The sequence below is a fragment of the Strigops habroptila genome, chromosome Z (genome assembly GCF_004027225.2).
Source record: "Strigops habroptila isolate Jane chromosome Z, bStrHab1.2.pri, whole genome shotgun sequence".
NCBI lineage: Eukaryota > Metazoa > Chordata > Aves > Psittaciformes > Psittacidae > Strigops > Strigops habroptila.
Window position 1 is genome coordinate 87,972,182 of NC_044302.2, and position 144,179 is coordinate 88,116,360.

The 144,179-nt window shown below is 41.3% G+C and overlaps 1 protein-coding gene across 1 annotated transcript; it reads right to left on the reverse strand.

Annotated features, from left to right (window-relative positions):
* Positions 1–4,612: 4,612 nt before the first annotated feature.
* Positions 4,613–80,914, reverse strand: EGFLAM (EGF like, fibronectin type III and laminin G domains). The gene is made up of 24 exons (XM_030469871.1): positions 80,798–80,914; positions 62,440–62,549; positions 60,327–60,410; positions 58,597–58,623; positions 54,072–54,189; positions 53,660–53,792; positions 47,509–47,675; positions 38,752–38,867; positions 38,189–38,525; positions 35,633–35,733; positions 34,263–34,363; positions 33,073–33,217; positions 30,453–30,642; positions 27,217–27,342; positions 26,212–26,455; positions 20,323–20,434; positions 18,658–18,774; positions 15,228–15,408; positions 12,949–12,972; positions 10,709–10,787; positions 10,043–10,186; positions 7,334–7,417; positions 6,175–6,278; positions 4,613–5,701 (listed from the first exon to the last, which is right to left on the reverse strand). Exons 1-24 carry the CDS (start codon positions 80,910–80,912, stop codon positions 5,547–5,549), a joined length of 3,114 nt encoding a protein of 1,037 aa, XP_030325731.1. The 5' UTR covers positions 80,913–80,914; the 3' UTR covers positions 4,613–5,546.
* Between the last annotated feature and the right edge of the window lie 63,265 nt (positions 80,915–144,179).

Genomic DNA, 144,179 nt, shown 5'->3' on the forward strand with positions numbered 1-144,179 from the left:
AAAACTGACCACAAACACCACTGCTATTGCCACTACAAACTATTTAAAGGTCTGCAAAACAAAAAGGAAGATTGGAAAGATACTGGTTTGTGAGCCTGAACCATAGAATCATAGAACATAGAATCATAGAATCATAGAATAGTTAGGGTTGGAAAGGACCTTAAGATCGTCTAGTTCCAAACCCTTTGCCGTGGCAGGGACACCTCGCACTAAATCATGTCACCCAAGACTCCATCCAACCTGGCCTTGAACACCGCCAGGGATGGAGCATTCACAACTTCCTTGGGCAACCCATTGCAGTGCCTCACCACCCTCACTGTAAAGAACTTCTTCCTTATATCTAATCTGAACTTCCCTTGTTTAAGTTTGAACCTGTTATCCCTTGTCCTATCACTACATTGCCTGATGAAGAGTCCTTCCCCAGCATCCTTGTAGGCCCCTTTCACATACCAGAAGGCTGCTCTGAGGTCTCCACGCAGCCTTCTCTTCTCCAGGCTGAACAGCCCCAACTTTCTCAGCCTGTCTTCCTATGGGAAGTGCTCCAGCCCCCTTATTATCCCTATGGCCCTCCTCTGGACTTGCTCTAACAGCTCCATGTCCTTCTTATGTTGAGGACATCAGAACTGCACACAGTACTCCAAGTGAGGTCTCACGAGAGCAGAGTAGAAGGCCAGGACCACCTTCTTCAACCTGCTGGTCACGCTTCTTTTGATGCAGCCCAGGATATGGTTGGCTTTCTGGGCTGTGAGCGCACGCTGGAGCAGGCTCATGTTAAGTTTCTCCTCAACCAACACCCCCAAGTCCTTCTCTGCAGGGCTGCTCTGAATCTCTTCTCCGCCCAACCTGTAGCAGTGCCTGGGATTGCCCCGACCCAGGTGTAGGACCTTACACTTGGTTAAACTTCACGAGGTTGGTATCAGCCCACCTCTCAAGTGCGTCAAGGTCCCTCTGGATGCCATCCCTTTCCTCCTGCGTATCAACTGAACCACACAGCTTGGTGTCATCGGCAAACTTGCTGAGGGCACATCAATCCCACTGTGCCTGTTGCCGACAAAGATGTTGAACAAGACAGGTCCCAACACTGATCCCTGTGGGACACCACTAGTTACTGTTTTCCAACTGGACATTGAGCCATTGACCAGAACTCTTTGCGTGCAGCCATCCAGCCAATTCTTCATCCAGTGGGTGGTCCATCCAGCAAATTGATGTCCCTCCAATTTAGAGACAAGTGTTGGTGCTCAGCAGCCAACATGCTGTCCACATACGTAACAGCAAAGTAGGGTACTGGAAAACATGACATGTGGGGATGGGTGTTGAAAGAACTGGCACTGGTTTTTTCCTAGAAAGGAAGACTGAGGGAAGCTTAAAAAGAAATAGCAGGGGAAAAGGAACAATGTAGTCTTTGTTTATTGTGCACAATAAACGAACTAAAATGCTCTGACACTGAACGGATATTCGAGAGAAACAGGGACAGTCGGTCACGGCACTGCCAGGCCGTCTCTGTCTCAGGGGGTTAAGAAGAGGGCACTCATGGACCAGTCAGGTCCTGTCCATGGAGGGCAGAAAGCCAGGAGCTCGCAGAGCTGCCTGCACTGGGCTGTTACTCATCTATGAGACCCCCAAACACTGGAGTGGGGACACCTTGTTGCCTGACAAGGGGAACAGGGGTGCCCCTGATGACTCAAACCGATGGGAAAATGGAGCAGTACAGAGGGATGTGCTCGCTAGTGCAGGAGATGCCCTGACTCAGACATCAGAGTAAGTTACTGCTTTGGAGAAGGAAAAGCTCCACTGTGTGCACACACAGACCAAGAAATAAAATGCTGATAAAAAGACGCATCTGGCTGATGGGATGTGGCTGCTGCCCTCCATAAGTAAACCCCAGCTGTATTTTATCCAGTCTTCTAAAATGAGGAGATTTGCCCCTTGAGGGATGATGCTGCTGTGGAGGCAGCTGTACATGCAAAGTTCTAATGATTTCCCACCTGGCTTGTTTTATTTTATGAACAGAATGAAAAAGTTCAAAATCAAAGCCTGGCTGACAAAATAGCGCATTTTAACAGGCACCTGTGGCAGGCTAAGGCATCAGTGGGGAACAGGCAGCTTCACAACCCTGGCGGGTTTCTTTTTCCTTCCTTATTTTGCTCAAGGATGACCCGAGTAAACCCAGCTGCTGACTCCCAAGTGACTGGTCCCCAGGAGGATAGAGGAGTAGTGGGCAGCAGTGAGATGCACTGTGCAGGGCAGGGCAACAAATAGGAAGGAAGCAGCTCTGCCCAACAGCCAGTGCGCAGCACGAAGCCTGACTTAGCCCATCCAAGGCTGGCACCAAGGTGGGCATTTAGACCTAGAAAGTGGAGGGGGGAGGGATGTCTTTTGGGATTCATGTGAGAAAACAGAAAGCAAGGTAAAAGCTGCAATTTTGGGAAGGGGATTTAATTGCAAAGAGAGGCACAAGCACCTGGGACTGCTGGCTTCATTGCTGGTTTTGTTTTTGTGACAAAAAGGGCATGGCTCTGTCAGTGAGCAAGAGCTGCTCCTGCAGCAGCACCAGTCATGCTAAGCATCTAATATGGCCTGAATGATAAATAACATGATTAATAAAAAGCCTCGGAGACAATGAGCAGCACATCCAGGCCAGTTCCTGAGAAAATGACTAAGCATTCTGCCATGCGCTGTCTACCTTTGCCCTATGCTTCCCTGGCCCAGCATCAGGGAAACAGGGGTGGTCAAGCCTCCGCATCTGATCAGATGTTCCTGAGTTTCTGGCACCTATTTCCTGCTCAACCCTGTGGGAGTAAACCCCTGCCTCTCACCCAGCCCCAAGCTTCACCACGAAGACAGGAGATGTGGATGTGGGATGCTTCCCTCTTCAGAAGTTTCTCAGACTATAACAGGATGCAGAAAGGACTTTGTCTTTAACAGATTCAAGCCCCACAGCATCTTTGCTATTTCCCCGCCTGGCTGGCACCATGCAGCTCTGCCGCTCATGGTCCGTCTATGCCGCAGTGGGGTGATGCCGCCAGCTTCAAATTCCCTTGTGGTGATACACACAGTTGGAAACTAGCATTTGGGGAACTGCAGTTTGTTGCTCTTCTTTTTCCACAACAACAACAGAGGTATTTCCTACCCACTCCTCCCCTACCCTGCATTTCAAAGAGCAGCTTTTGTTCTGGAGAAGGATGGCCTTGAACTAAAGTGCCTGTTATTCTGCAGTAAATGATCTTAAAATAGAGACCTCTCCTGCCAGATGTTTATTTTGGAACCAGTCTCCAAACCCTGCAACAGAAATGAAAGGGTGGGAAAGGCAAGGCACATATGACAGTGGAGACTGATGCTGTTTCTAGACCAGTGTTGTCCCCTGTCACCGGCAGCACAGCAGGTCACAAGGACTAGGGGTAGAGTTGGCTGATCTCCCTTCCCTGCCCAGGTCAGGACAGGTCACTACCATCTGGGAAACTCTTTGAGTTGACAAAATGTGAGTCTTCCCTCTCCAGCAGCTGAGCTGAAGCCTGAGCACAGGCTGTGTCTGAACACTGCCGCAGGGCTCATGCAGTGGGCAGCCAGCAAGACCTTCAGCCTCCAGAGATTTTAGTTTTCACCCCTTTTCAAACCCTGCACGTTTCCCCTGTATATCCCATGGTATCAGATTCCATTTACTTTCATTTTAAAGTCACATCTTGATCATATATACTTTATCCTGCTTTTTCTTGACCATGCACAGGCTCCCTAAACCAAAGAAAACTTTGCTTCTCCTGGGAGGAGAGCCATGAGTGTCTCCAGCTTCTCTGCAAGCCACCCATGTCTGCTATGGACAGTTTTTCTGAAGTGTGATTTGAAGAGCGGGCAGCCACAGGTACACTTTACATGCTGGCACTACCATGCATTTTTTTTGCTTCTTTCTAGTTCTGACGAGTGCCTGTATTTGTTTTTGACCATGGCTGCCATGTCTACAAGGAGCACAAGATCTTTCACCTAAGCGATCAGGGCACCCTTTTCGGTCTGCAGGAGAGGACCTGAGGTCTCCTTGGTAGTTATTTGCATGTGCCATTATCTAGTACAAGGTATTACTTTTTCCACTCGAGCTGCTCACAGTCACCTGAAGGTGGGATAAGTCTCAGGAATGTGTTTTACTTTCCAGGAAGCCAGGAGCACCCTGGACATGGTAATAATGGGTCAGAAACCTCCTGATTGCCATTGTTTTTGCCGCATTAGGTCTTTTTAACTCGTCAGCATTCGGATGAGCCTGCACCACTGAGGAGGTTTGTGCTTCTCATGCTGCCAGCATGTGGTGAGCCATGGGGCACTCCACCACACAGTGGGTCTCTCTTCTCCCCCCCGATGGCTAACTGATCCTCTTTGAACAAAGAGTTAAGGAAGAAAAATCTCCAAACTAGGAAATTCTGGACCATTTCCTTAGTGTCTTGACAGTACTCTGTTCGCCTGCTTAAATTATAACTTGGTAATCAAGGTTTCATAAGTGTTGGTCCAGTGCCTAGAAAACATATTATTTTAAGAGGACTGTGACCCACCGAGGTCTCTTGTACATCCCTTTTCCCATTTTCAGGAAAAAAAACCCAAAAACTGATTTATAATACCACAGTAGCAAGCATTTGTTCTTTTTTTTTTTTTTCCTAATCTTTTAATCTGTTTAAGCCAGGAAAGCTTCATAATGTACAATCTTAAACTGTCAAAATTTACAAAACAAGAAGAGTAAGATTTAAAACTGGTCATAACGCACAAATATCCCCATCAGAACTGTATAATACAGACACTAAGCATCCTGTATAACAACTTTAAACCAGAAGTGACTTTGCTATTTTTAGGAAAGTGTGCAAAGAGCTAATAGTACACCTACGTGTTAAAAGTTATACCATGTAGGCAGGTCTGCTGCTGCTGCTATAAAAAATATACAAGTATAAAATTACTTCTACAAAATCGGTTCAGTGATTTTGTTGCTTGTATTAAAAAAAGTAGACTTGAAGAGCTTTCCTCCTGAACAAACAACAATATTTTGAAACCAGTCACTGTAGCTGTTATTTACACAGGACGAAACATAATTTAGCTAAATCAGAGAGTGGTCAGGAGGACTGCTGTTCTGCGACATACATCTGAATGCATAAACACACTGCCTGATGGTGTATTTGTTGAACAGCACATCATAGCATTGCAGGGTGGGATGAACGCAGGTGTTTCAAGACTGCTTTCTCAGGTATTACAAAAGATAACCTAAGGACCACAACAGTCATTGAGCTACTCATAACATCACACATTTCTTTGCTGTTTGCACCACTGCACAACCTAAACACTTAATGGGTAGAGGGCACGGTTCATACACAAAATACCCGGTTTGGTTTGGTCAGGAAAGGAGAGGAAAGAAGAGAGAAAAATGTTCTTTTTTTTGGGGAGAAGGGAGGTTCCCTTTGGCTCTGTCACCTTCCCAGATGGTGAACACGGGCTGGCTGCAGAGGGCTGTGGCAGCCAGCTCATGCTCAGCCACACACTCAAGCACATGACATGTCCTCAGCACCGGGATTCCTCTCTTGTCACTTGGTCCCACACGTGTTGATGTTCTTCCCATTGGCAGCATCCTCCACAAGCGAGATGTGATAGTCAGTTGAAAGAGTGAGGTGGGAGATGCAGCCCACCAGGCCTCGCAGGTACTGTCTGTTCGTGTGCAGAGCTATTTCCTTCATGCCACCTGGGGGAAAGGTAGCAATGAGAAACTCTTCACCAACAACGGTGTCTGTTCCTGCTTAGCAGCCTGCACAGCCAGCAACACCATTAGCGTTCCAAACGCACCTCAGAGGTGAATTTTAACTTACAGGCTGCTTCATGCTTTTCTTTAAAACAGCTCTTAAGCATTTGAAAGTACAGAAGAGATAAGTAGGAGATAATAAATTTTAAAACTTTAACTCAGTTAGAGCTGAATAAGCTTGTGCTCAGGTTCCCATTAAGGTGTAGGATTTGCATCTGCCACTTGCTGTTTGCCTATGTAGCTCCTGGAGGTATCACAGCACCCCATGATGCTGGTCCCTTCTTATTTCGATCCCCTCATCCCACCCAGGCTGTGGAGGACCAGAGGCTACCACATGAAGCCTTCACCCTGAAACGGACAGAGCTGGAATGCCCTGCCTTGCAGCTGAGTCCTGAATGTGAAGGGTGAGCACTCACCTACATAGAGATCTCCATTGATGTTTAACTGCCTCATCTTCCCAGGGGATTTACCAGTCCTGGCACCATAATCATCCACAGTTACTTTGCCAGATTGTCCATCCCTGAAACAAAAGCAAATCACTCTCACATATCCAGCCTATAACCAGGCAGGAGGAGCAGCAGTATCTGCTGCTGACTCAGTGCTTGCCAGGGTTCATGGCAAAGGCTTGGGACTGGTGCTGGGGAGACCCACAGGCAGCAGTGTGCTACAGCAACCCAGACCCTTCAGGGTGCTTTATTTTTTTTCCAGGGGCTGAGATGTCAGAGACTTCTAAAGGGTGTGGGACACATTTGAAGAGGAGAAAAAAACTGGGAAAGAAGTATATTACACCTCTGGGGAAGAGAGGAAAATGGACAGGTTCTGACATTAAAAATCAGATTTAATATAAAAAGCAATCAGCAGAAGCTTCAACAGAAGGGACGAAATAGACAAGCTAAGTCAAAACATAGTTATAAGCAGTTTTGTTTCATAGTAGAGCTTTTAGGCCACTTCTGTTTTATATATGGTCAATAACTGCATTGAAAGAAAAGTCAGTTGATAAGCTCCTATTCTCAGTGAATTTGGTAACAAGCTGTGCTAATGTCAGCCTGTGATTTCCAGGGACACAACATCTCATGAGGAGACGGATGCATGCTTTCCCTGCTGGGCATACTTGCCTCCCATGAGGTAATGAACTATGAATATGAGCTATATATACACTTCAAGATGTCTGCACCTCCTCTGAATAGAAAAAGTAGACATACACCGTCCATGTTTCAGTGCTTGTGCCAACCCACAAAATACTCACTGGGGAATTTAAAAATGCAGACATTAAAGAAAAATACTCTTAGCCCAAACGGTATGGGTTTAATATTATGTCTGTCACAGCCCCAGAGGAGCCCTGTGTGACTTTGGCAGCCTGCCTTGAGCTTTGCCGGGTTGGCACTGTCATCTCTAATACAATAATCTTTGTGTACATTGTCCTGCAACAGCCAAGTTGCTAACAGTTCAACTCCTAAGTGATGTGAGAGTGTGGTGCTGCAGTGATTCACACCCGACCAGCATCCAAACACACCAGCCAGCACCTTTAATGACAGGGCGGCTCCAAAACACCTCCCATGAAGCCTGGCCACTTACCGAACAGCCTTGACTCTGTGCCACCGGCCATCACTGAAAGAGCCATTCACCATGACGGAGGCAATGCCACTGCCCAAATTGTAGCTACAATTACAGAGAAAATGTAAATGTTACTGCCTCCCATGCGAGCAGCATCTGCCTGCCAGGTTGCTCGGATGTCCTTATTCTGTGCCCAACCTGCTCAGAGCTCTTCTCATGGCTCGGACCCTGGGGGAAACAGTGGAGTCCTTTGGAAGCCCAGTTGCAATACATTTATTTTGCAAAGCCAGTCATGGAGCAACAGACAAAACTTCCTCTTGCCCAGGTCAGAAGGGATACCACCATCCCATAGAAGCAAGAAGGGGGCTTCTGTCTGGTGGTTCCTCCCCAAAACAGGAGGTTATGAAAGTCAGTGACCTACAGACCTTTGGCCTAATTTGAGAAAGTAGTGGAAGGCTACAAACATAGTTAATAAATAAATTATTACAAGAGCAAATAAGCACACAACCTATAACAGATCTACAAATCATCTGATTTATAGGGAAGTTGAGATTTATGATGTTAAAAAAGATGAAGCTTAATAAGCAAACTCATGAGATAATCATGAAGTTGCAGCTCAGATTATTTCTTTGTGTTTGCTGCTACTAAAATTACTCAGCAGATGTAATGCCCCCATCATGCTTACTCTTCAGCCATTTTAATTTCTGGGTCCCAGAAATTTGGGCCAAACTTCACTAAGGGGAAGTAGATGCTCCAGCAAAGTGAGCTGTTGGGTGTTCAGCTGCCTAAATAAGCAGGGTGGATTAGCCAGAGCCAGCTACTGCTGGCCTTCAGCCAGTACCAAGCTGGAGAGATTAAAGCAAACATCATTGTCCCTTCGAAGAAGGCTGAGCCTTGAATTTAGTTCCTAGCCAGGGTTAGGTACTTGAGAACAGCATGTTAGATCATGAGCAAAATGGTTGTCCTAAACTTGACTCCTCGCCAGAGGGTTACATGAGTCTCAGACAAGCATCTCCTTTTACCCAGGATGCACATACCAGTGTAGATTGAGAGCTACAGAATGTTTGGGTGTTCAGGATGGTACCTAAGTGTTAGACCTTTGGTAACAAAAATTAGATTAATATCCCCAGTGAAAGGGGATCCCCTACAATAGTGATACAACCTTATACAGAAGCAGGGAGCAACAGAAAGGATTTACACCAGCAGTTACTCAACAGGGAACCTACTCTGCTAGGCCATAGAAAATGGAAAAGAAAAGGTGTGTTTTGAATTTCAAACTGTACCAGAACACGGATATCTAATTTTGGGCTACAGGAATATATGGTTGACCAGTTCAAACCCTTTATATTCTCCTGACCTCACCTCTCAAAAGGTGGAAAAGTAGCATGAAGATCGCTCTTTCTGAAATAAGAGAATACTTTTTTTTTCTGCATTTGTCCTTTCAGCATCTTCTTTGGTACTTCCTTTCAGTATGCAGTGGTAGTTCATGGGAGTTTTAATTTGGGATCTTAATTTTTCACCTTCCTAAATGTGTGTGGAAAGTACAGATATTTCAATAAAATTCAGCTGTTTCATCTAAAACCTTTGTGCGTCTTCATCTCTGGGGGATGTCAATAACCCTAATAAAAATGCACTGTGCCTAGAAAAAAGACAGAATGGAGTGGCCACTTACATATCTTGGACGCAGTCTCAAAGACATTTAAAAAATGCACCATTTCTTCAAAGTCAGTTCCTTGTTTATAAAACAATGAGGAAACTAGGAGTTTTTGTAAAGTTAACCACAGAAAACCTTTTAAAAATTAATTTAAACAGATATGTGTGACTTGTCTGCATGCCCATGGTACCAAAAAACAACCAGGTAAGTCAAGTAAAACACAGCTTCAAATTAGCTTAAATGCTTAACAAAATCTTTGTCATATAATCAACAACGTCTCACAACAATCCATAATAATGATGGCATTTTTAGTTTGCTATTTCAATATTTGTCTTACACAACCTAAAAGGGGATCATGAGGAAAGATAAGGCTTTCAAAAGGCAGGAGTCCCAAAAAAGCACCATGCAAAAAGTTACAGAGAGTTTGCCTAAGTTTCTGCAAGGAAGAAAGTGATTCTGGAGAGAGAACACAAGTTCAGCCCAACATTTCTCAACACTCCCCAATTTCATCTTTTGGACAGTAGTATTATTTGTTCCTTATTTAAGGAACAAATAATATAGAGGTTCTGTAGATGGTGGCAGTGACAAAGCCTGGTGACAGCTGGGTTTGTGTCACGGGTTTGGATATGTGGGGGTTTGAGAAGGTGGGAGCCCTGCTCCCACGTGCACTGTCTGGTGGGGGGTGAACCTCCAGTGATCATGGGCTTTAGCATTGACCCCTGCTCTCTCTTCAAACCCTATACCTGATCTGCTTAACCGAGATGGCAAGAGCTTCAAGAGGCATGGGAGGAGCTACTGACAATACTTTTACGCTCATAAGGAGACTTTTAGAAAATCACATTAAAAAATAGATGTCTCAAAAATTGGGAAGGAGGGATGGAGCAGGAATGATGCAAAGCTTGCAGCACAGTACCTCTTCAACTCACGTCCTTCCTCAGACAACAAGACACATCACTGAACAAAACCTTGAGGATATAATTGTCTCACACTATACCAAAGACAAGTGGATGTGTTGTGGCAATTCGTTCGAGCCCTTGGTGTATTGTGTGCAATGCGAATAAGGAGAGAAAGTTTACCTAAATATTAATGCTCCATCTTGAAGGCCTAGGGAAATGAAATCACTATTAGGTCTCATGGGACTGTCTCCCCTCCACATCAAAAGACCATCCTTCATTGTGGTTTTAAACCTCATGAACACATTCGTTCTTGATCCTGATACCCTGTTTAATGTAGAAGAAGGAAATAATAGTAAAATATTGAAATGGGATAGTCTTCTTTCAAAAAAACATAAAAGCTATATTTCTTCTTCAGTGGTCTTGAAGATTACTGTCTTGCAACTCGCTTACATGTTGATGTGTGAGGGACTCTGGTTCACAACCCCATTTCCAGCATTTCAGAGTGGGGGAGTTGAACTTGTCCCTCCAGAAGCCTGAACACAATAGATACTTGGTTATTGCACACAAACCCTGCGTGTTTGTTCTTTGCTCTCAGAAAGCTTACACCAATCCTTCTCCATGCCAGGCATACACTGTGCATGCCATTTCTCTACAGGTTGCAAGATACTCAGGTATTACAACAAACTGAGCCATAAACGTATGCACAGAAAATGCATATTTTTTGTGAAATTTAGAAATCTGTCAAATATAGCTTAAAACACAATTATACAACATCCTCTTACATAAGGCTCCTGGCATTATAATAGTTAACACACAGCGTACTTATGTTCACAGGATATACATTACCTTTTCAGGATATCTGGATTATCATATGTGAGATAACTGCGACCAATAAATTGCGGGACTTCAATTGCTTCTGTAATGGCTGAAAAGTAAATAAAAACCCAGAGATGAGTGTCAGTTATCTGACATGGAAATGGAAGTCAAAAAGCAGAGACAAGATTGTTTTATTGATATACTCCCATACTGGCAGATACCTGCTGATGGCACAGAATTGAGCTGAACTTACACTAGTTTGAAAAAAGGCACCACCAGTTTGTACCTAAATGTTGGGGCAGCAGTAGAGGTTGTTTAAACTGCTGACAGCCCCTCTACTTAGAGCCTTCATATCATGGGCCTAATGTATTGCTCCACCATAAATGTTAGCACAGGAAAATAAGAAGCATGGGGAAAACCGAGCATTTTCTGAGCATTTTATTTTACCCCTGTTCCCACATTCCTTGATTCAATATGTTGTTCAAGCCACCCTCCTGCCAAAGCTTATGCATGAACCACCCTTTGTTCTTAGTCTAAGAAACTCCTCCCTGGCTCCTAATGGAGCAGCATGTGCAGAGCGTGTGCTGGGACCTCTCACCCCTACAAAGCAGCTGTGAGCTACCCATTTTCTCCTTTTGTGTATGTGACTTTGCACAGAGTGGCTGCTGGCCACACTCTGGGGCACAGACTGGGAGGAGGCTATCTCCTGAGAAGACATACAAGGTGCCCCTAATCACTTTCAGTCTATTGAAAGCAACTGAGACTATGTTAAAGACTGTATGACAGAGGCTACAAGGCATTCGACACACTGCAGTGCTGCCTTGGAGGGGGATTTGCTCAGAGTTCACTGATGTCCACCACACAGCATCTCCCATTTCTCTAGGAACAGCCCCTGGTACAGCTAGGGTGTATCTACAGCTGCTGGCATGGCAGCATGCATTGCAACCAGACCTGGAGTTGGTGTACTGCTACTCATGGAGAAGACTTTGGCAAATAACTCGGATGTGTAATATAAATCACTGAACATCCCTGATACAGAGCCTTCAGTAGACTATGAGCACTGGCCTGAACAGATTTTCTTTCACATTAACATCCTACAATTTGCTGCTGATCCTTCGTGACTGACTGCTGCATTAATACAAGCAAGTTTTAGAAATTCCTTAAAATAGCTGTCTTCATCCTATTTTCTTCCTGAGAACTAATCCCTTCAATCCACAGCTAATCCCATCTATATAAATTTCAAGCTTTTCAGGGCATGGATGCTGGCTTTCTTTGTGCAATGCAGAGGCTGGCCAGGCTTTAAGAGCTCACTGTAACAAAGATATGCAACAATTGGTGTAGTCTGGCAGCCAAAAAACAGCAATATGCAATTTAGCGCTAAGTGCCAAGACTGGGAATTTTAGATAGTGACAAACGCCTGTTTTCATCCATAGTGAAATTAGGAAAGCTGCCTAATGTGTCTAAAGAAACGACCACAGGCGGCCCACAGCCTGCAGTTTGCCAGCATCATTGGAAGATTGCAAAAGACATGTTACACTTGGCCAGACATTCCTCGCCAGATCTGACGCTTTCTGCACTGGACAGTTTCTGACCACGGTGGATGGCAGCAGAGAGGGAAAGGAGCCCTTCTTCCCACATCACATCCTACCCTGGCACTAAAGCCCTGCTGCTCCTGTCCTCAGCAGGGAAAGGTGCCTGTGCCATGCAGCTGCCCTTGCCCTGGCTCTAGCACTCTGATTTCCTCTGTGGAGCTTGATGTGCATTTACCTCAGCTTGCTCTTCTGTATGCTCTTCACTTGCTGCACTGAATTTGACACTAGAAAACTCAAGTAAATTTTAGTAGTACCCTTGATGCATGCAGGATTTTTGCTGGAACAGGGCCAGTAAGGAGATCTAGGACTAAACACCTTCACTCTGCTCATCACAATTCAGCAGAGAGGCACCAAAGCTCTCATGACAAGCAGGGGTGAGCTCTGATCTTCAAGGCAGCCTGAAGTAGCACCTATATCTACAAAGCACTCAGCCAGCAGCCTGACTCTGCTGCTTTGCCAATACAGGCACCAGCCCTACAGCCTCCACTTGGCAGGGGCTCTGGATGCAGTTTAAAATTTCATCAGAATGAGATTTAAGGATATACTATATAACACCAGAATATATTTTATCTAATTGACAGAAACTTGCCAGGCTTAATAGAAATTCAGCTCCAGCTTGCTAGAGCAGACATAGACACACAATGACAGAGCAGTTTTCACATCATTAGCAGTACTTACAGTTTAGGCAGTAACTTCCACACTCTGCAGTGAGTCAGCACAAAACAAAACAAGAACATTCTCATTTTATTTTTCTATAGCATAAAAATCTCCCTTTGTCCAGTTTCATGCCCACCTTTCTGCAAATATATGATCCTCACTTCCCATTTGCATACACAATTATAACCACCTATGAAGGTAGCATGTTTTGCCTCAAGTATTTATATCTGCCTGCTCAAAATACACAAAGGTGCAGACAGGTAGGACCACCACCAAACCTCTCTGCTAGTCCTAGTTTTCGAATCCCAGTGACTCACCTTGTTTTACCCAGGGATCAGCTCTAACCAAAGGAAAACAGCAGTTCAGCAGTTTGCTGTGCTACTCCATCTTACAATTTAATATAAAAATACCTTGAACACTCCCCACATCTTGGATAAAAAATATAAACCCTAGTAATACAAGCAAATATTCCACTGAATCCTCAGCTAACAATCCATTACAATATGAATCAATATTTCATATACCTCATGCCGGCATCATTTAAATTGAGTTTTATATGTGGCATGTGTAATTTTGGAGAATTAAGTGCAATCCCTCACAAACACTGTTTTTTCAGGATGTGGGGTTATGGTAGCCCACCAGTCTCTCACACACCAGCCGAGTGCACTAACCAAAACCCTGTTCTGAAATAGAAGCGGACATACACGTGCATCTTGCCTTAGATGTGCCTAAACCCTACTGAAGAGATAGAGGTCAGGATCCTGAAAAATCTGCTCCAGATTCATCAAGGCTGCTGTGGTCTGAGGTTCAGGAGAGGCCTTCATGCTCTCTGCATATCCCTCAGCAAAAACCTGGATTTTCAGTGGTAGCTGAGGCTGCACAAGCCGGGGGGGTTCGAAAAGCACCTGAACAGCAAGCCACAGGCAGCAGGAATCTAAGACAGGTGACTTGTGCTTTTAGACACACTTAGAAGTCAATTAAAGGTGGATTCACATAGGAAGCAACACCCAGGATCCAAAGGCACAAAGCGCTTCAGACTGTCTCTGGAAGCCTGGACACCCATTCGGAGCACAACAGGAAGGAGAGTCTGAGTGGCAGCACCGGCAGCTCAACACACTGCTCTCAGTGTGTAGCACAGGTCAGAAGGAGAGGAGCGGTGAGAAGCAGTGCACAGGAGCTCATGAAACAGGCAGGCAGTCACATACCCAGGCTGCAAAGCATTCACTTGCCTTGGTTACCCCTGGAGACCCCATACTGCTGCAGATACCATCTTGAATGCAGGAGCTTAGCACCCTGCACATACCTGGAAAGCCAAAATCACAATCCTCCCTCCTTCCCACAGAGGAGCCAGGATAAATGACGTTGCTCCAGCTATTAGTCAGACCACAATAACGTAAGTGAAGGATTTTCTTGCATTGTATTTTAATAAAATGTTTTTCTTCTAAGACACATTTTTTTTTTTTTTTTTTTTAGGAAAAGGCCAATCTATTCATCATGATTTAACCAAAACTTTTAACTTTGAAGTTTGTGCCTATGAGAAATGAAGGAGTGGGTGAAGACAATAATGACAGTTAGCTCTTTTGAACTGAGTTCAAAAACCTTCCCTTAGGAATTTTTCAAGATCAAGCCTGACAGAAGGGAAACATCTCCATCTAGTGGAATAACCCAAAGCACATTTTTTTAAACACCTCATGGAGTCTGAACACTTTCCTGAATCTAAGGTTTGAACTACTACAGTGACTCTGAGGAAAGAAGAATAATGTGCATCTGAGCAGGTTTTATTCTTTGGTGGTTTCCATTGCCATACCAAGGTAGACTCTTGCAGAAGGTGAAATTACCATCAGAGCAGTCAGTGTCTAAAAAAGGACTAGACCTTTCAGTATTTGAGAACAGCATTTGTTGTGAGCCCTAGAGAGGATAAAATTACAAGGTTTATCAATGCTCATGCTTCAGGATGTAATACAATCACTGGCTAGAGAACATTGGTCAGAATTCCCCCTTTGTATAGGACTGAATTATTAGGGAGGTGTATAAAGTGTTCAGTATTGGCTACCATGAGCAACCAGATGCCAGGCTGCTATCTATGGCTCATAGCTCTGTGCTCGGATAACAGTTACCATGTTCCTAAATAAGAAAACGAATTCTTCCCTGGGTACATGGAATGTGCATGGATGTAAAGGGAGCTCTGGCCTTCAAGTTTTCTATTTCAAGGGATGTGTGCAACAGCAGTTGTAGGTGCTAAATCTTTCTTATTTTTGAGATCAGCTCCGATCTCTGGATTGAAACACAGCCTTTGTTACCTTTTTGGCAATGTTGCCCATCGAAGCCCAGGGGACAATCACATTCATAGCTGTCCTTCTTGGGGACGCAGGTGCCTCCATTCGCACATGGTGAACTCACGCAGGGGTGATCAGCATTTGCTAGATTGATTCCAAAAGTGAAATCCTGTTTCACATCAATTGCCCGGTCGTTCAAGATAATCTATTTGTTACAAAGAAAGATGAAGAAAATAGAAAAGGGAGGAAAACACACACTAAAAACTTCCAAATTCTCAGTATTGCACTGCTGGTCAGAAGACTTCTCCAAAACACTTCAGAGAAATGTAACCCTCGAAATTTGGTGAAAACCTTATTTCTGGTAATGCATGTTTTTCCAGCCACAGAAGTCCAACTCATTCTGTTGTTTACCCTCAGCCACTGCAGATTAGTATCTTTTGTGTTTTGTGACAACAAACACAAAAGGCAACCCCCATACGGAGTGAAACTGTGTGTGAGAGGACAGTAAAATTATATGAGCACGCTGAGGAAAAGCATTTCTGAGATCAGGAAACCCCCAGGAGACAAGTGTTGATGACAGAAATGCTAAGCAGAACAGCTTGTTTTTTCACATTTTCTATTGCTTTCTAGTATCATATCTTGCCTGAAAGATATGAAAGAAGCCAGAGTTAAGATGGATAAAAAACATAATTAATGATTTCACAGAACTATTTGTATATAAACTGAAGATAATTGTTAAGTGTTGGGATTTTTCTAATGTGCCAGCAACGTGTGTTCTGCAATATAAACTGACATTTGTATGATCTCAGCTGATATGTTGGCAGAGAGGTTACATGTGGGTATGCTTCTTATTTTCTCTACAACAAAAAAAGAAGTTCATTGTCACAAACAAATAGATTTTAAGGCTGGAAGTGAGAATAGCAATAGTTACTCCAGCTCCTGCACAACTCAGACAACGCATCTTAGAGGGTCCTCCTAGGAGAAGGGGTTGGATCAGGCATATATACTCTGTTTGAAAAAGCACTAAACAACTCCAACAGAAAAACATCCAGTCCTGTTGTAAAGATGGACCAGTGAAGACGTCACTACCTTTTCAGCTTCTTTGTAACTTCTGGCTATGTTGTTCTAAAGGTTAACAAGCCTCCATTCTTAAAAATATGTCTCATTTCTGGGCTTAAACTTATCTTCAGCTTCCAGCTATTGTCTCTCATTGTGCCTTTTTCTGCATCATTTCAGAGCCATGTACTCAAGGAAATCTCACTACAAACTACCAGACCACAGTAAAGTCACTTCTTAAACTTTGTGTTTTAGTAAAATAAGGAGATTGTTATCTTAGATCTTTCTATACACGGCATGTTTTCAAGTAGTTAGTGATATTTGTACCTTTATTTCTATAGAGTTCTTCAAAATCCTACCATGAATAAGCACAACAGTCAAATAAGAGTGTCCCACTGCCTAGAAGGCAGGCAATACGCTTCTCTGATATCCCATTCATTCAGACCTATGAGACGGCAAACCCACCTTCCTAAGTACATCATGGAACTAAGCGTTCACATTCAGAATTTCCCAATACTTAATAGTGCCTCTGTAGTCTAGGGTACAACCTCTCACCTTGTAAGTGTGACCTATGTTAATTGCTCCTACACTCCCTATCTTGCACTACAAAATGCACTGTATTTAGTCAAGTCCGCTTTTCCAATGATGGTTGTGTGACTGACCTGTTCCCATCACTATTACACAGTTCCCCAGTCTTCTTGAGCTTCATGTTTTCTGCTGGACAGCTGACAAAGATAGCGAAAAATGTTGGACCAAGTGATGAAACCATTTACACTGAACTGGAATTACCTTTCTGCCCTTGATCAGTTGTTATGAGATGCATTATTAGAGTTTTCTAATTGTTGAATAAATCTGATGCAATAGTTCACTCCTTTAAAACTCTGACGATTCAGTGCCAACAATTCAGCTTTATCTGAACTATTTTAAGTATGCCTAGAGAGAGGAAATGGTAGTTCAGTTTGAACTTTCTTCTGATTACTTATTAGGACTTATTACGATTTTACAGATTTATTCTCTGGACAAGAACTGCACCCAGGCACAGCTGACCGCACCAAATATCATCCCTAATGTCTGCCAACAATGAAAAAGTAAAATTGCAAGAGAGAAGGCAGTGAGGTGTGCAGCTGCTGTGGGGTATAAGAACAGGCTAGATGGATTGGGACCCACTTTAATTTGAAAACCTTATGAAGCTCAACAAGGCCGAGTACAAGGTCCTGCACCTGAGTCAGGGCAATCCCATGCACAAACACAGGCTGGGCAGAGAATGGCTTGAGAGCAGCCTTGAGGAGAAGGACTTGGGCATGCTGATTGATGAGAAGCTCAACATGAGCCAGCTTCAGTGTGTGCTCACGCCCCAGAAACCAACCATATCCTGGGCTGCATCAAAAGGAGCATGACTTTGGTCATGCATGCTCAAGGGAGGTGATTCTCTCCCTCTGCTCTGTTCATGTGAGATGCCACCTGCAGTACTGCATCCAGCTTTGGGGGCACCAACTTAAGAAGGACATGGACCAGCTCAAGCAAGTCCAAAGGAAGGCCACAAAGATGCCCAGAGGGCTGGATCACCTTTTCTGTGAACACAAGTTGAGAGAGTTGGAGTTGTTCAGCCTGGAGAAGAGAAGGCTCCAGGGAGAACTTATATTAGCTTCCAGTACCTAACGGGGCCTACAAGAAATCTGAAGAGGGGCTTTTGGCAAGGGCATGTAGGGATGGCACAAGGGGGAATGGCTTTAAACTGACAGAGGGGAGATTTAGATTAGATATAAGGCAGAAGTTCTTCCCTGAGATAGTGATGAGGCACTGGCACAGAATGCCCAGAGAAGCTGCGGCTGCCCCATCACTGGCAGTGTTCAAGGCCAGGCTGAATGGGACTTGGAACAACCTGGTCTACTGGAAGGAGTCCCTTCCCATGGCAGGGGGGTTGGAACTTGATGAGCTTTAAAGTCGCTTCCAACCCAAATCATTCTGTGATTCTTTTTTACTCATTACTGTATTGGTTACATCAGACATTAAGCTGCCTCAGTGTGAATATATTAAAGTATTTGAGCATTTCTTCTGTTCATTTATTTATACATGATGGTACAGGGCACTCTAAAGACTCTCATCTTGACATAGCTTTGTGCATCATTCTGAACTCAATGCCATATGACTTCTGCTCACTTACTAGTTCAGTATGGAAATTAACAGGGAGACTGACAGTGATTAGACTTACTGGCTATTAAAGTCAGAATGACTTTTCACCGTGAAATGTGTGTTTAATCACTTTGTGGTGAGCTCCTGAGGTGAAAACTTGAATTATTTTGAATATTGTCAGTGGTATAAGGACGAGTTTCCACCTAAAGTGTGCACTGGATGTGATGGAAATAAATGCCTCCAGTGTGTTTTCCTGGGCACATACCTTCTGTATGCTCCCACTGAAGGGTCTGAGGATCCCAGAGTTCTTCTTCACAGCATCATAACTAGGGACTCCACCAATATATATTTCAGAGCTACACTTTATCTGTGTGAAAGCCCCCTGCAAGAAACAAAAGAATAGCATTTTATCAGAGTAGCTGGAACCGTGCTTATATCTTCAGATTACTACATTAGATGTTATAGCTTATTTAACGTCTCTTTACTTCTGTTAATTGCATTCTTTGCACAATCCTCTCAGGAAAGCCTCTGTAGGACACTCTCTACTGATTGTGTTTTAATCTAATCAGAACTGAAAAAATCTCAAGTATTTCAAAATGGGAATAATGACAGAAGAAAGAAAGGAGACTTCTTCATGGTGACTTCTGACTGCACACCTAGCTCTCTTTGCAATGATTTGAGGTATGTTGACGTAAATCTAAATCTAGAATGAGGTTCATAAAGTTAAAATTAGAGCAAAGTCCAAGCAACAGAGACTCATTTAATGTTTCCAACATCTAAAAAGGCAATCCATAGCAAGTTCTGGGGCTAAACAAAAAGAAACACTGAGTTTGCATTAGTTACCAGAAGCTGTTGCTCAGGATACCCAGAGGGACTAGTCAGGGTCCTGGAGTGAACCCTGGAGTGAAGATATTTAACAGCTAAGGACAGGATAGCCATGTAATTCCAGCCTTGCTGAAGATCCTGTGGTTTCTTTGCTAGCAGCTCCCAGCCAACCTCCTTCTGCAGCTGCGCTGCAGCACTTTTAGAGAAAAAAAATAGGAGTCTTCCTCTTGACCCATCTATCTAAAGAAGTCTTGTCTGCTCTGCTTAAATGTTTTGAACTCAATCTGTTTCTTGACAGACAAGTGGAATTTCAATTTATTCACATTTTTTCAAGAAAAGTCTAATCTATAAATAGTTTTCTGATCTGCAGAAAAACCTTCAGATTCTTCTGCTAACAAGATGTGGAGTCCTGTTTTCTGGCCACACTTTCCAGTAGGAAAGAATAAAAGACATTTTCTAAGCAGTTCTAGCCTCAGGTTCTTGTGATAAAAAAGTTCCTCTGTGTATGCATTTGGGTGTCTAGAGTGAATACCCTGCTCAGTATAAGCAAAATTTCACCATATTACAAACTTGATTCATTATGACCTATCAGTGAGGGAAGAATAAAATGCAGCTCAACTGTCTGAATATTCCAGCCCTTACTCTATCTTGAAAATTACTTTAGCAAAAAGACAAAGAAACAGTTCTCTTTTGGCCTACCTTCACAGCACAATATGCAGAGAGAGGTAAAAAGAGGACTATGTGGACATAATTTTCAATATTATCCTTCTCCAGGTGATGCATTTTATGGTGCACACATTATCCAACAGACTTATGCACAACCAGTTAGTACCAAGAAAACAACCACAAGAGTGTGTATGAACCAAACACAAAAAATGTGAGTCCAGTTATACGGCAAGAGCAGGTAAGGTTGTCATTTCAGCTGCCTTTACAGGGATCCTTGTCCTCAGAGGGAAGACCTTGTGTGCAAATTGCCAATTTTGGGCTGAACAAAATGTTGCCCTAATGTGTATGATTTTGAGTTTATAACAGCTTCTGTAGATTACTATGCAATCGTTTTATAGTCTAACCACTATATTCCTGACAAGCCATGCCATATGCTCACCTCTGCCATCCCTTCCACAGGCTTTTGTTTGTCCACTTGCAGAATACCATTCTTTGCTGTGCGAAACACTCGCAACTCATGCCATTGACCCAGACTGACAGGTTCTTCGCTCCTGTTTTAAGCAGAACAAAACTTTTAAGTATTTTACACTTTTGCCTTTGTGATATTTTCAAACATTGTTGTAATGTTAAAAAGTCAAGTCTTTTGGGATGATTTTCTAAATAAAAAATAAAAATAAATCGCTGTTTCTTTCTTTATAAGGAAATAACATTATTTCTGAGCCCCATCAGCAAAGGAAAATAAGACCATGTTCCTACAGCAATAACAAGAGCTCCACTTTTATTTATAAATGAAACATTTCTATAATCAGCATGCATTTCGTCTATCTCTGAGCTAATTTTTCTGCTCAGTCATTTACAGAACATAACGACAAATTTTTGTCTCAGCTGTACATCCTCATTCCACAATGACATAAGCCTGGATCTAAAGCTTCCCGCTTAATGATCAGTCTAGTGCCACATTCTTCATCCTCTTTTAAAACAGAACTTTGTGTTGCCTTATTAGCTCTATTTATGCAGCCTGTTACAGTGACATCTATACACACACAGAGAGAGCCTGGCTGCTGTACATTAAGGGGAAGTAACTAAAATATGTTCCTAATGATGTGATGAGATCCTGGCTAGGAACAATAATCCCCAGTTGTGCAAAGTATTCACCAGTCTCAAAGAATGCATTTTAAAACTGTTCTCACAGTCTTCATTAGTTCAGCACTAACACGAATTGCAGCCTGTATAAAGGGCAAAACTACATTCCCCTTTACAAGTTCTACAGAACTGTCATATTACTACACCAGTTAAAGCCTTTTAAATCTAAGTTTTATCTTGCAGCCTTTCATCCAGGATCAATGAAAACTTGGTTTTGATTCACCGGTTAAGCTGGAAAATTTGGAAACGTATGATCTAGAGCACCTGAAGACTTCTTGGCTTTCAATGAAAAAAATACAAAATTGTTTGGGGTGAAATAATGATTTGTATTTTCAGGCTACTTAGATCCAGAAATTAAAAAAAGATACATTTCAAAATAAAAGAACTGAATTGTGATTTGAAATGGTGAGTCAATAGTGATTCAAATGTTGCTTAAAAAGATATGATTTTGAAAATGTGAAAATAACAATTTTTTTTCTGAACAATCAATATGACCTTTCAAATCTTTTTGTTGTATCAATTTTGCTCTTCCAAATGTTCTCAAGCCCATTTTCATGTATTAGAACAATACAGACAACATTACTTTGACACTTGGTGCAGAAAACCTCAATGAAAGTATATCATCAAGCAATGTCACTCACTTGTCCTTTATCTTATGTAGTAGCATTTATGGTTTAACTACCTTGGATAAATCAATAGGTAATAGAATTTAAACACCCTGAAGAACTCAATACGCACATACAAAGGAACCAGATAGGTTTGGCTACTAAGAAAGTGGCAATATGTACATTTTATCTTTTCTGCTGATTAGGTCATCATCATGCTAACTCTCCTGCTCTGCTAGGTTTAGTTACAATTTAGGGATGATTAAGCCTTGCAGTCATCACCTGAGAGCTGCAAGCTATTTCTTGGATTCACAGGCATTTCGAAATCAGCATGAGTTTGGTAACATTTTCTGCAGGCCTTTGAACACTTCTGGCTGTTGGGTTAAGGATTACTTTTCCTGATATAAACCAAACCTGAAAAAAATGACTACTGGAAAAAGGGTAATATAACCCCCATTTTCAAGAAGAGAAAAGGGATGACCCAGGGAACTACAGACCAGTCAGTCTCACCTCTGTGCCTGGCAAAATCTTGGAGCAGATTCTCCTGGAAAGCACGCTAAGGCACATGAAAAACAATGAGGTGGTTCGTGACAGCCAACATGGCTTCACTAAGGGGAAATTCTGTCTGACCAATTTAGTGGCCTTCTATGATAGGGCTACAGAACTGATGGACAGCGGCAGAGCAGCTGACATCATCTACCTGGACTTGTGCAAAGCGTTAGACACTGTCCAACACGAGATCCTTGTCTCTAAATTGGAGGGACATCAATTTGCTGGATGGACCACCCACTGGATGAAGAATTGGCTGGATGGCTGCACGCAAAGAGTTCTGGTCAATGGCTCAATGTCCAGTTGGAAAACAGTAACTAGTGGTGTCCCACAGGGATCAGTGTTGGGACCTGTCTTGTTCAACATCTTTGTCGGCAACAGGGACAGTGGGATTGATGTGCCCTCAGCAAGTTTGCCGATGACACCAAGCTGTGTGGTTCAGTTGATACGCAGGAGGAAAGGGGTGGCATCCAGAGGGACCTTGACGCACTTGTGTGGTGGGCTGATACCAACCTCGTGAAGTTTAACCAAGCCAAGTGCAAGGTCCTACACCTGGGTCGGGGCAATCCCAGACACAGCTACAGGTTGGGCGGAGAAGAGATTCAGAGCAGCCCTGCAGAGAAGGACTTGGGGGTGTTGGTTGAGGAGAAACTTAACATGAGCCTGCTCCAGCGTGCGCTCACAGCCCAGAAAGCCAACCATATCCTGGGCTACATCAAAAGAAGCGTGACCAGCAGGTTGAAGAAGGTGGTCCTGGCCTTCTACTCTGCTCTCGTGAGACCTCACTTGGAGTACTGTGTGCAGTTCTGATGTCCTCAACATAAGAAGGACATGGAGCTGTTAGAGCAAGTCCAGAGGAGGGCCATAGGGATAATAAGGGGGCTGGAGCACTTCCCATAGGAAGACAGGCTGAGAAAGTTGGGGCTGTTCAGCCTGGAGAAGAGAAGGCTGCGTGGAGACCTCAGAGCAGCCTTCTGGTATGTGAAAGGGGCCTACAAGGATGCTGGGGAAGGACTCTTCATCAGGCAATGTAGTGATAGGACAAGGGGTAACAGGTTCAAACTTAAACAAGGGAAGTTCAGGTTAGATATAAGGAAGAAGTTCTTTACAGTGAGGGTGGTGAGGCACTGCAACGGGTTGCCCAAGGAAGTTGTGAATGCTCCATCCCTGGCGGTGTTCAAGGCCAGGTTGGATGGAGTCTTGGGTGACATGATTTAGTGCGAGGTGTCACTGCCATGGCAAAGGGTTTGGAACTAGATGATCTTAAGGTCTTTTCCAACCCTAACTATTCTGTGATTCTATCATTCTATGAAAATACACCAAATGATGAAGACCTTGATCCTGTGAATGCCTGGCCAAGGAAAATACCAGGGGACAATAAATTCTCCTCTGAGACATCTTGGTAAATAGCTCAGGTTCTGCATCTGTCCATGTGCTTGACATCCTGGCTCCTTCCCGTGTCTGCTGCACACACCATGCTGCTTCCATCCCGCCGTGCTGCTTCCATTCCAGGACACTTCAGACAAGAACCAAGTTTCACCAGCATCAGCTTTCCTGCTGCTGCTGCTGACATACATAAATGAGCTTGCCTCATCCTCAATTATAAAGACATTATAAGTGTGTTCTGATTATATTACAATATTTAGCAGCCTGGTCCAATGGAAGAGGTAGTCAGGATGAGCAGTATTATATTCCCACTTAGGACAAAGGGTAGACATGAAGAGGTATGATGAAGTTCAAGTGGATATTGGCTAAGCAGGCACAAAAACCAGAGAATCTATTTATCTTATATAACCACTGACAGAGTTGATGACGGGGTGTGAGTTGCACATGTTATCTAGAAAAAGGAACTTAACAGGGCATCCTGACAACTTTTAATGCAGCCTGCTGGTCTCGTGTGTCGCTCCATTACCCAGCTATCTCACAACACTCTTTCACCCCAAAGCACTGACCCAGGTGCTAGCTGCCATCCTGCTTGCTCTTCTGATTTCCAGTGGAAAGGGGCAGTTCCTACTCCTAGCCATGTGCTTGTGGTTCTTGCCACATTTTACAAGCCTACATCTTGGTTAAACTTTAGTCCAAGGTGTTTTGAAGCACTACAATATTCTTGGGGAGGGAAAAATAATGTCTACTTTAATGTCTTATGGTTGCCAGTAATAGGAATTAGACAGCTGTAATCAGAAAAAGATTGAGGTCCGTTGTAAGAAAGGGCCATTTTGGATTGGGCCAAAGGTCTTCGACATTAGCTATTTCTGCCGCTTTCCAACAAGAGAAAACAACAGGGCAAGTACGGAGTGACTCTTCCCTTGATATATCCTCCCAGGTTCTGGCAACTTGTCATTTAGCAATTTCCTGAGTCAGAGGCTGCATCCGTACAATTGTGTTTGATCTCCCTCAATGGAGCTTTCTTCAGATTAGTCTTTTTTTTTTTTTTTCCAACCTATTTATAGTTCTGGCATCTGTATCATGCTGTGACAATTCCTTTCCACAACTTATTCATGTACTATATACAAAAAAAAAGGTCTTATTTTCTTTGTTTAATATTTTTTGGTTTGCAGTTGCACTGAGCTCCTTCTAATTCTTCCTTCTAATTCTTCATATTGAAAAAACATGGAATTCCTTATTTATCTTCATGTCATTCACAATTCAAAAATCTTTAGCATACTTCCACCAAACTCCTTCTTTTTCAGGTAGAAGGGTCCTGCTTTATTGTTGAAGATGTTTCTTTCCCTCCCCTGAATACCAAGACTGCTCTTCTCTTTTAAATTTGCTCGTTTCTTCTGAAATGAAGTGACCAGAATGGCAGCAAGTTTTCAGGACAGGCGATATTGTAGATTTTTGCAGTGACATTGTTCCTTACTTCATTCCTAATAATTCTCTGCATTGTACTTCAGATTTCTGTATTTGTCTCCATGCAGTTAGCTGTTGCTTTCACAAAACTGCCCATGATGACTCCAGGATCTTTCTCTGTCTGACAACACTAATTGTACTGTGACAGCTGTGCACCGATAGGGTTGTGAATCATTTTGCATTCGCTCCCTTGAAATTTCTTCTTTCACTCTGTCATCTGAAAGGGTTTGTTCACTTGAGTCCACGATCAGTGAAAAATCGGTACATTTCCCCTCATTGCGGTACAGCCAAAATCCCTGATGTTCATCCACAGGAAACATATGGTATGCAAGACTTGTAGGCATTGTACACATTTTGTGTAAGTTTCATATAGATTATTTCTAAATATTACGTCGGTCTGGTCAAACAGGCAGCCTCTTGGACCACATCCAAGGTACTAAGTGCCTCTATTTGGCCCACTGTCTTTTCAGAAAAGCCCAGGGAAATGCTGCCCAGAGACAGGGCACTCAGTTAAACAGAGGGAGAGCAGCCCTTTTTGAGGCATTTCATTACTCCTATCCTAGACATTAATTTTAGGGTGCAATGAATCATTCCCAGAAGGTCTATCTTTGTCTGGGAGCCTGAGTGACTTGTTTAAACCATATATTTATCTTTTAGACTGCTTAAGTTATGTAAATTGGATATTAGCTTCAGATTCCCCCCAAAACCAGCACTATGAGGAGAGGGGAGACCTGGACTTTTATCTGCTTGTGACACCTCCAGCCTGGTACTTACTGCCTGGAACTGGAGACCAGGGAGGAGGATGCTTACAAAAGTGCCAATATTGTGCAATTATGTGGCTAGAAAGTATAAAAGATATTTATAGACCCTCTAATTAGCTACTGTACGGTGTCATGGAGGCAAGAAGGGCATTTCTGTAATATTGTACAGAAAGAAAAGTAAAATCTGCAGTAAGATGGTGACATGACATGGTAACTCTGATAATAAAGCTTGGAAACATAGATTTATGCAGGAAGAAAATCCTGTCCCCTCGGACACAGTTCTAGTGCTTCTTTGCTTCCCTAGAAGTAGGCTCTAGGGCTCCCACACCTCAGAATAGGCTATTACTCTTTCCAGTCCACTCCTGCCCCGGATCAGCACTGTCACACTGTTGGAAAGGACACACAAGCAATGCTGTTTACCTGATAGTAGCTGTTCCTGAGCCACAGTCGAACCTGAACTCCACATAACCAGCCACCATGTTAATGGAGAGGAAGTCCTTGCTGTCTGTGTCGTAGCTGTACAAAAGGACACCAGTCTCTAAATCTGGACGAAAAGTCATCTCAAACTCCATGAAGGAAAGGTAATTCTGTGGTTCCAAGGGCCAGGGTGTGCTAGCAAAGGACCTTAAGGACTCGTTGAACTGAGGTATGGCCAAGGTGAGTGCTGGAAATCCAGAATACACAAGCAGGTCACTTGAGGCTCGAAGGTAAGGGATTGACTCCTGCCAACCAGTGTCAGTTCCCTTTATTAGGTAACTTACAGCTAACATCAAGAAAAACAACCTAAAAATTTCATCTTCCAAATTAAAAATACTTTTTTTTTTTGTTTTATCCTAGCCAACACTGCTTCTATTCTTAATCCCTTCCTTTTCCAGGAATGTCTCTGTATTACAAAGCTTTGTGTTCCTTTTCTTTAGTGATTCACCATAATGTTTTTCAAAACAGCAAACATACACGCAATGGGTGATGGTATAAAAAGTTCTGCAGCACGGAAAATAATGCTGTATGTATTTGACTATTTGTATCTCTGTGATTTCAATAGAAAATTGATATTGGGTCCTGCTCATTTCAGAATATAAAACTGACACTGGTTTTAGGAGAAAAGTGGGTATTTTTTTAGGATTAACATGCAGCTGTGGAATGGTACATTATTTTAACTCCTGAAAAGTAAGTTGAGGTGCTCTACCATAGTTAGTTTAAATAAGTAAAATTTTGAGAATCACTGATTACATAGAGGCTGGATGTAGCCCCAAAGTGAAAGGAGGGGGGGAGGTGTTCACTATGTGGTTTTGAAAAGATGAAGTAAAAAATACTCTTTTCTCTTAGTGTAATAGCTTAAGACTTCCTTGGATGTCACTATGTGGAAAACACATTGAACACTAAATAACATGTACAAAGAAATATAAGCAGCCCAACATTTCTCACCTTCTTCGCAATGATGACCTTTAAATCCAAGAGGACAAAGGCAAATGTATGAATCTGCTTTGCTAGCAGTACAGGTACCACTGTTGATGCAGGACGCCTCATCACAGATGCCACTGCTACACTCACCTGAACACAGAGCCAGAACATTGATTTATCAGAGAAGTTTGTCAAGGAAGATTTATTTGGCTGTTGATCATTGCTACTAACCAACACAATTTGCTTTCCTGCTTAAATTCTTTCCCAGTTTGTCAAACAGTGTGCAACTTAGACAAAGTTACTTGATTTTTACCACTTTTTTAGTACCAGACCATTATGAGACCTTAAAAACAGCAAAAAATTAGCCTACTAACGAACAATGACAGTTATAGCTTTCAATCATTCCCTCAATCTTTTTTCTGTTCTTGTTCCAATCTTTATTTTCTCATAAAATAGAAAACTGACTCAATTGTTTACAAGTATTGTTACTTGTTTAATTTCAGTTAACTTTTGAACACTCCTTTATTCACTGTAAATTCATGCCATGGAAATCTTGGAAGGTGTTAATCATCATCATCTAATCTTATTAACTAAAATAAGTCAACTGTCATGTCTGTACTAAAAGTGATCCATAACATCAACATATGAGGCTTTTAAGAAGCATTTCTACTATGCTGGCACATCAACTAAAACAATAAGGAGTTGATTTCTTCTTGCTGGAATTAAGCTGAAATTGTTGTAGAAAAAATAGTTTACTCATTTAGCTGGTCAGCTGGTACAGCTCCATGACAGCACTGGCTTGTCTTGTACTGCACATCTACAAATCTCCTGTCAGGCCCATTTTTCATTGTAGAGAGGGAAGGTCTGAGTACAGCAGCCATAACACAAGGCTCCAGGGTTAACCCAAGGAGCATAAGCAAAATATACAAGTTCTGAAGAAGGGAGTAAATTCTCCTGCTATGTGGAACAGGACAATTACCCCTTCAAGTGGCTGCCCCATGCACAGCCATGGGAGCAGGGGTGCTCACAGTGCTCCTTGAGCCATCTTTTCCCCTTCTGGGCCGCACTGTAACAGCCATGGTGGCTGGAGTAGGATGGGTATCTAGTCTCTGAGATCCTTCACACACTCACCAACTATCGTAACAGTGACAGAAATATATAGCACTAGCTCTATTTTATAGATGAGGAAACAAAGCCAAGACATGGGTAAATAAGGATCTAGATGTACTAGTTTCAGATACGAACAGAAAACCAAGACAACACTCATCTTTACCACATCTGCTGTACTGTTAGTCAGTGCTGGCAGTATGTTCAAACACATCAAAGTTAGACAGTCTTAGAGAAATAGAAAAGGACAAGGAAGATAATAATAACTGGACAAGTCACAGGCTCACTGGTTTGAGGGACCAAACTTAAACTGGAGCAGTCCTTGGTATTTAAGGACAGGCTGCTCTCACCATGTGTCAGTTCTCAGAGCCTTTGGGCCAGCACAGGTGACTGCGCTGAAAAGGCAAAACACAGGTCTGATGGCTGCATCTGCTTGGCTGCAGTGGCAGATAAGGACGGAAGGAAAGAACCTGCAGTGGGAGTCCAGAGTCCTGCTGTGCCTGCTCCAAACCATGAATGCTGCTTTCCCCATCAGCCCCTTAGCTTATGGTCTGACGGCACTTCTGCTGTCCCCAGCAGAGATGGCACAGGGGCAGGACGGACCGCTCTCCTCCCCATCCTCAGTTTTGTGGTCAATGTACCATAGCACCCCTCATTTATAACTGTGCCAATAGAAAGAAACAGAATACTGGCTGCAAAAAGAAGCAAAAGAAATCCCTAAACAGTAGTAGAGTTCACTTGTGATTTATTTATTTTAAGCTTAACTTATGCTGCACATTTTTTGGAAGTCTTCCCTGGTAGACTTTCATATAAACGTGTGCAGTAACGTGAGGATAGTAAGGCTCTATCACTCAGTTTCAAGTCACACATGACAGAATCTAGCATTTATTTTCATTGATGCTGATTGTTAATGCCATAGTATGTGGAGCATTCATGGATGAGAATGGAGCTAGCTGCAACGCAAAAGGCAGTAGAGATTAGGGCTCAGAGAACTTCAGCAGGGCTTTCACCTGTCTATCTAAATTCCATAGATTCTCACTCTATCATGAAATTACTCTCTGCTTCCAAAGTCTTATTCATTTCATCATCTGCTTCTTGGGCCACTCTGTTCTCTCCCTACATTGCACATAAGTTTGGTCATGGTATCTAGAGAATACAGAGCAATTGCTAGGAAGTTTCTCATTAATCACTTCCTTTTTGGAATGCCAAATGCACAGCTATAGAAGAGAAGAAAGCTGACTTTGTGGCTGCAGCATAGCATGGAAAGTTCAGTGATATGGGATTTATTTCCTGCCTTTCTGACTTGGGTTTACTCTTACTCTTAAACTGTTTACATTAGGAGGTCATTAAAACAGGATTTTGTTGCCCTGACTTATTTTTCAAATGCCCATTACACGTATGAAATAAAGATGAATAAATAAAATAGAACTAGTTAATTAACTTCCCCACTTCTCCATCTTTTAATCTGTGAAGGGGAGATAATATTATAATAGCACTTCATAAAGCTGTTGAAAGAATTTATTCCATGCTATTTTTAAAACATATTGTGACTCTGGAAATTAAAAAACAATGAATAGTTAACAGAAAAGCCTATTTACCTCAGTAGTAATAGGGTTTAATGGATAAAGCCCTCTGTAATAGCCATAGCACTGCTGTGGATCTGAAAGATCCCTGCTTGCTTTGGACAAGTGCAATGATGCCTTTAGGCAAAACACATTTTATTGGGTCCACAGTGTTTTAAATACAAACACCATGTACATACTATTGATTTCTAACAACATGACTGTGTCAATCAGAAGCATGAAGAGGCATCCTGAGAGATGCTGGCAGAAATACTCATGCAGACATAATTCTATCAGCAACACCGAGTTTCCTGTTTGCTCGTGAGAATGGGTTTTACTGTTTGTTGTGTGGGATAATGGTGTGCACAACGGATTTTGGTATACTAAACAGTGATGTTTACTTGCACAGAGTGATAAACCCTGCTACTACAGACTCATCAAAACCAATGTGCAAAGGCACAGAGAAATACCATGCCAAAAATAGAGATTACACCTTCTATCTCTCAAACCTAGACCATTGCTCAACTTCAACAGGTGAAAAAGCAACCCTTGGTTTGTCACTGATTGAAGACCTTATGCAATTACACTTACCGACATCAGCACCGCTGAGAGCTTTCCCTAATGGCCAGGGTCTCATATCAATTATCTTTCCATTGATGCTGAGCGACTGAACGCAACCCTGGAACCCATGGTTGGTGCCTGTGGCTCTGACCAGCCAGTACACGCTGGGGGCACCACCAACATAGAAGGGAGTCTGGAACGTAATTTTAGTGTATTGGCCCTGAAGAGAAAACAGAGCATGACATGATGTGGAACAGACATAACACAGGATAACTAATTAAGCCACACTGGGTATAATTGATTGTTTTTCTCCACAAAGAAGTGTGTTGGGACGGACGTACATTGCTCACGGGTAGTTCTTTTCCATTAGTCATTCCTCCAATCAGTCTACCATTTTAAATGTTACTTTTTGCACCCACATCCATCATGATAACTCAACTATTAAAAGCAGAATAAAAACTTTAAAAATCCCTCCTCAGAGGGATTGTGATCTTGCTTTTGCTGCAATTTCATCCTTTACTTTTGCCAAAATCATTTGCCTTTTAAACTCTAAGCGCTGCAGGACATAGACTAATGTGATCCTGCCTTTTGGACAAAACCTAGAAAATGCTTGGCACTGGATAATAATGAAATTACAAAAAAACCCAGTAAAACCTGTCAAGAAAAAGTTGATAAAATTACAACTTCAGTGGGGTTCTGCTCACTTTGTGAATACTAAATTTACTCCACATCTTTTTTTTGCTGTTAATCTACCTATAGAAATGTACATAGAAGTTTACTAACACTGCTACAGTGCACAGGGAGAAACAACAACAACAAAAATCTAATAGAACTTTCTTGACAACTGAGTCAAACTGCATGCCATCATGGGCAACGGAGTCATGATTCGATCTATTAATTGGTCAGAATACATGTCTTTTGCCTTCTACTCAAAGGTTGTTTCAAAACCTCACTGTCCTTTCGAAGAAAACACTCAAAGTTGCCACATTTACTCATGGACAGTTTTTACCAATGTGTCCTTCTGACAGCACTGACCTAAAATCTTTCTGTATTTTTCACCCTAGTCCTGCCCTCATAGCACTTGTAACAATAAATTATATTGCCTATATTTTGCCAAACTAAATAAGCGCAGGTTATTGAATCTACGGGTGTTCACTGAACAGTGCACTGCAGAATCATATCAAATGGATCTCAATTTCAGCAGTGAAAAATAATTCAGTGGAGCCTGTGACTAAAGAGAGTTCAGATGCCCACGGGGTTTCATAGTGGGCATATGTCAGGGCTGTGGGCATACAGCTCTCCAGTCTGCCTCCTATTACTTTCCATCTCCCATCACCTTTGGTGTTCCTGCCTGCCTTGGTCTGTCAAACTCCCCTTCTCTTGTCGTCACTCTTTATACTGTTCAAGTTAAAATGAGCTAGGTCAGAAAACTCTACCACTCTGCTGACACTAATTCAGGTCATTCTAACTAGGAAGGGCTGAGGAGTACTTGCTGGAGCAACAATACTACAGTAGCAGCATGTTCTGGTGGAGAGCAGCACCTGAAGCAAATAACTTTTTCACTGCTGTAGCTGCAGCTAGAAAATGTGTGTCCACTGACAAACTCGTCTTCTAAAAGACTTTGTGAACCATAATCCTCCTCCTAGCCCTTTGTTGCACCTTTTTTCTTTTGACTCATCTTTCTTGGCTATGGGTGATCACAGCCCTGCACAGCCAGATGCCTTCTTACCAAAGTGCTGTACAATGGCTTTAGTCTCTACTGGATGTATCTCTCACATTTGTCCTTTGCCTGGCCTCACAGCATTGGTAACACATCACAACATGTGACAGACATTGAAATCCTTTCTTCTGTCATTTCCAGCTGATGAGAACTTAATGCCTGGCATTTTTTTCCCTTCAGTGTAAGTAAGTGTAAAGTGATAAGATGTCCGAACCCACTTTTTTCAGGGCCAGGGATAGCATGCTAATAGTGGCTATCAAAGGGAAGAGGAAAAACATCTAAAACAATTTGCAACTGTCTGTTTTCAGTGCCTTAATTTCACTTCCATTTTCTGGCCTGCCAACAGACGGGCAAGTCAAGACATCTTTCTCTATTATATTTTTTCCTGTCAGCCTCATATGAAATTGTTGGTTTTAACATAAATCAGGATAGAATGCCTATCTCCATTACTGTGCTTATATCTATGTCCATGGTGCACATGTAATTGCACTTCCGTATACGAAACATGTGTGGCTATAGGCATATTATAGATAAATATATACACATATGCATCTATTTTTTTTCTAGCTGAGGAAGCAGAGCAGCTCTCCAAGGCTTGAAAAAAAAAGTAATCAGGAACAGCAGCTGTAAAACCTGGCAAACTTTAAACTACAGCCTGTATCTGAGACTAGCAAAGTGTAGCAGAAGGGTGGCAGAGCAAGCATGGAGGACAACAGGGAAACTGTGATTCAGCACTAGGATATTTATCGATGTGATTTCTAGACTAAGTATGTGGAAGAGTAATCTGTACAGTGATCCTGGTTCACTGAATGTCCCAAAACTAATAACTAAAAATGTACCTTAACAATCTGATCAGACTTCTGGCAAGAAAAAATGTCAACATAATCTTGAGAGAGCCCAAGGTTGAGCTGCAGGTGTAGGATTGCCTACCTGAGATTTTCCTGTCACTGGAACATCGTTGCCCATCCTGAGCCAGCCATTTGTCCCATCTCTGAACAAAGTGACACTGTGCCAGTTCCCCAGCTTGATTTTGTTTTCACTCGTTATGACTGCAACTCCAGTGCCACAGTTGAACCTGGGAGTGTGAGACAGAGAGGGGAAGGTGACAATCACACATTAACCACATAACTGAAAGCTGGGTTTAGGTTCCAAATATTCTTTTCACTCCTGGAAACTTCTCTGCTTTATGTTGCATGTAGCAGACCACAGGAAAGTCAGACAGCAGGTCTATATGTGATCTGTTCTAACTTTTAAACTTCATTATCTGTCTCTCTCCCATGGAGAAAATTGTGCATTCTCTGGCTGTACCAAGTGCATTGCTAAGCTTGTCAACAGCTGAAACCTGTTTCAAGACAGGGGGTAATACAATCTCTATCAGTAATTTCTCTTGGGAGTTTTTCTAGCTCCCTGGTAAAAGGCAATGCTACTCTACGATTCTATGTGAAACTCGGGACTGATTGACAAGGAGACCTCCAGGAGGTGCCATTTTCTCAACTACCATTCAGTGCAGGTGAATAGAAACACAATTAATCACCCACTTTGTTATTCCCCACATTCAAAGGGCTCAACCTCCCAAGTAAGGAGATCCTTTATATTATTTCACATGCTTCATACTTATGGGACTGCAAAAAACTCCCGCCATCTTCATTTTAAAAACCTGCAACTCTAATCTAAACAAGGGATGCAAGACAAAGTTCCAGGCCTCTTGCTGGCATTAAATCCTTTATTTTGCTACATTACTTGCAGGTTCTTTTGCTGTGAAACAAAAACATTGACTGCACAGTTCAATATAGCATAAGCTTAGCAAATTCAGTGGCTCACTGACATTTCTGATGACATAGCAATGTGCCCTGGACTGATGCCTTGAAGAAAAATTTGCCTTTACACCAAGGTCTGAGTGAGAAGAATTCAGTGGGGCACAAGTCCACATACTAAAGAAGGATGAGAGAAAAAAATATTGAAGAATTGTTAAATGAAGTAGCACTATTCATTTCGTGCACAGTAGCACACTCCATTTAGAGCAAAAATCAAAGATATGGAAAATATTCATCACATATAGCACTCCCAGGAGACAGCAATGGCCCCTTCTCTTTATATCAGATTGAAGGTGGAGGTTTTACCTGAACTGGATGCTACGTCGGATGATTGCCAGTGACATAAAATCACCGCGACCGTGTTCATTTTCTCCACAGTATAGCAGCAAACCATCTTCTGATTCAGCCTGCAATCATTGCATTAACATGAAATATCGAAGTCTAAGCCTCACAGTAACAGAAAAATGCAAGCAGCACTGGGGGACTGTTCTCCAGAAAAGGGACATCATTTTTCAGATGGAGTTTTTAACTGGCAGAATCAGAATTTTTTTGATTAATTTTGAATCCTGCATTTGAAGAACCTAGAGAAACATTGCCTTCATGCTTAAATGGTTTAAGAACATCTCTTTTATTTACAGTATGATACTATCAGACCTAAAAAGAAACCTGAAAGCATTAAAGGCTGTCAGACATGTCCCATATGATACCTTTGAGCACAAAGTCTAGCAAGGATGTCCTAGGATGTCTGTTAAGTGTAAACACATTAGACTTACTGCACATGAATACACACACCTTGATCACATGTTCAGTGAGCCTGACACTTTTCAAGTCAAACAACCTGTGCAGGCAGGATTTCTCCATATGTGTATAGCAGATGACACAGTGGCTTTTTGCAGCCGTCCTGCATTTTAAGCTGACAAATTGCCAGAGGAGTGTTAGATCACCATGTGAGGCAACAGACTACTGCTGCTCTAGTGACCGTCTCATATCTAGGCTGTGAGGCTGGCAAGTCTGCCTTACGTGAAAGCAGGGAGCATTCGAGAGCTCAGCCACCCTTCCTACAGGCAGCCCTATCAGCTCTGTTTGTAATACACAGACAGCATTAACACAAGTCACCGTGAAATGTACCCCACCACTTCAGGCCTATAGTTTAAGTAGTCCAGTATCTTGCATGTATTAGTAGCTGTTGTCCCAAACTTCAGAGGTGGAATATAATGCCTACTTAAATCCTGCAGAGTATGAAACGAACTTTGGATATAGGGCAGTGTTTTCCTCAGTACAACAAGATCACAGTTTCTTAAATGCAAAGATACTAAGTGCCACTTCCAAATTGTAATTCACAAAAATACCAGGTGTACTTCAGCCTGTAGCTCATTCACATGGCTATAACCTTGTCAAATGTATGTTGCTGCTAGTCTGCAATACTTACAGTCCCAGGGATTCTCTCATGCACTGCCTACCAATAATGGATCCAAACATTTTAGCTCAGTTTACCAACTTCATTTGCATTCATCGAAGGTGAAGCAAGATCTCTAGAGATTAAGATTATGTATAGGTTCACCACAATTACTAATTCAGCTATACTGAAGCTAAGTTATTGTTCTGTTGTCCACAGCATCAGAACAAGCAAATAAAAATTAAAGCTACTATGTGAGATTGGGATTGCTTAAACTTACCCTGAATTCAAGGGTAATTTGAAATGTCTGATAGGAGTTTTTCAGTGGTTCAAAGGTGATATATGAGTAGCCAGAAAACTGAGGATACTGGATAGTAATATCTGAAAAGCAAAGACAGAAGCATGTTATTTAGCAGTTTTCTCCCATATAGAAATCAATATACACATTTAGCACTAAATAACATCAAGTGAAAATGAAAAGCAGAGTTCCTCCAGAGACAACCATCAGTCTGCAGCAGTCAACAATCAGTTAACCTCTTGCCTTGTCCTCCCACCACCTTTCACAACTAATTCCTTTATTCCCAAGGACCTGGTGAACTTGGAAAGAAGCAGGATACTGAGGGCCAAATAGTGCTCAACAGTTCAATCACTGACTTCAGTGGAAATTTCTCCAGATTTTCATCCTTTTTATGGAAGACAGAACCCATCAACTTCATATATATCTCCTTTTAAGAATTCATTTAACAAAGAGGCAACAAAGTAATTTTCTATTCTGCAGGATTATAAAAACCTATGCAGGAAATGTGTCCGGATTCTGAACCACATTGGTCACTGCTGCTCCATAGCTGCTGTGTTCAGCATATGCAGAATCCTTGGATGGCTTATAAGAGCCAAGCAGCTTCCAGAACTTCCTGCAAGTCAGCTCATGGCAGAATCTAAAGGCAGTGATAGGAAGAAGAGAGTCCCTGCAGGCATATCTCCATTACTGGCTGCAAGAGTAGCCCTTCATATTGCTCATGTCAGCTGCAGTTATCAATCCTTTCTTGTCTTATGTTAGTCCCACCCTGGCTTCAGCACAGAGAATCAGCGATATGTCTTACTGTTATGTTTGCAGCTCATTTTCCTATGAAACACTGAGGACAGCCATTGTTTCAGACCTGATTTTTTTTTCTTTTGCTGTGGATCTAAGTCTAATGAGGAAGGAAGGTTGAGGAGTCTTATTCCTCTTTGCTAATTGAATACTCAGTGGGGTTTTATTACATATTTGGATCTGGAGACAGCTTTCTCAGCTCTCTCAGTGTTTTTTATTTGCAATGCAACCCTTTTAGGCTGAAGTGAAAACAATTGGTGCTATAAACCTGAATGCAACGGCAGCAGACAGCAACTAACTCATGCCCTGCTCAAAAGCAGAACTGACTGTACCAGAGCATCATGCAGCTGTGTAAAGAAAAGTCTGTTTTCATTCAGATTAATATACTATTTAACAATATTGGCTGCTGCAGAGAAATTCAGGACAAGGAAATATTGGTACATGATGCTACTGCTTACCAAGGAATAACACACTCCCTTGTGAAAAATGGTGGTTTTGGACTGACATTAACAAATCCGCTCTACAAGTTGTATGTAGTTATGTCAGTTCAAATAAATCCTTGACTATTCATACTTGATCAAGGCCAAAAATCACATCTGCAGCTGTTCCATGTGACTGAGTCACAGAAGATTGTTTTCAGAATGAGCTCTCTTTACTCTAGCACCGGGAGGAGATCAAACACCCTCAGTGTATGTATCTCTCCAGTGCACAGCGCTGTGCATCATGAATGTCTAACACAAGCCTGCAGAAGAAATGTGTTCTCTGATGCTCTGCTATGTGTCAGGGTCTTGGCAGGTCAATCAGCATGCAGATGGATGGATCAGCTCTTTTTCAGCTGGTGGGACAGCACCACGACAAGCCACAGAACACTTTCTCTGCAGAAGCTCTGGCATTCATCTGACCCCTTGGTCACCAAACCAGAAGAAAGGTAACTCCAGATGGGGGAAAACGTGATCCGCTTGTGGCCTGGGTAACAACCTGCACTGGCTCGTCAGGTGACCAGCTCAACTTCAGACCCAGCAATAAGATGAGGTTAGGTCTGCAGAGGGAGAGGAAGGTAGCAAGGGAAGGAGAAGCAGAATGGTGCCCTTCAGCTCAGCAGGCTCTTACCCTGGCTCAGCCGGCCTTGCAGAGAGGCAAGAGGACACATGGCAAATCCTGACTGGTCATGCTTTCTGAACTGGGGAGGTGGTTTTGTTCCTCCCTTGCCCAGGGCTGACTGACATGAGTGCTTAGGATACCACTTCAGTGCTTGTCCCCTGCAGACCATGAGGAAAGCCTCCTCTGGAACTGGTTTTACAATGGGGACTCTGTTTCACATCCCTGCTGCAGAATCAGCATTATCCAACGAACCACACTATAAATGCAGGTGGTTCAGGGCTTCAGCTGCAGGCAAAAGGCAAGGATCAAAGTGTCCCTGCTGGAAGTTCTGGATGCCATGGCTGGACCCTGTCAGGCCTGGGTGCCTACCAATGTACCTGGCTCCAACACCCTCCCGCTCCTAGGCTGGAGAAGGAAGATGAACCTCCCCTGCGCACATTCACACAGGTTCTGCATTCACATTTATTAAAGAACAACTTCTTTACACCTAGCTGAGGAAAGAAAAGCAAAGGGGGTGATGTCTAAACTGAGATGTGGAAGCTGCTGCTGTCCTTAGAAATCCATGAAGCCCAGCCAGACATTCCCAAAGCTGCTCCTTGCCCTGAACAAAGGGAAGCCAGCAGGAGCAGGCACACAGAAACCTACCTTCCGCACATGTCTCTCCTCCTTTTCCCAAGTTGCAGTGGCAGCGTGAGCCACCCCGGTCATAGTCGTTGATGCAAAAGCTGTCTGCAGAACAGATGGCCTCATCGCAGGACAGATCAAAGAGGCGTGTGGCAGAAGATGTGCTGCCCTTCCTCGAAGCCCAAGCTGTAGTCGCCCTTGCTGTGGTTGAGGGTCTTGTGGTGGTGCGAGTGGAAGTAGTGGGTTCAGAAGTGGTTGTAAGGACCCGTGTCAGGAGCCTGGAACTAGACCCTGGTGTGACCTTAGTTTCAATCAGAAATTTTCTGTTGCCTCCTTTAATAGCAGGAAGAGGTCTGAGCTGAAAGGAAATGAAGAAGCACAAATTCAGTAACACCTAAAATGCTACATGGAAATGAAATTAATACCTTCCAAGATACAGAGCCAAAGCAATAAACTTATCCTCACTGAAGAAAAAGAAACATTATTATATCTGAGCACATAATATCAGCTGTTAAACTTCCTGACACTTGAAATATCAAGACCATGAAGAAAAGAGAAATGCAAAGTGAAATCTTGAGATTTACCTCTTCTATGTAAATGTCATAGTCAGAGTCATCGATTTCAAATCCATCATCATCACCAGTCACTGTGCCTGTGATATATCGATGCCCATAGCTTCCACTTCCTAGTTCCTCAGAGCCTAAAAAGACATGACTGGCGTATTCAGTTCATACATTTTTTTCTCTTTACATACAGCAAGTCAGATCTTACCACCCTCTGATTTGCCACATGGAAATATGGGGATGAACTCTACAGAAAATGCAAGTGTCAGCCTGAAGAATGGAGATGCTGTCCGAGTGATACATGTGCAACTTAAGACAAAGTGAAGACCTTCGTTTAGTCATTTACTAAGTGACTAAACAAACAAAGCAGGCAAAACTCAGTTTTTCTCCTACTGCAAACTGACTTTTATCCATCATTCTTCCAGGACAATGGCTCAACTTTTTTGGCGTGGACAACATTTTAACAACTGAATTGTTTTCGTGGAATCACAGATTGGTTTGGTTTGGAAGGGACCTTAAAGATAACCCAGTTCCAACCCCCTGCCAGGGGGGACACCAGGTTGCTCAAAACTCTGACCAACCTGGCTTTGAACACTGCCAGGGATGGGGCCGCCACATTAATTTCATTTAAATTAGCATAGATTTGAGACTAGTTGCAGGAAAGGGGCAAAGTGCTTATGCAAAATCTAAATTTTTAGACCTAATTTTTCCTTTTTACAAATACACAGTCCCATACCTGCCCTATTGGTGATCAAATAACTGGAACAGCAACAAAGATGCATCTAGATAGGGCTTTCCTGACATGCTCTGCCTAGGACTTAGAAATCAGCATGCTAATTCTAGCCTTTTTGGGCTATTTTCTTAAATAATTTTGTACCTCGAAAAAAGAAACATGCACAAACATCATGCATTTTTCAGGTGCATAATCTGGTCTGCCTCCCCCTGGAGCACTTAACTGTGATGTGAAGGACACCAGGTTGGAAACAGGCAGTTTAAACAGTAAGAGGGTCCTCGAAGAAAATACCTGTGCTTTTCTGCACTTCACATAGCAATTTCTACTTAAACAGTGGTTTATGCTTTCTAGCTATTAAAATTTACCAGAAGTAATGAAGAAAAGTAGTATAGGTAACTGCATCATTATCGTTGTCATTTTAGCAAGGTAAAAATAGACAAATGTTTGATAATCATTAAAACAACAGAATGTATACATTTGCTTTTTCCATAAAATATTTTGCAATCACTTAAAACCAGTATCAGTAACCCTTGCTTTACAAAGCCTCTGTACGGACTGACCATGTGCGTGTGTTTATTTTAACAGCCACATGCTGCCTGTGTTTTCTCATATTGAGACTAGTAGCCAGAAGGGGACAAAGGGCTTATGCAAAATCAAAGCTTTTAGGTCTAACTTTTCCCTTTCTCATATTACAACATTCAGAGACACAGTCTTGCTGGGCAGTGGCTGTCCACAGAAAAGATACATGCCAACCCAGAAAATGCCACTTCATGATAGTAAGAGCTTCACTACCACCATTGAACAACCCAGTGGAGCCAGTGGAAGCTAAAGAAGCTTAGCAGACTTTCAGAGGGAGCAGTGTGGGCACAGCGCTGTCAGGCTGTTTGAGTCAGTCTAACGAGGGTCTGCTATCTCCAACCTATCTCAGTGGAGAATAAAGGACAAACTCACTGACCTGGTTCAGGCAGGAAAGCACTTGTCTAAATCTTTGTGTACCCTCTCCTTCTTTGCCATGACTGCAGCCAGAAATCCTGGCAGACAGTTACGAAATCAAGAATATGTGCACTAGATACACACACGTGCACTGGCTGGCTAACTGGCTCCCTGCCACATGTTCTGTGGGAGTTACTTATCAATGGGTTTACATGTTATATTAGCATGCAGAAAAATCAGAGGCAAATGAGTAGAGATAATGAGGCATGCACAATTGCAACCAAAAGAGCATGCTAGACCAGGAGAGAAAGCATGTAAGTCTTTCCTCTCTAACATTTATACCTAATCATCTGTAAATAATACAATTTAACTGAATATTAAATAGAACTATTCAGCACAGAGTTCTACCAACTGAGCTAAGCAGAGAACTCATAGCTTTACAATCGGTAATGAGATGACACCAACTGGAAAAACTATGTCCAGATTATTTCTGCTAGTGACTGAATGCACAGACAAAGGATTACTATTGGGAAAATGGGCACATTTATGAACTGGTCTCACTCCTTCATTCACTGAAATGAATTCCATCTTATGTAGAACAATAGGTATTATCAAAATACGGACAAAACCTCTTATTCCTAGTATTCACTTGTATAGTCACTCAGGTTAATCACCACCACAGGATAAATTTATTCCAGATAGGAAGGTAGGAAGAATAGAGTATAGTACAGTGCAGTACAGTACAGTACAGTAGAACAAAGTAGAATAGTTCAGTTGGAAAAGACTTACAATGATCATCTAGTCCAACTGCAAGGTTAGCTTTTTCCATCCATCACTGCAACAGAATATCATTCTTTGGCAACAGTGATTTTATATGACATGCCTTTCTACAACAGAATTTCAGTGTGCAAAAGCTCAAACACAAGTATGAGAAATATGACTTGCTGTGTAACAGAAATTGCATGAACAAAACAGAGCCCAGCACCAACTCAGCTGGGCTCTGCCACCAGATGTAGCAATTTTCAGCTCACTGGAATACCGTGAGTATTCTTAAGTCAGGTCTGTAATATTACTTATTGCCTTTATATTGTGTGTCTGAAACTATTTCAGAACTAACTCAGTTCTTCTAGTGGATGAAACTGTAATCTACTTAAAAGTAACAGAAATCATGAAGATAAGTTTGGAAGAAGAAAGGAAAAAACACAATCATGTGTCAGTTAAAACAATCTAATCTGTATTCAAACAAGCTGTGATGTACAAACTCCATTTTCTAATTTAGAAGTTGCAACCTAAAAAAAAAGTATCTGTTTTAGTCCAAATTCTGCCTAATTTTTTTCTCTTCTCAAGCAAACTTTTTATTGGCTTAATGGGATTTAGGTTTAATAAGGATTGCAGGAATGAAGCAATACAGAAAATGAAGTAACTTTATATTCACACTTAGGAAAATCTTAGTCTCAAGTTCACATTCAGATACACACTTGCTTACACATATAGACATGATTTTAATGCCATGCCAGTTTTACAGAAGTGCAACTCTCCTGATTTGAGTGGAGTTGCCACTAAACTACATCAATAAACACCAGCCTGCAATGAGACCTGGTAGCCTGGGAGAGACGGGCAGTTCCCCAAGCCAAAGGTGTGCCTCTTTCATCCGGCAGACCAAAATGTTCCACGCTTTTCCAACAGATGACCGTGGGAGATGAAATTTACCCACTATTTTAAATGAGACAAAGATTCCTTTCACCTTAGTGAGTGTTTACAGCCTGGAGAGAGCAAAGAAGGTATGGCTTATTATGACTGGTAGAAAAGACTGCTTTGAGACCCTTCTTCAAAGACCTTCAGGACATAATTTTGGCACCACCAGGGAAAGTGTAACTTCAGAAGGTCTTCCTACATCCACAGGTCTATAGCACAGCCTCAGATCTCTATTTTTGCTCCCCCCTGCCTCTACCTGAGCTTCAGCCAGCACATTCTACATTACCTGCTGATCTGTGAGCAGCCTTGGTAACATATAACGCACCCAGAAGAAATGAAATCATGGAGATGTACTCTCTTCTAAATATACCTGAATTTATACAGGTGAGTACACACACAGATAATATAATTTAACAGCCCATGGGATTCTCAGTCACCCGCTCTTCCCTGCGTTTGGTGTTGGCTCACAGGATGTGACATGATAGTCATGTGTGACGTGATGCAACAAAACTACAAAATAAACAGAAAGCAGAGAAGCTAACACGACATTTTGCAAAGAAATCCACACACAAGCCCATCTATTAAGAGCACTGCATTGTTTTCGTGGAGAGCTCATCTCATAATGGGTGACAATTAAGCAAAGTGGTACTCTGCAAGTACTAAAACAATGAGTGCAGAGATTATAAGCATGCTATATTTCATTAAATTACTGTTTCAGTGTACAAGGAGATGAAGCCTGGTTAAGACCCTCTACCAGGTCCTATAATCCTGTTTTACAATTAATTGGAAAACTTGTGGGGGGTCATGCACTTTAGACAGATCCTGTCCAAATAATCAGGGATTAAGCTCTACAAAAGAAATCTTCCTCAAAACAAACAAAAAGCCACACAAACTTTTGTTTTGCTGATTAGGTGGCCACCAGCATACTGACCAGGAGACACAGCAGAGCACAGACCCGCAGGCACTGCAACATGGGCAGATTGAATGGAAGTGTTTTTAGCAGACAGATCACCTTCATGCAGAACCCTCACAGGTCTGAATCCAAAAAACATTTCAATCTGAGTTTTATTCTTGTCAGTGACTCACAGTGAGGCATTGCACATCACTTGGCCTGTTTCTTGTTTTTTGTCCCTGTCCCTATAAATACAAACACTGCTTTTGTAAAGCCTTTGGAGACCTGTGGGAAAGAGTGCTGAGGAAAATCTTCTCCGTTTGCTATCTCCAGGACACATCAGCATCATTTACATTAAGTTTTGGGCCCGAGGAACATCCATTTTCCTGTGCCTAAGCCTCAGCCGACACATTCAAGTGCCGTGCAGAGTGCCTTGCTTGGTATTAGCCTGGCGGTGACAGCCAGGACCAGAGGAAGGGATGTACCCTGACTGAGCAGCCCCTTCTGCCAATTTGCTGTGGAGACAGGCAGAATGGTATTTTTAACAGAAGACACTTCCTCTGTTGGTTTGGCAAAGCCCAAGGCTGGTGACCTTCCAGGCACAGTGCAAACCCCATCTGTTTCCCCAGGAGACGAATGTTATTTAAGCAATGCAGGTGATGACACTTTGTTTGTTTGATTCTTTGGGACAGTTTATTTTGTTGTTACTAAACTGGACATGTGCAATCCTTTGTTTTCAAGCAAATTGTCCATGACATATTGAAAGCTTAATAAAACGAAACCCCAACAATCACGCAAGTGAAATACCCACAACCTGCTCTGTAATTAAGAAAGGCAACAAAAAATTATTTATTCCATCATTTCCCTCTAGGGACCAAAAAAAAAAAAAAAAAGGCCAAATCACAAATAAATGAGAACCCTTGGGGAAACCTGCCTTCTCCTTCCTCCCTGAAAGTGGAGCAATAAACCAAGCATACCTTTTTTACTAGGTAAGGGGGTAACTGCTTATAATCAAGCCCACATGTTCTACTTGCAAGGAGCCTGGGAGGTCTCTCACATTAGGTGATACTGCCAGCAACCCCTCAGAGCAACATTTTAGCAAAGACAATGGTTTTGCTCTGCTGGCTTGAAAATACAATCAAGAGTACTGCAAAGCCAGCCACCTTTTAAAACCAAAGTGCAAGAATTACATATGAAAATGAGATAAACTCCAGCAGAAAATGTCTCAGGTATCCTGGACTCAGTGTCTGCAGGACTCACCTCTGTCTCAGACTACCTAGAAGAGCTATGCAGTGTAACATGGAACCTGAAGATCCACTGCATCTGAGGTAATGCTGGAAATTTGTTTGTCAGTTAAAATAAGCATCAGAAAAACACGAATTATTTCAAAATGAGCAGAAAAATCCAGGATATACAAGAATAAAGCAACATAATTTTAGAATTCAAAAACATTAGGGACCTTGGTGCCACACAGCCTAAGTGCAATGCAAAGGACCCAGATATCATGCGAACTTCTGCCAACTCCCCAAGATATTTCAGGTATTTCTGAGGAATACAGAGTCAGAAAACAGTGTCAAATATCCGTGGCATGTTTCACTGTATACATAGGAGGAGGAACTGTAGTAATAATGAAGATAGTAATGTGCACCCTGAAGAGCAAAGATGCTTCAGTTTCAGAGATGCCAACTATCTGACACCCTTCCAGCAACAATAGGTGAATAAGAGGTACCCGCAGGCACTTTGAGAGAGTCACTTAGCGGGTGCCATCTGAGATGCATTACAGCAACTGAGACATCCCCAGAGGCCTGACAGGTGCCTGGCAGACACCTGCAAGGCACATGCCCTCCTGCAGTGACAGCTGAAAAGCACAAGGACCCAGAAGACATCAAATCCTCCCGATGTCTACACCTGAGCAATCGAATGGATGGGCAACTAGGCCAAAGAAGGTAACTATTGGCTTTCTGGCTGTTTGAAGGGGGAAGATGCAGATACATTGTGTGAACTAGGAGGGACTTTTACTTTGTTGCCCTTGAGCTTAACAGCTATGTTTTTCTTACAAGAAACTTGTCAACAGTTTAAACCACTCTTCACAGGGATTTTTTAGTGTGTTGAGGAAACATAAATGTTTAGGCTATGCATAGCACTAATGAGGAACATTTTTTCACAACAGAAGTTTAACTGTTCTAGTAATGCACAATGTACTTGTGTATCTGGGTAACATTGAAACAGTTTCTTACACAGCTAAAGCCAAGTGAGAGCTGCTACAGTCTGTTACACTCCTGCTTCCAGAAGGCCACAGAACTTATTTTTAAAGGCATTCTCTCTTGCCTCTGAACACCACTCCTTCCTCTGCAAAAAGCTGGTTGTTGTGAAAACAGGTATCCACAGGGTAACACAGGCTTTCATGAATAGTGGCTATACATAGCTTTCAAGCCTAGTTGCAGAATCCATCCTGGATTTAAGAGCACACTGGTGAAGGAACCACATTTGTATTTGCCCAAGAGCCTGGCTTTTGACAAAGTAGCCCTAAGTACAAGAGACCCGGTGCATGGCTGGAGCACATCATGGACATGACATGGTCCTAGGCTGCAGAAGCTCTGCCCGCCCATGAGGATCTCCTCCAAGCACTGCCAGCCCCTTGGTGTAGGGAGACCAACCTCACAGCAGCACCAATGTGCCTGCCATGGACCGGCACACAGTTTTTGAGCCTCCTCAGAGAACAGTGCAATATGCATAATACATTCACTTTCAGATCTGATCCAGCCACAGAGAATCAAGCTCATGCCCCCTGTGAACCTCTCCAGAAATCAGTCTTTGCATGCACCATGCATGAATTCAATTCCAAGCTCTATTGACAGAAACCCGTGTTTTAGAGGCATCTCAACAGGTCTTCGCAGAACAGCCAGTTTCCTCATGCTTTTCCTAGAGTACCGCAGTAATAAGCATAGCATAAATACTACTCCACCCTCATAACAAACCTAAACACTTTAGCTTTTCTGGCCTAAGAATGCAACCACTCCTATCCAAAGATAAACAGGATACCGAGGAGCACAGAAGTGTGCTTGAGGCAACAGGAGCTGACCCTTGAGGATCCAAGGGCCAAGGAAACCCAGTGTATTGGTGATCCTTCATGTTCTCCCAAACATCTGCTTCAGAAGTTAAACTTAGTTCAGGAGCCTTGATAAACTTCATGAAAACTGTTCAAGGGATTGAGTTGATGACAGAGGGTAAAAAGAATAGAAACTGATGTATAAAAGTCAATGAAAACAAGCGATTCTAACATAGCTAAGAAATTTAGAAATAAATCCTTAGTGGGTTAAATTGATCACTATAACACTAAAGAAGAGGTGCACATTTCTGCTGCATGCAAATTCTCCTTGCAAAGCTCACAGTCCTACCTGAATATCAGCTGATCATTTTTCTACCAGTTAATTAAACATTATTTGCATTTGAGCATGCAAGTGAGAAAAGAAAATAAGTCAGTTTTGTTCTTCTTTTTTATAGTTCATTAATCTGCCAAAATGATATCCAAGTATTTTCTTGCATGGCATTATGTCCCCTAGAAATGCTTTCAAAATTGGGACTTAAAAGTACTGAGACCTTTTTAACTCAAAAAAAAGCTTGGCACATTAAGGATATAGTTAGTCCCCACAGCCTGTCAGTCTCGGCTTTGCTTCCTGCGTCGACTCTCTTTGTGACACTGGGTATTTTGCTGTGCAGAGATATAATTTGTATGATTGTCAATGTGGCTTGGTTGGGATTCTCACATACATCTATGACTTCGGGGATGATGAGGAGCAACAGCACCTCAAAGTCAGCCCACAGACACACTAGAGGATTATACCCCAAGGAAGATATGCTCAAGACCCACACCTTATTGCAATGTGCATTGCCTAAATCGCTACATAAATGTGAATGTAATAGTTAACAATCTGTGATTACTCAAGTATGTTTGAATGCATGTTTACTTAATATTTTTGCTATACAGCTTCTGACCAAAAAGGAATGCTTTTTTCTTTACGTCATTATTTTCATGATTGTGCTTAATAGTTTAAGAGCGTTACTCCTCAGTAAACGGTATAGATTTATTTTGGTCTTTCAGAGTTGTTTAAATTATAAATGTAATATATAATGTTCAGTTTCAAAGAACAGGACAAAAAAGATTAACAGTAGACTTGTCTCTCTCATTTTTCTCCATGATATTCGCTTATCAGTTCTGTATGAAGCCAGCACTAAAAATCAGTAAGTAGCGATGTAAAAGTATATGACAATGACCTACAGAGCAGAGGAACACCATGAGGGTGCTTCTGCCTGGTCCTTTTCACGTCTTTGCTTATGGCTTGACTTTCACAGGATGCTTCAAGCTTCATGGAGAGGACAAAGAGGTATCAGACTTGGCTCACCTGTGCTTGGAATTCTTTCCACCAGCAGTCTGCCACACTTCATTTACAGGTAATACTTTATTTTTACAAAATAAATTTTAATTACAAAAAAGTTTTAATTACAAATAAGTGATTCTACTCACTGAATGTTCGAATGATGTCACTCGGTGCACTGGCAGGGCTGGATCCATAGGAGTTTGCTGCTCGGACAGCAAACTGATACTTGGTGTTTGGGAGAAGTCCTTTGAGAACCATGGACTCCATCTGGATTTGCTCTCTTATTACCGTCCAATTGCTGTCAAGATCTGGCCTTCAGGGTCAAACAAAGCCAAGAGCATAAATGATTCAAGCTATATAAATTAACTGCCCTTAAACTTTCCTGGGAAATTAAAAGAAAATTAATGCTAAATCATCACTGAAATCCCTCACTCTTAAAGGGCCAGACTGTGCAACCATTACCAAGCTGCAAAGCCTAAGACATCAAAACTATACAGCAACACAACCCCAATATTCAGATTTTGCTTATAAAGCCAGGGAGGTTTTTTAGACAACAGCTTGAAAAATCAAGTTCTGTTTTCGTGGATTTGGTGTTCACCATTTTCAAATGGAGATATGTTACCTGCAGTTCCCAGTCCCCTATTTGGCTGTATAAACACAGTACTTCGCAACAGAGAGAAAGATACTGATTTATTTCCAAGAGTTTGTGCTCTAATGTCAATAAGTCCCTTCAAACATATACAATCATTAGCAGGTTGAGAATCTAACATTTGATCTCTTAGGCAATGAGAATAATCCAGCCATGTTAGAAAATCTGGATCAAAAGTCTTGTCTCCTTAAAAAAACAACAAACAAACAAAACTTCCCCCACAAACCAAATCAGAACTATAATGCATAAAACCTGGCGTATGTATGTGGATTTTGCAACAAAATTCCTGTGTCTGCCTTTGAACAATGCCTGTTTTACTCCTGATTCATACTGGAAACCAGCTGCAAATTGATATTTGCTCAAAGTGCCATTTTAATCACTGTGAAATCAGTGCAACCATTCACATGGCAGTTTAGTCTCAGATGTTGAAGCAGGGGGACATTGGAAAGCAGAATACTTTGAGAGAGTATTCTGCTGCTTTCACACCATTTCTACTCTCTCAAAAAGTGGTCTTTTCTTATCAAAGAGAGAACTGAACGAGAAAAGGAAAACAAAACCAAACAAAATGAGAATGCAAAAGTTAAATCTAGGCTACCCAAAATGTTCAGATTGAGGGCTATGAAAGTAAAATAGGGACAGAAATGACTTTCAGAGAAAATTATTCCAGTGCCCTTTTCTAATATGTCCTTGTGATATTTAATACAGGAAATAACCTCCAAGTGCTCCCAGAATCTACCAATGTTTACATAGGACTAGCTGCAAATGTCTCCAACAGTCTTCCAATGAAAATTATAGCACCAGGCAGGCATTTTGTATTTGTTTATTTGCAGCTGGAAGGAAATGCTGCAGTTAATGTATGTTTCCTTTTACTAGCCCATACAGGATTCATTGATCACTAAGGTTTCATTGCTTTGTGCCAGCATGGCAAATGCAGTGACAAAGCAGCAGTACCCAGCTTCCCAGGGTACAATGGCATACAGAATGCAAATATTTCATTGTCTCTCTAAAAATAAAAATAAATTCAGACAAATGAGTTAGATGTAATGACAGCTAAGCAGACCATCCTAAGTTACCCTCTATCACCATTTCCTGGTAGACAGAGGAGCATTTATTTTGGTTACTTTTTCATTGTTTGCCTTCTCTGAGCTTTTGATGCTGGGGCCAAAATGAAATGGTGTAGCATTTTCCAAATGAAATCTGTTAACATTGCTTCCTTCCACATGCTCGCTTAGTAGTGTTTTCAATATTACTGTAGACATCTTTTTTTGGCTCTAATTCCAGCCCGAGGAATTTCTGCTAGCTCAAGAGCTGCCTCACAGCCTCTTTACAACATACCCTGCCTACTTCTGAGCCCAAATGGAAATTCATGCCTCTGAAAAAGTGACCCAAATGAGGTATTGCATCCTACAAAGATTCAGGAGATAACAGAAACAGTGGGCTAGCCTTCACCTTCACTAACTGACTCTCGCAAGACTTCCTTCTGCAGAAGTGAATAATAAAGGAAATGCCTGCAAATATGTAAGCATCTGCAGCTGAAGGAAAGGGAAAGAGGAAGATTTATCACTTGACCTTTGCTACTTCTCCAGAACGTTCCCTGTGCGAACAAATCAGTACAAGATGGAAAAATGGCAAACAGATGGGGAGAAGCACACAACAAACTCAGCTGGTGATTGCATCCAGGGCCAGCCAGCTCCTGCATTTTCTAAGCTCAGATCATTTTGTTGAAAACTGCCTCCATGATCCTTTTCTGCATCAAATTTCAGTTTGTGTCAACTTTTACACCAGAAGGACTTATTTTAATGCCACTTTTTCCACCTTCTGCAGCACTACATTCCCTAGCACGGGTCTCTCTGTCTGTGGACAAGACTTCTCAGGGCTGTTCTGGACGTTGTATTTGTGTACAGGAAAACCAGAAAACTTCCATGGGCCTGTTCTGCTCTTGAAGTTACATCTGTGCATCCCCAACACAGAAATGCCATGCAGGAAGAATCTGTCCAGTGACAAATTCAGAGGTTTTTTAAGATAATGAACATATGGATGAAGTCAATAGAACTGGATGGACACAAACCAAGGGCAGAATCCTGTCCCAATGTAACCAAAACATTTGGATTATTGCTTTATGTTGTAATCTGGGGATTGATTCATTTAAGAAAGGAAATATTTCTGATGCAGAGACCAGGAAAATTTTATTTTCACTTGAACTTCCCCTTATAATCACCTGGAAATGATTTAACAGAGTGAAGCACCTGCTAGCAATCCAATTTTTATAAGGTTTTTGATTGTTCTTTTGTGCCATGTTTGTACTCAAGTGCAAATTCATCTCTACAATTTTAAAAAAATAAAATTCCTACAAATAATAATTATGGTGAGAAGTACAGTACATTCTTATTGACTCTGGAAAATACAAATTGTAGAAAATAACACATGTAGGATATGATTTTTACTAATTATTTAGCTTTATTGTGACACTTCCTACAAAATATATTAAACAATATGTCAGGTCAATTCTGACAAAAGGAAAAGTAGACAATCTGATAACCTCATTCTTTTCTTAAATAATCTTCTGATGCTGTCTGACATTGTTAAGCACTTCCTCACTAATTTCTACATCTGCCACTCCTCCTTCTCTGTTAACTACCTCTTCAAGGACTTAACCCTCACAAGCAGTGCATCTGTTTCATACATGAATCAGGAAAAACTTACTAATGGTATTTATTTTTGCTGAGCATTAGAACGTGTCGCCTGATCAGATCTGTTGTTTTGGGTTCTTTGGGTATGTTAAGATTAATTCAAAAGCTCTTGACTACATCTATATGCCAAGATGAAAATTGATGTAATCCTTTTTAGGGGATTTTAGGTGTCGAAACACTTGTGGTTCTGTAGAGGTTCACCAACTAAAAAAATCTGGATGTTAGTCTCCAAGTTTAGATAATTGGGTAGTCATTCAACTGATTAAAAACTTTAGTATTTGGAGTATTCATATGAAAATATCCAAGACATATTTGAGAATTATTTTTTTATAGAATCCTTAGGAAAAACATTCCAACTAGTATGTTTAAGTCTGGAGTCTCACTTCAGAAGCTTTCATAAGAATGCCATTTGTCATAAAATATTAATCAGCACAAACCAACAGACTATGTACACTGAATCTGCAAGCTTCCACAGACACCATTACCTGGTTTTGGTTTAACACGTTGTTCTACCCATTGCCTATGAACTGTGCAGTGAGCAGTGAGACCTACATTTGCCCTCCAGATTATAAGCACTTAGACAAGTTGGGATTGTGGTCTCCGTAGCATCCTCTTGTAGTCAGCAGCAGGGCAGAGCCTGAGTTAGCCCAGCTCATCCTACATCTGAAAACGCTTGCAGCCCTTCGCTGCCTATAGTGAACCAAAAGGTCCTGAGGGAAACCCATGCAAGTGCCTAAATAAAGGCCTAAATTTAGATCCTGAGCAGAAACAGAGTGCAGGTTATCTCTGGTTCTGATTAGATTCTGGTATGTGCAAACAATTAATGTATTGATTTTTCATGAGGTTTTAATCCCCAATATGACAGTTGAGCAAATGAAGAGTGTTTTTCCCTCCTCTCGGTCTCCTAGCATGGTTTTGCTAGGGTTATAGTCATAAAATTAGTTCTAAGAGGATGGAAATGATTTAAACAGTGTCAGCTTTTAGACATTTGTGCTGCAAAAATAACAGATTTGCATAAGAAAGTCATTAATTTTGCAAAAGCACAGGATAGTATTGTATTTCTTTGATATAAGAGGACTTAATTTAAAATTTACTTGCACTCTTCAGTTTTGGTTTTACATTGGTTTAATTAACAGCTTTAACTCATGTTAATACATATTATAGTAATTAAAACTATATGCAAAAAAAGACAAAGAAGTTTAAAGTTAAATCTTTACCTCTAACTACTGTTATGACTTATGGCTCATTGAACTTTCTCCAAATACATAAGCAAGCTTCCAAGTCTAAAAGAGCGTAATCCCAAAATTAACAAATACACTTCCATCTTAGCTTTAAACCTCAAACTAAACAGTGTAATCAAAACATTGTGCTGTTAGCAGATTCTTTCCCAAAGTCTAAAACCAACAAAACACTGAACTTTCAATTACTCGCATCTTTCCACTCAAACAGTGGAGGCAGCTTTCCACTCCCTGGCTGAACAAAAGCATTCAAGGGTGCACTTCCAATGCATCAGATGGACAGATGGTACCCACTTCTTCTTCCATTAGCAGGCCCCTGGTGCTAGGAAAAGGTGTACAAAAACCTGCAAGCTCCACTTCCCAGCAAAAGCAGAGAGTCAACAGAAGGTCAGTCAAATGAAAACCCAGCAAAATCCCTTCTCCATCCACCAAGAAAATGAGACAGAAAAGATGGGAAAAAACCAAAAAAACTCAGGTAACAACTCTATTAAAAAAATAGATATTGGAGAAATTTCATAGTAATGCTGCAGCTACCATTTACGTGATGGCCATAATGCCCCTTCAGCCCTCATGTCCTGTCTCCCAGTACAATGCACATTGAACTGCTTCCCACTAAATATGGGGCATTTCAATTCAAACACAAAGAGTTCACTTTCAGCCTGGGAATTCTTTTCATTACATCAATATCTTCTAGGTTGTAACCATAATTTGAGCACTGAAAACCAATAGTTCTTTCTGTCTGTTTTAACAATTATTTTTAAAAACTGAATATGTTTTTCTGAAGAACATTTTTTGACCTTTACAGCTCAGAGTAGTTTAAGATGCAATTCTCTCTTCTTACCCAGAAACCTCAAGTAAAACCTGTCATCGTGTTCACTCAAAGGATTAAATTTCCAGAGTTCGATTTCTCCATTTACTGTAAGGGTAAACATAGGGGCAAGCAACTGAAAATGAATAGTTTTGTATGCAGATATTAGTTTACACAAACATATGAACTGTCAGGTATGAACACTTGTTTGTGCATGCAGACAAAATGACTTCCTTCTGATCATTCACACGCATCTTAGAAAAGCAACTTGATTGGCAACTTTTCATGGTTCAGTTCTATTACCAAAAATTTTAGAAAGTTCAACATAAAAACCAAAAAAACCAAAAAACCCGAACACCAACACCCCACCTCCTCCAAAAAAAAATCTAAACAGAGAGGCCAATATTTCATGTAAACTGGATTAGCGTTAGGATAACAAAGCAAGTCTGAGTCCTGCAAGCTCAAAATCCAAAAGACTTTCATCAGGTAAAGCCACCTAACATACTGATTTCACAATCCTCAGGACTCTGCAGCCCAGAGTACTCCTGCTCAGGGAAACTGTTCTGCCACACATTTTTTTTCTCAGCATGGTTCAACAGTGTTTGATGACAGAAGAAACCCAAAACTTCACTTGCTCAGGTCTTTATTAAAGGGAACAGATCAAATTAGATGTCATTTTCTTCAGTCAGAAGGTACATCTTACCAGGATTTTATCAAAAAAAAAAAAAAGATTTCTCATTCTGTCTTTAAATTTTCACAGTAATTTAACACTTCAGAAAACTAAGTATACTTCATACGGTAAGTAAATAAAGCACGAGAAGAATATATATGTGGTTTAATAGTGCAATTTTGGTAAAAACAAAATCCTGTAGTGCATAAACACTGAAATTCAGACTTCACTGGCAAACTTGCCTGATAAATTCCACCGTGTAGTACTGGATGGGAGAACTTCCTTCACTCCCAGGCTTCCAGGATAACGCAACTTCTGAATCAGAAACTACCACGATCTGGGGCTGATGGGGCGGTGCAGGGGGCATGCATTTATCTAAGACAGAAAAAATGCAAAGGATTTTTGCATAAGACAGAAAAAATGCAAAAGATTACAGAAGCAGATGGGCTAATACACACAATAACCCAAACCCCACAGACTTGGGAATCAAATTCATAGACTCACCTGCTTCCCCTCTAAAACCCCACACTTGTGGAAAAATAATAGTAAAATATTACAATATTGTACACAGCAGAGATTTAGGTGCAGTGGTCTGCTGTGTTACAGACATGCCCTTTTCAGTTTTGCAACAGAAAGCCATGTACACAGTGTTACCTTGGGATAAAGTTGTCACATCTCTGGGCATGCTGGGCCGTCCTTTCCCCGCCCAGCCGTATGCTCCGACACTAACACGGTGAGGAGTGCCTGGCTTTAGATCACTGATAACAACTTCCTACCAGAGTCAAAAGAAAACAAGACAAAAACATTGTGAAAGCTTTTCCATGTAACTGGGATGGTGCTGTGAACTGGCATTCAGGGATCTTACATGCTATTTTCCATGCAACCTCCTAGGAGGATTGTCCCAAGCCCAGCTCAGAAGCAACAAACACAAACAGCACCACGTGTTTCCTCTCAAGCTGCAGCTTTGCCCCTGGGGAATACACAAGGATGACCTGGACCCATTTCTCAGCATAACTCAAAAAGTTGCAGATTGTTTGCCTTCACTGTCCAGCATTTTGGCTGGTGAAGTCAAAGTCACATACTATTCCCTCCCTTGAGCCAATTTCTGGCATTCAGTATCAGTCTGGTGCATTATCTTTTTTGTTTGTTTGCTTGTTTTTCTTTTTCTTTTAAATCCAGAGACCGTAGAAGATCCTGAGAATGAAGCAAGTTGATGCAGTGTGAACTGATGATCTTGAATTTCTCATGGAGTAGAAACCAGTCCCATCGCTTCTTGCTATTTTCCTAGCCCAGCTATCAGCTTGACCTGAAGCAAGCATTTCCCTTATTTGTCCTTCTGCCATAAACTCAGTAAGATTAACCCACAGACAACTACTGTAAAGGAGGTGATGCTAACTTCCATGTGAAGAGCTGGTGCTGCTGAATACTCTTTGAAGGAACCTGCTCAAATCACCCCAAAATTACAAATGTCACCAAAATATTATGTTTTATCACTGGTTGGTGCACATAACATGGAACAACTTCAGGCATTTAGATCTGGATTTTCATGGACTATATATAGATGTGTACAGAAATTCAGTATTCTTTACCTGCAACCTATCTGTAGAGAGATGTAAATCCTAGATTTACAAATTTTGACAGCATATATAAGTAAACAGAAATACCAGGTTCTACACCATAGCCTGTTTTGGTGTGGAAAAAGCACTTACAAAAAACCGTTTTACAGAGATTTTTTTTTTATGTTTTTTATTCTCTGATACTAATAACTTTGTTCACAGTGCATGTGAAAATGCAGAAATCTCCTCTCTCTTCATGCTGGAACAGACTTCAAATTGACATTTCCAGATTCAGTAAAATAGTAAACAACACCAAAATTTTATTAATTGCTACATTTCCTTATGATGGTCTTTTGGACAAACTCTCCTTCTCTACTCTTTGGACAACTTACATTATTACTACAACATTGTTTGGCAACACCCTGTCATCTGTCGTTTATCTGTGGTTTTGGAACTCAGTCACTGATTTCATATGAACATGGGCCACCTGACCATTATCCTGTTTTTCCATCATTCACCCTTGATCTGCTTGAATGATCTGGATTCATCTGAGAGAAATTATAACAATGCTGGAAAAGTAACTGCCCAGAGAAAGGCAGCAGGGAAATTCACACCAAAAGATTTATCTTGGTCTTTCAGCCTCGTATATCTGAAGTGACTGAGGTCTTCCAAAATGCGTTCCGAAAAGCTGGTTGCTGAAAACCCGTCACCTCCTCCTAATGACAATACCGATGACCCGGCCCCTGCCATTCCCTCCTCCATGTCACACATACTATCCATCTGTATTTAAATTGCATGCATTTGTTCCTGCCGATATCCCTCTTCATTGCATTCATTCTTACGAGGGAAAAAAAATCCGCTAATATGTGTCTTACTGCTTTCACATTATTCAGGAACTTGGCCTCCTCAGAGAGTGGGATATTGAGGTACTTACCTCCTATTATTACCTCTATTAATACTTAAGTCTACAATAAACTAAAAAGAACAAATCTCATTGATCGCAAGGCCAATGAAGATCAAAGTCCTAATATCTACTTAGGTATTTAAGCTCAATACGTATACCCTCAAAACCTCAGTAAAGTGCTTTCTTGTTCACACACATGGCTATCTGTCTCTTTCTTCTGGCAATGTCCTCTCCATGAGCATAGGTGTTGGACAAACTGAGGATATCTTTGAGATCAAGTACCTTCTAATCTAGGATCAAGACATTAGTGAACAGGTAAAGATTCAGGACACCATCAAGCTATCCTAACCTGTGGCAATCTCAGGGAATACCCATCTCATACCAGAACACTTTCAAATGAGGTTCTAAAGAAGAAACACATTTCCTTGTACCGTATAGGAACGTGGGAGTACATATTTCACCTCTTTTTTTTTTTTTTTTTTCCTTGTATTTAGGAGAAGGGTCCTAAACTCAAGTTTTTTCCACTGCAAAAGACACACAGTGCCCTCACAGATCAGGGATTTAATGTAGAAGAGTTAGATCCCCATCATTTTTGTAGTCTTTCTACTCAGATTGCCTCTATATTTTGGAGCATGATACCTCAAACTGGACATTACATTGCCAATGAAGTTTTACTAAGCAACAACCTCGCTTTCTTGTCTTACACAACATTCTTGCTAAAACCCTTTCATCACAATCTCACATTCTTGAATGGCGGGAAGCAATGTGATGCCTTTTCTGTAGCGTAGGAGTCAGGTGAACGCAGAAATCGTATATCCTTCCCTGCCTTGCCACACAGCTTGCCCTCCCACCAGTGTGTTGAAACCGCTGTGAGTGCAGTAAGCTGCCTCACAGAAACCAGGATCACAGATTATTTTCCCAAGAAAACCTGTTTTCTGATTTGTTTTGTTTTAATAAAAAAATCACCAAACACCTCAAACCCTGGATTACAGAACAGCTGCAGAAATTGAGCTGGGTTTCGTGACACTTGATTCCCTCACAACTCCTTCCCTCTACTACTGGTCTCCACTGGTCATTCCTCATTTCGTACTGGTGTGTCTGGTGATTTGATAAGGAGCAATATTGCTCTCCGTAGTGCTGTGCCTGACCTAAGACCTCGCACCTTTAATGTCAACTAATTTTTCTTGGGTTTTTTCTTCATTCTTGGGTTTTTTCTTTCTTTTTTTTTTTTTTTTTTTTTTTTTAATATTTGTGCTCAACTTCTCGGAGATTATGTCCAGTAGAATGACTGCCTTATTAAATTACACTGCATCTGTACTTCTCCTGGCTGCTCTCACTTACATGCTCTCTATTCTAAGATGATATAATACAGCTATAATATATTATCCACTTTACTAACACACAGGCACAGGCACACACACACAGAAACAGTCAATGCAGTTCAGCTCTTCCTATGACAATCTTGCATGGTCCAGAGAAGCCTCAGAGAAAGTAGGAGCGTCGTACTCAGCACTGGGAGCGGAGGCTTAGTGAAGGAAACATGAATTATGCAAGCTTAACCACAAAACAATTGCAGATTTCTGTTGAGTTTGGTATGAATATAACAGAAAGCATTTCAGCGAGAACACCACTTCCTGAGGACTAATGACAGCTGGGAGCTGATTAATCCCACTCAGTCATACTTCTCCACAAGTAGCCTTCGGAAGTGTTATTTTTATCAAGCAGAAGAATAGGGCCCAGCATGGAACCTCAACTCTGAAATGCCATGATCCAGACTCAGCTCAGCTGGGATTGAACCAGATAGTCCTTGTTCAAGTGCATCCTGAGGTCTATCTGAACACCAGCCTCCTATAGCCCAAGCAAACTTCCCCTAATTCAGACTATGAAAGCTATGTGAGATCTACCAACTTTGTGAGATTTCTCCATTCCTAGAACAGCTTTCAGAAAAGTTTGCAGGACGTAGTTGATGTTAGGGATTTTGGTTAAACACTGAAACTTCTGCCCTTCCCCTACACAAACCTGAGTAGCTCCTGCTTGCTTCCGCCACCACAATAAACCCAACCAGTTGACTGTTCATAGGAAGCAGACTGGACGGAGTACAGGACTGGAAAGAATTAATCTGAATAATTCACCAGCTGCAAAGCCATTAAAAGGGCTGGTTTTTCTTTCAAACCTGTTTTATACTAGTTGTTAGTCTCCCACTCCTTCCTCCTGGGCGTTGCATGGCTGGCCTCTTGCTGTGCTCCTCCTCCTTGCCTTTAGCTGGACTGGCTCAGGTTTTTCCCCCTCTGTCTCCTGGCTCAGGATTTTCCCTCTCTGTCTTCTCTCCCACTGCCAGACATTTGTTCTTTCCTGTTACTGTGTGTCTGCTACCCAGCTGTCCCTGATCCCTGTAAGTCCTCACTGCCTGGGTATAGATCACTTTTACATAAATTTATTCCAGCAAACCAAAGCATAAACACTTCTGATGTCTGAGAGAAAAGTTTATCCATTGCTGAAAAGTGAGCTGCTGTACCTACACCACCTTCTTCACCTCTGGATTTTGAGCTTTACTACTATTTCCCACATTTTGACTAGAAAAGATCCCATAAAAGTGCTAAGTAGGACCAACATCTGACATCAACTTTTGTGTGTGAATATGTGGAAAGAGCAGGTCAGAAATGTTCAATTTCATTCTAAATCACAGTTGCGACCAAGGTTCACATGAAGCAATACTTACAAAAATTGCTTGTCCTTCAAGTTGACCCTGGGAAAAAGCAAAATAGAGCTTGTTAATGAAGTAACATACCAAAAAGTGATGGCAAAAACACATAAGTAACAGGTCAGGGGATTAAAACGAAGTCAATGCTGCAGTATGTAATAGTCTATGTGGCTTTTATTCATCTGCGTGAGTGCTGGGATACAGACTCTATTCTCCTTGTGAGTAAGAATTGCTGCTGTCAGGATTAGGATAAAAAACCAATGGGCTGTTTGATCTTTGCTGGCAGTACTAGTAAGGATGGGATTTTGGGGGAAAAAAAAATGAGTGAGGAATACAGAGATAAAGATCAGAAGAGGGAAAATAATGCCAAAAGAAAGAAGTAATATACCATGACAACAATATTTTTTCATTCACCATGATCCCAGAAACCTGAAGAAGTCAGAATTGACAACCAGAATGATAGAAAACTGCAGGAAATCTGAGCATCCCTCTCAACCACACTTCTCACGGGGAAGGTTTCTGAGCACTGCCCAGCAGGGATCAGGAAATATCAGTGAACGCATTTCATTGAACTTCATGTGGGGAGACTGAAGGAAGCAGGGTGAGGAAATAAAGAGAATGAAGATGAGCAGAAGAAAAAGGTGAAAAAAAAATTGAATTGAGAAGAAGGATCACCAAATAAAGACTGGAAAGCCTGCAATGCCCCTTTGTGCACACATAAGCCTTTGATTCCTGTGCTGGTAACATTGCTGTCTCGCGGACAGACTGCCCTTTGCAGAGCACAGTATGAAAGTGCCCCCCTCACAGCAACACTCCTTTGCTCTCTGCGCAAGCAGAGGCTGGAAAATCTCTGTTCCTGCCTTGATGAACTCAAAGAGCAGCTTCTTTGCACTAAGCAAACACCAGCATGTTTTGAGAATACACTTTTAAAGCAGACAGTATTAAAACCATCCAGAAGCACAGAGGAATTGCTCTCATCTCAGCAGTAATTGCTCAGCTGTGCAGCAGAAGAGAATGGCCAGTGTTCGTTCACAAATGGAAAAAGAAGGGGAAATTGATGAGAAAAAGGGAAGGGGAAGGGGGAAAGAAAAGGGGAGAGTGGAGTGAAATAAAACAAAGTAAGAAAACAAAACAGAGATAAAAGGAAAAATAGAAATAAAGAAAAGAGGAAAAATGAGAAGCAAGGAGAAAAAGAAGTGCTTTCCTGTTCAAAAAAACCCAGAAGTTGAGGGAATCTTCTAGGAGATCGACTTGCACAACTGCAACAAAGGCAGCACTATTAAACTGTTTCTCAGGAGGCCACAGTCCCATACAGAGACAAAAAATACACTGAAAATGATGTGTGTCCTTTACCTCACTCACTTACCTGTGTCAGGCACTGCAATACACATACACTGATATTGTAACTCTAACTGTGCAGAAAGTCATGCAATTCCCCATCCATGTGTGGAAGTGCACAGAAAATGCATATTCAAAATTAAAAGTTCTATTTTTGTAGATTCCAGAGGTCAGTACTAGGAAGACACAAGCAAATCCCAATAGTTTTACATGGCAACAAGGAGCAAAAGTATATCACATTGACTGGATTACAGAAAACCATTGTGATTTCCTTTTGCTTGATACCCAGACCAGATCAGGGGCTTGGATGCTCAGCATAATTAACAAACCAGCAACATGTAGACAGTTGCAAGTTCCAACTTGCAAATTCCTCTCCAGTGCTTTGACTGTTGATGAAAAGGAACACTTACCATGCTAAGCATATCCAAACTCAGGGGAACATCATGTGAGAGCTGTTTAACTGCTTTGTCATCTTCTACTTCTGAGTAAAAGACCTTGGGAAGAAGATACAGTCAAGCCAGTTAAAGCAATAACTCAATACTTCAGAATTACTTAAAAGCAAGTGCATTGTCATCATGTTGTGGACAGCATTTGAGCCTATGTTCCCCTACCTTTTCAAATGCATAAAAAGCTAATGCCCTTTAACATTCCATTCGTATTTGATAGAAGTTGTCAGCATGACCAAAGAATACCATCTTACAGAGTATACTCTAAATTGACATGAAACACAACCTAGCTTTTAGGGCAGACTTGAACTGACGACTTTAATTGTGCATCAGATTGGACAGATTGGTCAGATTGGACAGCTGAAGATTTGTGGGACTGGTCTGCACAAGTTAGGCATTTTACTTCATGTAAGGAAGATACTGACATTACATGATTATGTCCTTATAAAAACTGCTGTATCATAAATGTCTCCCTATGTCTGTTGTGTACTGGAGACTAATGAGCCAGGGAAAGTCTGCTATCCTGTGCACAGAGACCCTGAGATGACAGAGGATCAAAAGCTAACACAAGGTGAAGATGGTTTGGGTACAGCACTGTCAGTGCTGTTTGTCACTGGTTTTATTATCATGCCACACAGGAACTCAAGGCTTACAAATCAACTGGGGCTCAGATACTTCATCTACAACATGAACATTAAAAACTATTTATGATTTATGACTATAATGTATTGCAACTGTTTGAAAAACATCATGATCTATAGAGAAGCAACTGCATCTCTGTTTTGACACAAAGGAATGAACTACACTCAGAGCCTGGCTGAGGCAGATTCTGGCTGAAGCAGATTCTGGCTACAACAAATTTTTCTCAGTGTCCTAGACTACAAGCACTTTTGTAATGATAAAAACAATCCTGCAGCTGGACTGCATTAGCACCATTTACAAGACCATTGGATGAAGGGGCATGTGTTCCAGAAATACCTGTGACAGGGAATTTTCTCATTCTTCTAGTGTACATTAATAATAAAAGTAGTCAGGATTTTTCTGCGTCCCATCTTTTCATGTAAAACTGAATTCTGGAATTTTTTTTTTCTGAAAATTTCAAACCCTTACAAAGAAAGTGCTAACAAAACCAACTGCTATTTTTTTACTGTTGTAGGGGAAAATAATTAATTCTAGTTGATATTCCACATCTTTGGTACTAATTCCCCACTGACTAACTTCCACTGTGGGGCTGAGTTTCATTGTTATGGAATACTTGTTAAAGCAATATCTAATAAAAATGAATTAATGCAGATTAACACTCATTGTTTTTCTGCTTGCACACTAATACACAGTACTCAGTTTAGGCTAGCCACTCTGTTGTGCCCAATAGGCAGAATGTAAAGTGTCAGAGGCTTGGAGAGGGTCAGAGCCTCCCTTGTAAAATTTCTGAGTAAACCAGGAAAATCACTCAAATTCTTTAAGAGAAATTCACCACTGAAGTAGGGGGGAATAAAACAAAGTCTCTTTTGATATTTAAGGCTGTGGCTGGGCTCTCAGGGACATTATGCAGTACAGTACCTACTGGGGAAGAGACACCATGATACTCTCCTTCTCCTGTATCTGCTGCCAATCTGGGAAAGTGTAAAGGTGTCATTTGGAAAAGCTGTTCCTGTTAAAGCAATCCTCAGACTGGAAGTACAAGTCAAAGGATCTGAATGGCCCTGAAATCACCATGCATCTCCCTTTGCTTGCACAGCATAGTATTGACCTGCTCTGCTCTACTTTACTGCCTTGGCTGCAGAGTGCACCAAGATCCTTGCATGGAAAACACAACTGAAAAGCAATCTATATCCACTGCAAGCCCTTAACACCCAACCCTAATTCCCATCATGGCGTGCTTCTAAAACATGAACTACTTGTTTCTAAAAGTTACAGCTCAATCCATTCAAGCCCACTGTCCTGTGACCATTTTCTGGGCAATGGTGCTATTTGTTACAAGAACAGGCTCTCCTCCTTGCTTCACCATGCTGCATGCACAGTCTGAGGCCATGTAGGATATTGCAATCCTCTGTTAGCAGCATAGAGCATCACTTACCGTATATCCTGTGATGGTGCTTACATGTTGCTTTGGCATTCTCCATTGCACGCTAAACGCTGTGCAGTTCAGTGAATCCAGCAGTATATCAAGAGGAGGCCCCAGCCTATCTGCTCAGAACAAAATGACACTGTATGAGATGCCATAGAATGTAAAACCACTCCTTTATCCACCTGGCAGCTGTGGCTTTGAAGACAAATAGACCTGTGCTGCCCTCGTTCCAAACTGTCAAATATAGCCCACTACTCAGATTTGACTTGGGTGCAACTTTTCCCTCTCCACCTCTGCCTTCCAAGGCACTGGTGGGATACCTGGAGATATGGGGCAAAAGAGGACATCCTCTCTCTCAGTGGCAAGGAGATATTTATCAGCTCAGGACACCACACAGACATCTTCAGCCTCCCCTCATCCTGTCCCCCAGGCTTCACGTATCTCACCAGCACCCTTGTGTAATGAAAACCAAACCAAACCCAAAACATGCCTCCTCTTCAGTTCTTTTCTACTTTGGCACAGGCCAAGTGATCCCCTTCATGAGCCAGTGAGAGGTTTCCTTATCACCACCAGCCTCTGCAACCTCAATTCCTTCACAACAGCTGCGGATGGAAAGGGCAATGATTTAAGTAAGAAGCAAGATTAATCTGATGAGAAGGGCCCCTCAATCCCCACCTGCCTCTCTCCAGATGCAGGTTACAGCAATGGGATCTCTTGACATCATGCCTTCAGTGCTGCCACAATCAACCCCACCTCTTACCAGCTACAGTGGGAGGAGGGCATTTTCATACAGCTGTACTAGTCCCACAGCACCTATCCATCTCTTCACATGGTACAGGTTGGTGTTTCAGTACAATGGCTAACAAAACTACTGCAAATAAAATAAAATAAAATAAAATAAAAGCTGGAGAAGGAAACCCTGTGCTCCACATCTCTGGTAACATGTTAGAAACTGCATTCTAACTGCAGTTGGAGAACGGGCGGGCAGAGGAGCAATTCTGCTCTGTAATCTGAGCAAGATTTTTAACATAACTTCTCCAAACCACCATCATCAATGCTGTTGAAATCAAACACACCTAACAAACAACTGTAATAGAGAACTGGTTCAAACACTGAAGAGATGCTGTAAACTATCCAGGACCCAAAGACAGGGACATCCACACGTCTATAGTGCTTGTACAGTCTGTGGCACAGGTTCAGCATCCTAGGATAGTCTCCCAAGAAGGGTTTGGAGTTTAGCACAGCTCACAAGCCATGTCCATAAGTCAGTATGGACATCTTTCAGTAAGGAAAGGAGTTCAGCCATGCAGTTCTCATATGGATGAGAACCAAACTATGCCATACTATTGATCTGGGCCTTAGCTCATTTTCATTATTAGCACAGACTTAGTCTCATGGATCAAAGGTCATGCATGGTTGAAGATCATGCTTTGGTATGCTTTTGGTAGGAGACTTGCCAAGCTGGTCAAGGCAGCTTTAAACTAGATTTGTTGGAGGACGGGGGCACTGATCCATCCCAACACTACCAGTCAGTTGCCAGCACTTGTAATGTATCCTCAGAGCGATGCAGAGCTACTTCAGCCGCTGAAGTCGGCTCAATTCAGAGCCTGGCTCAGATGCCTCTATACAAACACCTGTGGCATGGGGAATAAACAAGACACCTCACTTGGAGCACTGTGTGCTGTTCTGGTGTCCTCAACATAAGAAGGGCATGGAGCTGTTGGAGCAAGACCAGAGGAGGCCACAAGGATGATCAGGGGGCTGGAGCACCTCCCGTATGAAGACAGGCTGAGAAAGTTGGGGATGTTCAGCCTGGAGAAGAGAAGCTGCGTGGAGACCTCATAGCAGCCTTCCAGTATCTGAAGGGGACCTACAAGGATGCTAGGAAGGACTCTTCATTAGGGACTGTAGTGATAGAACAAGGGGTAACAGGTTCAAACTTTAACAGGGGCAGTTCAGGTTAGATATAAGGAAGAAGTTTTTTACTGTGAGGGTGGTGAGGCACTGGAATGGGTTGCCCAAAGAAGCAGTAAATGCTCCATCTCTGGCAGTGTTCAAGGTCAGGTTGGACAGAGCCTTGGGTGACACGGTCTAGTGTGAGCTGCCCCTGCCCATGGCAGGGGTGTTGGAACTAAGGTCTTTAAGGATCTTAAGGTCCTTTACAACCCAAATTATTCTCTGATTCTATGATTCTATCCCTGCTTGGTCCTGGGGCTCTGAGCACAGCAGAGTACTACCTCTCGTGCTTACCTCCTGCCCTGTGTTCAGCAATAGCTGAACCATACACCATCATGTACCACCTGTTACTGAATGCACAGGAAGAAAGAGTGGCCAGGGCTGGAGTATCACTGTCTAGTTAAGGAGCATTTCACATTCAGAAAATATCTTTCTGATCTTCAAAACATCCAGTGAGCCAGATTAGTATTAGATCTGTATCAACAGTAAAAGAAAAAGAATACTCCCTAACCATTCACTCTTAGCATGTTTGTGCCATTCTTGTATTACTTTTAAGGGAGGCTCTATGAGACAAGTTTGCTGGGAGGCACAGTTGCTGAAGTAAAAAATTGTAACCAGCAATATCAAATACTCATATAAGGCAGGCTTCAAATTCACATTCTGAATGCATCAAAGGCCAATAAAATAATTTACAGAAAGTATTTGGTGAATAATTTGGAACAACAAATAAATTTTAAAATAAAAATGCAATCCATTTGCAGACTATCTGTAAACAGAGAGGCAACATCTGTTTAATAAGGAGCCATGCCATGAATTATTCACCCAGCCCTGCTAAACACTACTATCTCCAGTTTGCAGATGATGAAAAAGGCACAGAGAGCCAAATACTGACCTCAGTTACACTGGCATATATGAATTGTCACTGGAGGAGTAAGCAGAAACTTAAGCCAGGGAAAATAAAAAAGCTGGAGAGATCTATATTTCTATATTGTTTAACACCCCCTAGAAGTAAGGGGATTCCCCTAACACACCGAAGACAGAGGAGAGGTGCTTGGGGACAACGTATAAGCAACATCAGCACCCAGCACTGTCTTTGTGAGCAGCCTCAGATGATGCTCAACATCAAAAGATGGTTTGTGGAGTGTGCAGGATCTGGTGTCACCGCATCGCTGCATCCTGCCCTCCCAGTGACAAGACCATGCAACAAGTAGGCATGGGCACTCACCCTGCCAGGCACTGTGCTGCCTCCTCTTTAAACCAGGAACCAAGAGGAAAACAAAAACCTGGGCCAGAAAAGAATTATTTCCTGGGGAGGATACAGGGCAGAGAGGAGCATTCATACAGTGTGGTGGTCCCCCAGTCCTCTGCTGTCATCACTCCTGACCTTGTAGCTTGCTGATGTGCATCTGGGGATTCAGAGTTGTTTCTGGTTGCCAGAGTGCAAATTTCACACAACTCAGCAGAAAGTAAAAAATGTCCATTTTTGGACTGAACTTTCCTCACAACCATGACAGAATGACTGCGTGATCTCACACAAGCAATGTTTATGCCACTGAGATGCAGGAGCTGTCATGGCTTTGAAACAGTCATGCTGCGACATTATACCAAAGCTGTTTGTCAGCAGCTCACAACTGTTCCAATACATATTGCTGTTTATTAACAAATTATTTTGGGATAAATGTGCGCTTGAGGTATTTTGCAAGATTTTATAGAACATCATGTATTAGGCACTCTAAAAATGGACATTAAAAATGGTCTAAACCTTTCAATCAAAGGTCATGTTTAGCCTATAAATACCAAAAAGAGTTTTCAAGGGTAAAACTCTATGGATATTTGTAGCTCCTCCTACAATTCAGAACAGAAATACCTCTCTTTTCAAAATCCAGCATGAAATCTCTGTTAACCTGATGCACAGTACAAAAACACAATGGAGCCTTCTCCCTGCTGCAGCCTGCTGGATGGGAACCTGCAAACTACTAAATCTACTACTTGTGCATACTCTGAAGATCTGCCTCAGTGATGATCGCACCTGCAAATGTCTTCTGCAGTGAAGGAGAGCTCTGGATGGAGATTAGCTCTGATAAAAAAGAACAAGGAACCAGTTTATAAAAAAATAAAATTAAACACACTTTGTACGAACAAAGTCATTCTTCTTTCTGGCCTGCCAGGCACAGAAAGTTTGATATTGTCCAAAATGCTCTGATGAAACTGGTAGTGGAAGCAATGACCTCGGTCCCAGGCAAAGAAGCCATTAATCAAGGAGGAGCTCTCTTATACATATTATGACTATACATTGTAAAAGTACATCAAATACAGGAAGTTAGTGACGATTTAGCTGTAGATAAACAATGCTGAGCTAACAACATTGTATTTACTTTTCTGCTTACAGCTGTTTTGTTTCTTGTTTATAGATCTGTTTGGTTTTATACTTCTAAAAATATGCAAAAACTGCTAAACCAATGAAGAAGTCACCAAACGAGCTCTCCAGATGAGCTGAAGAATACATGAGCCCTCTCCCTAACACGGGGTTAATTTTACTATTTCAAATAATTAACATTATTTGAAGTCTTGCTTCACAAAACATCTCAAATTAAAAATGGTAAAAAAACTTCTCCTATCGATAAAAATGTCTTTTCCATTGCAGGTCCACTGCTACATACAACAACCTCTGCCCATAAAGTAAACACCCACAGGCTACCATCAAGGTGGCCACAGGTAAAGTGCCTGGAACAGTCCCCAGCCTCAGCCAGCCAATGATGTATTGGCACCTCAGGGTGCTGCTTGCACTGAATCCTCCAACAGCGATGTCACTTCCATGTCTACTCTTGTGATTTTAATAAGAGTTAGCGTGGGTACCCAATGGGAACATGATCCACTGCTCCCAGCCTAACCATGCTGGCCTCATGCAGTTCAGGAGCAACCATCTCAGATTAATGCTTTCCTCCAGCTACTTCAAGAGAACAGCTCATGCACACACAGACAAGTTCCTCCTTCCTTCCCGTCATGAAGTGACCCCAAAATCTTACTACAGTGATGAACAGTTATGAGAAAAACTCAACTTCAAAACAAATACATTTCTTATGTTCACAAGCTTCACATATGAAGTACTTTGGATGAGTTGGGTAAAGTTCATCACAGTTGGTAATATTATTTCAGAGGAAATTTCAACATTTATTGAAATATTAACATAGATTAAAATACTACTGACTGAAAATGGTATTTTTTAAAATATTCGTTAATTAAGTATCTGAAAATATTTGAGTTGGAAGATTTTCTTTTAGAATTTTAATTATATTTTACATTTCACTTTCTTTTTCCTATTTAGATATTTATGTTGCTTCAAGGCATGCAGGTAGTCACAGGTACTTACAGGTCCTGAAATACTATAAAAATAATTCATTAATACAATCCATATGCAATAATATGGTAATTCATTTAAGAGAAAATGGTTGGTTCATTTCATCTTTACTAGTTTATGGTTTGGAAAATTAAAATATTTATTCTACATATTCTGTGCTCTGTTAATGATAGAGCATAGGCCAGTGAAATAACCATTTAATTATTTTATTTTTAAATGCCTGTGGGTAAGAGCTAAGAGGTACTGACTGAAGGATTCCTTATTTTCCAGGTCGATGTTTCTCCTATTTCTATCCAGTGAAACAAGAGAAATTTGTTGATGAAATGCCAGCTGCCTACAATAAATCTGGAAAGGACTTTTTACAAGGACCTGTATGGATAAAACAAGGGGGAATGGCTTTAAACTGATAGAGGGGAGATTTAAATGAGACATTTAGAAGAAATTCTTTACTGTGAGGGTGGTGAGACACTGGCACAGGTTGCCCACAGAAGCTGTGTATGCTCCATCCCTGGCAGTGCTCAAGGCCAGGCTGGACAAGGCTTGGACCAATCTGGTCTAGTGGAAGGTGTCCCTGCCCATGGCAGGGAGTTGGAACTGGATGAGCTTTAAGGTTTATTCCAACCCAAACCCTTCTATCAGTCTATAGAATCATAGAATCATAGAATGGCTCTATGAATACAAAAAGGAATAAAAAGCCTCATGAAAGAAAATTCAAATTAATTCTAAATTGAATTTTTCAGAACAAAACCTTTTCCTTAAAGATAAATACTTTTTGCTTTGTTTCAAACATTATTTAATTCAGTCCACCAAGTCACAAAAAAAATTTTATTGAAACAGCATTTATCATTGAAAAAGCTGTTCTCAAGAAAGAAAACCACTCCTAGAGGTCCAATCCTAGAAGTGGAACAAAATAAATTGTGCCACATTCACTCTCTCACCGAAATATTGGTGAAATTCTAATTTTTAAAACCATAAACAGTGATAGGGTTTTCTCTTGTTTCCCTTCTTCTTACAGACTGAACGAGGTTACACAAACACCACAGTGTAATGAGGACAGCATGATGTTCTGGAAAAGGTCAGGAAATCCTAAATGAAAAAAATGTGCCATCTTTTAATCTCTTTGAAGCATTTTCCAGCTCCCACTGCCCAGCAGCGGTATGCAAGAAAGCAAGAATCTCCCAGCTGCAACAACGTCAAAGGATGATGACTTGAAACTGGAAAATCTCAGCCGGCCACTCCTGTTCCTGCACCCTGAGTAGCAACATCAACATGGAAAACATAAAAGAACAGAGAAAGCTTGATAATTGTTGCTCTGATTGAGTCAAATACCACTGCTAGTGCACTAGATTCTGTTAAGAAATCCACCGGATCACTTGCATGCTGCCACAGTGAGCACTGGTGCAGAGACTGCAGGTAGTACAGCTCTATTGAGACACTGTAGTTATTGACCCAGACCATGGTGCACAAACCTTTCAAGAGACTAACCTGAGCTCAGTTTGGTCATTTAAAAATACTGTAATAAACATAACGGAAAAAAACCCTCAACATTGTAATAATAGCAGGCTTTGACCCACGTGATGTTTTCCTGATGCAGTATATAGCATCTGTTATCTGCGCAGGTACGTCTGAGGAGACAGTCATCGGGGTATTTATAGTCCAAGGAAGAGGAATGAAAGAGGCAAAGCTCAGAACTTAAGCTACAGTGCAGCACAGCGAATCCCATTAAAAACTAGCAGGCACAATGTCAGTGGCGACTTTATAGCAGCTTTTCATGTGACCATGACCCTGCAGATCATAGAAAAAAAGGGCAGAGGTGGGAAGCCCTGTTCCCCTCCCTGTGCCCCTCCCCAGAGCAAGGGTCTGCTCCCAGGAAAGCTCCGATGTTGCAGGAAGAATAAAGAAAACAGGGGAGCTCTGTACAGCACATAGTGACTTCCAGGTGTGGGATGGAGAAGCAAAAGCTGATTTTTTAAATAATATTTTTTAAGAGCTAGATAATGAAAAAACCCCCCTAGCTGTGTATGGTTATGTACTGGAACCTCTTTTGGGGAATTCCTGGTGCTTAAAGTTATTAAAAGCAGAGGACACCGTTATGTCTGAGCAAAGGTCTAGTTTATACCTGTCCTGCCTTTGTCAAGAGGGACAGCCAGGGCAACCTCTCGATAACTCTTACAGGCTTGTGTTTTTAATAATTACTGAGCAGAGGCCAGTCTGACTAACAAAAGTGTGCACTTACGTACACTGTGTCTGCATCTGAGATAACCTGCGGAGATATTTCTTGTAATGGAAGGACTTTCCACTTCAAGCACAAATGCAGTATAGATGCCTATAAAAGGCTCCACTGAGACATTCCACCTGCACCATCTCAGGTGCATTCCTGGAAGCCTGACTCAAAATCTAGTACTCACACACATAAAACCAGGCTTGTGCTTCTGCTGTCGAAGCCCCAGTGCTGGATCAAGGCTGTCCTTATTCCTGATGTCTCTGCAGAGGAAAATGGTAGCCAGGTCTCTGTTCCTGGAGATGAAACAGCACTGAGGATCACCTCTCCCTGCTCCAGCCTACTGGCTGCTTGGATGCAAAGCTCATCATTTTTCCTTTCCTGGGATTTCCTGGGTAGGCTGGGACCTTGTCTTGTGCCTGTGGCTGTGTCCAACAGCCAGGGGACTGAAGCTAGCCCTGTCTACTGTCAGAGCCCTGCCTGCCCTGCTGATGCCTGCATCCTCATTAGCTACTTCACCAGTTTTCAAATAACTTTTATAAAAAGTGTCCCTAAGTTGTAACTTCGGTGTGGTGTTGGAAAGTAGCTGAAATCAAGCTATGGCATGATAGCACATCTGTGGTACAGACTTTACTAATCAGTAGGATGGGCTAGATAAGAACCAGCATGCCAATAGCATTCCCTGGTATCTCCTTCGACCCCATCTGCCTCCATGGTTTTCTACACTGGGTCTACATTGGGAACAACAATCAATAAAAAAGCCACTCAGCTGGCAGGCAACAGTAAGTTTGCATATGCTGCCCAGGTGAGACAGACTCAGTGAGCCGCAGGGGAAATGGCACCTAGGGAACACTGTGCCATCCAAGGGTGCATCTTCATCCTACCACTGAGCAAATACAACAGCCCACAGCCAGTGGCATGGGCAAGGTCTCACACCTTCCCTTGCTCTGTCACATCCCTGCTCTTCCATCCCTCTGCCTCTAGGCGCTTCCCTCCACCTTCCTACCCCAGGACTTCTCCCTCCCCTTTTGCACTGATTTGAGTGCCATCTAAGAGAATTCAACCCACTTCCACCAGAAAAAAAAAATAAAAAATAAAAAAAAAAGAAAGAAAGGGGAAAAAAAAAAAAGAGGCTGTTCTCTTTTCTCTTGTGGGCCATGCATCTGAGATGTTAGGAAGCACGAACATCAGAGGATCTCCAGAAAACACGGCACTCCAAGCACTATCAGAAGCAGGAAAACATTAACAAAGTTGCCCCCTAAGTCTTAGGCATTGTTGGTGAAAATAAAGTCTACTAAGCAGGCCATTACTCTTCTGAAATGAAATGACAAAAATAACGATAAAAGTCAGCATGCTACATTTTCTTAGTGTTTGTAACATATGTAAAATACATAAGAGAACCACATATGAAAGACTTTGGTTTTATTATAAAAAAATACAGCTTCATTACACAGATAAAAGATATATATAAACAAAAAGGCCGGAAAAACTGTAAAAACACCAAATAAATAACTTGAAAGTTTATTTTTCCACCAATCAATATCACTTAAAGGTTTATTTTTCACATGTTCACTATCCAAAGCTTATCACCTTCAATGGGAACCATGGTAAAATTGTTCATGCTGCTTGAAAAATGTTCTCCTTGATGTGTCTTAATCTCTTTGCTTTATCTACTACAAATTTCTCTCTCACTGATACACAATACAGAACAGCTCTTGAAGAAATAGCTTATTTGGTATAAGAAAAAAAATTCAAGGCGAGCTTCTGGAAAAATGGTCAAGTAGAAAAACTCGGCAATTATGGGCGCACACACACGAAGATTAAAGTACAAAGAGAACAAAGCTGACCATGTGACAAGCAACAAATGTGCAGGGTGTGAATAAGACACATAGCATCTTGGGTTCCCACAATCCCTGCAAGTCCTGAGGAACTGTTTTGAAGCTCATTATTGGTGGACACAAACAATCTGGTTGTGCCCTAGAGAGTACCACAAAAATAAAGGTGTGGGTTGGTTTTCCCTGTGGTTTTGGCACAGACCGCATACAACTACCCCAAATGGTAGCAGCCTCTCACTGAACATCTTTGTACTGATCACAGGTAAAGCAAACACATGCTTATCTGGAGAAAGCAGACCAGTTGGTCCAGCTGGTGTTTTCAGTCCATGACAGAGTGGAGGACACCTCAAAAGAAGCTAAACGCAAGAGTTCAAACAGATATTTTCAAGGCATACTTATGACAGCCTGTAAAAACATAGAGAGCGTGAGGCTGGAAGGCACCTCTGGAGACCACCTAGTCCAAAACCCCGCTCAGAGCAGGCTCAACCGTAGCAGGTTGCTCAAGATTTTGCCTAACGAGTTTTTAATATCTCCAAGGATGGAGACTCCACAACTCCTCTGAGCAAATGCTCAGTCACCCTCACAGTAAAGAAGTCTTTCTAATGTTTGAATGGAATTTCCTGTTTTCAGGCTGTGTCCATTGCCTCCAGTCATGTCACAGGGCACCACTGAGAAGAGCCTGGCTCAATCTTCATTACTCACTCCATCAGGTATTTATATACAACAGTAAGATCCCCCCAAGCCTTTTAGTCTCCAGGATGAAGGGTTCCTTTCAGTCCTTCCCATACCAGAGATGCTCCAGTCCTTTAATCACCTTCGTGGCCCACTGCTGGGCTTGCTCCAGTATGTCCCTGTCTTCTTTTGTACTGGGCAGCCCAGAACTGGACCCAGTACTGCAGATGTGCCCACCAGTGCTCAGCAGCGAGGAAGAACCACCTCCCTTGACCTGCTGGCAACACTCCTCCTAACACAGGGCAGGGTGCTGCTGCACTTTTTGTGGCAAGGGCACAAAGGCTGCCATGGCACAGCAATCCTAACAAGACTGGAGAAACCAGTTCAATTGCAACTGTGATTTTACGAAAGGCTGCTGAAGGCCAGGTCAGGGAGGAAATCTGGCATCATCTCAAGGAGCAAGAAATTCTTCTCCAACTCAGTTCCTCCATAACAAACAGGATAATTTCACTACCTTCTGCAGTCAGCAAGTCCCTCCATTCACCAGCAGTATTAGTGAAAACCACAGAGGAAATTCTTTGTCTCTACTAAGTGACTGAAATAGACGTACTTTTTAAACCTGACTCCCTGCATTAATTTAGTGTGGGATGTGGCTGTGTATCCAAAGAGCCAGCAACAAGCAGTGGGATGTGAAAGCTGGGAGAAAGACTGAGGGACGAAACCTTCTTTGTTGCAAGAGACAATAAGACATGGAATATGTGTCAGCGTGAAGACTAGATACATAAGGAAACAAACAACAAATGGCCCAGACACAGCCATTACGTCCACAAAGCTAGTATCTAATACTCCCTAGTCCTCTCAAAGCATTCCCTGCTCCACTGGCATGTTGGCTTCTGCAGCCTGAAGAGTCCAACCCTTTGGCCTCAGCCTCTACCAGGGCTGCCTCACCATGCAAGCTATGCCCTTCTCTTGGCATTAGCTGGTTCAAATGGCTTGTTCTTTTCCCCTTTCTGCCCAGTTTAGGTGCTGTCCAGTTCTCTGTCCAGAAGTGACTGGAAGAGCCCCTTATATTCTGCAGTTGTCTTCCTCCATCCTCTTTCTGATCATTTTGTCCTGCAGCTTTACAGAGGTTTGAATGGCTTGGACACTCTCATCTCAGCCTGCTAAGAAGTCATTTAGCACATATATAAAGAGTTGCAATTGTTGAGGGCACCATACCATAGCACTGCCATTATGACAGCTCAATTAAGATGAGAAGAGTAGCAACCTGCAAACAACAGGTTCATGTGTGAACTGGAATGTCATGAAACTGGAGTGGGAACTAACATTTGCCTCTGTGCATGGCTGGAGTACCAGCTGCAATGTCACCATCTCTGTAAATAGTTGTCTTCATAAAAAGACTGCTTATTTTTAGAAACATATTGCCTTCTCCTGTGATTATCTAGAAAGCAGAATATGAAACAGAGCTCACATTCTATTCCAAGTAACAAATTCTGGCTTCTGCTATCTCTAATTAAACCATAAAAGTTTTGGTCCCAGACAGTTACTTTCCACGATTTGCAGTTTGACAGGTTTTATTCCTGTTTTTTTTCCTGAAATGATCTTCCAGTTGAAATAATTTTTGCATGAAAGAATTTCACTTCAGTGAAATTCTCTATAATCTTTGCCCTTAGGATTTTTTTTAGAAGGTTTTTGAGCTCAGCAACACAAAGCCAGTCTTGGTTTTAAACTTTGTATGTGTAATAATGCCTCTGACACATTAGAAGAATTGGACTGTTTTCTGTATTTGAAAACAGCCTGCTGAACATTCAGAAGATGCTCATTTCCCCTCATTTTAGAAAGACAGTTCAAATTGCAAGTTCCAAATATACACAGGTGTTGATATGTGACTGTACCATCATTTTCACAGGTGCCAGCAATTTTAAATGACTTTAAAAATCAGAAGAAGTGTTAAGAATAATCTGGCCTGGGACTCTTCCAGCCTCAGAGGTCTTTCTGTGTGAGTTACACCAGTGTGACTATCCTCTGAGGACACAGAGAAACTCAGAACCATTTGGTGTCTACTTCTTGCAAGAATTGCTGTTAACGTGACTGTTATCTGCACTGTTGTTTAAAAAGTGTTTATTAACTATAAGGTTAACATGTATAAGTGGAAAGGCGCTCTATCACCATTTGGTGGTACACCCAGAAAGCCACGTGCAGAATATGTTAGCACCAGCATATGGTTTATCTCTTCTACTTCCAAAAATAATCCAGGATAACTTCCGGCAATGCTCAAATAAATGGTATTTTTAAGAAAACAAAGCCAGTGAATTTTGACTATCCAAGCACATGGCAGCAAGCCACTAACTTGGTTTCTCTCACAGCCCCATAGCTGTCCTCTTGCTTTTGAATGAAAGCCTCCCTAGGTCAATATTGTGTGAATTTCTCTTTCATTGCAGACCAGTATCCCAAGGAGTCTTCCTCATCAGTTGTTCTTACTGCTCTCAGTAGAAGTACTGGTATGAACTTGTTGTATTTCACGCTGCAGACCACTCACTTGCAGAGTTTCTGGATCATCACACACTGTATCATTACCTAGATTTGAGTTAGTTACCTGCTTGTTGCGATGGAGCTTTCCCCCTAAGCCTCCAATTTTTAGTGGCTTATGCCCTTCTGAAGCAGTTACTTTCAAAGATGAATTCAGCTGTGCTTGTTCTCACCTTAGTAACTCTGCAAAGTCTGAAAAAATAATGTTCATCTTTTGCAGTGGTCTGGATGTTCTCGTAAGTATTACAACTAACCTAGTGTTTGTGTGTAAGCATCTTCACTTAAAATAAAAAATAAATCAAATCTTGCCTATTCTTACTCAAAAGCATTTCTTTTCTTTTGGAATTAATTATGAAGAATGTGTTTTGTGTTTTGTTTGGTTTGGTTTGTGTTTGTTGGGTTTTTCGTCCAGACAGATAATTTGTTTGCATAGAAAACCATGAGGAAATTTTATTCAAGATCACATAGCTAATATAGACCCCTGCATGCCTATGGTTTGAAAAGACTTTTGTTACGTGATCACAGACCACCATTGCACATTCCCTGGTAAATACTGCACCAAATTTATATGTGAACTAATAAAATCTGCAAAGACTTTTTCATGGTAATTTACTCAGATTACAGGCATCTTTGATAGATTTTACTAACTTTTCAATATGAGAAAACCTTTCTATAACCATTTTAGTGTTTCACTTCGTTGTAGCAGAAAAGCTGTGAAAAGGTCCTAACAGTCCTGTTTTGAGTCTTAATCATGAAGCAACAATGTTAGTCATCCTTTGTTTATTACTATGTTCAGTAGAACCACATTAAACAGATATAAGCAGAATTAGGTATAAGGTTGAGTTCCAACACAAGCATGATCTGAGGAATGAGAAACTCCCAAGTATGCGTTCAGCTGACTGATGAGTTTGTGGGATACTGAAGAGATGTCATCCACTGAAATTTGATGTTTTATGACAGCAGGGTACTCTCTTGCTCCTCAGAGAGCAAAGGATGTCTTTTGGGTGACTGACACTCCAAATCCCTACCAGTAAGTCTAAGAAAATGAATCTGATCTTCGGATGTACTCACTCCTAACGAACTGTGCACAGTACACAGTACACTGTGCCATGTGTAGTCCAGTGTCACTGTGTATCTACCAGAGAAAAAGAGGGGTTTTTTTTTCAGCAAGGTATGATCTAACATATGGAGGCATTAACCTACCTATTATAACTAAAGTAGTGCCTAGTAGTCTTGACTAAAATAGGGGTACAGCTGTGCTGAGCATCCTACAGAAGTCCTATTACTGTCTAACATGGCTTGGTTGGAAAAGGTTAAAAGCACAAAACCATTGTAACCCCACTGTGAAAACTGAAAATCTGGCCTGGGAAGGGCTGGTAAACCCTCAAAACAAATCTGTGACAGCCTCAGGACAAAAAGACTTCCAAAGGGTCACTCTAGTGCCTTAACTCCAAAACAACCTTTCTCCTCCGAAGCATCACTGGAAATCCCTGTATCTGGTATAGATATATTTCCACCAATTTTTAAAAATGCCTTGGCTATTTTTGCCTTTCTGAACACTGGTGGAAGTCTCTCTAGTAGTTTTAGAGGTGGCATTTGCAAAATGCTGCCCAAGTAAGACATTTACCAAAACTTTCTTATTACAGAAGAAGATAGCAATTTCAGGATGGAAAGGATACAACACATTTTGCTGAAAGTAAGACTAACTAAAGTCAGAAAACATACTTCGAAATGAGTGATTAACAGTGACATGCTAAGTAACATGCTCAAGTGAAATAATTCAGTGCATACTCATTGTTGGCCCAGAGGGTATTAGGGGAATGCTCGCACCTGCGCAAGGTGGTGATGGAATTGATCAGTGCTAGCAGGATTTACCAGAGTATGGATCCCCGAGGTACTAGAGCAGGTCCAATCAGAATGAAAATGTCACATAGTGTTGTGACCCAACTTACACTCAAATGCAATAAACAGCAAATACATATATAATCCCTGCTTGATTGATTTTACTGGCACCAGAGACATAGAACAGTGTAGTCTGATAGCCCCAGCTTTGGCAAATGTCTGAAACAATAAAAGAATTATATTATTCTTCCCCCATATAAATTATTCACATCTTCTTTATTAGTTTTAGCTCACAGATGTGCACTGTCTCTGCCAGCTCTGCTGCCCTTGCGTTAGGAATCATTCAGCTTCAGATTAATATCTTTTCTCAGACACCTCACATTCAGCAGCAGATCAACCTCACCCCTGCAAGCTTTCCATGTGGGATTTATTATGACAGTGAATTACAACTCATTCTATGGTCTTTCCAAAAAAATCCTAATATTTAAGAACTCAAGTAAGCACCTTCTTTCATAAAGACTACTACATTTTTCATATCTGTAGACCTGATTTTCAAGGTATTCTGATACCTAAATAAGACTAGACTTTCAAAAGTGTTCCATATCCAGCAGTTCTTACTATATAGCCAGATTTTCTAAAGAATTCAAGTATCACAGTGCCAAGTTCTTAGGAAAAAAAAGTTATTTACTATAGTGCTCACCAGGGATATGGGCCCTTTCAGAAATCTGGCACGGATATTGAGTGCTACACTCTTGTAAAGCCTTCAGACTCTAACCAGTCTGATTCCTTCAGCATTTACACACAAAGCCAGTGATGTCTACTGTTATGGACATCTGCGAAATAAATACAATACAATACAACCCAAATCTTTATTTGTATTAGTTGGCAAGCATAATAACAATAATAAAGGTTTCCTAGGCATCAAATATGAATATTTTATTTTCTCTGTGCAGACCAACTCAACAGTTTTAATATTCTACAGGGCACTGGAATTTGACACTGTTACTAAGAAAGTAGCAATGCAATATAGTGCAACAAGTTCATGCCATGAACATCCATGGGAAATTGACTAAGTGGTCAGATCTTTGCCCTATAAGGCTCTAAAATCATAGAACCATTAAAATTCAATTATTATTGTGTTTATATTAGTAGTAGTATTACACACTGGGGGCTCAGTCTAGACTTCCCAGCCTTCAACCAAGTGACTGAAACTTGAAGCAGAAACAGTGAAAACCTGTGTCTTTGCAGAAGGCAAAAACAAGAAAATAACGTGAAAGCAGCAGAATGACTGCCAGCTTCTGAGAGTACAAGATGTAGAGAATCCTAGCCTAATCTGTTCCCAACTACGCTATTCACCACACAGTGTCTAAGGATTTGTTTTAAGCCCTTCCCAACGTGTCTGTCATCCCATTTCCTTGTTGCCAGCAAATGTATCTTGTAACTGTAAATAAATGTTCAAATGAGTTTAGCAGTCATCAGGATGTTTCAAATTTGAGCACGACAGATTTTCCCCGGAAGTTTAATTTAAGAAGCTGCATTTGTGGCCATTTAGCCATATATTTTATTTGTTACTTTGCAAACAGCTTTCTTGCTCTGCTTACTTTTCGGGATTGCAAAATTGATCTTTGTAAACTAAGCCTTGAACAAAAAACCTTGGAAAAATGGAGATGCATTTGACTATCTTTTTTCTTTTGACCAACAGGACCTCCCAGTCAGATTCTGTTACTGAAAATGAACTATTTTTATCACTTCTCTCTCAATATAACCTCTTGCTTTCACCTTAGTTACAATTCTTGCAGAAGTCTCAATTTATTGGTATTAAATGGGAAACATGAAAGAGGGGCTTGGAAATCTTAAAGAACTTTTAGCTATGTTATCTCTTCTTCACCCATTGCTTTTGGATGGTAAATCATAGTCTCTTTTCACTTTTAACTGCCCAGCATGGGATACGCTGCAGAGCAAGGCAGAGACACGAGCTACCCAGAACTATATGTGTTCTCAGTGTTTTGACAGCAACATTTCACAGTAGGAGCCCAGCCATGGGATTCTCAAAAGCCCACAATTCCAACTGCCCTTGGCAGAGTGCAGATGGGATTTAAATCATATATGGCTGCACACATACTGTCTGGGGGACTTCAAATCTTGGTACAAGTGGATTTTCAAATGTTTGCACAGATTTTGAAAAGAATTGTTCCCATATAAATCTTATACAGCAAAAGAAGTAGAAAAGGAACAATTTAATAAGACAGTGAACCTCAAATAAATCAGTTATAAAAATTAAAAAAAAATTAACATAAATTGTGTAGCTAGTAAAAGTAAGGTAAACACGATATTGGCATATTAATTCATCTCCTCCACAATACTAAAAAAAAAAAAAATGTTTCCAAGCTTTAAACTGTTGTAATTTAATGCACAGGAATACACTTCACCTAGGTCTGACATTCTGTTCTGATTAGGGGAAACAAGTACACCCACATGTAGAGGAATATTTACAAATATCTACACATTTCCAGCCCCAACTCCACATATATAGTATTTTAACATAAACTACAGATCATCTCATTCACAACTACAGTCTACCTAATTTCCTCAAGTACTTAATGGCAGCTATTATGACAACCAAGGATCATGGGACTAGATCCTTAAGCGACAAGGTCAGACCAGTAAAATTAGCCATCTGTCCAGTAAGGGCTTTAAGCTCAGACTTTATTTAAGTATTAAGTTTCCAACTGTACAGGCATTTGTTGTTTCAATTTTTTTTTTTTTTTTCAAAAGAGCAAAAGAATGCACAATACTTATTCTAAAAAGCAACAATACAAATCTTTTAACACTGTGGAATATATACAAAATGTGTCTGAAGCTGCAAACACTTTGGGAGCTGAGGCAGAATTAACTAAACTTGTTATGTTTTTGATTGATCTGATCATGGTGAACTCAGAGATAAAGACTTCAGGATAGTACCAGAGTCTGTGACAGTCTTGGGCATCATTATTTCCTTCTAGCACCACAATTTTTCAAGTATGCAAAATGTCAAACTCCGCCTCACACTGCACCCCATCTCACTGTTTACATTTTACCTTACTGCTCCATACACTGCAGCTGCAGGGGCTGAAGGAGCTGCTAAGAGTCCAGGGTTTTAACTTTCAGCCACTATGGACCACATACCACCACCTTGGTCAAGGTGCAAAACCCTGCAACAGCCGTGGGAACTCTCTCACAGGTCATAGGTAGTGCTCAGCCAGAAGCAGGACCTTGGAGCACCCCACATCATGCCTGGGTACACAAAAACTACTTTTTTTTGATGAAATTATTGCTTCCCTAGCCATTTTTCTTTCACATTTCCTGCTCTATGTATTACATTACTGGCTACCACACACATAAATGTCACAGCAAAAGCACAGCCCTGCCGACAGGAAACCTCCGGCCGGCACAGAGGTTCACCTGGCTCCTAACTCAGCTCACGCAGCACCACAGGTTATGGGCTTCAGGGAAAAACGGGTAAAAATTTTGCCAATCTCTTCCGCAGTAGCGGCAGTCGCGTCCTGGTCTGTAACTTGGGTGAACCCACCGGCATGGGTGTTAAGTGCCTGAGAAAATAGATCCTTCACTGATCCTGCAACTTTACCACTTTCAGTGGCACACTCCCTGCCACTGCCTGGGCATCCTCCCTCACCCCCGGGTGGGGGAACAAAGCACGGGCTTGCAGGGAAGGGCAGGGAGCGGCGCTCTCCCGGCCGGCCGGACCCGCTGTGGGCTGGATGCGCCCGAGGCTCACGGGCGAGGTCATCTCATACACGACCGGACCCGCCGCTGCCCGCCGCGTAGCCCCGGCCCCGCCGGCGTCTCCACCCAAGCCCGCTGCGACGCTAGTTTTAAAGGGACGCGAAACTTCGCGGGGTGCAAGCGTGGCGCAGGAAGGGGGCATCTCGAATCCCGCATCACCGGCTGCCCTACCTTGCCGGCGGGGGATGCTCCTCCGCGGCACCGCCGCGGACCCGAGGCACGCAGCCAGAAGCAGCAACGAGGCGAGGCAGCGGTAGCGGTGGCGGCAGCGGCCCTGTACCTCCATGTGCGCCGCGTTGTCCCGCCGGCGCCCGAGAGGGGAGCTGGAGCCGGCGCGGAGCGGAGCGGAGTAGAGCGGCGCGGCTTGCACCCGAGCCGGGCAGGGTCGGGGAGGGAAGGAAGAGAAAAGAAGGGAAGGGAGGAAAGAGAAGGGGGGAGGAGGCTGGGTCGGGCCCTTTGATGGGATTACCGCAGCGGCGGCGCTGGGCACAGCTCGGCACCTCCCCCAGGGCGCAGCTGCCCTAGCCCTGCGCTGACAGGGTGCCAGAATGTCCCCTGCCCGGTCACCCCGCTACCGGTGTTGACCCCTCGTCAGGCAGGCCCTGCCTGCAGGGTGGACAGCCGGGACTCCCCCGAGCACCGCGGGGCGGGGTGTCACCCCTTCCTCAGCAGTGACACCCTGCCCATTCCTGCCTGCTCCCTGGCCAGGGTCTATCCTCGGCTCCCTCCCGTCCTGCGGGACCCCAGCTCGGCTGCTTCTTTCCCCGGGACGTGGGCATTGACACTGGGATTCACGGTTTCTTCCTTTTTTAACCCTGGCTTCCTGAAAGAGACGGGGCTGAAGTGAAGCCAAGTACCGGGGCAAAGGCGAAGCTAGGGAGAGGATTCGGCGAGGAAGTTGTTGCTGAGTTAAGAGGATAAATTAAGTTTAATCCCCCTAGATGGAGGCTGAGACCTATGCAGCCACTCAGACTAATATAGAAACCCCTGTGGAGATTAGAGGGGATGGGTAGGGCTGGGGGAGGAAGACAAGAGGAAGCTGCAGAGTTTGAGGATCTCAAACAAAGGAAGAGATGGGCAAGAAGAAGCCCAAAGCATCCCTTCAGGGTAATATAACATTGGTGGGAAGAAAGGCCAAATCTCTTTGGTTCAGTATCCTATCTTTGGAGTTTAACAGACAGAGGAGGGTGCAAGAAACTTCGTATTAGGCAGATGTGGGATTATCTGCCCTCTGCTTTAGGCCTCATTCTAATCTCGGTTAGTTGGAGATCAGTTTAAATCCTGAAATACCAGAGTTGTTATGTCTTGAGTGTTTGTGTGGGCTTTGTTTTGGAAATGAGCTTCATTTGTTTGTTTTGTTGTTCACTTTGACAACGTTGAGTGGGTTTGATGTCTATATAAATTATGTGTGTTTATGCAGCCCCTTTTTGAATCTTATTAACTTTATAACGCTGATGCTCTGTTCAATGAGTTTCAGGCTGTAATTGTATGACATCTAGGGGGAAAAAAAAAAACCAAAACACAAAAAAAAAAAAAAAAAAAACAACAACAAAAAACCAAACCAAAACCAGGAGATCAGAAGAAAAGCTGTTTCTCTATAGGAGCAATGCTGAGACAGGAAAATAAGGAAAGCTGTACCATTTGGGGGTACAAGAGGAGACAAAGAAATGGTGATGAAGTCCTTTTGGACAGATCAGATGAAGGGAGTTGGAGGCCATATCACGTCAAAGCTCTGCGAGTACCTCAGGAAGAAGCTGGAGGGGGAAATCCTCACAGGAGATGGTGGAGAGGACAGCCCTTGCGTCCCTCAGGGACACAGCAAGGAGACAGAAACCTGGTCCCCTTAGAAAGGGTAGTATGTGAGGTTTGGAGTGATCCCCACCAGGAGAGCATGCTCGAGGCTGCAGTAACTAGAGATGAGGAGTTCTGTTAGCGTACTTGGGATGCCAGTGGTGTCTCTCACACCCTTATCAGCCTGCTTTTGCAGAGCTGGAGGAATGGCAGTACATGTGGGAGAAGTGCAGGGATCATGACAGGAATTCCTGGTGGGGTCAGGGGCTGCAGTGCCTTGTGAAACTGCAATTCATAAGGCAGAGAATGAACTCTGGACTTCACATTTGTCCACAAGATACACAGGACTGCTCACTCATTTGTGAAAATGGCAGAAGGATGATGGCAGGCGGTTGAGAAAAGCTCCAAACAATTCAATTGTACATTGTGCTGTCATGCACCTTGTTCACCAGTGGTTGTACACACCTGTTGATAAGGACTGAGACACAATCTTTTGGAAGTCGATAAGTCTAGTGGTGATGGAGGCAGTTTTCCATCCTTATCTGCTGAACGTACTCCACTGGGAAGATGCTAGCTAAGCCATGAATTTGGGTACAATAGGCCTGTGTTCAGGTCAAATATTTCTTCCTTTCTCCCATACTGTAGCTATGGGAGGGAATCAGGCTCCAGTTGACAAGGTTTCTTACTCTGGGAAGCAAAGGGATGTAACACAGAGCACAGAGTTTTTCCCTATCTCTTCTCTAAGAGGCAACATATGTGCATACAGGAATAGGAATGCAAGGAATGATGTCATGGGCACGCAGCAGAAACATTCTCTCATACTTCTGTGTACGCAGATCCCTCTAAAAGCTCTGCATCCAGAAGGTTTGACATCGATTCAGCTTGCAACTGCATTACACTGGTATGTCACATGTGATTTGCAAGTGCTGAAATCAATAGCCATCCTTTTTCTTTGAAAAGATAAGAATAGATATGAACGTAAATGTTCCAACGTGGCCATACCCTCCCTTCCAGGGTTTGGAAGTCCAGTGTAACAAGGTGAATTTCATAGCCAGCACATTGTCTGATGATGAAACAAAGTGGTTTTAGCAGATCTCTACACCATTATTCATTCATAGTAAAGGATAGATTCCTACAATTATTTTCAACACCTGATCTCACAATAAATTACTAAGGAAGCAGTTTGCTGTGGCAGGAGCTAAAACAGGATGTTTACCCCAAAACTATTTTGTAAAAGTGAGGAAGTCTTTCTCTGCGGGCAGTTAAGTGAGCAGACAGAGAGCCCAGAGAGCGTAGGAGTCTGAATAGTGGGGTTAACAGGGTTTTCCACTGTGATTCATGGGGAAAAAAAAGCCATGTCTTTGCCTTGGGGCTTGTCTTCACTTGAAAGATATTTGGGATAAAAGAAGAGTGTAAATTTATAGCATTTTCCAGAGTAGCTCCATATGTGGACATATTTAGTGCAGAATAAGATTAAAAGAAAACCAGTGAAGAAGTCTTCACTGAGGTAGAAGTATAAAAAAATCAGGTATCTATGATGAGATGGGATGTTTCACAACTTTATAGTTCTTTTTATGATGTCAGTGGGAGGCTTGGTTTAGGAAATTAGGAATCTCTACTTTTTCATAATTATGAAGAATGGCTTTTTCTCTCTTTAATTAAAGCCTCAAAAATTTTGTTGTTCTTTTTTTCCTTAATAATCTGTAACTTTTTAAAGATGAATTCTGAATATGTGACATTGTGTCAATTTGTCCATAATCCACTACAGATTTTTGTCAGGATTTTTTCCTAGGTTCCTGTTGAAAGACATGCATAAACTGTTGACCTATTAAAGTCTTCTTAGTAAGCCAAGATCATTCTACTTATTTTACTATCCTGATATTAATTCCAACATGAGGCATTGACTATGAGTCATACCAATCTGTATTTTTGATATATAAAATTATACAGAAGTAAGGATCTTCATATTGACTTCAGTAACTTCACAAATATATCGAAAATAGGACCATTATTTACCAGTTTTCAAATACAAACTCCACAAAAGTAAATGCACTTAAAATCAGCAAACTTTATTTTAATATACCACATTTAGTTTTCTAGTGATAAAAAAACCATATCACAGTAATTTGTACCTTATTATAATTTAATTAGAAAACAGTAATGTTTCATGAATGTATATATTTCTTGTTTCAACTAATCGTTACAATAAATAATTGTCTAACTGGCAAAACTCTCCAAAACTGGCAAAATAATTAATTACCTTGCAATATAATGGCTTTTTACATTTACTATCTCATTTATCACTCAGAAAATGTCATAAGATGTTCATGGAGTCCATATTACAGTATGCCATCTAAAGTCATAACTCTTTTGCATACACTCTTTTACTCTAGCTTAACTAAGTAGAGTGTCTTGGATAGACCTGTTTCTGATTGCACAGAGGGTGGTAATTGACAGTATTTAAGAGCATTTTAGTGCAGAAGGCATGACAGAAGTCTATGGCACATTTTGAGACCATCTTTATCTATATGAAAAAGTGGCTCTACAGCCAGCATACATGTGAACAGGTCAGAAAGGAAGTTTAGGCTGCCCAACAAACTCAAAGAGCAAGGGTCATGGAAATTCTAGTTTTCCTTCAAAATTTGTAGGGTTTCTTCTTTATGATATTATTAGGAAACACATGAAGATTAATATAAATTTAAACTACTTTAAAATGGTGAAGAGATTACTTTATCCTATTAGGTTCTAAACTTTTGACACCATCTACTTACTTTAGATCTGAGTCTGAACTGAGCCTTCAAGGTTCTTGTCCTCTTCCTGTTTTCCACCAGACAGTCTATGCAGCCAAGATTTTACTCATTTGGGACCAAAAGAACAAAACAAACTCTTCTTTACTCAAATTTTTATAAAGAAACAAATATACAGCAGAAACATTCTACACATTCACACATATTAAATGCTGAAAATACAAACTCAAACAAACCAGCATCAGTTTTCCATTTTGTTACCTCGATAAATATTTGCCATGTGTTTATTCATCAGACTGGCACCTTAAGCCCGTTACACTTTCCAAGTACTTAGAGTCTTTCTCTCCTCCATTGTGTCTCATACGGATTGGCTGTGGTGTAGACAAAAAGTCAATATACATGAGCAGCACATACATCTGCAAGTGCTAAGGATGCTACAAAGAAGGGCCTTTAACTGACCACATCTGCATCAGTGGAGAGTCTTTACAGTCTTTTTTCCTTATGCTGTTGGGTCTGTCGCCCAGTCTCCCTACTTCCTACTATATTTTAAGGCTATTTCTATTTATTACAGTTCATCAGTTACTTGTCCTGTATCAGGACTTACAAACTCCAGTCAAGACTGATTTTATACACTGAGACAAATAGATAACATAGAAATCCTTGCTGTGCCCAAAGCTTTTGAGGGTGCAACACGTAAATTCTGAGAACAAAAGGGATGAATGGGAGGATGATGAGCAACCAAAATAAATAATATTTGTACCCCTGCAGTCCCCTAGACAGTATAAACCATTACCTTCCTCATTGTTTTCTCTTATTTGCCCTCACTAATTTTCACCTTTTTTATGCCACATTAATATTTATCATGTTATAAAGTGCTCTTTCCTAACATGCTATATATTTTTATTAGTCACAGGATGACATTTTGCCAAGCATCATTGGTACATTTATAATTAAGAATCAGTATGCATTACACTATTAAAACAATAGGATTATACTGGATAAATATTTAAGGTTCCTTTCTTTCACTTGTGGGCCAACTTTATTACCTTGTTTAAAATTTAAAATAAATGTAACTAGCAGCGAGCACCATCATTTGTGCCAGCACTCCAAAATGGATGTAGTAGTCTATGTGTTCAAATCCTAAAGTTTTGTCCTTCAAGCTTCTTTTTTTGTAAATTGTACTGTTTCTTATTGTATTAGCAAATAATTTTACAGCACTTAGGTCACGGATTAGGATGTCGGTATGCTACAAATGCCCAAGCTAAGCTCCAAAGATCACTCAACTTGAGTAAACTTAACGTCCACACGGGCAGATTGACAGGCAGAGTGCAAGGAACAGCCTGGAAATAGGGCTAGCAATATGAGTGGTAGCTTGTAAAAGCCAAACCATACACTCATATTTTATGAGGAAGTCATTGAGTTATTCTTTCTATCAATCAGAGTTGTTTGTGGATTTATAGATTCCAATTTTAATAACCTTGGTTTTCTTCTCCTTTCATCTTCTTTTGCTGTGCTTTGGTAAGGTAGAGGAAGCACTTATTTGAGTTCTGAGAGCATTTTGTATTGTCCCTTTTCAGCTCACCAAGAAACAACAAAAGCACAAAGACACAAATTCCACAAAATGCTCATCTAAGCATCTAAGTATATTGTTATGCATCTCTCCAACCTCTCAGCATCTTATGTCTGACAGGTCAATATTTGCCAGTTTTATTCCTGGTGATTTAATGGAGCATGTTCTTCTCTTCTTGTTGACGAATCAATTCTTGGAAGACCTTGGACCTATAGTAAATGTAATGAAAAGCAGCAGAAGGAAGAAATGAGCTCTTTCACAAACCTAGCTGTGCTTTGGACACTTATAAAACTTGCTTGTACCAAATATTACATATTCAGGGTTCACAAGTGTGGGAGTTGTTGGAGAAATTATATATTGCCCAATATTGGCTTCTTTTCTTCTTCTTTTTCAGTTTATGATGATAATATAAACAAAAATGAAGATCCACAGTGCTTTGAGGAGTTCAGGGCACCATCTTCATATTCATTTTCCCATTTCAGTCTTTCTGCTGCTCTCAAAAAAATATGACTTCAAAGATTGACTTTCATTGTTTTCTATTTAATGATGTAATACGTATGCTCTTCCCATCCTCTCATCTGTTAACCTCACAGACTGGTACATGGCTCCTGCTTATGATATAGTCTCCTGGGGTATTTTCTCCACTTGCCTGATCAGGATTTCAGAGTGAGGAAAGAAATGGATCACAAAGAACCATCCAGATTTTACAGTAAACTCCTTGCATCTTTGGACTTAAATAGTTTATTTACATTGAATAAGGGGGAGAGGGGATGAATTCTGCAGAAATAACACATGAAAGGTACTGCAATTCACGGCTTTTTCAAATTTGTTGTTAATTCCCATTCTTTTGGAAGGAGTACCCACACTTTAGAGGCATGTGCATTATTGTCTCTTTGTGCTCTGTGTACAATAGGGAATGTGATTCCCATTAATCTCTGCTAGGGAAATGTGAAGTCTGAAGGCTAGAATACTGTTCCAATTTTATCGCTTCCCCCTTATATTGATGGCACTCCTGTGAAGCAAGTGACATGGAGAAGGAAGAACATATGCAGCTTAATTTCCTTTATTCACTAATACCTATTCATGTGTCCCAGTGAATTACCTGATTCTCCATGACTCTCAGCACCCTCCTTACCTGCAGGAAAGATTAGTAAAGGACAGATTTGCAGAATGAGTGATGTTTCTGGCAAGGCCACTGAAGGAGAAGTGGAAGACCACGAGGTCTGCCAGTTCACTCGGTCTCTTCTGCTCCTTCCATAAGGAAATCTAAGCACTGGAGGAAACAGAAAGTTAAGCAGTTGAATTTTTCTTTGTAAGTCGGTGGATCAAGGGCAAAACTGCAGAATGAGCACTACGTACCTTGTAGTCACCCAGTCATTTTTCTTAAGTCCCGGTTTTGAACAGATCACCCTGGATACAACACTCTCCATCACATATGTTCACCTCTAGGATTTGACATTAAAAAACTCACCTGTAGGCATCACATGGTCTCCCAGTTTGGATGAAAGTAAAAAATAAGATGTCACCAACTAATTTTGTGCACTAATTCATCCAAGGTGTTCCTCCTCTGTCTCCTTCTGAAGATCACTGAAAACTTCACTTGCCACAGATTGATTCACTGTCTCAGAAACATAGAGAGAATACTGTGAATTTAATTCCAGCTGTCTTGGAGCTTGATAAGCCTCTAAGAATCTTTTGAAAGATCATGAAACTTTAAAAAGATCTTTAAAAGCAGTATTTCATGTTTGCCCTAACAAAGTAATAATACTTCTTTAAAAATAGCAGGTAGCAAGATCCAGCCCATAGACCACTAAGATACTGACAGCAACAAGGTAGAATAACATGGTGAAGAAATCGTGAAATCTTCAGCTTTCCGTTATTGGCCAAGAAAACACAAGAAAGTTGTGTTATGCATTTCATAAGCCAAACTTGAAATAACCTTACCTCTTTCTTGTCATCAGAAAAGCCCCCTACTTGCATAAATATGAAACTAGTGGCTTGCATAAATATGAAACTAGTTGTATTTATCATAAGACCATGATTCTTATTCTTTGGGTTGAAAGATGGCTTACACAATATAACCATTTCCCTTGATTCACCTGCAAAGGGTGATACTGAGAACCATCAAATTCTTGAGGGACAAGTTCATCTGTAGGTGTTAAGCATGATTGTTTGGAAGCAACTGCTGGCACATGAACCACCCAGGCTGTTATATATGGGAGCTGGGAGACTCTCTTTCCCTGAAAGCACCAAATGAAGACCTAATGAACTTCTGAGTAGTCATAGAGTAGAAGATTTTATAGATTAGGAAAAGTCATCATCCATCTTCACATTTATTCATAATGACTACGTAGTGGATTCATATTCCAGGTTTTAACTGTTTTGTTAGGTTGCAAAACATTACAAGGAAAATGGTGCTAGTGCGTAATGCAGTTTCAGAAGATGAGAGTAACATTCTGTTAATGTAATCACAACTGTAGGCAGCCAATGGTTTGTGTGCAGGTCAGCTGCATGCACACATCACGTGTGATATCCCTGATAGCGTATTTAAAGCTACCTCAAACATTGATTAGCTCTGCTGCCTTCTGGCCTGTTCATGCATCTCAATTTCCTTTGACTTTGATATTCAAGGCCACATGATTCCCAGCACAGTTGTCTAATGCCTAGGATCAGTTTTGAAACCTGCGTTTCCACTTAATGTTCTCGTCATGCTACAGGATGGGTGGGGTGCAGGACAGTGTGCTACCCCATCCATCTTGATCTCATTTTCCCAAAATGAACACCTCAGTTTCAGTGCTGACCATCTTGTCCTTCACCCCTCTGCTACCCACTGCTAAGAAACATGGCATCCCGAGTGCAGGGATGAAGCCACTGTAAGGGGGACTCAACATTCTGTATGACATTCCTGAAGAATTCCTGGAGAACACTATGCAGTCTCCTCCCAGTATCGGCCTGCTGCCCATGCCTATCCTGCACAGGAGAGCATGGTGCTAGCAAGCACAGCTGAAGACCTTCTCAGCTAGTGAGAATATGAAGGGGGACACAATGAGCCAGCTGTCCCCTTGCCATAGACCTACTAATTTATTTTCTGGAGAGAAAGTGAAAAGAAAGGTATGCTTGCCTTGTAATCTGAATGTGAATTCTTTCCTTACCTGTCTTAGCATTTAGTATTATTTATCTTATATGAATAAGACACATTGTTTGTAACTTGGAGCACACATTTCTGCAACCTTATTAATCAGTTGCCTTACTGGGCTTAATCCAAAGCTGGTAAAGTCAACAGAAAGTCTTTTGGTGACTTTAATGGATTTTGCATCTACCAGGTGAATGTTGAGGGATTTAGGCATAATTTACTTCTCTGCTTAGGGCTACATGAAGCTGCAAGCACTCTGTTCTTATTGCAATTGAACTCTAGGCAGAAAGGGCAGCTGCTATAGTTGGGAAACTTCCTATATTCTGATTTATGCACATACGTAGAACTTTCTATTCAGCCAATGAACAGAGCTACACTGCTCTCAATACTGCAACCTAGCAAAATTCTGTGTGTTCTTAGTGAGTTCAGAAACCTCATGCGGCCGCTGGAAGAAGAACCCACCAAATTTATTTTCCAACAGAAAAGCTAAGAAGCAAAAAATTGTGCTTCGGCTTAGCAAGGCATAAGAGAGAGAAAGCTATTGACACAACTCCCTAGAAACTGCTCTCCTTAGTTCTTCAGGTGCGCATACTAGATTAATAGAACTTCCTATCTAGTCTAAATTTCTTCACAGCTATGATGCATCAAGGATGGTAAAGTTAAGGCTGAAATAAATCTGCTGTAATATTGAAAATAAAGAGTTAAAGGGAAAAATACAAGAATAAGGGTGGTTTGGGGTTTTTTTTTAAGATTCCATATAGTTAGAATTGAGAACATAATATTTTTGAGGAAATTCCTTACAATTTGCCACAACTTTTTCCAACTGTTTCGGATTACAGTTCTCTGTGCTATCATAATTTCATTAGTACTGCTGTGGTTTTGGCCAGGTTTTCTTTCCAGAAACATATCTGCATGCCCATTGTGTAGTGTCAGTTCCACTTGAACGAAGAGCATGTATACTAGATAGGATGTGGATACTTAATCAGCGTCATCAGACCTGCTGCTGCATTAGGGCTGATACCCAGAAAACCTAGAAAGCATGCTAAAGTTCCTAAATTCTGTCCAGACAAAATTTCCAAACAGAACAAGAAAATCCAGGCAAACGTTTGCTGTAACTATATCAAATAGTAGCCTACGTCATGTTTATGTTCTAATAAGTGATAAGTTGTATTAAAAATTAGACAAATTACCTTCTTTGGAGAAGAAGTAAATACTGACCTTTAAACAGCTTGAAAAATAAAAATACAACAGCTTATACTCAGAGTAATCTATCCATCTCTACCCACGTCAACGGAGCTATTCTGGATTTATACTACCATTTTTCAGTTCAGAATCAGGAACAAGACAGAGAAGTGATAAAGGGCATGCAAATAACTATAGATTAAGTGTAATGAACTGGGCTATTTTTCAGTATTCTAGTTAGTAAGTGACAGTATTATATATATTTTTTTTTTTTTTACAAAAGGACATTCCACATAAAAAAGTCAAATCTCATAGCTCCTGAGTACACGAAATCCAGTGATGTTACTAAGAAGAGTAATTTTTTCTATGTAACTCTAAACTTGTAGCTTCATCTGGACCTGCCATAGCAACAAATGCCACCAATGTCTTTGTTTTGCAGCCACCTTTCCTAATGTCTCCATTGCTGCTGCTGAACAGGCAGATGGCCAGTAAGGATATAAATGTATGTCTTCTTTACATCAACCATATTATCTTCCATAATACATTCTGTCAGATGTTCTGTGGGTTGAAGTCAGGACAGCTCCCCGGAGACTGCATCAGCTTCAGAAAAACAGAGCCTTCTACAGTGACTGAGGGTCTGTCCCCAGCACATTACCCTGCAGCAGCATGGGGAGTAGAAATGAACAGCCTGTTCATTAAATGAGATTTCAGTGTTGATCCTACTTCTGTTTTCCAAAACATCCCTCAAAATCTTCGAGGGTTTTTTTTCTTCTCTCACCTCATCCAGGTAAAAGACAGTGATGATCAAGTCTTCCTATTAATTAAAAGGATTCTAGTATGATATTTAACATTACAAACTCTTTAAATTTTTACACAAAGAAGATACATGTGTGTTTGTTCTCCCTTTGTTTACTTTCAGAAAAAAGAAATGTTCAAAAAAAAAGAAGTACAGAACAAACTTAAGCCCATAAAAGCTTGTCAGATCTTTGCAGGGTTCCAGATACACTTTGTCAACAAAAATAATGGAAGCTCGCGTCCATTATATCTTATCTGTGAGACACCATGCTGCTTCTTGGATTAAGCCAATTTCAAGTGTATTGAACCCTGTTTTGCCTGTGTCATATTTAGGTCTCTTTCCTCAAGATCACTGTTCTGTAGCTTCTTGGGAATAAGTTTTGTTTTATTTATCTCTATTCCTGTACCAATTCCAGAAGTAAGACATGCTATTTTCTGTTTAGAGAGCCACTTGGGTTGTCCAGTGCTGTGTTTTTTGCATGTGATAAAATTTCAGTTATTCCAGGCTCACTCTTTTAACCTCCCTGTCCAATAAACTGTATCTATTTCCATGTTCCATAGCCTGTCAGTTCATCAAGATCTTGATTAACCAAATATATCACATCATGCCCATATGGCACACAATTAAGAGCCTGAATCTTCATTTTGAAAGGTATGTAATATCAATATTTACTGCTGAAGCCAATACTGTGACCTTTCCTCTCACTATTAAACTGATACAGGCTTGGTGAGAATTCAATTCTTAAATAACTACTATTTTCTCTGTCCAGCACAGCCAAAAAGCCACAGCACTAAGAGGGTGTCTGCAGTGCCCAGCCTCTGATCTCCCCGGGACACTCTGGTTTTTAGGCTGTGTCTCACAGCTACACTGCAGCACCCCTTGCTGCCAGAGCCCTGAACCCACACCAGAAAATGCACAGCTTGCACACACACACGCCCACAACTGTTCTGCAGTCAGGCCCATTACTTCAAAGCAGTTGTGGTGGCATGGGCATCTGAACGCCATTGGCATATCTCTCACCTTCAAGTGCAAAAGATTGGTGTGACTGTGGTTGTGATGATCCTTCCAGACGTTGCTTATACTGCTGGTTATAATCACATGCTATAACCACTTCTCTAGCTATTTGCAAACCTATTGTTCATGAACTCCGGAAAAACAAAAAGGAAAATTGTTTTAGGGGGTAAAAAAAATTGTCTAATTGCCTTCATATGAACAAGAAGGATTGCAAACAAAAAATGGGACTCAAATGCAAGCATGCACTGAGGGCTTGGACTTGGGGACTCTGTTTCTCTTTAAACACTTATGAACAGACAGCCATGTTACAAGCACTTAAATTCCCTGCCCATGTTGCACACAAGATGTACAAACTATCTTGTACATACACAAGATGATAGTTTTTATGTCACGCAGAACACTTAGAAACAAACTGCAAACAGACCTTTTCAATTAGCTACAGCAGGAGCCTCAAAAATCAAATGCTGAAGTGCAGGCCTGTGAAAGCTGTAGGAGATCATTGGGGCTTATTTATTTATCTGCTGGTCTGACACGCTGTCTGAAAACTAAATTGACACTTCTCCAACTTAGTGGGTGAAGAAAATTAAAAGACTTCTATTCTCCTCATACACCAAGAAGGAAAGTGTTGCCTTACTTACGTACGGAAATGAGCAGCAGTAAGGTGGAAAAAACCAAGTTCCTCCCATTCCTGTGGAAGCCAGGCACTGTCAGAGGCTGATGGCAAACACGAGTGTGGAATTATGCAGGCTAGAGATATGAGCTTCTCTAGAACAAGGGAGGGGACAGGATCTTTCTTCTGCCCATCTTGTCTACCTGGTCAGGCAGCCTGTAGCAGGCCCCGACTATAATGTCCCCTGTCCCTGCCCTCTCTTTAATCCTGACCCATTAGCTTTTGGTCAGCTCCCCAACCATCCCAGGCAAAGCTCCATGCACTCCAGCTGGTCACTGACATAGAAGGTGACACCCCTTCCTCATCTCCCATGCCTGTCTTTACTGAAGAGCCTGTATCCTGCCATTCCAGTCATAGAAGGCATCCCACCACGTCTCCAGGATACCAGTAAGATTGTAGCCCTGCAGGCATGCAAGCGTCTTTAACTCTTTTTTTTACTCCCCATACTCCGTGCATTTGAATAAAAACATTTAAGTTGGGCCCCAAAGAAACTGATTTACTGGCTGGAGTGACTGGAATTCCCTTGTGCTGCTCTTCAGGTGCTCTCTTGCTGACCTCTGATCCCTCTCTAGTCTCTGGGCATCTCTTGCTGGCACTGACATCAAACTGGTAGGAGTGGAATGGCCTGAGGTTCCCCTCCAGAACAATCAAAGTAATTGCATACCAAACATGAATCACTAGGAGGAAAGAACAGAAAAAAATATTAGGGAGGGCTGCATGCAAGAAAGTGGTACTAGCATTCACAACATAATAATATGGCTTTATCGCCCAGACAGTCAGCAAATGCTTAGTGAGAGACAAGTGCAAGAGTTCAGTGCAGCCTTGCCTACAAACAGAGAAACTGTAGAAATACAGAGGATAAAAGAAAATGGGAAAGCAACTAACAAAGAAGATGAAATTCACTTTGTTTAGAAGGCAAAGATGAAAGTACGTGGAAACAGTCCTGAGATGGGTTTAGCATAACTGTAAACAGGAAGATTTGAGAGGCACATTCAAAAAGAGGATGCACTTCAAGAGACAGGGGAAGCAAATGCCAGAGAGCAGGACCAGTGAAGAGCAAACTCTAGGGAGGAAAACTAGAGTTGAACCTTTAAGCACGCAAGGTATGTAAGGTCAGAGAACACGGAACAAAACTAAGGAGAGTGATAAAGATAGGAAGTCAAAGATGAAGATAATGAACCAGCACAGAGCTGCAGTTCTCTTGAAAAGTTATAGGACCATTTGTGCTTTGTAAGGATTCAGCTCCTAGAGTTACATGATCATGTGAAGAATTAAGGATTTAAATTTTATACAAAAATTGCTGAAAACAGTGTTCTGAACAAATCCTAAGTAATCCAACTGCAAAAGGCAAGCAGAGGGAAACAAACTGATTCTTCTGGGTATTTCTTACATGATTTTAAAGCCAACAGCATTATTTCTCAACATTCATAGTCTACCTGCCCCCCCAGTCCCATGTTGAGGGCAGCAATTCAGGGGAGTCAGGAGAAACATCTCCAGTCCTGTTTATACCCCCTCATAAATCAGCAATGACTGAGGCAGTCTACCTGATGTCATGAAGAAAAGTGTTACGGTGTTTTACATCACAACCAGAAATATGCATTTTAAAGGAATTAGCCTGGTAAAGATCATAGAATAATAGAATGATTTGGGTTGGAATGGACCTTTAAAGACCATCTAGTCCAGCCCTGCTGCAATGAGCAAGAACATCTTCAAGGAGATCAGGTTGCTCAGAGCCCCATCCAACCTGACTTTGAATGTTTCCAGGAATGATGCATCTACAACCTCTATGGGCAACCTCCTCAAGTGATTCACCACCCTCATTGTAAAAAATTTTTGCCTTAGACCTGAATCTATCTTCTTTTAGTTTAAAACCATTACCCCTTGTCTTATAGCTATAGACCCTACCAGAAAAACCCCATGTCTCTGAACATGACATCCATCTACAAACTTATATTCCTGAGCTTACTCCACTTATTCAGTGCAAGAAGAGGGAGTACCATAACAGAAACCACACACCTTTGAAGACTGGAGGGGAAGTGAGGGGTTGTACAAGTGTTGGTTTCTCCCTTATCCAGTCCAACTTACTGCTTACTAGCAAGTCGAGAGTCCTTATGGCTTCACAAGGAGCTGTTTGCGCTATTAGAAAATCACTGAACGAGAATGAGAGATGAAGAAAAGGGGATGCCCAAATGCTGTACTGAGCTTGTGCAAGGGAGTCTTGCAATCTGGAGTGCTCTGTCTGTCATCTATACAGCTGGACGTGGCTGCACTTACTCTGTTTTTCCTCACAGGGCAAGATGATACCAAAGTCTTGAAAAACTAACCTTCTCCCACTCCCTGAGAAGATGAAAAGTTAACTCAGGGTGTCTGCAGCAACTGCCAATTCTATATGCTTTTCACTGTATTCCAGGACAGAGTCTTCTTTTCTAGTTGGCTACCATCATCAACCACGTACTAATAAAAAGTCAAAATAAGGTTCAGACTTGTGATTTCACGTTGTGACAGTGCAAAGCTTGCAAGCTAGCGCCTGAAGGTAACGTGCATGATCCCAAGGGAAATCTGCATTCTCTTGTGCACCAGGGAGTCAGTACTGGCTTCTTGGCTGTAGCAGACAGAAAAGCACAGCAGAGCATAACATATGGAGACAGACTGTGTTTTCCTATCAACATGTTCAGTTTTAGGGGGCTTAAGAGCAGAGAATGATCAAGTGCACCTGTTGTTTGTGCTGTGGACTAAGCCTGGTGTGGATCCTGGCACAGCATGGTGGGGAGGACATGAGAGCAGGTTGGAAAGCCAAGTTTGATAGCTACCTGCGTCTCCTTGCTAGGGCAAAACAGGAAGAAGTGAGACACAGGACAATGTAGTTTGGGAAAGACTGAGTTAGCCTGCCACTTGTTTATTTATGTATTTATTTTTAAGCAGCCAGCCCTTGTGCAGTCCGTACTACGTGGGTAATCCCAGTGTCAACTGTCAGCACTGGGGCTGGGACAGTAAGTTTAAACGTAGCACAGCTCTGGCTTCCAGTCATTACCAACCTTGTCTTGCTCCTTTTGTTCATGTCAGGCATATCCCTAGTGTATTCAGCTGAAACAAGTGGCTCCTCTGGATGAAAACCATCATGTGAGGTTTAAGTTTCAAATCTTAACTATGAAATTGGTTCAGGATGAGACAAACTTACCATATCAGACATTAGAGCTGAGTTTCTAAGCTTGGCAAGATTAGTATCAGCTCTGGATCCAGCACAAAGAGGCTGAGTTTGTCTGAAGCATGAGTTCTTTTCACCTCAAGAAAACTTGCAGAAAATCAGACAGCGCAGGGAAGTGGTGGTCTTGAAGATAGAGCCGAAACATGCTGGACATCTGTGCTCTGAGACAGATGAGTGACACAGCTACAACTGCAGCAGCCTGGAGCATGCCATAGAGCAACAAAAGCTCTTAGTGCTTTCTTGAAAATGGTAGGCTAGAGTGAGTGTTTCCAGCTACCTGCCGTGGACCCGGGTGGAAGCCCTCTGCATTGACTCATTAAATGTTACAGTGAACTGGACAAAACCAATTTAATTCTTGTTTGCACTGTGGCAGAAATCAGGATATCTTTATGCTTAACACTGCACAGAGGTATAGTCTGCTTGAGTTCCTGCTCTGAAAAGCTTTTCAAAATGCAGAAAATGTATGATATGAAACAATATTGTGCAGATGGAGAGACACAGTAGAGTTTATTCTCCTTTCTAGCTATGCAGTTTTCTTTCAAAGACCTGCCTCAACTTCATTTTTGAATTCCCAAGTCAAGTAGATTAATTAGTGTAGAAGAAAAGCATTCTCTAATTTAAAGAGTCCTATCCACCCCTGGGAAAATATCCATTTTTAGAAAATACTTCTATTTTCCAAAACAACATTCTGAAAATAACCAAAGTACTTCAATTCAAAACGTCAATGCTTGGTTTTGAATTGCTGTTTTAACTCAGACTGTCATATTACTGTGCAGGGAAATATCAATTTAAAGTAGAATGTTTCAGTCCAGTGTAGCATATCTGGAGGAGGGTTGGCACTACTAGAGGGAAACGCATCCACTTCAAAGGATAGTTTTTTCAGCAACACTCTAAACTTTGATGGTGTTGTTGTGGACCTTGGAAAACTTTCAAGACTCAAAATCATGTTACTTATTTGTCTTCATTTTCTTTAATACAACAAGGAAATTCCCAGAGAGAAAATTTAAAAATGTTATTTTTTTTTTTCCGGAAATTTGCTAAAGACTGAACTGTAAGGATATTTTACAGTTTAAGAACCCTACTTACTATTTTTGTAACATGCAATAATTATATTTCATGTTAAAATGTGTCCTTGTTATTTTTTTCCCTTTTAACATCTCTATTACACAGTATTAAGTTAATAATCATTTCTCCAACCTAACAGACAGACACAGATTTAGATTAAAGCCAGTGGAAAGTTCACTATCAGCATTGACAAGGACAAGGTGCAGCCTCAGATTCATTGCCTTTATATTTTTACCTTACCAGTGTGGTTCAGCAGAGTGTTTGAATACCACCTAATTCACATATTTATGACACAGGATATGCAGATCCCACCATTCTCTTAAATTCAGGTCATCAAACTGTGAATTGATCAATGAGAAGCAACTAATGCTGTGACTGTATTTAAATCACTAGGAAAACTTGTGTCTTTTCTTATTAGGAATTAATCATAAGAGGGAGCCTAGGAATATGATCTATTTTTACATATTATTAATGCTTTTATAGTGTTCTCTGTTTCTCTGTTTTACCTCCTCCTACCCAGAAATGAACTCTTTTCTAGTTTGCTCTGAGATATTCATGTTACATGAATCTTGTCTGTCTCATACCATTGATTATCATTTCTTTTGTTACTGCACTGTATTTTATATACACCCAATTCCCACATACAGTAGGTGACACAGAGACAAAAGAGTGAATCCTATCCATAGAGAAACTTTTTCCTTGAGTGCAAAGGGACACAAAGCTGTGGGTGGTGTAATTGTATAAATAATTCAAAAAGCAAAGAAAATAGATGTGGAATGCAATTGCTGAACATATACTTTCTGTCACAGATGGTTAATATTTTTCTTCAAGGGAACAAAGTTAGTTTTATTCTACCCCCAAGCTGTTAAAAATACATACACACACAGAGAGACAACAGCATATGATAGTAATAAAGGATGAAAGTACTTTCCTGCATTAGCAGTACTAGCTCCAGCTGACTCACCTTATCGTTGGTCAGCATCATTGCCAGTGTATCATTGCTACATTCTCTCAATTTCTAGTCATTAAAATACACTAAGCTAACAGGTAATGTTACTAGCGGAAAATGTATGAGAAAAGCAGCTTCAGTACTTGGGGAAACATCTGTTCTCTCTCCTCTCTCTGCTGCTCTCCTAAAGATACATGAGATACATGTTCTCCAAAAGATAAAGGCATGAGCCTGGGGCTGTATCCCTGTACTGCAGCAGAAGTGTGCTGCCCTTTTGCACTCAGATGCTGGCAGGCTGAAATCGTTGCTGTGTGCTGCTGTTTATGCACTGTAATGATAAGCAACACAGAAAAATTTGCATGTAAAGCCCAGTTTATGGAAATGGAAGTTTCTTTCAGAGACCTGGAGCCTCGATGGGGTTTTGAACACTAGATGTGTCTCTCTCCTTTTCTGCCCAGAGGTACCCAGCTGTGACACCTGAGCAAAGACACTGTACCAGGACTCCTAAGAGGGGTCCTTTGCTGCCCTCTGTTCCTCTCTGCAGACTTGTCCGCAGACAGACTCTCTTCAGACAAGCTCAAGCAAATTTCTCTGTAGACACTTGTATTGCAGTAGATATCTTGGATAGCCTTGTTCCACACAAGCAGTTAAAGCAGTCCTCACTTACTGGGACAGCAGACACAGCTGGTTTAAAGCAAAGAAGTCCTAAGCACACATTTCACTGCACTGGTTTAAGATTACACTGCGAAGAAGGCTTGTCTGCCCAGAACTGTCACTACTTGGTGAAGGAATTGCAGTATCTTGGTTGTCTTATGTTAGTTGCCCTGTAGGTTTTCATCTACTCCCTCTGCAGGAGATAGAACACACTGATGGGTTATCACCTCAGTGCAGCCTTGCAGGTCAGAGGAACGCCACAGCGCCCAGCTGGATGTGCTGCCATCATCAGCAAAGGACATCTCGCAACCACTCTACACATCACCTCCCACCTTGGGCCAGCTTTGGGAGAAACAGGAGGAGCACACAATGTATTAGGCTTATTCTCATGTGGAAAGAGAAAAATAAAATAAAAAGAGGAATTTAGAAGCATTTGTTATGAAGGATGGTGCCTCTGAGGTCTTCAGTCACAGACTTCTGCTCAGATTTAGAGGAAAAACAAGGAGACTCCCTTTCCCACACATCTTTCTTACAGACTTTATGTAGTACTGGTGTAGAGGCAAAAGATACTTCTGTGGTGTATGTGTGGAAAGCTGGTGCTAAGTATGAACATTGTATTACACCCCTGCACATCCCTTGGATCAATAGCCTTTTCTGAGAAAGGCACTTCTGAGCAGCTCTTGCATCACCCTAGAGTTGATTTCTCAGAAATCTCTGCACAGGCATTACTTTATCATTTCTCTTATAGCACAGGGCCTCCCTGCTGCAAAAGGATCAAAAGCTGTGCTGTATCCAATTTACCATGTGGTAAATAGGATGGACAGATATTCTTTCTGTGTCAGAACACTTCCTCTAATGCATTTTCAGGGGGACAGCTCTTACTGAACGGGTCTTTGCATGATGAGCTTAGCTGTTACAAAATTTGGACTCTATATCTAAGAACTATGTTTTGTTCTCAGTTTGACTTTCCATGCCCTGCTCCCCTTTCCACTGTCGCCTATAGCTGGTGAAGTGTATAGTGTTGTTCTGTTAAACAGCTCCTGCACACAGTCTGACTTTGTATCCTGCATATCCATAGGCATTGCCTGATGAGAGGGGCCATTGTGCTGCCAAGAGCTGCTGGTTGGAAAAATACTTCTGATCATGTATAGTGCTATTGTTGTTCAATATCACTGCTTGATCAGCAAAGCTCTATCCTAACTTCTGCTACAACATTCAAAGGAAACATGCAAGTCATCAAGGGAACCTGGCAATAAATCCTCAGTGGCTTAAGAGCTGGCGAGTGGCAGAGTCATATACGAAATGCAAAGTTCACCCCCTCCGAAGGAGAAGATGCACAGAAAGATTTAAAGAATTCTAAGTTTTAATTTCTTTTTCTTAAACGTCTTGTCAACTGCTGAGAAGGTACTTGTCTCCTGCAGTTCAGTACTGATTAAGCCTGTAGAAGTCAGTCTTCTGCAAGAGATAAGGAAAAGACAGCAGCTGACCACGGCAAGGGGCTGGGGAAGGCATTGGGACATCAGGAAAGCAGCAGAGCACAAAGACATAGAAGCCACGAGGCAAGATATAAGCTTTGAATTTATTTCAGACTAATGGTGAGACATTTAGAATTATTATTTGTGGTGAACAAGAACCTTTGGAAGAGTTGTTGAACTTAGCAAGAAGTGATCACAGGTGAAGGATCTGTACTAGTAATACCAGAACCCACAGAAATTTCTTGCCCCCAAATTACCTACCAATTAATCTGATGATCGTTTATCCTGCAAGAGTATCTGGTTCAACCCACATTATAAACATTACAATCCCACACGAAAGCCTATGTACCCAAGTAAGGAGATAAACCCAGCAGTGCAGCTTCTTTTGAAAATAAGTAAGTTCCTTGCCTTTGCAGCAAGAGTGAAAATTTATAAACATGACTGAAGGTAACTGGTACAGATAGCTGGAAACCATTATAATGAAGCATATGAGCTACCCTTGTATTTCAGTGACAACTCTTACTTCAGCCCACTGAGTGCAGCAGGAAAAATTATCCTGGGGTGTTGTAAGAGGAAAAGAGTTCAGAATGGCCTCAGAACAGATGCTTACAGGACTGTGATAGGTCTCATGTATCATTCTTCCTGGCAGGCAAGCACACAAGAAAACTTCAGTGTGATGACACCGACCTTACTTGGGCACCAGGGGGAACTGGCTACAAGAATCCAGATTTGCCTTGTCAGCATCAGAGATGATAGACATGAAGTCAATCCTTTGAGAGAAAGGGAATTGTTGCACAGCTTATATTGTGTTTTGAAGAGTCTTTCTAGTTGCTCTCACGTGGCTATAGAAGAAAACTCACTCAGATCAGCTTCAACATTAAGCTGTTATTGAATGTCTTTGACTGTTTTCACGGAGCTGTTTTATGTGCAGTGTCTACCTGCAATGAAACTAGAGTATGGTGGGCACACCCTCCTGTTGCATTACAGTACTGACAATCCCCAGTGCTTAGACTGCCATCAGTGGAGTTGAAAGTGTTTTACTAGGAAGGGGTCACACCCACAGAGCTGATGAGAAAACTGACCTATAGAGAAGTAACTTTCTGAAGGCCATTCTGCCATGCAGGATTAGAACTACCCAGCGGAGCCTGGATCTCTGGGGTCTTCTAGATCTGGGTGGTACCACTGCCCCATTGTGCCACAGGAGTGGTTCTAGACATCACAAAGGCCACCTCTGACTCTTTCTTATGTTGCAGTGACTTCCCATCCTTAGCATACATGAACTCAAGGAAAAACAGGCAATGGAAAGTGTGACTATAAGTATGTGGGTTAATACAAGTGTAGCATTTGGCTGTATTAGCTTAGTGGAATGGTTCTACTGCCTGAAAAGCTGCCACAACAGTGTTTCAGTTCATTATCCTGATCCTATACTGGTTCCTTTTTCTGTCTTGTTACTCCTTTCAAACTGATTATTTTGATAATAGCCCCTCAAATCTTCTCTTCAGCAAAGTCACATCAAGCCTCATTGTCAAAGCTAGTTAAGTTGGATACCTAAATTAATGGTCTGGCTATCCGAAACCATTTCCTTAGAGGCCTAAATACAATGCAATTTCACCCACCTCCACTGGAACATATAACTCTTCACATCTGTCCCTAGTGGGATGTCTGGGTAAAAATTGAACTCGAAAACAAAAAAGGGCCTTATCCAGCGGGTGCACAGTTCCTCACTTCTCCTTTTTTTTTTTTTTTAATGCAGCAATACAAATATCTTATTTACTATCTGGTAGATTATAGATGTGTGACTGCCAGCTACACAGTGCAATGAAAATTAAATCTTCACCCAACGGGCTTAGATGGAGCTTGCAGGAAGCAACATAAATAAAATGTATTATTCATTTCTTCCTTGCTTATTCATTTATTCCTTGCTATTCATTAAGGATATGAGAGTTTGTTGTTGAAGTGGCTTATGATTTCAGAGTGCAATAAAAATGAAATCAATGGCCAATATGTCCAACATTTTGAAACAATTCTTCATGCTATGAAATTTTATTTCCTGTGTTGCATTTCATACCAATTATATTCCAACAGGTTATACATTTGAAAGAATACAATTACAACGAGAATAAATAGAAAAGGCAGAGTGCAGTTAAAGGGATACTAGCAACGAGAAAAACGTAATTAATACACTATAAAGCAAATGTTTCTCTTACTTAGCTTTGTAAAAGGATATTAGTCTATAATTGTGAACTTGGTGGGATCCTATTGGAACAGGTAAAAATCCCATCATACTCCATTTTCAAAGGCCACGATCAGCAGCAGTTTATCAACAGCTGCACTGGAGGACACTTAAACATGCTAATGTTTAAGTGGCATCAAATCAGGCCCATGAAAGGTAATGGAAGTCTTATGCTTTCACGGTGTATAGAATCAGGCTTGAGTGTACTTATTAAACTAATAATATGCCTCTAATTTTTTTTCATCTAGATCTCTACATCAAAAAAAAAAAAAAAGTCTTTTTTCAACAATGAAAACAAATCACCAAAGACAAAAGCTCTTTTAACTCTACAAACTTGATGTCTTTTTAGCACTTTTTACGAATGCATCATTTAATGAGATACTTGGAGAAAAGTGTAGTTTTAAACTGCAAAATAAACTCAGTGGGTGGAGAAAAGGAAACTATTAGGCTCCTCTGAAATGCAAAATGCAGTAACTGAGGTAGTTTACTAATTGGCATATTAGTTCCATTAGACCGTGGTTTGGATTTTTTTTTTTTTTTTTCTGATATAGATGTTCAAGTTTTCCATATGCAATGTGAAAAGAACAAACTGCTGTGCTGGAAAACAACAAACCAAATACCTACACTGAAAAATAACAGAGCAGAATGCAGAATAAAAACAAGTGGTAAACCCACTATCCTTAAACTAACATAATTCAGCTTCAAAATCTACATTACAAATGCTAGTGATAGACTCTGTTCTCTATCCGACAGAACAGGTATGTTTACAGATACTTAAAAGAAAATTACATAATACAGCCTCATTTCTTTTTAAACACGTTACGATGGTTTCATAGATAATCAATAACGGTTTTCAAACATATATGAGTGTATTAGATTTAAATAGACTTTTATATATATTTTAGAAAAGAGAGATACTATCCTGCAGTACTAGATTAAACACGAAGAGAACGATGGCTGAAAGAATTATTTCTGCCTATGATTATGTTCTGATGGTTAAAGTGAGGGAAAGAAAAAAGTTATTTAAAATAAAGGGCAATGCTGCCATTAAAAAAAAAAAAAAAATTGTTGTAAATATCATCAGAGCAAATTTAGTCTGAAAATCAGAAAATTAGTGATTATTAAAGGAATAAATGACCAAGCAAGTCCTCTAATAGGACTAACCATGGCACAAGAATAGTTTCCAGACACAGCTGGACTTGGTCTAGGTGTGTCCCACAGGAGGCCAGACCTACTGCTCGGAAAAGCCCCTTCCCACCATTGTCCTGCCTTCCTAAAATACTGCTGAACTAACCAGCTCACTTGGGTCTATTCAAAACCTTCCCAGCTTCCCAAGAGAATCTTCCTTCTATTCCTGTCTCAACCATCTTTCACAAGCCCTTTTTTTCTTTCCTTCAGTTTCCTGAATTTCCTTCTGCTGTCCCAGATTTTGCTCCTTTCTAACTTGAAGGTCAGTATCTAAACGACTTCCTCAACTGCTTTCTTATCACTAAACAGCAAATATCCCCTCAGGACGCATTGTGCACAGCCGAAGTCTCTAGTGCCTCTTTCACCCCAGGCTAGAAAGTCTCCCCTGAGACATGGTGTGAGTAGAAATATGAAGTCAAAGAACTCCAGATTTTGGCAGCAGCTGCTGAGAACATGATGCAAATATGAAAGAACTTTCATTCTCCAGAAGGAATGCAACTTTGTGATAGGCTTGGAGGAAAAAAAAAAAAAAAAAAGGAGCACTAAAAATCTTGTTACCAGCAAAGAAGTAAGCTTTTCGAGTTTAACACTATAATAGCCGTTAAAGTTCATGGGCAGTTACTTTGGATTATCTGGATTTATCTGGTTATCTGGTTTTACACAGCCACCAACCCCCCTGAAAAAGAGACTGTGATTTCAGAGAAACATTAACTAGAGAAGACAACCCTCGCACTTTAATTTTACTGAAGGCTCTGCCATGCAGGGCAGTGAGAATGCAGAGGTTTCCCCACCTACTAAAACGTGCTACTCTAAATAATTTTTATGTTATTTTCTCAAACTCTAACTAAGTAGATATTTGGAGGGACAGCCATTCCAAAAGATGTAGTAGTCAAGGTTGTTGAACATCAGCTTCTTCCTAGTAATCTAAATCTGTTTACCACAGTCTCTTTTCTTTATAAACTTGTACCATGTAAATACCATGATGGGTCTTGAAGTGTATTGTCATGTAGAGCAAATACAATAACCTTGTTCCTAGGCGTTGATATTGATTCTGTCAGTCTTTAGCTTAACATGGAAAGGCATGATCAGGTCTAGCGTCTAAATAAAGCTGAACAAATCCAGTGTGGGGAAACCCACGCATTTTTAACAAGGAGACTAACTAGTTGTCAGAACAGCACACTTAGGAACATAGTGGATTTTGCAATATTTCACCGAATATTGGGTATCTTTCTACAAGCTATCTATTCTGGGTGATAAAACACTGCACTCAACAGCTCTAGAGCCCTTTCTGAATATATGCATTAGTAGCTGTATGACCTGTGTCTCTGATCTGTATTGTAAAGGATTTCAGATAAAATGTTCTTTTACGGGTCTTTGCATTTATTATATTAAAAAAAAAAAAAAAAAAATTAAGCTATTTCTTGAGCAGTATTCCTATTTGCAAAAATAACAAAATCTTTTCACTGTAAACTTATTTTATCAATATTTAGAGCAGGGGCTTCCAAATTAAGCTGCCCAGATACCACAGAAAGATTTTTCAAGGGCACTGTGCTACCCGGACAGTCAGTAAATGCAACAGCTTTTAGGTAATGCATCCAGCACTGTCATCTCTGCTGAAGCAGGAGCAGCAGGTCTTGGCTATTGATAGAATAACAATAAGTATTAATACTCTGGCAACTAAATCTCCACATCCTCAGTGGAAGAGTTAACAAGCAGATCTTTCTAGCTCAAGCAGAGAAACTTGTATGTATGTGGGGATCTCTGTATTAGATATTGTATATATTTAGAGAGGGAAGAGTTGAAAGTTTGAAAACAAAAGCCTTCATTACAAAGACAGTTACCCAAAAGAAACAAAAAACCCCAAACACCATTAATAACAAGATATGTCTGGCGTTGAAAAGAACCCTTGTGTTGTGAGCTGTGCAGAACAGCGTTACAGCCTGAGAAGCACCAGCTCCTAAGGCTGGTTTGTTCATTCGTGTCCCTTGTGATCCATTTAAATATTTACAACTTTCTTGACTCGGATCCTTCAAGGAAGTCCAGCTTGTAAAAATTCCCACTGAAATCTAAATTCATAAATGTTGTTTAGAATTAATACGCAGTATTATCTCAAGCATTAGCATACAGCTGAATAAAGCATTAATATTTAGTAAACGCCTTTTTTCAAAAAGAAGACAATCTTTTGTAGCTGAAAAAAGTACCAGTTGAGCAGAATGACTGCAATCACTGGCTTTGTGAGACCTCTAGTGGGAAAAAAGGCTATTGTCATGGATATTCAGTTACTCAGACACACACTAATACAAGGAGATTGATAATTCTACAAACACAACATTAAGCAGAATTGTTGTGAGAAACACAAAGATATTTGCACCCGAAGGTCTGGGAGAAAAGTAACCTGCTACGCAGAGTGTGTTTCCCACAGTTCAAACTCCTTCTGCTCTTCCATTGCAGCCTGGCAGCAGAGGTGCAGTGAAAGGGGTATTCCCCCTGCTTAGCTGTGATCTCCCATGTTGCTACATGGTAAAAAAAGTGGTGACACTAAAGCAGGCCAGACACCAGCATGGGCCGACAGTTTCAGCATGTTACCAGGGTCTTGTACAGCCCATACTTTGCGCTCACCTTCTCCTCTTTGTTCCCATTGCTACTTCTCCTGGCCGGAAGGGTGTAAGTAAGCTATGGTGGATCACACTATAGATTTACCCAGTTCAACATTCCTCTTCAGAACAAGCTACTGAAGTTACAGGCTTTCCCAGAATACCTTCCCAGCCTCCAGCACTTTCTGGCTCAGAAACATTTCCTCTTCCAGAAATGTTACCTTTGTGTCAAACAGCATTTTCTTCACACCACAGATTTTCTGTAGTAGCATAATGGTATTTCCATTTTTCTTACTTTTTATTTCTAGTAACTCTTATTATTCTGGGCTTAACTGTCACTAGCAAGTGAACTGACATTTTCACAGAAGTATATTATGAATCTCTTTCTTGGCAGATAATAACTAGTACTGAATCCATCACTGTGCGTGTTTTTTTTTTCTCCAAGTACATCATTTCATGATTGGCAGCACTGGATTTCTCTACGTATTGTACCCTCCAGCTTACCAACAGCATGAGATCTTTCTGCAAGGCAAGTAGTCCTTCTTAGCTGTGTCTTGGGTTTACTGCCCTGAGCAAATTGTTATCACATACAAAATTTGTCATCCCCTTCTTACTCCTTTTTCTACATCAGTTATTAATATGTCAAATAGTGCAGGTCCTAGGGCAGATACCCAGAGCACTGGAAAAACTTGCTTTTTTTCCTACCCTTTATTTCTACCTATAACCAGTAGAACCCATGAAGGACCTTTAATCTCATTCTGTCACAGATTAGGGGGTTTTCTGACACTTTGAGAAATCTTGTGAAAAGTATTCTGGAGATGAGCATGTGCTCACATAACCTGAGGTGCTACTTTCTTCTTTAAAGTCATACCTACCCTTCTCTACTATGGCTTGTAAATCCATGTCCCTAACAGAATTATTTTTTTAACCCAGCTTCTACTGACTTTTCTAGTAAGACGTATTAAGACTCACTAGACTGTTGTTGCTTGATTCCTGTGCTGTCCTCCTAACATGCTTCCCGAATGCATGCATCCCATGAAGTATTGTTAATTACCCACCTCCCAACCTCTCTTCAAACACAGTTCTTTTAGGAACAGTTCAAACTTTACTTCTTGAGTTCCCCAGGGCGATATATGTCTTCGGATGCTCGCGTGTCTTCATGAAACAGCTAATAATTGGAGATAGAGCCCTTAATTTTGTTAAGTAAGTGCAGGCAAGTAATTTATTTCTTTCTTATTTGAACAGTATGTTCCTTGCCCTTAAAAATACAGTTCATGAAACAGGAGATTTCACCTCATTTTTAATTATCCCTGCACTACTGAGGTTCACTAATAAACACTGATGTGTTAAGATTAAGCATGAGCACAGCCTGAAAGACCAGCTTTGTGTTATGCTGCGAAGGTTAACAGCATCTGGCTTCAGTGGACTGCCACAGAAATTCCAGGACAATTAACAGAGGCTGCCCTGCCTCCAGTTGTGAAAAAAACTCATTTACAGACAGCAAGCAGAAGAGGAGGAGAATAAAGCATGTTACATCTGCCTCCTTGCCACCAGCCACAGAAAAAAAATGGCTGAGAGATGTATTCAAGTAGTTAACAGAGCACTGCTTGTAGTAAGAAGAGACATAAGAGGGGTTTTTACTGCTAGAAGTTAGCCACGCTATTGCTAGCAAAGGGGAATTCAGAACATGCCCTCATACATCAAATCTCTGCTATGTTGTTTATGAGCAGCAATTTGAGATCAGGATTGGATTTGCAGAGGTATGTGAATTGTAAACAGTTTGCAGAAATGGCAACCAAGATTCCAGCATGCTTACTGTAGGCCTGGAGAGGTTTGTGAAGCTTTTGTTCTTTAAACTTAATTACCAGGTACAGTTAAATCCTAGGCCAGATTTTTATCTTACATCATGCAAGGAAGGTTGAATTTGATCTTTTGAAGGCATGTCAGTCAGTTGCTGGGAATACCATATGCATGGTCAGCATCAGATATGCTCACTTATGCTATTTCAACACTGCTAGAGGAATCTCTCTAATATTTTATGTTCATCTCTGAAATGAATTCAAATAACTACGGCAAGGTCCTTGCGTAGAGCACCATACAAAGGACACTTCTCACTAATAAAGCTTCATCAAGAGCAGAAAATAAGAGCCCTCTCATAACGTTTTGGAACAGACTGAAAACTATGAAGAAACCATAGTTTTATGCTCTACTATGGTATCAAAGCTTGTAAACTCACAAGGTATATGATTTGGAGAAGCGACAAGACCCATCTGTACAAAATGATCACTTCAATCACAGCAAGTGCAGGAGTTCAGACTTGTAGTTCATTGAACGAGCACTAAGGAAAGCAGGCCCCTTGCCAGTCGGTTTAAGTCGCAAGTGAGAGGTTCCACCTATGAGAAAAGGCTGAAAATCACATGTTACCATATTACTGGACAAAGTGGCCCAGGAGCAAAAATTCAGATCAAGGTCAATGTTTTCAGTGTTGAGTATCCCCAGTTCTGGCTCAACACAAACTTGCAGCAATTCCTACAGATACGAGCTGCCTGAGGAATTCAAATTGGCGTTCAGAATTTGGGTTGCACTGAGTGCAGCTTTGACCAGAGGCACTCCCAGCACTTCCCGTCTGCAGAAATCTACACACGTGTGCTATGGCAAGAATATTCAGCCAATAACTAGGGATTTGTAAGTTTAAAATAGTGCCAGCTGAAATAGTAGGCTAGCATGTAAGCACTTATGCACTTTAAATTGTCACGTCAGGCATTTGGCCATTAATGCGGCCAACATTTTTAAAATCCACTTATATAACACGGGATAAGTACTGGACTTCACAAAGAAATGGAAAACGAGTTTGACAACCGAAAATTGTTACGCTGAAGAAGTCAGAAGAGACGGGTAAGCGGCTCTGATTTATAACGCTGAACCACCCAAACCGTCGAGAGGCCCGCAGCAGCGGGTGGAGGCTGGGCTTCCCGCTGGGAGCTTGGCTGGGCTTCCCGGTGGTGCTGTATTTGCGGGACCTGCGGTGCGGCGCAGCCAGACCCGAAGCCGGGCGGTGCAGTGCGGCGCGGCGGCCGCCAGGGGATGCCCCCGTCCCGCCGGGCCTCGTCCAGTCCTGCTCGTCCCACCGCTCCCGACATTTTCCCACTCCCCACCTCCCGAAGCTGCCTGTCCTGAGCAGCTTCACTTACCGGGGAGTGTCCGTTTGTGCTGGTTTCAAATGCTAGAGGCGCTCCTTCGAAAGAAAGAAGTCTCCATGAGGTGGGAGAAGCCTTGTGAAATAGTTTGTGGAAATAAATGAATATAAATAAATATAACTGTAACCATTAAGAAATATTAATTATAAATCTATCAAATGTTAACTACATTAATGATTCAATTATATAATTTATAATTTGGAGTTATAGAATAAATATACAATATATGATAATAGAGAATTGCTAAATATATATTTATGTAATACATAATCATTACAGTAATTATTTAATTAATCATTACTTGGATTATTAAATATTACAGATACTAGAATTCAAGTATATATAATACACAATATTTAATGCCATGTTATTAATAGAACATTCAAATATATGTACTTAATATTATCTAAATTATGTATTATTGTATGAATTATTTCTTATTATAAAAATTGATTTGTATAATTATGCTTGATTATATCATGTTTCGAGCATTATTAAATATTAATTATAGATGTTTTAATTAATAGGTATATTTTATTTCACTGAAATACAACAGTGAAAAGAGGAACCAGTCCAAGGACATATCCAGAATGGGGGGGAAGGGTGAACAAGCACAACAGCAATTTAGCCTCCAGTCCCGTTTTCTCCACTCTTACTAGATATAAAGACAAAACTAGGGAAAAATCTGAGCAGGAGTATTATTACAGAAGTCTTGCAGATGTTTTAGAATGCCTGTTTTCAGCTACTTGTACAGGTTTTGCGCTATGTTCTCATATTCCTTACACTCATTAGGAGAGATTTTTCCGAAGAATCCGATGAAGTGTTGCTTACTATTAGATGGGTGCACTTTCCAGATATTTTACATGAGGCTGAATAATTTCAAGATGGTTTGGGGTTTGACTTCACATGGTCAAGATTCTCATATTACCAACGCAGGCTTTATTTTCATTATAACTGGTTTGAAACGAATGGAATTGTTCCAAATGAAAACAAGTTTGTTCATAAAGAAAATCAGGTTTTTAGACCAGAAGAAAAGAGTTAAAAGTTTTCAGCAGGATTTTATGTATTCTGTTCTGTCGTTCTGCTTATGGGTCAGTCTATCTGGGTCATAGATTTATGCTCTATATGGCCCAATTTTCTTGCAATTCTCAGGAAAAGTTCGGAGCTGAATGATTTGGTTTTGGAAGTTTTTAAGGGTTTTGTCCCCAAGTGAACTTAAAAATTAGTGATCTGAGGTGTTAACTGCCCTATTTACTTCAATAAGTTGAGTCTGAAATCTACTGTCAGCACTTGACTTTGTCAACGAATTTCGGTGTTGCTGCACTTACCTCACACTGCCTGAAGTCCCAGAAGCACTACCTACCAGAACGTCTCCAGCTTTACCTTTCCATCTTTAACGTTCTTGTTACTGCCTTCTAACACAAAGATACCTGGGCTTACTACTACAATCAAACCAGTCTGGTGAAACACTGTGGAGAACATACCTTAGACATAGTAGTTTCCATCATAGATAGAGCTGAACAAAGTATGAAGGATTATGCTGAATTTGAAAGCCTGCATGTAATCTCACAATAGCTTGTCATACAATTAGGTGCTTCTTAAATCTGTTTCTAATTTAAAAGCTCTGGCCTTCTTACCTTTATGCAGAGATTGAAGTTGTAATAAAGACTGAAAGGAGTGTAAAAGCACAGTCCTAAATATATCAGGCATGTCAATAATGCAGTATGCAATGCCTTCATTATACTGGCTTTCACAAATATTTGTGGTACCCATGCAGTTGAAGTCTCTTTGAACAGGGAACAGAAGAAACACCGGATACAGCCTTTGCATGCATTGTCTTTTTCAGCCACACTGCCCACTCCAGTCAGTCTCAATTTTTTCAAATGCCAATTAACAGGTGTGAGAAATGTTACTTCTTACACAGAGACCGATGTCTGCAGAACAGCGATACTATCTTGGCAATCCAGACTGCAGCATAAATATCATGGTGTTTGAGCCCTTGGGGCCTGTGGAGTTTACAACTATGCTGTCAAGATCTCTTCGTTGGGATAGTCCTTGAAGTCCTGCCAAAATGTAGGGGACTCTGGTGCTTTTATGTGCTCCCAAACACTGCTCTGGCTCCAGGAGTCAACACTCTCGTCAGGCTGAGTGATGGTGTGAATCTCAACTCGCGAGCTGAGATTCCAGTGGGGAGTGTGACAGTGCATACTTGCATGATGATGCCAGAGAAGCAGGTGACACTGGTAGATAGCTGCAAGGAATAGTAACTGGGTGGCTTCTTGTTACATATCCTCAGAACTTCACAGGATGGAATTCGAGAGAGAGGAACAGTTATAAAATGAGGTTACAAAATCCGGATGTCCTGATCAATTCGAGACAGTTGTAAGGTACCTAACACTGCATGCACAGGCAAGAACAGCAATCAGCACTGGGTCAGGATCTGTTTGCATCATATTTTGACTAATCCAAGGATTAATCACATTGCAAGTCAATGAGCTGTTACGCATTTCCAGGCTCTCCAGAGACTGCCTGGAGAGAAAAAAAAGGGTTGGTAGGTCAAAATGGTGACACAAAGAGGTGCAGAGCAACTATGTTTTCCTTGTAATAATAAACTACACAGGACCAAAGTATTCCAACGCAGCTTGGAAAGAAAAGTAAGAGTTAAAAGGGCAAAGTTTATCTCGGCCACATCTCAAAAAATCCAGAGAGTTGCATCAGTTCTGAATTTGGCCCTCTGCATATATGATAAATAGAGAGGAAGGGCAGTAGTTTGGAGTCTGAAGCACTTCATTTCTGGTAGTTCTCAGGAATCCCCAAAGCCTTCAAAACCAACACAACTCTTGGAATGCATGGCATCACTGACAGGTTTCTGTGCGTTACCTGCATTTCTGTTCTCCTGCTTTTCACCTGGGCCATAATTAAAAGGCTGGTCCAGACAAAGCATTTAAATGGCAGTGTTCACTCTGCTGACAGCTGGGATTGATTTTGCAGTTATCCTCAAGCTATACTACCTACCACAAATACATGAGCTAAAATATTTTAGCTTAACGATGGAAGCTCTGCTGAATGTCAAGACTGACACTGTCTTGGTTTTTAGACTATTTATCCAAGGGTAGCATTTAATCCTGTGAGGGTCTCTTCAGATGCCTGTGTTGGTGCCAGAAACCAGCTGTGCAGTTCTTAAACAATGAGGGAGGCTGCTAGACCACTCACTGCTTCTGAAAAGCTTTTCTTTTGTGGTTCACCACTTATACAAGGCACAGTACCCAGATGAGGCAAAAATCAACAGCAGAAACCGTATCTGAGAGACATCATTAATGGACATATTGTTCCTTTCTCTGTGGTGACCTTCAGGAACAAATGCATTTAGATAAGTGTTTGTTTGAAACAGTTTTTGCAGTAAACAAGGCTGTTAAATGTCACCATCTCTTTTAAGACTCTATGAAATAAATCCATTTTCAGGGTCAGTTCTGCAATTTACTCAGTATCCTTAACCTCTGACAGAGAAAGACTGTTATAATGAAACACTTCTGACAGGATTGTCCAGACTGTAATGTTCAATATGGAAGGTGCTGAGCATCCTTCTTTCTACACAAAGTAGCAAAAAATCACAGAAATCACAGGTTCAGAGCCAACATGGTGTTTTCCATGATAAGATTCTTTTTGAGCTCAATTCTGCAGTGTATTGTCTATTTACTAAAAACCTATAGTTAAAATACAGAGTTGATAGTATTCAGTACCCTGACAGAGATTCTTGGTCCCTTGAAGAATGGAGTTTCTACAAAACACACTTTCTGTGCTGATGTCTTTATAAAAATTGAATAAAGCTAAGCTGAATTTACATGTCAAAGTGGTTCCTCCATAGTGCATGATGGAAAATTATTCATTTACCACTCAAGGGTAGTGGAAGTTATATGTCTTGTGTACAGACACCTTTAAATTCCATTTAAAACTTCAAAAAGAAGTATCTTATCATCACATACTACCAGACACAAGATAGAGAGAAACATAGAGGAAAAGCAGGTTCGTATTACAACATCCTGTACTTGAAGCATTTCAGTTGATGCTCATAGTAAGCACGTATAGACTGATTGCTGATCATCAGATTTCCCAGTGACCATCACTCAATGGGTTACACTTATCGGATTCAAATTGAAAGAGTGTTGCCAGCCCTGAGAAATAGAAGGATGAGTTTACAAGTTGACAGATTTAGCTAAACCAAGATCTTCTGTGAAGTGTTTTGAACAGAAGATTTGGCCCCACAATAATCCCTGGCCATGCGGTCCTGGAGTTACAATGGTGGTACCCACACCTATGAGCTGCAGTGCTACCAGGGAGCACTGCCTTTTCCTGTTCTCACTTGCTCTTGGGCTACCTCTATAGCCTGCCCAGCACAGGTCCAGAGCTTGGGCACATCACAGCAACCAGCTTTACTTTTACATCTGCAGCCAATAGAAGATTGCACTGTGCTGAAACACATGGAACATAACTCCTTTCTGCTGGAAAGATGTATTTAATTTATTCCCTTCCATCTTTAAAGAATTTTATATGGAAAATATTTTCAGGTTTGGTTTTCTTAAAGACGTTTGCAGAGTAATCTGTGCTGGCCCTGAAATTTCTTTTATTTCCTCCTCAGAGTATATTAGCACGTTAAAAGCATTTCTTTAGGTTTGTTCATCACTACCAGCTCGTACTCTGCTGTGTTGTGCTAAGTGGAGCATACTGAATCAGACATACTTTTAGAGAGAAGGCAAAACCAGCAACTCATTTCCTAGCACAGTGTCGTTCATGTTGGAACAGCTTAAGGACTCAGGTGGCTGTGACCACGAATCTGCTCTAATCCCATGCCTGTGTGGATCATAATCTTGGACAGACAACTGCTCCTGACCCTGTTCACTGTGTGGTGTGGTGACTCCATCCCAATGGCAGTGGGTAAGTGATACTGCCACCCACAACCACCTGTCCTGCCCACGTGGCAGCCTGCTACTGAGGTGGTCTATAGAGACATGGCAGCCACCTCCAAACACAGGACAATGTGCCCTCTGGAACAGGGGCAAGTCTGTCTGTTGTTACAGAGCCATACATGCCAGTCTGGGTGTCAGTTCAGGCGTCAATCTATAATGCAACCCAGACCATTAAAATGCAGATGAAAAAATTCTCCGCAGCTATGCCTGCAAGGCTGAAGGAGCCATAGCTAATCTCCATTCGGGGTCCTACTTAGGTCTTACAAGTCCTGATTTTCTTCTCAAGCTGTCCCAGGACTTTAGAGGCTGATTCATGAAACATTGTTTAGAATTGCTATGATTTTGCCTGGCAGGGCAGAGTAAAGCTGTCGTGGCGAGATACCACTGAGCAAGGTAAAGCTGTGTCACAGCCACACAGCTCCCTGCCTTAAGATCATTCAAATATTCCTTATGCCAAGAGAACTGGAAAAACTATTTCCTTAAAGACATGGGAGTAGCGTGACAGCCTCACCACATCATTCCAGATGTTTCCAAATACAGGGTAAAGTTGTTCTCAACTTCAGGGCATGCCCCAGAAACGTGTTATTACTCAGCTTTGTGCCTGTCACCTTTGGATGCACTGGTGAACCTAAGTGGAAAATCCACATTATTAAGAATGTATTCCTATAGAAGAAGTTTGGAGGATTCTCTTTAGTTAGGACTTATGTTTCAGAAAAGTGAATACTGTATGGCAGTGATTAAATTTTTTGTCCAGCTTCATTCACCCTATGTCATTCCTTGCACCACTCTATTGGAAGAGAAAGGAATGTGAAAGTATATGAGCTTCCAAAATAATCAGGTTTTACCTTCAGATACTTCAGGCTGTGGTTCCACCATTCCCAGAGACAAGCAAGCAGGTTTTCTAGTGCTGGCCATACATGACATGTGGATAAGGAGAGGAAGCTGAAAGCTGAAGGTGAACAAGAAGGCAGAGAGGAGGAGTTGAGGACATCAGAATTTACCTCTGATGATTACTGAAACTGTGCTGTAGTCAATGGAGAGAAGCAAAGTATTTTGGGGTGTCTTTTATTCAGCAACTGTGCCTAAAGTTTCAAATGCTTTGCCTAGCCAAAATCTCTTCTTACCCAGCTGTGGCTGAACCTCTGTGAGATGCTATTAACATTACTGCAGTTACAGCGGCTGACGTTACTTCCTCTATGCAGGTGTGCAAGGTGCTCCTTTGAATCTGCCCAATCCAGCTTGCTCCAAGCTTCAACTCTCTGGGATGCTGCCTGCCCTTGAGAGCTGGAGAAATCCCAAAATTTAACCTTTCCTAAGAATGAGTGAGGACTAGGAGATTTTCTGGCCTAGGAATTTCATTCTGAAAATAGCCAAGCAGCTATAGAGTCTGGGATCTTTGGCCCATACCAGCTTTTATAGGACTCTGATAGATTCTACCACAGAGGAATGGTCAGCTAGCTGATGGATGGGTAAGAGTGTGCTTTAGGGTACTGTGGTAGGGAACAGTTACTTTCTTCTTACCAGTTAAAAAAACAGCCCTAACTCAACCCAGCAATTGCAAACACAAGTAAATGCCTTCCCTTTCAAAACCAGATGATGTTTGGCATTTTCAGAGTAGAATTGTTCTCCATACCATCTGCTCACTGAGCACATTTCCATGGACAGCTAATGCAGAGCAGGAATGCAACATAAATCATATACTACCTCAATACACAGCATCTTCCCTGCATAGACCAGTCCTCTGCTGAAATAGATGCCTTGCTGCAGTCAGCCTCAGCAGATAGCTTATATTAGAAAAGGTGATCAGGTCAGGAAAACAAACCAGATGACTGCAGAGCTAGCAAAAGCAGCCTAGTTCTCTACACATACATCTAGAGAGTATGCTTAGGATGCAAGTTTAATCCTTATTAAATCATATATATATATATGTATATGCACACACAACAGTGGACTGGATTATTTGAGAGAAAAACAGGTACCATATGCACAGTATAAAAAAACCCCAAACAAACAAAACTCCGTTCACTTCAGTGAGAAGCTGAGGATCTGACTCTGTGCATCCAAAAATAAATATAAATCAAGCCTTTTGTTTATCTAGTTCTGAATTACTGCTATGTATGATCTACTGTGTGTAGTCTTACTGCAGTAGGATGTTTAAATCTCATTTCTTAGAACATGAAAAGAACCCTCTTAATCCAATTTTCCTCCTAATTCAATTCAGAACTTCGCATTCAGTTCACAGAAATGCTCTAGCTTTGAGCTTTAGAAAATGAAGAAATTGTTTGAACTTTGAAAATTCCTTGCATCATTAGTTTTAGCAGATGCACAATACGGTAATCATCATGAGTGCTGTAACACTCATGTAGCTGTGTTTTATTAAAAAATGGAAAGATACAGATGGACTAATCCCTGCAAAGTGCACATGCATCACCACAGATGACTTTATTCTTAGGCCATGGTGCCCAGCAGAACAAATGTGTGGGCATTAATGATTTCCCCTGCAGTGTGCTCCACTAGGTCATCATCCCAGCACAGTGTTTATTCTGGCTGAATAAAATGCTCTAGGCAAGTAACATTAAAGAATCTACAAGGCTGGTAGTTAGGGCTTTTTTCCACTCTAAAATTCACCCAAAAGTTCATTATTATCTGTACGTATGCTTGTGTGGGATAGCCCCCGGCTGCTAAAGTTAATGCACAGGCACTGAACAAATGCTTAGATCTCTTATAGAGAAATCCATAATTGAGAGATCTAATCACTGCTGCTGTGATTTTCAGACATGCCGCCTGACTCTTTGTAAGATATACAGCAGGTATCAGTTGTACTTAAGGATATAAGGTCTGTGAAAAGTGGAAACATGAGTTAACAGAGGTGTTGACTTTTTGTCTGACATCATGGATGACACAAGCAGCCAGATCACTAAGTGAATAAACAGAGCTTTTTATTTTCCCTGCAGCTATATGAGCTCTGGTTATTCCTGACACACCTGCAAAACCTCTGTGGAGCTTAAAATAAGTGTGTCACAGAGAAAGTTTGACTTAAACACACTTTTGCATGTGGGATCTGATTTTGGAAGAGGTGGGCCAACAGTGCTATTAGAGAGACATGCCAAAGAACTGTAAGCTTGAATACATACCAGTTAACATCAAATCTCTTGTTCATCCATTAAACTGCATGTGTGCACTCCATGTGCACAGCAAGGCTGCATATTAAAGCAGACAAACCCCACATATAGCTTCTTTTGCTCTTTATTTCTGATAATATTTGGATTAAAAGTGAGAATCTCTGTTTTAACCCAAGGACTGTTCCACAAATAAAATCGCCACTTGCATGAAGAGAAGTTATAAAGCAGTAGTTTTACCAGTCATTAAAAGCCTCTGGAAAATACTGGTACCATAACCCACAGATAAGATGCTGCTTCTGCCCTGAGCCATCAGCCTGCACAGTGCACAACTCTTGCCAGCAGTTTCTGGTCCAAGCAAGGGCAGTGGATTTACCCTATCTGGGGAACAGTTGTGTCTTCTTCACCAGAGGTTAGTTTGGAGGAGTAAACAGAGCCAAAACCAGCTGAGCTGCTCAGGTTGGGCTGCCTGCTCCTGAGTATGCCAGAAAACATAATAGAGGGGCCTTCTTTTGTTAAGGAAAGATTATCACCCCAATATATGCAAAAAGATTTGGTTCCAGACAAACTTTCTATTTCCCCAGTCATAAGGGAAAAAAATCGTTTGGATTTGCTTATTACAAAGAGATCAATCATGTTTGCTTGCAGCAAAAGGCAGAAGCATCTTCAATCATGTGTATTCACTTCCAGTTTCTTTGCCATCCAGAGAGAAGCAAGCTATTTAATGAGGTGCCAGTTAACTAAACTTTGTTTACCCAGTAAATCCTGTGGGAAGCAGTTTGAGAGACAGGAGGATTTAGGCTCATACATGCTCAGGTGCAAATGCTGCTGATGCTAACTTGCTAACTCTCGTTTCGTCAGATAAAGATGTCAGCCAGGAATTTCAAATGCACAGTTTCTTCATTTTCAGATTCATATCCTGGAGAATAGACTATGGGTGTTGTCAGGAATTGGAGTGATGGAGGGAGGCCAAGCCTAGAATTGGTTTTAGTTGCAAATCATGGTCAGACCATAATTTGGCCCCCTGTTCACCCTTAAAACTCTATCTACTGTTTGCAATAAGTGTGAGGTCTCCAAGATTTTCACCTAGTGGCAGTGAAGCCAGTGGGAGCTCTGCTGTCACTACAGACCGAGTGACCAAGTGTCCTACATAAGGGTACTTAGTGTGGATTTACTTTATAAAAAATAAATAAAATAAAAAAATAAAATAAAAAAATAAATAAAATAAAATAAAGTAAAGTAAAATAAAACAAAATAAAACAAAATGCAAACTCTTACCTTTCTTTTAAATACAGCCTGGCAATGACCTATCTCCACGGGAGGCAGGCAACATTGCGTGCAAGACCAAACTGGTTGTGACTGAAGCTGAACAAGGAAAGAGAGGTTTAAGCCAACTGCAATATTCATTCCCCAGCACTTCTACCTCTCTTCCAACATGTCTGTTATGAAGAACTTGGTATTTTCATAACAGCTGGATAATGGGCAGCGGGTGTTTCTGTGGCGACGTATTGAGAGCTCAAAGATTAATGTGTCATTTTACTATTTCCATTCTTATATCTCTATGCTGATAAATGCTTGGCAGTCTTGCCATCCCATTAGTAATATTAAATACTGTAAACCTGGGGTTTAGGGAGATATAAACCATTTCAAAATTGAATGTGTCCAATAAAATGCTCTCTGGGCAGTTTTCCAATACAAGCACTCTCCAAGCTCACTACCAAAATACAGCATAGAGAAGAGCTACTAGATATTTCTTTCGTAATCGAGGGTAAAAGATGTGAGCTTTTGAGGTAGTACTTTATGAAGAAGCATGGTGATGAGCATGCAGATATTTCTGGTTTCAAATATATTGCAACATGAATCAGTAACATTTGGGGAAGCTTCATTTAGATTTTCCCATCAATATTTGATTGAATCTTTGGCAGATGGAAGCTTCACTGGTATACCACTCTGGTATACCACTCTGCTCTGATGAACTCCACTCCTCTCATCCATAAAAGATGGCATTGTTTTCTTCAAAGAAAACTGAGAGTAAAATCCAGTGAGCACTGAAAAGAGCTGAATAGGGCCTGGGTGGGGGTGCCTTTTTGAGACAGAAGCCCTATTTTTACCGGCACAAGGCTGAGAAGACTTAGTCACCAGCCTGATAAAGTCAATCCCTGTTCCACTACGCTTTCTTCAAGGTCATCCAATGAGTCAATGAGAGAACTGGGCTGAGAACACAGGAGTCACATTCTACAAGAGCAATAGTTCTACTATATTTACCCGGGCTCTTGTGATTCCTAAAGTTTTTTTATGGGGAACATCAGCAGGCAGCCTGAAACAGGCATTATTTGAGAACTCATACAAAATAAGGTTTGTAGCAGGTCAGCATCAGCAGACAGGGAGCAGAGAGGTGCAAGTGCTGCACAGGGCTTTGGGAAGGGCACAGAAATTCATCCAAGACTCATGATGAACTTTCACGTTTAAACATTTGGTGAAGGGAGAAAGAAAATAAAAGAATTCAATCCCCAAATGAATGGGACTAGAATGTGACCCCAAGAAAGGTCATTAAAGCACAGAGGCACTTTTCCACTCTGTTTGGTTTAGGCACTAGAATGCAATCAGGACACTTGGCAGCTCTGAGCTTCTACAAGCACCTTCGTAGCATTACATTTAGATGTATATATCCTGCTGCCTTATGTCTCAGCCATAACAGGATCTTTTCTCTGTCCTGAATAAACATAGGCTGATCTTTTCCCACATCATTTCTGTTTCAATAGAAATACACAGGTTTTAACTTCAGTAAGCTGCTTTCCTCTGTGCACGGGCTGAGGCGCACAAAATACTGAGGTGCTTCTGGACACAGTCTGAACCTGGACTCAAGACGGCACAAGCAGAAGCAGATTTGCTTAGACCCACTTTGTAGGGGGACTTCCAAGAAAACTTCTAAGAGAACAGCAAGTGTTTTGAAATAGCCAAAAGAGAATCCTGCAGAGCACTGACCAGTATGTGTAAGGTCTGGTGATGAGAGTGAATGTGTTGGGCATGGAGGTGAACTGCAGATGGTTCAGCAACTCAGCTGTGCTTAAGTTTAAGCAGCCATTACTTACCTTTTCCTCCCTTTACCTTCTATTATAGTCATGCAGGGTCTTTACTTGAATGTAGTTTGTTGCACTAAGCCCTCAACAAATACAGTTTAAGAAACACCATGGATGAGAATCAGAAAACAAGATGCAATAGGAAACCTTCCACACAGACTCTAAGGCCACAAAGAAAACATAAAAGTTTGCAGATTGTCACAGGGTATTAAAGGAAAAGGATCACAGCAATGTAAGCATTAGGGAAGGTACATATAACTTCAATCCAACAGCATCTTCAGAAGAGCTGCCAGTCTGGAAAACCATTGTGACAAAACAGGAGGCCATGTGGACACTAACATGTGGGTTCTAACTCACCCGTGTCCCCACAAAACTGCCTAATTTGGAGCTTCTGGACATTTGGATACAGTTAAATATCCATAAGTTTGGCTGATTCCTAAAACCCACAAGAATCTAGGTGACCAGACATCCTCATTTCCAAATGTCACTTATAGGAAGGTTTCTTTACAAAGGTTTGTGGGAAAGGGTGTGGGGTGAGAAGCAGAGCTACTTTCTCTTCTCCTCCACATACCCTTTCCCTAGGACACTCTAACACTCTCTGAAGACAACCACTGGGTTTCACCTATTCAGACAACAGAGCATCCTGACTTGGCATCTGCTGTTGCCATTCAATAACTGTTTTCCTCTCCTTTGTCCATAAGTCATTGTTAAATGAGGACGTGAATAAGGTGGCTTCCTATTTCTGTCCTTCTTGACACATGAACGTGAATTTCTTTGATGGGTGATTAGGTCCTTTTCCAGAAATAGGTGTCACCAGTGCTGGTCTGTCCCAGTAACTTCCTGCCTTCTTGCAGAGCAGAACTGTGGAGGCCATGTTAGCGCTGGCGCTACAAGGGAAGAGACTGGGAGGTGGGTGATTTGAAGGCACACAGGAAGAGGGCATACAAGGAGGCTTCTTACCCTGCTCTTCCTTCCTGAGGACAAGAGTGCCCATGAACCAGGTGAACTCAGCCAAAAGCCAGGCTCAGCCTGCTCTGCAAAACCACCTCATAGCAGAAATATATTAGACTAAAAACTGTGCAACGCACACGCAGCTGCCCACAAGTTGGCTGGGGCTCAGGAAATCACAAAGCTGGGTTTAAAAATCTGTTCTCACAGCTTAAAAGTAATGCTATTAAATCTAGGGACAGTGTCAAACGGGGACTGATTAGCAGAAGTTTGCAGCTGATTTTGGAATGTAATTACCTTGTATTAGTAGAGGTTAATTTCAGTTAAATAGATCATAGTGATATCCTTTGAGTCTGAGTAAGCTGATCTAAGATGAAGCTGCCAGTTCAGAGATTTAAAATTAGAGCAATGCTTTCCCTCCTTCAGGCCTCCCAGCATCATTCTTGCTACCACATGCTAACCCCGCTGCAATCTGATGCTGTACCAAACGAGAATTGCTATGCTCAAGTAGGAGGCAATAAGAACACAAGCACCACTGCTACAAAAGTCAAATAGAATTTGCTTTATTACGCAAACGAGGGTCCGTTCCTGTGGCACAGTGACAGCCCTGTGCACACTTCCTATGTACCACCATTTCTTTGTGGGACAGGAGTGTGTCCTGTCTTGAGGAGAACTTCCCAAAAAGAGTGAAATACCACAGGTATAAGGGGCTTCTTACCATCTGGAAGATAGAAATGGGCAGACAGGCGCCAAAGGGCTGATAGAAGATAAGAACCCCTTCATTAAAACCAGATAGTTAAAGAAAGGGAGGAGAAATCCCACAGTCAACTACCTATCAATCACCAATTATTAATAACCCAACCGGTTGAGAAGCAAATCTGGCCCAGACTTGTGGCAGTCTGATTCTCAAGGAAGGACAGCTCTGGTGCGCTTCTCGAAAGCTCACATCCTCTGTTCTTCAGGGTTTGATGACCCTTGCCTGAGGAAGCCAACTCTGTCCACCCACAGGCAAAACAGCAATGTCATGGCCAGTGATCTGGCCCTGAGGGATAATCCTTTAAAACCCCAAAACTGAGTTTCAAATGAGAGAGTACAAGCAATTATGGCTTTTGAACAGAGTTTGGGTGGTTTGAGTTTTGTCCCTCACTGGGACAAAAAGCCTTTTCTTTTAACCATCGAACCTCAGCTCTGTGTGTGTGACACAGTACAGCAGAGCTGTATCCAAATGCTTCCCAGGTATGTTAGACCAGCGTAACAGATTCCACTGGCTTTTGTGGCCCCTTTACACTCCATTCTGTTTTGTTATATGACAGGTCTTTAACTCTCCATAAACTCTAAACTGCATTTTAATCTGGTGCAAACAGCTCCAGTGCACCACAGGTAAAAAGGCAGTGAGAAACCATGTCACACACAGAGCTAGGATTGGAATCAAAAAACTGTCATTCACATACCACTCATATGGAGTCAATCTCTGGGTTAACACACATCCAAAAAGCCATCCAGCTTTTAAAATAATCAATAGTAGCCCATTTTCAATGACAACCACTAGTAGCCCACTAGCAATCCTATATAAATCACTTTCCCCTTTCCCCATCTAGAACTTGTAAAGCACAAGCACTTGCTATTATGTTCAGCAGCATTTTTAAAGACATAATTTGCATTTCTCTGTATGGACTTAATTCTGGGTCCTCAAAACAACTATTAATTTTTCTCTGGCCTGCTAATGTTTTCCTCTTTGACCAAACTTCTTCCCTAATTCCCTTTAAAATATGTGTTTTCAAATGCATTCCTGTCACCTGGTCTCACTCAAAACTTTACTAAGTTCACCTTGAAGTCCCTTGACTCGGTTGTACTCACATGGAGATCTGAGCAGGGATATATATGCACTGCAGTCGGCAGAACAATATAAAACTGTTTTGAGAGAAGAGCCAGACAGAGACAGACACACGAACCATGGGCGTATGAGGACATACTTACAGGATTGACCCTGGGGGGTTTTGAAAGAGTTAATGCTGTTGGTAGACTGAAAACTCTACTTTATGCTAGTAGCACATAAAGCTTTTCACTTTTCTCTGTGGTTGCCTGCAATTTATCAGTATTTACCAGGTATTTTTCACATAAGTGACCTTCATACTCTCAGTTCAGCATGCACAGCAATGCCTTGTATTACGAGATGTATCTGTTGTTTAACAAAACTGTTGTTAGCAGCAATCTGAGAAATGCATGATTATGTCCTTTCTTTGTGGATCATGTATTTTTTCTTGCTTTGTGCTGTAGACCCTGAAGATGATACAGCTAGGATGATCAGTAAACTTTGTCTAGAACTTAGGTCAGAAAAGTTTCATCTATGATCTTAAATGTATTTTATAATACTTTGGTTTTACTCCCCTTTCACCTACAAATCAAAGTATCTTTTCCCACCAGAGGGCAGAGGAAACTCTGCCCTCCTAGCTTGATGTCGCTCTAATGCCAAATGGAAGTTTCAAAGGAGGGAGCAGACAGAAATCTGTGCATCATATTTAAACTTACATAACTCATAGTAAAGCAGGACATTTCTCTTGCACCCTCAAAGCAGTCAGGGGAAAAACGTAATGCTTTCTCCAAACTGCATCAGGTGAAAAGCAGATGCTGCCGAAGGCAACTTTGATGGGAAAATACTTTCATACTAAGAATGAAAGAAAGACTGGCTCAGCTATGGGCCGTCAGCAGTGCCAGAAACATGAGCTATCAGCTAGGCATAGCACAGCCTTGGGGTGTAGGTTGGATCCACTTGATGTGGACAGATTCTACAAGGACTAGCCCTCAGAGAAGCCATTTACCATTTGCAGAGACATCCAGCAAGACCATGTGGGGCAGAAACAGGTGCCTACTGATCACCTTGAGAAAAGTGTCAGTGTAACGCTCCTGCCCTGCGCAGCCTGGAGCATCCTTCCCCTGACACCAGGGCCACGTTTGCCTAAGGTGAACTGCAGCCAAAACATGGAGCTGTGCCAGCCTCAGCAGGATGTTTGTTGTGTACTGTCACCTTCCAGCAGAACCTCTGTGATGTGCAGCTGTACTGCTGTTCCTCTCTCCTAACTATGGGTGTGCAAGATATTAGGAGGGCAAGAGAGGTTGCCCAAAGGCCCAGCCATTACCTAGCAGTCCTCTGGGGGAGAGAAGGAGACACACTTCTCTGCTCTCCTCTCCTTTGTCTTGGTTCTGGGCACTGGAGGACTCTGACCACAGCTTATTGTGATGAGAGTGTTTGAACTCAAAGCATGAATATTTCAGAGCCTCCAATAACATCTGTGACAGCTCTTCATCAAGTGCAGCACTTCAGTGCAAGACTACACATGCTAAAATCCATGAGGCAAAAGATCACGTGTTTCTGACATGTTCAAAGGGAAATGGAATGTCATAGAATCATAGATTGTATAATGGTTTGGGATGGAAGGGACCATAAACATCACCAAGTTCCAACTGCCCTGCCACAGGCAGGTCACCCTCCACTAGATGAGGTTGCTCAAAGCTCCGTCCAGCCTGGCCTTGAACGCTTCTAGGGATGGGGCAGTTACAACTTCTCTGGGCAACCTGTGCCAGTGCCTCACCACCCTCACAGTAAAGAATTTCTCCCTAATATCTAATGTAAATCTACCCTCTGTCAACTTAAATCCATTCCCCCTTATCCTACTCCCACATGCCCTTATGAAAAGTCCCTCTCCAGATTTCTTGTAGGCCCCTTTAGGTATTGGAAGACTGCTGTAAGGTCACCCCAGAGCCTTCTCTTCTCCAGCCTGAAAAACCGCAACTCTCTCAGCCTGTCTTAATAACAGAGGTGCTCCAGCGCCCTGATCATCCTCCTGGCCCTCCTCTGGACTTGCTTCTACATGACCACATCCTTCTTGTGTTGGGGTCCCCAGAGCTGAATGCAGCACTGCAGGTGGGGTCTCACGAGAGCAGAGTGGAGAGGGAGAATCACCTCCCTCAACCTGCTGGTCATGCTCCTTTTGATGCAGCCAAGCAGAGTCCAAGCACATGCACAAGAGAAACAATGAGGACATGAAATACTTACTACAGATCAGTTAAGATACTATTTTTGGATGGCTCTCTGTGAAGAGACAGAAGATTTTCCCAGCATGTCAGTGACCTTCTCTAGCCTACACATATCACAAGTCTTTACTCATGACAGTTATCACTGGAGTCTTTAAAAAGACCGTATACCCAAACATTACATGGAAAATGGGACACTAAAAGGACAGAGTGAAAGATTTTGTTAGCTGACTCATCACTAACACCGTTGTGGCATGTACGTAAGAAAAGACAGCAGAATTTGCATGGCAGTGTTTTATATCAGAGGAATTTACTGTTTGGGAAAGCTGCTGTGAGAACAGCTTTGAAGAGACCTGCTCATGAGATTGGTCCCCACAATGCATCAGCCCAGCCCCATCCTGGCATCTCACCCAGGCTCACTTCAGGCAGGGTGGCAGCTGCCTCCTGCCTCTGCTGGATGCAGGCAGCATCCCACCAGCAACAAACAAGGTGCTGCTTTTAAGGAACTGGCTGGGATCAGCTGCTTAATAATCAGCTGGTTAATAATTAGCTAGCTAATGTAATTGTCCAAGTACCATCAGACATGAATGATTTTAAGTCGTTACCAAAACGTGATGGTTTGAGTTGAAAGTCTCTTGGGTGCCACCACAGCAAAGAGCAGAGTCTTTCATTAAGTCTCCATGGAGCTGGTACAACTGATGGGAGTTTAAAACAAGATGACATTTTCAAAGGTGCCTACGCTATTTCAGATACTAATGTAAAAAAACCTGGCTCAGTTGCTCTGTATTTCCATAGATCATAATTCAACCTCAGTTTTGCAGGTTTCAAATTCTGTTTCTACAAGATTTAAATGGAATTATCCAGCCAGCCCTCTGAATGCAAATAGCCCTTTAAAAGATTTGAAGACTTACTTGTTTATGGAAAAACAATTCTTCCATTACAAAATTCTACATACTGAGTAAATCACATTGTTGGGTGACTCATTTTGCAATTTGTTGGAATAACAGACAGAAAAGACTTCCAGCTGACCACACACCTGGAGCTTCTCCTGCACAACTCACAGTGGGTGGCAGCAGAGGCCCAGTAGACAAGGCAGAAGCAGCCTGAGTCACAGAAATGTTTAGACGAGCAGATGTTGCAAAGGGAGAATTCTCATGTTGTTTTGTCCTGTTTTAAAATAAAATAAAAAAAAAAAAAAGCTTTCTTGTAACCAAAACAAGAGACAGAACCGACTGGCAAATACCGTCCTGTTAAGCATACTGTCAAAAATGTTCACGTACTTGCAGCAATATGCAGAAGAGAGTCTGATTTCTTTGATGCTGAGCACAAGTAGAGCCTGTAGAAGCTGGAAAGACATTGTACCTGCTACGTAAGGGCATCTGCCTTTAAACTACTTTCTGTTTGATGCAGCCTTCAAAGTATTCAGTCTTGAGAAGAAATGTTAGAGATGTCAAGGATAAAAGTTGTCTCAACAGGGACAAATGATCAGCAGTAGCTAAAGATCAGGTGGCTGCTATCAGATGTTACGAAATTATACCCAGGTCTTTACAGCATGGTATCGAGATTTTAATGACAGTACTTCCCAAGACATCCCTAACACTGAACACCTTTTACAGGGAAACTGTCACTAAAGTCAGTATCCATCAAAGCTGAAGTCTTTAAAATGCCACTTAGCGAAGCTATAACCACAGCGGTAACTGCTCGCATGTGCTTTCAGCATTTGTGCTTCAAAAGTTTGGGCCATTTAAACACTTTTGTTCTATTACAAAGAATACCTGGCCTCACCCACTTCGTGGAAAGCACAGTAGCAACCTCCTGCACTTTCACAAAGGACAATGACAGGCTACTTTGATGTAAGCACTGAAAATATTCAGATCCCTGTACTAAAAACTGGCTTCAACAAAAAATAGGATGGAAGAGCTTCCCAAACATCTCTCCTGTTCCTAAAACATGGTGGCACACCTGGGACCATGCATGCACAAAGGAAAATGGGGAGCTAGTGGGAGGTCAGTCAGGCCTGAAACAGGCTTTTATATGGAGGTGGCTCAAGTTTATCAACACTGTAATACGTATTTTAATGAATGATTTCCATATGATTTTCATGCTGATTTTTTCAAAATTGTCAATGTAATTGTATTTTTGTGGATTAAGATTTCTAAAATCATATGAAAAGTACAATCTCTCCTATCCCAAACTAGATAAATTTCTTATTGTAACTCCTCCTTACTGTGGTGCATGATGAAAGCCAGCATTAGAAAACACATATGATAAAAATATTAGAAAGATTAATAGAAATAGAAAGCATTAACTATCCGGCATTAGCAGTAATCCAAACAGAAATATCATATGTCTTCATAAGAATATATTTTTCCATTAAAAAACCATCAGAATGCACTGCAGCTTGCACAGATTTAAGTAAATTAAAAAACACTGTAGTAAGAAAGCACGAAAGAAACACGATCTGATTTTGCTGTTGTCTTTCAATGTGGATGCCCTGTCTACACTAGTGGATTCATTCTTATCCCATGATCAAGCACATTTTATTCTTTTAAATATATAAAAATAATAAATGGCAGGGAAAAAAAAGGACCATCATTTGCCTGAAATTCTGTAGGACAAGTCTCAATACCCAAGTATCTGGTGAACACAGTTTTACTTCAAATGGTGTATTTGGAGGTGACTTCGTGGAAATCATGCTGTCACTGTGACTGGAGGGAAAAGGAGGTTTAAAGTGATTTATATTCTGGCTATTCCTCCGGCTTTTGGGACTACAAGTCACAGTAGAAGTTTAACTCATTTATAAAGGTAAAAATCTTGAACATTGCTGTTTCTTTATTTTTTCTTTTTTTTTTTTTTTTTTGACTCTCGTATTAAAGACTTTATAGTTAAAAGTATAAAAAGCTGGAGTATTTAGGACAGACGTGCTGCTGAAGTCCAGCATTCAGTTTTAACTTACACATGCACCCCAGATGAGTTTATTGGTGAAACCTAGATTTTATTCTTGGGGATATACCTATAAATTAAAAATACAAAATAAACTGACAGCTTCCTCCTAGTATTGCATGTTAACCTAATCTACTAACTAAACTATTTTCCTTTCAAGCCTTTCTGTTTAAATTTGGCCTCATATGCTATAAGTCCAAAGCTGATGGAGATAAGAGAACATTAGGAAAGAGTTTCAGTTAAGATTCAGTCAGAGTCTTGGCGTAGAGATCAACTGATGATAAACGAGTTAACAAATGGATTTTTGGAAAACATACGCATTCTTAAGCTGTCTCCCAAACACAGGATCGTTGGCACTTGACAGTGTAAAGGATCTCGGGCTCTGCTCTTTCTGGAACTGCTGCAACCTTGCGAACTTTGTGCTCAATCAAAAGAGAAGTAAAGTTTTTTAAAACTAAACAGTGGGTAAAATTTATTCGTAGTGCAGTTCCATTTACTTGTCTGAAGTTAGACTAATAATGAGTTGTAACCATATATTTCACCTAGAGGATTTACTGAGTGAAAATGAAAAGGTGGCTTCAAAACAGTGAGGCAACACTGGGCAGACCACATAAAATTGGAAACTCAACCGTGGTCTCCTCAGCCTACTGTTCAACATACCTTATAACACAAAAATATCCCCTCAAAATTAATTATGGGAGTTTATCCAGAACCAGAGTTGTAATTAACCCCCTGAACAATTTGTGTAGGAATAGTGAATTCTACGCTACTTGAAGTTTTTCACCAGGGTCCTTCAGACATGTACACCTGCGCTGAAAAAGAAGTTGCATGCTGAAGACAACAAGGGATTGGTTAAATTCTGTGACGTGGTAAGCAGGAATTCACATATTGTCATCATGGATTTATTAAAGACCATAGATTCATGACATGCTTCAAGAAAACTGTTAGAGGCTGTCTTAATCTCTCCTATATCTTCTCCTCTGAGTAGCTTCATCTACTCCAGAACAAATACCATCTATTTCATGGACTATTGACTATTTCAGGGACATATAAGAACTCATAAGTCAAAATCAAATGAACTAAGAGTATCACACAGGATTTTCATCAGGGTAACAAGAGAAAAAAGCACAAACTCTCCCATCATGAGGGAATCTCTCTTTTATCTGCTAGCCCCATATACGCAGAGTTCTGGGGAACAGGACCCAGAACTTACACCACAGTCTTGTACAGTAACAGAATAAACTATTGGAGCTTCATTCCTCCAGAACAGTTACATGTCACCATTGAAATGTCACCTACTTTTCTAACTCTAAACCATCTATGACATTTAAATTAAAGTGTATTGATATCTGTATCACGAAGTCACGATTAAACTGTGATGAGAGGCTTAAAATTTACCAGTAGAATGTATTTTTTTAATGGGTCACCCACATCGAAGATGCCATATTCCATCACAGAGATAACATTTTAAAAATAACTTTCTAGATTTGCATCCTTCCCCAGATGATTCAGGAAGGGAGGAAAATTATATAGAGTTCAGTCTTGACAAGGGCAGAGTGCTCTTCATTCTTGTGCTAATATTGCTGTTTGAAGAACAGATTAAACTGGGAGGAGGACTGAGAAACAGAGGACTGTCAGAAGAAAGAGAAAACTTATTCCTAGTGAGGACATGTCATAGATGTGCCAAAACTAATTGGGTGACTAATTAAAACAGTAATTCAAATTCAAACCAGCTGGTAGTTTAAAATTCTTCAGACCCTTATTCAGCAAAATTTTTGAGTGTTTGCCTGGTTTTAGTCCCACCAAAGTCAATTAACAATCAAAGAGCCATTCAGAAAGTTTGAAACTTCAGAATCATTTCCCCTATATTTTGGAGACAGCTAAATTAAATATTTCTGGGTCTCTGGCCTGGTGTTAACTAGCTGGGTCCGGTGCAAGGATTTTGTACAACAAAACCAAACCACCACTACCTCTTGTATAGACTACGTATAAACACAACAGTGCAACATATGGTGAAGGTTTTGCCTCTGTGAATCATCCTGCTCACATCTTGTTTCCAATGGTGATCATTGGAATGCAAGAAACCATTCTACAGAGACCCAATCACAGCTTCTTCCTTATCCATGTAAGCACCTGTACTTTATTGACATCTGAGACTTTATTTCCCTTTTAAAATATCTATATAATCTCAAGTAATACAATTCTTTCAGATCATGAAGTTTATTTTGCTTCTATGGCAACTTGAGGAAGTGAGTTCCAGTGATCAATCACACATCCTGGGCCAGGATCTTAAACTTCTGGCTTTGCCCAGGCTGGCCACATCAGCATCAGTTCAGGATTCTTTTTTCACACCAGTACAATGATCTTTTTCTTCCAGAGACGCACTAAGCCCAGGAAGTGGAGAAGGCAAGTAGGTCTGCAAAACTACCCTCCAAAAATCCCAGCATTAATGCATAGTAGCAAGTCTCTTCCTCTCGTAGAGCCCTTCAGAAGAGCTTTCAAGTGAGTCATGAGTCCTTTTTCCTTAGCGGTTGCCAAGGACACAATGCATCACAGTCATAGAAAAACTGAAGTGGTTGTTAGCAAAATACCAATAAACCCCAGAACTGTTAGCGGAAAGCTAAAAGCTTTCATACTACCATAGATTAATAATTTGCATTCCCTCCTGCTGTCTCAGACCAGGTGGAGCCACCCCTTTCCTTGATACCTCTTCAGATTTTATTTTGGGCTTCAGACCTCATGGAGAAGGATTTGTGATGATTTTCTACCTTACCAGAAATTTACACATCCTCAAGTTATCTCAGTCAGTTTGGGCATATTCTACAGAATGTAGCCATTTGTACATTTTATTCCTGCTATTCTGGGGAGATATCTTGTATTTTCCACAAAGTTGGTTTTTCTGATACATTCACAAAACTGCTGTATGTGGTTTCCCTACTTCATTCCAAATAAATGTTTATTGATTAATCTTTTTGATGTGCTGTCATGGTTTAACAAGAAGAAAATTAATTCTATCCCAGCTGAAGCCAGGACATGTGCACAGGTTGCCATCATCTCAGAGCATGAGATAATGGGTGTAGGTTGTGGAATATTGTGTTATATATTCAGGAAATAAATCACACCCCAAGTTCCTTAATGCATATTTCACAGGGAGGCATATGTGTCCTATATCTTCTTGTACAAACACAGGCAAGATCTGAATATATTCTTAGCAAAACGGGAAAAATGTTTGGGGGAGGTTAAATTAGTTCTTGGCTTCCTGAAAAGGTTTGCATGAATTGTCTGAGCAATGATGTGCAACCCAGCAAACGCCTTGCTTTACATGTAAGATTAAGCTCCTCAGGAGCATATTCTATTCTGAGAGCAGAGAGCAAGAAAGAAAACAACCTTGCAGTATCCTTTAAGCCTTATCCAAACAAGAGTCAGGATTTTTTTCTAAGTGACTAATGACTGTAGGTGCCTTGAGACTCCATAAAGAGGTCGGATTTCCATGGCTTAAGGTGTTGCCTGAAAATAGCAGCCTTGCTGGTGCCTCACATTAGCCAATCTAATATAGAGGCACTTCAATTCACTAGATTTTTCACTTATATCAACTTCTAGTGCAACCTACTGGTGATACTGTGTGAAAAATAGCCTACAACCTTGGTGATTCAGAGATTCCTCCATGTTTTATTGCCTGCACAGGACCAAAATATGTGTCTTGGTTGTTTGAATCAAAATTGCTGTAATCCTTTTTGTCAGATAGGGAAATTTCAGAGACTCTCAAGACTGAGAGCTTCTCTACTTCCAAACCCCAACTGGGAAAAGGAGAAAATGAAGTGCTTTGCCCCTTTAGATGTCACAGATAACCTCAAAGCTATAAAACAATCACATTTTATAGAGACCTCAAGCAGACAGACTAGAGCAAAAACAACCAAGGTGCTAATTTCAGCAATTGATCTCCAGGCCAGTGTTCACTTCAAAGGATACTCATGATCATTTGAGTGTTAACATTTCCAAACAACTAGTATAAAAAGAAATATCCCATACTGGGTCAAATGACTTTAAAGGAGTGTAATTCATTTTGACTGATATACCAGGGAACATACGTTAAAAATAAAACTCTGTGCAGCATATGAACTGTTACAATTAAAATAATGAAAGCCCACCCTCTGGGGTAAAAATGAATCTGCCTTTACCAATGATAGAAAACAGCAGTACAGCACTTCGAAATGGAAAACTGTCATTCCTCTAATGCATTTTGAAAGGCACCCCCAGACCACCTTCGAGAGGCGATCCCTTGCCCACAAAGAATTGTCTCTGCAGTGTGCTCATCCTCTTGTGCTTTGGAGTTTTGTTTACAACAGGAAGGCTGCAGGTGGCTCAGGACACCTCTGAGCATGGATAGTTTTACTGCAGATATAGCCAGATTTCCTGCAATAGCTAGGAGCACAGGGGATGGGAGACATTCAGCGTTGCAACTGGGAATGTTTACAGCATAAAACTTCATGTACATTGGCCATCTTAGCATGATCTCTTGCCTCCTCTCTAACCGTAGAATTAGGATACCATGTGCTACAACTGAAAGAAAGGGAAACATGACATTGTCTCCAGTCAATCAGAGTTTGCGTATCCTGAGCAATGTTGTATTATTAAACATAGCATCTAAGTGTGAATTTGTCACTCATATTCTAACTATCCATATAGCTTATTTTGTTCATCATGGGCACGTGTATCTGGCATGACAGAGAAAGGAGCCTGGGAACACAGCAAGAATGTTATCCACTGATAGGTCAAACTTGTCCACCACTTTTACCCAGACTGTTCTGCAGCTGAATTTTTCGTGCTGGAGAGTCTGTGGAGTGAGACCACAGAGCAAAGACTGGGCTGGATTCCTCTCAAACCCCTCTAAAAGGGGCATGTTCACACTAGCCTGGGAGGAGGCCCAACATCAGACCCACTGACTATTCACCACTCAAACCTCTTGCCTTGATCGAGGTCATGTTTTCAGGTACCTCAGAAAGTTCTCACCTCCCAGGGAACCAAAAGCCTGCCAGGCCTATGAATAATATCTGAGCTGTCTGTTCAACTGCTGTGTTAATTGTAAGGTACTCATATGCAGCAGCAAACCACAGGCTCACTTGCAAGACAGCTCAGCTGTGTAAATTAGGTTTCAGTTGTCCATTGCTGATTCCCTGCTAACATGAAATAACTGCCAGCTGAGCACTCAGCCCACTCCAGAAGAAAGTGGAACAGCTGAAAACCAACAGGCAACCAAAGTAACCGTGTTCTCTCAACCATGAATCAGAGTACTTTCACAAGCCTCTGTGTATCAGCTGAGAAGGGCTAACAAAAAAGCTGGAAGGTCCCAGCCAATAGTTTTAGTCACTGCAGTGTTTATTCCCTGCCTTGGGATGGAGATGCAAGAACAAAACCTCTCCTGCTTCTGGGCATTTTGTGTTGACTGCTACTATGGAAAAATGGCTTGTGCTCAGGCTTCTCCTGGACTTGAGTGGACTCAATCACAGCTTATTTTATATGTTAACTCTGGAGCACCAATACCTGATGATGAGACACATGGTCCCAAGCCATCAGTCAGGCATGAGGATAACCACGCAGAGAAGCCTTAAGCAAACACATGAGCAAGTGTACAGTAGTCAGGACTTCATTAAGATGATGGGAAATACTGTGGACAAATGTCACTAACTGGCATAATTCATACAACTGCCATGGTATCTCTGGTTCATTTATCCTGTCCTGGGCAATGCCCACAGAGCAAAAAGACTTTCTGATTGATGACACAAATTCCACACAACAGGCCCGCCATGCAAAATTAGTGCTGTCTTTATCTTTTTACGAGTGGTCAGCCAGAACTTTTTTATCCTGGTAGCCCCAAACAATCATTTTGTAACACGGCAGCATTCAGTCTGAGCTTTCCTTTCTGCCTTAGTATGCACTTGCTCTGCCCAACTCTCTATCTCAGGATATCTGACAATTTCTTTTAAAGGATGCTCAGGCCTTCAGGTCAGCTTTGAATTTCTGGACAATTTTTTTTTTTTTTTTTTTTTTTTTTATTTCTTGGGATGTCTTAAATTGTATCCAGCATCATTACATACAATATTTCCTTGCTGACTGTCATCATCTACTGACTGACAGCTTCAAGCTGGCTAGCTAGTGCAAGCTCTAATTGGCTCCCGTCCCAGGGAGGGTGGAAGAGACTGTGAAACTAATGACCTGTGGGTTCCATCACAAATATCCACAGCTGAAAGCCCTTCACAGACCATCCATGGTCTGTGGTTCTCCAGTGGCCAAAAAAATTGCACATTGGGAACTCTGGAAAGAAATACTGCCTGATTTCACTAGGCGCTTTCCATGTTAACCTGGTTCTCATAGCCCTCTCTTAGCTGCAATGTCACGTCTATGTGGATCTCTCTTCCCTTGCCACTTCCTCTAAATGCAATGCCAACATTGGGTGCTGTGTCTCCTCCTCATAACACAACTCGAGGACTTCAGTTTCTTAAAGTAAAAACAGTGATTGCATCTGTGTAAGTTTCAGGTAGATGTTGGCAGTTGGATCTCTAATTATTCACTTATGAAGGACTCTACCTGACATTTGAATTCCAATACGGCCTGTGCTCCTTGAAAGACTAAGATAGGAGAGGAGAGTTTCTTTTGCCCACCTTTGAGCTGTGCTGCTCAGTTATACACAAGAACTTACTAGGCTTTCCTCTAACTGGCCATGCCCTCCATGTTTTAATAACACAGAATTAGACCTGGCAATACTAAAAATGTTCACATAGCTGAAAATGGATATATCTGAACTCAAGGCCCTTGTCCTTCTTTTGTCCACTCTCCTCATTTTCTCCTCTCCTCTCCTTTTCTCCCTCCTTCCCTCCCTCCCATCAGCATTTTTGCAGTTTATATCATACTCAATTCTGGCATCTTAGCAATGCACTTGGAAGTTGCTCCTACAGCCTGAACTTTATTCTCTCATATGATTTTTTTTGTTCCATTCTTGAACAGGCATTTCTTGGAAGAGCAAGTACTCACAGAACTATAGCACACAGCAATCATACTACATGTCCAGATGGTATGTAAATATTAATACTCACACAGCACTGGAGACTACAAGATAATTAGAGGCTATATAACCATGTAACTCAGTTTATAATGAGTATGACAGTTATAAGACCAAATTTTATTATTCTTCCAGGCCTCACTCTTTGGAATCTCCTTTTATTTTATTTTTTTTTTCTCCTTTGTTTATGAGGCATTAATCTTTTGGAACCTGATCCTAAAAGCTCTAGAGTAAATGCAAGTCTTCCACTGACTGCAGCAGATTTTGGTGGAGATAATACAGTGAGACATTTATGAGTCTTTTGAAGTGAAAGTGTTTCTCAGGTACATACATGTGTTTTAGGTGTTTATTATTATAGTATGTTCTGAAGCTGTCTCCATCCTATGTTGGTGGAAGACTGGATTGAAATAGATCTTCTTTAAAGCCAATATTTCTTCATCAGGTTATTCATGGTTCACACAAGAAAGCAACTCCTAAGACAATATCTAAATAATCCACATTTAACAACAATGCAGTTATCTATCGTTTCTTCCTCTGCCATGGAGGCTGAGGCTTCACAATACAACAGCCTACCATGCCCGAGCAGCTTATTCCCCCCACCCTCTGCTGCTCCTCCTTGCTCATTATTTACCCACCAGAACAAGCTGGCTCATGTTTTGGACAAAACTCCAGCAGATAATGCTTGAGCTGCAAGTAGTTTGAAAAGTCATGGGAATTACATTTGTAAATACATAACTTAAAAACTTACATTGTAGTGCCACAATATGGATAGTGAAGGCTTTCTCCTACCTGCTTAGACAACTTTGTATGTACCCATTGTAGAATGAATTCCAAAACGTTACAATTGACTGCAATTTAACATGTGTTTTTTGCAGTCATTTTGAAAAGGTAAGCCAACATATCATTCATTCACATGAGTTTTCACAAATAGCAGCCTCTCATTCATCCCTGAAACAAAATACACAAAGCAGGCTGAACTGAATTATGGCTTTGATGTTGAATGAACTCAAAGTTGTTTGCTGATATGAATTTCTACTGCTACATTTTATTTTCATGTAAATAGTTGTGATTCAATTTCATAACAACTGACTATTCAAAGCTAAGGAAAGAAGTGATCTGGATTACCTCCATGCTTCCACTGATGCCTTTTGTCTGTGCCCTGCAATCAGTAATGGACAGGAGGTGGCCAGGGACTGTAAGCTCTCTGCTGCTCTCTCAGGAGTGCGTGGAGCTGCAGAAATAGTTGCAATCAAACCTCTGGAGAAGCATTGGTTAGTCTTCATGTATGTAAATTCAACACCCCAGTGAGTTTTCACTAGAGTGTCTGTAGTTGCATGTTCTTCTGAACAGTACTATGTCTACATTTAAAAAAATATCTTTATTCTTGGTCTAAAAATTAGGCTCCATGCATGGAAATGGATGCTCTACATTCTCCCCAAAATTGTGCTATCATAGATACCTAATGGGTCACAACACATTATCAGGGTATTTCTACTAACCTCTACAAATGAGTAGCTAAAGTTGGTCAGTGTCAACAGCTGTAGAACAAACTCTAACTTACTGAGAGATTTTACATTCAAAACTCACTGTAGATGACAAGAGGGTTACAGCCTTGCATTTGGAAAAGGAGTCATGTCTTTCCACCATGTAAGGTCAGCCTCAGCTTCCAAGTGAGGTATCAGGATATACGGCAACGAATATGAGAATGAGATCTGGACAAAGGGGTATCAAAGGACATTTTCACAGCTACTCAAAAACAGGAAAAATCCAATACCTCCCAGAAAATACATTAAAGCAAAGAGTCAACCAAGCTGTTTCTTTATCTTGATTTCTTACATTTATTCATAGTTACTAGGCATATTCAACTAAGAGGAAAACTATTAGATCTGACTATGGATCTGGACAGTGGATCAAGAAATGTCACAACACCCTTTTTGATGATTTCCATAACATTCAGTGCAGCTGTCTGATGGTGCCAGACAGGATGATGCAACGCCTTGCCCTAAGGAGGTTGAAGCAAGTATTATCAGCATGCCTGCAGAAATGCCCTGTCCCTGCACATGCAAGATGGTCACAGTATAACTCAGTGACACCCAAGTACGAAAGGAAAGCTTTCTAATTATGTTAGCTCTCAGTCCCATATAACACAACCTTTTCTGCAGCATTGTCTCTTATCTTACTCAGCTTTGCACTTTCAGATGTCCATAAATTAATTGGAGCCTATCGTTTTTTAAAACCCTAACCATAGACCTTGTTTGACAGAAATAAATAGATTAATTTCTAATCTGAGTAAAACTGAATGTTAGAGCATATTTTGAGCATTGGATTTGGTGTGGCTAAGCGTCTCATAACCTTTATTTCTCCCATGTGGCTGATTATCCCTGTACTAAGATATCAGTCACGAGCTAGATACCATTATCACTGATTCTGTTTATGGATTTAGAGCAAGTTCATTTATTACTATACCAGTTGGTGGAAAATGCAAAGGCACAGTGGGTGGAAGCTGTGAGCCACAGAAACATACACACTGTCAGCTCTGCCACCAAAGGAAAGCACTAAGACCACAGCTTCAAGCTAAACAGTGTAAATGTGTGGAGGACATAGCTTAAAGCTGGCTTCATGTGAGTGTGAAGGGGAAAGTGATAGCAAAAGAAAGCCTTCAAGAGGGAGATGCTATAAGGCTGATCCTGTCACCTAGGAAAGAGCTGGCCCTGAAGAGTGCTCCCTGAGCTGCACATGCAAAAGGCAACAAAAACCCTGACAAAGGTTTTGAGGCATTGACAAGTCAGCTGAAACCCAAAAGATCCTACTAGATATGAGCTTGCCGTGATTAGATTAAGTGTTCTCTTTCTGTAATTTCTTTGCCTACCTCTTTTATAAACATTTGTAACTGTGTTGCCTATATTGGATGCTGTAAATACTTCTTCTGGCACTCTTCCCAAAATTCTCCTTTAATTTAAAACAGGCTGAGGTAGCTCGATAAGATCAAAGTGTTTTCAATCAAATCTATGGTGAATTAAAAACCTTCAAGTGCTAGGAAACCATATCAAGTATCCAACTCCCCAACACAATACTTCAGGAGAGCCAAAGGGTAAAGGACCTGCCCTTACAGAAGCTACATGGGATAACTAAAGACTTGGCACTAACTATGGAGAAGGAGAAGCAATCATGTGACCACAGCCTTCTCTGGCATACAGTGAGGTGGTGAGAAGCAGAACTCGTTGCACTCAGCAAGGAACCTCCAGGCAATAAAAGAGATTTTTCTAAGGGAAAAGCATTGTTATTTTCTGTGCTTGCGCATGGCAGACGGCATTAGACAGCTTGACAGACCTGCCAAGTTTTCTAACATTTTCAGAAGTCGCACACACCTCTTTACTTGCAAAACCAACCCTGGAAAATACAAATGCAGCTGTAGAAAACCTGGGAAAGTTTTGAGTGTGCAAAACTTGTGGTTTCGTAGCCCAACCACAAAATCAAGCCATTGTTGTGTCACAGTGGCATGATGCCCATTTCGGTTCCATGTTCTTATTATTCAGGTTTTCAAATAAGGATTTCAAGTTCAGAAACAATAGCTATTTGAACAGTTGTGTTTGATCTGTATTTTGGATTAATGTGGTCAGTTAGTTACTATCCTAGGGGACTTTAGTATCAAAGGCAGCAAAATCCTTTGACCACAGCATTAGCTTTTGGTGTGTGTTTAAGCCAATGTGCACCCATCTACTGTTGGATTCCCAAGACACAATCACAATGCAAACAAAGTTCATTGTTACCTTCATTTTGCCTTAAGAACTAGCAGAGAATGAGGCTTTGTGCTAGGTGCCACACCAACAACAGGAGACTGGCCCCACAGGAGCTTATAGTTCAAATAGATACCTAGTGGTAGGAAACACACAAGCATTCGGACAGCACAACATGCAGAAGACACTAGTTCCTTGGCATTGGAGAGGGGGAATGACCAGAAAGTTTAGTCAATGAAAGGGAGAAAGCTGTTGTAAAAAGACGTAGACCAAGGCAGTGACACTGAGCTGAAGAAGCTGAGCAAAAGGGAATGGGAGAGAGGATGCAAACAGGCGACCAGCATGGGAGTCCAGGCCAAACTCCAGAGAGACCCCTGAGTACCAGAGGTTCCAGGCTGAGGCTGGCTGAAGTCACTGGCCAGGTCCTCTTCGGGGAGCAGGGGGATGAGGCATCTGGGCAGGGTCCTCCCCTGCACACTTCTGGGTTCAGAAGGTTGCTGGCAAGCTCCGTCCCTCCTTCCCCTCCATGCAGCAGGCCCAGTTTTGGCTGGCTTTGCAGCTGCAGCTGTTCTAACCAGCTGGAATCAACCGTCCTGGCCCTGTTCCAGCTCAAAAGCAATTACATTCTTGCAAGTGGATATTGCAACTTCCTGTCCTAAACAATCATGTACTGTTCCTCTGCACTATTAACCAGCTGCTGCCTTCCACCCAGAGATGGCTGCAGGCACAGGGTGCGGCCCTGGGAGAAAGGTGGTGGTGTATCAAGTTAAGGTCATTCCTGTGTAGGTTCGTCTGCAGTTTGGGAAGGTCAGGAGTGCTTCCTGCCTGCCTGCAGATAGCATTCAGCACTCCAGCATCCAAGGAGCGATGAAGAATGGGCTAGACACTGCAGAAGGAGAGTGCTTTTTCTGGGCCCTAATCTTCCAAGGGATATCTTCCTCTAAGCCTAAATTTTGTAAAATAAAGCATCTCCAAAACCGATGCAAAACTGATGCATCAAAACTTGTGCAAAAACTCCCTTGCCTTTGGCAAGCATTTAAAACCAAAGCCTGGCCCATAACACCTGGAAAAGACTTTTGTAAAACATCTTAATGCAAAAGGTGCTGAAGGCATCCAAATGATTAAGTGGAATTACTGGTCCCAACATAACATACAGAGTTCCCTGCAGCTAGTCTTCTAAAAGGGTTCCCCTCTATCTCGAGCTTCCACATTGTGTGCACATGAGAAAAGAACAAATACACACATGACAGAGAAGAATCAGCATCTTCTGATGCCCAAGCTTATCTCAATACACATTGTTCCCTTTTAGCTTTGCTATGTGAGTAGTGTGGATCTGAATTCTTTTGTATTTGTATTTCTGTAACTTTTTCCACATCCAAGTTGTTCAGAGGCACTGATCAGTTAAGCTACCTGCCCCTACGCAGAAGGCGTGCACACATTGATTGATATGAGCGCAGCACAGAGAGGCAAAGTCCCGTGAAAGACAAACTAAACTTGTCTGCGAAGCTGGGAACCAGGCTTCCAAGTAAGAGGCTATGAGCATGCTGTAAATGATCAGGAGGATTTTGGAAATAGCAATTACTACTCAGAGAGACACCACCTCTTTTAAAAACCAGTAGATCCACACTAGTTAGTCAGGACAGTTAAACTACTTATTTAATCTTAGAATAACTGACTACACCTCTGGGGAGGGAGGGCTTTTAAACATTGCTGATACTTACCTCCTGAGTTCCTGTTGCCTAGAATTGTTAGCTATAATTACTGGCCTGGTGATGTACCTGTTAATTACCTCTATGCCCATGTTAATGGTACAAAGCAGCAAAGCAAGCCAGCCAGAGTTGCAATGAAATCTGCTCTGGCGTCCTATTGTAGTGTCCTGGGTTCACCTGTAGCAGTCATTTTTTCTCCTTCTTAGTAGCTGGTGCAGTGCTGTGTTTTTGAGTTCTGAGTTACTGGCTGAGCTGAAACCACGACATGTAGGTCCATCACGCTTGGCGAAATACCCCATCATCTTGCCTTCATTCATCAGACTCTGCATGCAAAATACTGCTGAGCACTAGGACATTTAACAGTAACAAACAACATGTTTTCTCTTGGTGGAAATACCAAGTATTTAATTAACAGAACTGCCCCTTAACATGACTAAAAAGCATGGTAGATATTTTCTGAAGAAATTTCAGTAACGCCATTTCCCATGCACTTTAATAGCACAATATGATGTACTGACAAAAGAAGCATTTGGGAAAAAAATGCCTTTTTTTTTTTTTTTTTTTTTTTTTAATGACCATTCACGTGATCTTTCCACCTAGTGTTTTAGATCTGTGATAGGCTCTGTCTTGGCTGACAGCCAGTCAGTCTTAAATATAGTGTAAAACCAAATATTAAAGTGTAAGTCTGAACAGATTTTTATTCTTTTTTAACACATTCACTTCAAGTGCTACAAATTTTGCTGCAGATGCAGCTATAGATAGATATTTCTCCTCCAAAGGAAGTATTATATCCCCTGGATTCCCAAGGCGATGCTACAGGAAAGCAAATACTAAAGTAATATTACGTATGGGTTTCAGTGTCATGATTTATAAGAACATCTCAAAACGTTGTACAGTACAGAAAAGCACACAGATAAATCATAGAAACATATACATTAAGAACAGTATATTTTCTGCCAGCTTATAATATATACACCTGCATAGGGGAGTGCGAGAAAGCAGTACAGTCAGCAAGATTTATTAGCTATGGTATCACAAATCTCTATGTATTTTTATGTATCACTTGAATACTCTGCTTTGCACAACTGTGCTCCATTACCCAGTTTTCTCACTTGTATGACTACCTGGGCAAAGCCAGTAGAGTGAGAGTGAAATAGGACCACTGAAAAGAAAGTATAAACCATGGTGTTTTGCTGAGTTACCACAGATCCTCTCACAACATTCAGATCTCACCTGGGATTCTAATTCTCTTCTCTTTTTTATCTCACGTAACTGCTGTCTCCAGTTTCTCCATCTGCTATCTTTGTGCTGGATGATCTCCAGCCTGCTTGCACATGAGAACACCTCACTTGCCCTTTCAGTAACTAATTTTTGTCTTTCCTGCAGCTCTGCTAACAGGCTCTGAAAAAAAGATGCCTTTTCCCAGAGGCAGACTTACTGCACAAAAAGGAAACTCTTCTTTGCACTAGTGAGTGAAAGAGCAGATCTCTAAGAGCTTACACTAACCCAAGTGCAATAGATCTCTGGTCCTAAGACAGAGCTAAGGAAATACTGCCATGTGAAGACTGCTAATAATTGACCTAATGAAACTCAGCATCAACTTCACAGTCATTACTGAAATTTGTTTTGGGGTTGGTTTTGTTTGTTTGTTTGTTTTCTCTTTTAATTAGAAAGCTTTGGTCTTTTTTAAACTGTAAGTATTGGGAAATTTAAAACTAACCACAGAGAATGTCCTTTACTTCCTCCAAATGCTGTCTTCACACCCTTACACTACTTCAAATACTTGACAATACCACTCATACCCTGATTAACCATTTCCTTCCAATCCTCCTCCCAAACTGCTTTCTCACTTAAATCGTCCTGGTCTCATTTCCATCACTTAAATAACATGTTCCACATCTTTATCACATGTTCACTCTTTTCTTGCCTTAAACAAAGTTTTCTCAGAGCTTGGAGGCTGACTTATTCTACAATATGAATAAATGGCAATTTAAATTTGAAGTAATCACCTCAGAAACAAAAAAATAAATATTTAGTGTGAACACACATTGTGGAACAGGAATTCCCTCTTAGTTTTGCAAGTCTTATGAATCAAACAAAAATAATTTTCATGCTATCACAAAAATTAAGAGAATTGTCATATATGTGAAAGGAATTCCCCCTTTTCTTACTGTCACCTGTGCCTTCCCTGTCCCTTGTGCTCCATAACAATGGTCACACAGACTGAAATGTTTTCATTTGTTTTTTGCACTTGCATATCTATTGCACTATTATTGGATGCCACATGTGTTATTCCGTTGGGAATTTAGATTGTCTTTATTAATTTGCTCCAAAATAATTGTTTTTCAGTCATTTTATGTGCCAAATATAAATGCTGGATGCACCATTCTGATTCCAACCCACCATCACATACAATTTCTCTATCACTGCAGTGAAAAACAGGAATGCTTTTAATCAGTTACCATTTACAGGGTGACGCTGAGTAAGTACCACTTGTTGAC

Excerpts from the sequence above, each read along its gene's own strand:
- EGFLAM (XM_030469871.1), bottom strand. The coding sequence starts at position 80,912 with ATGGAGGTACAGGGCCGCTGCCGCCACCGCTACCGCTGCCTCGCCTCG. Across the intron at positions 54,190-58,596 it reads TTGAAGGACAAGCAATTTTT|GAAGTTGTTATCAGTGATCT; the intron begins GTAAGTATTGCT and ends TGACTCTGGTAG. Across the intron at positions 18,775-20,322 it reads CTGTGGAAGGGATGGCAGAG|GGGGCTTTCACACAGATAAA; the intron begins GTGAGCATATGG and ends TGTTTCTTGCAG.